Genomic DNA, 143,242 nt, shown 5'->3' with positions numbered 1-143,242 from the left:
ACGAGAGGACGACGAGAGGACGACGTCGGCTTGAGTGCGGAGCGGACGGCGTCGGGCCGAGGGGAATCAGCGGGAGCGCTGGAGGAGTGTCGGCGACGTTGTGCTTGGCTCAGGTGAAGGACGACGTCGGGGAGCGCCGGGGGACAGCGGTGAGGGAGCGCCGGAGGGGAGGAGGCAGCGGCGAGCACGAAGGCAGTAGCCTGCCAGAAAAAAAGAAACGGGGAAAAAATGCCCAGAAAAAAACAGAGCACGGAGGCTCTGATACCAAGAAGAAAGGTATATATTCTTGCTTAATTGATATGAACAATTACAAGGTATTTATAGAAATCTAAACTACCATTTATCAAGTATGAAACCAAATATAGATTTGTCAATTAGTACGGCTATAAATTTGGTTGGTGAGATCTGTTTGTTGTTTGTTGACTCATGCTAACACATTACTTCTTGATTTAACTGATGGAGTTGGATATGGGTTTAGAACATAAGCTTGAGCAGTTTGCAATGGAAGATTACATCTTTCAACTGTTTGTGACATCTGCAGGTGCAGTGATCATGCGCCAGACGATGTCTCTACTGCACTAAGCAAAACTCTTGAAGACCTATAGCTTGAATACATTAATCTATACCTTGTATAGATCTAGAACCTTTAATAAAACTAGAGATTTTGTTATAATGACGAATGCAGAATAATTTTGGAAAGTACCTTTGACAGATTCACTGGCCGATTCGTACAAAACCCGGTTCAAAGGGTTTGACTCCAGAAGTCATGGCTCCATTGTGTCTTCCAAAGACACGGAATGCAATGGAAGGCTTGTACGCATCTAGTCAGGCACGTGCAATTGGTGTGAGCAACTTCTCAACTAAGAAGCTGCAAGACCTCCTGAGTAATGCAAAAGTTCCACCGACAGTAGATCAAGTGGAGTGTCATCCTGTCTGGCCACAGGATTCTCTCCACAATTTGTGTAAATCAACTGGCATTCATTTATCAGTAAGATTATCAACACATGCTATGTTACTAATGGCTGACATTAGTCATCAGTCTTTGATGTTTTCGTTTCAGGCGTATTCTACTCTTGGTTCTCCAGGGCTTGGTTGAAGGGGGCAATATTGAAGAAACCACTATTGCTTGAAGTTGCTGAAAAGCTTAAGAAATCACCAGCACAAGTTGCGCTTCGTTGGGGTATTCAGAGTGGACACAGTGTCCTTCCAAAGAGCGTTAATGAATCAAGGATCAAGGAAAATCAAAGCTTATTTGATTGGTGCATTCCTCCAGAGCTCTTCTCAGAATTCTCGGAAAATTCACCAGGTATATATATACACCTGAATTTACATTCAAGTGATGTAACATTCATCAGCACTTGTGACCTGACTTATCTTGCTATTCTATAATGCAGCAAAGGCTCCTTCGTGCTGATTTTGCAATCCATGAGAGCTGTAGTCCTTACAAAAGCCTTGACGGATTATGGGATGGTGAAATTTGAGACGGATGACTAACAAGTGAAGCCTCTTTCTTTCATGAAGACCCCATTTCATATCAACGAAATTGTACACTAGTATATTTGGATTTCTAAAAGAGACAATTATAAAAATGTATCATCTCCTAACTTATATTAGAAAAAAATCACTACTTATGTATTTATTATAAAAATGTCATCACATTTAAGTGGAAATTAGAAAAAGATTAACAAAATTAGAAAAAAATCACTTTAAAAATATTTTCTAGACTGTTTTGCCCTTTCTCACTTTTTTTTTCTAATTTCGGTCATAACTTTCCCGTCCGACGATAGATTTTGACGAGAATGGTACCGTTAGAATGATCTCGCTCCCCTCTTTCATTTGATATACTACCCACTCCAAATCAACCAACCGTACAAGGCGCGACAACTATCGCAAAAGGGTTGCCGCCATCAATGGAGGTGCTCCAAGTAATTCCGGCGAAACTGAAGCTCAAGGTTCCCTAATTCTAGCTATTCTCTTCATTATGAGCACTTATACCAATTTCATTTGAATTTTAACAAAATTTCGCATATTTCCACATTTCCTCTAGGCATTTCACACCTCCTATCACAACCATTGTCACAGACACTGTCACACTATCTATTAACTGTCACACCTACTGTCACAACCGTTATCACATCCACTGTCACAGAAGATGTGACACTATCTATTTACACTAATTGTCACACCTCCTGTCACAACCACTGTCACACACATTCCCCTGTCACAACCCCCGTCACAGATGTTGTCACACTCACTGTCACACTACCTATCACAGTCGCTATCACACTCACTGTCACACTACCTATCATACCCGTTGTCACACTACATATCACAACTGATGTCACACCCACTGTCACACCTCCTATCACAATACCTATCACACCTGTTATCACACTACCTATCACACCAACTGTCACACATATCACAGCCACTGTCACACCTACTATCACACCCATTATCACACATGTCGTCACACTACCTATCACAGCCGCTATCACATATGCTGTCACACTACCTGTCACAGATCCTGTCACAAATCATGTCACAGATGCTGTCACAGATCCTGTCACAGATGTTGTCACACTCGCTGTCACACTACTTATCACAGAGTTGTCACAGATACTGTCACACCCGCTGTCACACTACCTATCATGCTGTCACAACTGTTGTCACACTACCTATCACAGTTGTTGTCACACCTACTGTCACACCCGCTGTCACACCCGCATACTGCTGTCACACTACCTGTCACACCCATTGTCACATTGTTTTATATAACTGTTGTGAGGAGGATGAGGAGGAGGAGGAGGAGAAGAAGAAACTACTGTGGGCACCCATGAACTGCTATGGGCACCCCTTAATCATCTTCTCCCTTAAACCCATATCTGGGTTTCTTTTTCCAGCTAGCTACATCTGCAGCAACACCAAACTTCTTGTTGTCGCCGCCGCCTCCAAATCTTCACCCAAGTCCAGTACGTCAAGTCAAGCATGGTCCTCGTCATCGGCACCGCTGCCTTTGTCGCCTCAAAACTCAAGGAGCTTCTTGCGTCCGACGACCTCACCGACATCTTTGGCGTCCTGGCCTCAAAGCAAACCTAGGACCAAGCCTGCAACCTCTCTCTCTCTCTCTCTCTCTCTCTCTCTCTCTCTCTCTCTCTCTCTCTCTCTCTCTCTCTCTCTCTCTCTCTCTCTCTCTCTCTCTCTCGACGAGCACCCAAAAATCGACCTTGCCATCAATGACTCCGACGAGGTCAACCCCAATCTCAATTTAGTCAAAGGCTGCGGGTCGGAGACGAAGGTGGTGTTACGACTTCTGTGAACAAAAATGGCAATGGCATTCTTTGTAATTTTGGTGAAAAATAGGGGCAACGTTATAAGTAATTTAAGAAACTGATTTTTTTCTAATTTTTAAATTTTTCTTGACTTTTTTCTAATTTCAAGTGTCAAAAGTGACTTTTTTATATAAGAAACCCTCTCTAAAAACCATTATCAAATCCGTAATGGTTTCAGTAGAGTAATTGCAACTCGGGCTTGAACTTTGTTGAAAAATGTCTATTATTTTAGCCAATAAATGCATCGTCGTTAAAATCCCTCATCAAAATTAAAATTAAAATAGAAATAAACAATTTTGAACTCAAAACACTTAAAAAATCAATATAACGTACGCAGCTCTTGATGAGCCGTATAATGCAAGTCATGCATTGCAACATGAGTAGCCGAGTTCTGACCCCTCACTCAAGAATTAGAGATTGTTCATATTCTTATTCCAGAAAGACTACGGATTCACAGAATGTACAGTAATGGTATGTCAAGTAGACTAGTTTGACATGATCTCAAAATCAGTCCATCTCTGTAAGTCTATATTGAGCTAGTCTACCTCTGTATCATGCAGATTACTAAAACAAAGCAGCCCAATCGGCAGCCGGCTAAGACGCTCCTAGGCTCCTAGTCTGCTCTCCGCCTAGCGAGTTTTCAAACCTTGTTTTACTGCACAAACACAGGTAAGCAACCTAGACAATCCGTTCTTATTCTGTTGAATGATGGCTAGTGTTCTGGCTAATATAGTAGGTAAGTGTGATACACACTCTAGCCTGAAGGTCAGTATACGCAGGATATGATTCACTTAACTGTTCATGTCCTATTGAACTCTTGTTCACTCTGTCGAAGAAGGTTCTTCAACAATAGCTTGCTTGCGTTTCTTCAAGAGGATAGGCGTGTCATACCTGTTGCTTCTGAATCCTAGTTTGATATTATTATTTTTTCAATAAAGATTCAATTTTGAAAAATTTGTTCTCCAAAAGAGTTGCCATTTTTCGCGCAATACTTTGGTAAACAAATATAGTGCAGGGGAGCTATGTTTGGCCACTGAACAAAGCCTCATCTCTTTATCTTTTGATTGTTGTTTATGCCTACAGAGTGGCCACGATTGCCTCGGTTCAGCGAAATTTCAAAACTTTAGCCTGGCTCGGCTAACACACTTGGTCTTGCATAGGGTTCATATCGACTATTGCAATGCTCAACCTCAACTCAACAAGTATGTAGGTTTTGCTTCGAAAGAATTGATCTAACCAATCTCTAAATTGGTAAAAGGAAAGCTTATGCCCCTAAAAGTGCTGCACACCATAGCCCATGAGCATAACCCAACACATGATAAATTCAATCTTCATTAGAAAGATGAGTGCATATTCTCACTGAAAATAAAGGATGACTACACAAGTCCCCTTGTATTATCCAGGAAATCAAAATCTGGCAAAGGGATAACAGTGAATTTATCTGATAATGCACTACATTGCATCTGGGGAGCAGTGATACTTAAATACTCCTGCACTAGGATCGAGAAAAAAAAAAGACTGCAGCTACGCATGGTGTCGACGAAGTTAACAAGCTTTGAGTAGATTCTTGTGAGTGTATTCAACCCCTTTATCGCCATCCACGATCTGCCCTTTTCCCCTCAGAGTCCTGCATTATGTCACAAAAAGGAAACATGATCATGCAATAATCTTATCCGGCTCTAAGAGCCAAAAACTTCAGAGTCCGAAATAGAATGGCATATAATTGTTGTGGCTCTGTTGCTAATTATCCTGCATTACGTATTAGAAGTTTCAATCAATACTGCACATTTACACATTTTCTACTTAAACTACAGCATTAGATTCTCTATATGAGTTTATCAGAATATAAAAAGTATTAGGCATATAAACAAAAGATAAGCCAGAAATCCTATTTCGTACCATCTAGTTGTTAGCAGTCCTTCAACTCCTACAGGACCTCGGGCATGAATTCTGCTTGTGCTTATCCCAACCTGTTCATCCATTATTCGAGTCAAGGATGAGGATGAAAGGGGAAAACGTTGATACTCAATAAATGTCTAGCAGATTACTGACCTCTGCACCAAGACCAAAGCGAGCCCCGTCACAGAATCGTGTACTTGCATTATGAAATACAGCAGCGCTGTTGATGCAAAAAGCAATTCCCATCAAAATGTGATAATATGATTCAAGAAATCAATGTGACATGCTCTAATTTGTCTCATTTGTCAATTGTAAGACACTAAGACGATTACATATACGCATGAACCAAGATTACCTGTCAACTTGGGTTAAGAAATATTCAGCAACTTCCTTATCTTCTGCAACGATACATTCAGTGTGACCACTGCAAAAGAGTAATTGGGGAACGAGAGGAGGTGGAAAAGTTAGAATAAATTAATAACTAAAATTATGAATTGTACGAAAATTAAAAAGAGGGACAGAGATGGAATATGAGAAATGGATTGACCTTCCATGTGTATGAATGTGTTCAACTGCAGCATAAACATCATCAACAATTTCTACTGTGCAAGCCATTGAACTGTACTCATGATGCAATGTGCTTGTCTCTGGAATGTTTAACAAAACTGCTGCGTTTGGTCCACCATATAAAGAAACACCTGCAACAAAGAGGGTGGCATTAATTAAGTTCCATGGTTTGAAGCTCTCTAATATCAGGAAGAGAATAAGTAAAACATGCCAGTAAAATTGTACCCATATATTGGAATAAAAATAACGACGTGAGTGAATAAAAACAAGCTATATATCAGCTCATGAACAAATTGTGCACATTGTTCGATAAAAATTCCATCAAACAATCACAACCTCAACATTCTTTTCAAACTTTACATCAGTTCGTTTACTGCTCTCACCAGATCAAGGCCAAATTTCGGCCTACCACCTCTCAGTTAGAACAGAAGATAAATTCATCATGTCAAATTTATTATATGTACCATCTATAGTATACCCATCATTTGCCTAATAATAATGTAATTCAGACTATATTCTTTCAGCACATCCCCTAAATTACAGTCTAAATAATCCTGGTCGTCAATTTCCAAGTGAAGAGGAGGTTGTATGACTCATGCCACCAATGTCCGGCATTATTGCTTTTCTGTTACTGGTTATGTCACCTGTGAGTCTCAAATATGGGAACATAGGTAGAACTGACATCTCATAAATTTTACAACTGGTTGGGATATACTGTAGTAGTGACTTTATGGGTCTTCCCCATATTTTGGTTTTCCTAGATTACTTTGGGAGGTTTTGGTTTGGTCCACCTCTCTCGTTATTATCTTCTTCTTTTTTAAGTTGATCGATTAGGGTGTTAGGGAGATTATATTTCCCTCACTCATCTTTCAGCAAAAAGAAAAAAAAAAGAACTTGTTGAAATATAATCCCTACATGGTGTCATACCTGACCCTCGGAGTTGCGTAATTATCTCATTAAGCTGACCATTGTTAAACAAATCTTGGTGTACAAGAAGTGTTTCCTGCCAGAAGGAAAACAAAAAACGTATAACATCAATACATGCAGCTTATGGAATGTCAAAATGCATGTGGTAAATGAATGTGGAAGTAAAACCATAATTACCATTGCATTACAGGCAGCAGGATAATCTGCCTTCGCATCATGAACAATGCGCTTTGCCATGTCCATATCAGCTGACTTATCGATATATACATGGCAGATCCCATCTGCATGCATATATAACAGAACCTTGTTGAAACTCTAGCTAGTTTTCAGTGGTAGGGTACACGAACAATGTCTATCGAATTTATCTTACCAGCATGACCAAGAACAGGTATCTTTGTCTGCTCCTTGATTTGAGAAACGAGTTTATTACTGCCTCTAGGGATGACAAGATCGATCACGTCGTCAAGCTATAACACAACGAATATATTAGGTTTAACAAGATTAAAGGAAAAAAACACGGACAGTTTTCACCAACCTTCAGCAGATCAGGTATATCTTCTCGTGAAGTTACAAGTCCAATGAGATTGCCACCAACAGTATCTGGGATTGCTTTGGTGATGACCTGCAAAAGAAAATATTTTAAACTAGCAAACACTAATTAGGTGTTTTAGCAGTGAAACAACCTAATGTGCTAAAACAGCACCAGATTCAAGGTTCCCAGACCTTGTGCAATATAGCATTTGACCTCTTGGCTTCTTTCCCTCCTTTAAGCAGAAGACCATTCCGACTTTGAATTGCTAATGAAGCTATCTATTGGATTATATGAAAATGTAATGGTCAGTAGATCAAAATAAAATAAAAACAGGATGAAACAAATTTAAGCACAATTTAGTATCTATTAGAAACAGAAATTCAAGGAGAAGAATGTTGCCTTGAAAAAAGACACCCAGAAAAAACTAAAAAGATAAAGAGGCCAGTGCCAAATAAGAAACTATGGCAGGTTCATTGTTCATTCAGATAAGCAGGGAATTATTGTCATTGTTCATATGGAGAATCAGGGTAAGTATGTCATATTGGCACTCAATATGCCTACCGTTAAGGAGAGGATGACCTGCTCACAATGTTTTAAAATTATTGCTAACCAATAAGGTTGAGAAGTGACTATAAAAGGTATATTTCTAACTAAAAATTGTCAGTTGAAAAGATACTAATTACTAATAAAAACCTGTATAGATGTTTAAAGATGCAGGAATATACAATATAGTGGTACTTTTAGTCTACCTGAACAAGGGCATCAGGTCGAGACTCAAAAACAACCAAAACAACACCCAAGGGACAAGTCACTTTCTCTAAGATGAGTCCATCTGCAACCTGCACGCAAGGCAAAGAGAGAATTGTATCTTAAAGTAAAATGAAATACTCAATAGTTAATTTTGGAGCAATGAGGAAAAAGAATACTGAAACGTGATAGCTTATTTTCTAACTAAATCTAACTTCCTTTTAGTTTTAACAATAAAGCTTCTTGCTAACTTGTGTGTGGTTGAAGAAGATCACATATTACCAGGACCCTAAGATGCTTGAGATGGGTAGATAAAAACTTATGTACTTGTCCTTTAGGTATATAAAATTCTAAAAACAGTAATTTCTGAGTCATAGTGGGTATCCAAACCTCTGTTTTCTGCAAGACACACCCTATGGGCTCGTCCATTTCAGCAAGATGACGCATAGATTTTGCAAGTGAAGAAATCTGTAGATAATAATAAGATGTTAATCCACAACCAAGTGATAGAAGATAAGCATATCTTACATTACTTTAACTAGAAAAATCAGTAAGATACATGCCTTCCCAGACTTTAGGGCCAACCGAGATATTAGTGCCTTGTCATATCCAGCCTCCTGTGCAGCCGCAACATCAGCTTCATTTTCAGCTAAAATGTCACTTTCATTTGCCTCCAAGGCATTAGCTATATCAAGCAATATTTTACTCCTATCCTGAGAGCTCAGAGCCTGCAATAAAAATCGATTGCATCACATGCTGAATTACTATGTGAATTTTTTACTTTGTACCTAACTAATGAAATAATAAAAGGAATTGAGAAGCCAGAACTAAAATAAAAAAATTAAACAAAGGATTATGGTGTTAAGTACCCGAAGCTTTCTAGAAGATTCCCGTGCTGAAACAGCCTTCTCGCGTGCAGTTTCTTCTTTAGCGAGAGTCCACAAATGTGCATCTTGATGAAAGACAGTACCAATTCGATCTCCTTGAAGCACTCTTATAATGTTATCATTTGTATAGCCACTGTGCAGAAAAAAAAATAAAGAGGAAACATATCTAGTCAGTAGTAAGTAGAAACTGTAGGGATGTTACATGAAACTTAACAATTAAGTTCAAATAAATATTGCAAGAGAAATCTGGAAACAGTTGATTCATTAACCTCATTTTACTAAATGATTTTCAAATACTCGTTTATTTGTGTAGTGTATGATGTGGGTGAGAATTGGAGTGTTTAATACAATATGCAACAATGTGAAGATTGTGCAGAAGATGAAAATAAAAGAGAGTTTTATGTAACCATAAGATAGAATTCACCTCGTGATAACAACAGGGATTCCACCATAAGCAGCACACACAGCAGCATTGACTTTAGCAGTCATACCTCCTCTGCCCACCCTAGACTTGTCTCCAAATGTTATTTCTCCATGATGTTTTTCTTTCACATAGGTACGGATTAACTTCGACTTTGGGTCTGTAGGAGGACCACTATAGAGGCCCTCTACATCACTTAGCAACACAAGAAGATCAGCCTTCAGTTCCAGGGCCAATAGACCGGCCAAACTATCATTGTCCCAAAATATACCAGAAGAGTCCTGCAAACAGAACTCCCCATTCTAAGCAACACACTTATTGCCATTGCGTTTTAAAACAAATTCAACTGAAAGAGTACAGGAACAAGTAGAGTTGCATACCTCGTAAGGGGCTTTCCTGGTACTAACTGCATCATTTTCATTGAATATAGGAATAACCCTCAGTTTCAACAAAGACCTCACAGTGTCAGAGAGCTGCTTTCTGAAAGCTTCATCCCTGAAAACACTATCTGTCACGAGAAGCTGAGAGGAAGTCACATCAAGCTGCACATTAATGAATTTCTCATTAGTACTTTCCACAAAGTATATGCAAAATCAATAGACAAACATAATATACTCAATGTTGTAATCTTCAAAAAGTTCAAGAAGATTATGCTTCACCTGGCTGAACATGGCATCATAAAGAGCCATGAGACTACTCTGTCCAACAGCTGCACAAGCTTTTCCATCCAAATCATTTTGTGGGTTTTGGAGATCAGCAAAGCTACAAAACAAGTACAAAGTTGTTTCAGACGTAACATTTTTTTCAGGTACCTCAATTTGAAACCAAAAATCAGAATCAACAAACAAGCATTCTTTATCCGTCTGAATGAAAATGAGGTGTAAACCTGCTATTTGCCAATCTCCTGTATCTCAGCCTTTGACGGCCAAGACCAACAGCTCCTGAGGTCACCAGAATAACCTCATAGCCTTGAGAATTTATATCTTTAAGCTGCACGATAAAAACATGATCATCAGTCTTATTATTAATGCACATACAGACCGATTCAATCCTACTGAAACTCGCAGACACCAATTCATTATACTTGTCCAGTCTTACAATACAATGAATACATAATCATACTGAAACCTCATACTTAAATAGAGTTATACCTGCTCACACAAAGCTCCTAATCTGCCCAATGCCAGTCTTCCATCACCACGAGTGACCACAGCAGTTCCAACCTGCAATATCATCAATTAATCTTCATCAGTAACTGGGTAAAATCTGAAAAATCAAATTGAAAACATTGTGTAAAAATTGACTCTTTACTAAATGTAAACTTTACCCAAGAGAAAAACTGTTTATTCCAGAAAATCTGGAAATGCTTCTCCAAATTCAACTGGTTTTACTAATACTATGAAGGCTAATCCATTTTTTGTATCAGAATACCATCGTATCCATCAATTAACACTCACAAGAACCTATGATACAAAGTATGACAGAAAAAACAAACCAAAATTGCTCACCAAACAAAAAGCTATGAACTTTCACCTCCTAACTAAACCTGTGATTAACATCACTCTTACTCCTTTCAAAAAAAAAAAAAAACATCACTCTCACGAGACAGAACGACCCCCGCAGAAATTGGGCTGAATCTCAACCATTTTGTCCCTTCCCATTTTTAGATATAAAAAAAAAATTCTTCTTTGGCCAGAATTCTCATGTAGTCATCACTATCTAGGCACACGGTCCCAACCAATCATATATATAATAGATTAACTCATAAATATACATACTTTTCCCCCGCACAATAATCATCATAAGACAGAGCTCATCAGAAAACCAAGAATCTACATGACTATCACACAACACAACCAAATACGACGAGCCAACCCAGAAAAACACAGAATGAAAAATCTAAGGAGACAATGAACACGATCGATGATGACCTTGACGATGATACGCTTGACATTCTTGACAAAAGCTCGAGTGGGATCAATATAATCCATGCTGACGAGTTAGGCTGGTCGAGTCAAACTGGTTGCGTATACGTAGTGCAAAATCCCAGAGAAAGAGAGAGGGAGAGAGAGAGGTGTGTGAGGGAGAGCAATAAGAGAAAGTGAGAGGGAGTGGTAGGTATATATATAAAATCTGAGAGGGAGACGAAACAAGGATACAAGGGTAAAAAGACAAAAGAAGATCGAGCTGAGAGTGTGAAACTAATTAACTCAGTGGAGTAAGTCCTAGTCCGAAGAACGAGCACGAGAAGCCACGTCTTCGGAGACGAACCTCTTTAGCGATTCTGGTGCAAGTTTGATGACTCACGTGAACACTCGTGAAAACGAAGAACGCGATGACTGGAGTGAAAAGATGAACAGCTTCATGGACTTGGATTTTGTGTGGTGGGTGAGAATTGGTATACTATAGCTGCCTCCCAAGTGTTACTATGTAATTGATGGAATGAAAACGATACTTTTTACAGCGCAGGGCTGAAAAAGTATGTTCAAAGTTTATGGAAATCTTGATGGGAATAACCTCCCTAAATAATAAATATACGCCAGGGGTATAGAGTGCATTGAATCTAATCATTTCCAATCACATTTGTTTGGCGATTTCATCAATTTGTTTATTTTAAATCTTATCGAAATGCATTGCATCTAATATAATGATTTATTCCATGTAATTTCTGTGTACTTACCATAATCGGGGGATCTATTATTACTACTGAATATTAACACATATTTGAATTTGATATGGATTATGGATTTCGATCCATCATGCGTTATTCACCCTTATCGTTGGAAGAATATCGTGGTCGCTGTGGCTCTGGCTTAAGTAGGGTGGTATATATTACCCTCACATATGAAAATGGTGAAGTTGATCTGTCGATCTGTTGAAGCCATTCTTAAGTTTTAATTGTGATGAATGAATGATGAAATGATGATATATAAGGTCACTCAAATATGCCTAGTTGTTTCCAATCCAAGTAATGGGAGAGACGATATACATGTTTAATAGTACATGGCTTATAAGATTCTACAAGTTATCGAATATAACTGAAGATAAATATTTCGTAGAGACTATATCACAATTTGTAGTAACGTATGATCGATCTAATGTGAATGATTTTCTTGTCATGAAATCTCAAAGTAATGTATTCATCTAACCCATGTATTCTTAAGTTCGGTGTAGACTAATTTAAAAAATATTTGGCTTGTACAAAAATAATGTTAAAAGGAAGGAAGATAGCATTCTATTGAGGTGTATATTGGCCAACAATGAAACCGGGAGGGCCAAGAATTAAGTATAAGCAGTTAAGTACAGGTCGATATCGGTATAAGTAATCTTGCCTACGACTCTACTGTTGTTACTTTGCGAGAATTAGCAGATTAGTTTCGACTTTTGAAAGACCTGAATGTTGATTGCTTAGTTGGCATTCGACTGTCACATTCGATTTCTTTACTAATTCAGTTACATACCTAGTGAAAAATATGCATACATGGCATTAGGGTTGACTATTTTTCTTCTCGGGATATTCGTGAAGCTTGGTTTATGCATGGTTGTTATGTGACGTCTGGTTAGGAACTCAGCAGGCAGGTAAGTCACAAAGCCCACATCTTCCGCGGGAGAGTGAAATTTATACTTATATGTGTAGAGTCAGCTTCCTATAATAAGACGGGTTTTAGAATCTAAATTTTTAAAATCTTGTGGTTCTCATGGCATTTTGAGGACAAATTTTATATTGATATTTTTTTACACATACACACAAAACAGTATGTATAGTGTGCAGCACTGTATAATAACAAAAGTGTGCGGGTTAGTGAGCTTAAAACGTCGTGTCCCTAATCGGAAGTGTGCGACGAAGACATCGGTTCCTTAAGGGGACATCTAGAATATGAAGCCGTAAATGGCATCCAGAAATATTGATATCATTTTGTCAAGAGTTATATGCTTATATGACATCTAATTCCATTTAATCGAACATCTCCAACTTTTGGTCTAAATCCTAAACTCAAATTTATAATTTAAGTCATCCCATCCTATTTTATTTCAAACTATTTATCAAGTGTAGTTTTCTAAAACTAACTAGTTAGCTTGTTAATACGAAAGCGTACTAGACTTTATACCAACTTTACAATCACATATCAACATTCTAACCGGACAATCTTCGGGTACCCTACCCATGATTCATGCTGAACCCGACATTAACACAAAACGGGTCGACCCGATACGTCTTGTCGTTTAGCTCATCTCTCCTTCTCTGACCCAAACACATTTGCATCCCAAACACACACAGCAGAAAAACAGAACACAAACTAAAATCCTCAAATCCATGGCGTCGTGTCGTTTAAATTTCTCCCTATCCTGTCCCTCCCAGACGCCACGTTTCCCGTCCCGAAACCCTAGCCCCCCTCCTCTCCTACTTAATCTCATTCCCTCCTCCTCTAATCCCCACAAGGTAAATTCTTTTTTCCCTTCTTTCCTTCACGCCCCTCACAGTAAATTTCTTTCACGCTGTCTTTGTAATCGAACCACGTCCGTTTTCATCATCCGCAGGTCTCTTGCTCCGGTATCCAACGCCGGAGATCACTTACCGTGAAGGCCCACATGACCACCGAGGAGAAGACTGTTTCCGGCGACCGAATGCTGGTTTTTACTTGTCTCACTTTTGCTTCTTTGCTCTGTTTGGTTTTTATATAGTTAGAATGAGTGTATATTTGGAGGCTCTTTGGTTTTGGGTTTACTAGAATGAGATGAAAATACGAACTTTTGGTCTCCAAGTTGTAAAGGTTTGATCTTTTATGTATTGGTGTATTTGGTTTGTGGAAGAATGTGCTTGGTTTTAAAAATATGTTACTGATTTGTTGCTGATGACATATCAGGTGTTTGTGCCGCCGCACCCGTTGATCAAGCATTGGGTTTCAGTCCTGAGGAATGAGCAAACCCCTTGCCCCATTTTCAGTAAGTAACGAAATTGCCGAATGTGTACTCTGCATTAGACTTGATGATTTCTTATATCAACTATCGAGCTTCATTAGTACTCTGCATTTGCTTGTTTGTTCGTCGTAGAATGATGGAAACAGCTGTGGCTTTTGGTTTTAGTTTTCGAGATTATAATTGTCAATCAAAGTTGAATTAGCATTTTGATATGGGATGTGTCGTATATTTGTAGGAAATGCGATGGCTGAGTTGGGAAGACTTCTTATTTATGAAGCTTCGAGAGATTGGTTGGTGAGTTTCCATATCTTACACTCATAACCACAGCAGTAATCAACATTATATTCTCTTCAGGGTTTATGAGGCATGTTTTTGCTTTTCTCATTTTCAGCCTACAGTCACCGGAGAAATTCAATCACCTATGGGTGTTGCATCAGTTGAATTCATTGATCCAAGGGAGCCTGTGTCGGTTAGTTCTCAGCATTGGTTATTTTGTATGTTGTTGTTTAAAGAAGCTTCGATGTTATGAGTCTAGCCTGCAACTTTTTATCTGGTGACTGGATTCACAGATACTGAGAGCTTAAAGAAGTATTTGACTGGGCAGAGTCTAACATTTAAGTGTGATTTATTGATATTATATTCTTTAGTTTTGCAGGTCGTTCCAATACTGAGAGCTGGTCTTGCTCTTATAGAACACGCATCATCCGTCTTGCCTGCAACAAAAACATACCACCTTGGTAAGAAATGTTCCTGTGTAGCAGATGCTTGAAGTTTAAGTTAGTGTTTTTATGTAAACGGTACTATCTGATGTCTTTTTACATTTAAGGAATGGCCCGAGATGAGGAAACACTTCAACCAACAGTATATCTTAACAAGTAAGCATTCCTTGTATGAACCACTAAGTACTTAAAAGCTAATATTTGTGGGTGTTATAATGCTGCGAGTATTTCTCATCTTCATATATAGCATGCTATATACATTTTTGTTCTGATCTAATCTTGTTTTGCCTTTTTCTTTGTATTTCTCATTTCTTTTACAACTGTTTGTGTGACTCTTTTAACAAATTTTTATTTTTAAATCTTTGGTAGGCTACCTGCAAAGTTTCCTGAAGGATCTCGAGTATTTGTGTGTGATCCAATGCTAGCAACAGGTATCAATACCGACTATGCCTTTGATAAAAGATGTGACATAAGTGTCCACTTCATGTGTTCATGTATGCAGTTTACATTGAATTGTCATATATTTTCATTTTAGGTGGCACAATAGTAGCCGCTGTGGACCTATTAAAGGAGCATGGGCTTGCCAACAAGCAAATCAAAGTAGTAAGTATTGTGAAGGGATTTCTTATGTTTTCTATAGGTGTCCTAAATAGTGAATACATACGGTAAATGATGTTCCTTCACAGATATCCGCTGTAGCTGCTCCTCCGGCCCTTCAAAAGCTGAGTGAGAAATTTCCTGGGTAAAACTATTATTTATTACGTCTAAGCAGTTTAGACATAACATAAACAGTCCTTAATTTGGGTTTTTGCTATTTTCCAGGATTCACGTCTACACTGGGATTATTGATCCTACTGTTAATGACAAAGGGTTAGTACCTCTATTTGATCATTTTGATGTGATGCAGCTATTACCTATTAGGATGTGCGATTGATTTTGCAAACAGGTTGAATATATATTCTTTTGTTGTGGTACTGATTTCAGGTTTATAATCCCTGGACTGGGTGACGCTGGAGACCGTAGCTTTGGTACCTAAAGTCAGTGCTCAATTTTGCGGCTCTCTAATTTTTAGATTCACTCTTGCAGTTTTGGGTTATTGAGGGGTTCTGAGAGTTACAAAACAGTTTGGTATTGATAGCAATGGCAAACAAGTACTCTATGGATTTTGTATCAGGAATTTTTAACTTTAAAAAAGTAATATTATACTTTTGAACCTAAGCTCTGCAGGTTCAGATAGTGTTTCATTGGAATTATGGTTTTCATCAGCAATTTGATTCATAATCTCATCAGTCCCGGTAACGTGTTAAACACTATTCAGTTCAAGCAAGTAATGCTGGAATATGGTCGGGGAAATTGTATATCTAATGGAAAAGCTAGAGCAAAAGGTGGGGGTGTGCATTTCTTACCTGAAAAATGTAAACCGAATAGCGAACCACATCGTTTTAGGTAAATTGGATTAACATCATGAAAATTCCAAATCGCTTATAAATAGATTGGATTAGGATTAGATATTTTTCAAACTGGATGAAAACTAAACGCACCGGTTTAAAATAAATAATAATTTTTATTATTTATTTAATAATAACATGATGATATAGTAATACACCAATACCCTAATAGTAATAAAATCTTATCTTTAAGGCTCTAAACTTCAAGATTGCCAAGATCTATTCTAAATTGACTAAATTCTATCTCTTTTTTCCACTGTCTTTTTTTCTCTCTTTGCTTTTTATATTTTAGTATATTTTTCAAGACTTAAGAGACATTATTATGTATTATTATTCAAAGATTTGTGCTTTCAAAACTTGGTTCGTATTTTGGTTTATAATATTATTTGGAGACTTAATGACTTTATTTATTTCAATTTGACATGTGGAAACAAGTGGTTTATCCGTAACCGCACCGAAACCGCATCGAAACATGTGTTTTACTCAAGTAAATGGTTGACTAAACCAGATACTGGATATGGTTTGCAAAATCGACAATCCATTTAAAGTGGATTGGATATGATTTTACCTCCAACCTGTACCGCACCGCACTGCACCGTGCACACCCCTAGCAAAAGGTTTAAATTGCGAACAAGAACCTTTGTTCAACTATCCAAGACATCAGGAATTCCCCTTGGCTGTGTATGTGTCAATTTTGTCCGTTACACTAAAATTGCACATTTGATGTGCCCTCCTCGCATATTACAATGGTGAACAATGCTCTCCTTTCTTTAATTCATTTCTAAATGCAGGTGATTGAGCAAGAACGAGAGCAGATTTTTTAACAAATGTCTCACTAATCATCGCATGCACAAAGCAGCAATTAACAAGAAGCTGACGAAGCCGACAATGGTTATGATTTCCTATGTTTTTATATTTTGGGAGTGTCAAATTTTCGAAGTTGATTAACAAATGTCTCACTAATCCTTTACGGCCAGATCAAGGCGCTACTTTTCAAAAATATGGTTCAAGATGCTTTATTCTTTGAGATATATTTCGTCTGACTTTGAGTTTCAACTGACATTAGTTTTGGAAGGCCGAATGCCTCGACTTCATACACTATAGTGTCTATGATTTCATAACAAGGTTGAAAGTTATAATCATGAGGTTCGTGTATCAAATTCTTCCCATTGTTATAATGCATCTTTGTGCGTACATTTCGACGTTATCTCATCAAACATAAATATGGTGAAAATCATTTTCTTCTAGTGGCTATTGTATAGCCTTATTCTATCATCTACCAAGCGCATTAGTTGAAATCATTCAACAATTCCAAAAGCAGTAGCAAGCATACTCTGACGTGCGAGCATTAGGTACGCAAGAATGTTTAACATCTTGGTGTTTGGCCAAACACTTCTTCCCGCAATCTGCCAATGTGCATCCAGTGGCATACAATTCTTCTTGACATCTTTGTAGTGCATAAACTTGAGGCACCAAAGAAACTACAAAAGTTTGAAATATAAGTGAGTGGGTAATGACTGTTAATATAACAAGGCAAACTGGAAAAACATGCAGCTCAGATTACTTACCTGACAATAGCAGAGCAATGGTAAAAACATTAAAGATAGAAAACTTAGACATTTCTACCATAACACTATCTTTCAAAATTAGCTTATAAAATGTAGGCAGGAATAGAATGAAGAATTACAAAGTTAGCAGTGTTATATATAGTCCGAGCAGGTAACTAATTAGGAAAGTATATTAATGTGTGCATATATTGTTTTAAAGCCTTAAGTAAGGGCCAAATATAACAGTTTTGAATATATTGAGTAAGTTATTTACTTTTTTTTTAAATCTCTTTTTTGAAAACAGTGAAATGAATTCACTTGGCATAATCCAATCCGAGCGCAAGGCTCATAACAACCACAAGGATCATGCATAAAGGTGACAAGTCACCCTTAAGCAGATACTAACCAACTAAACAATAAACGGAAAAATGAATCCAAAAGTTCGAAACTAAAAGCATCCAAAAACAAGCGGACATAACCAAAAATCAAAACCTAAGAAGCAAAGTAGACTCCACGAACCCTCGAGCAAACTAGAGCCGTGGGATGCCAAAGTCATGCTAGGCCAAAATGAAATATATGGAACTTGAAAAAGGTCTGAAACCTACTAGGTATTGTGAAATACCCAAGAAGCTGGCCCATTGTCCAAGCCCAAGATACATCACCCGGACCCGCCGTAAGATCTAGCCGAGAAAACTCTGCCGACCCAAATCAAAGTTGTGCAATTTCTGGTGGTCAAACTCGCTCCTCCACCATAGTGATTACCAAACTAAAATCAAGGGGTCGCCTCTTGGGATTGGTTCGACCACACCTGCCTTTGCCGCCGCGTGAGCAGAAATCAGTTGATTCCGACCCACCTGCAGATGCAAGAGGATTGCCCCTCGAACCGAGCTCTCAGAAAGCAGATGTAGACCACCAATGGAGACTATGTCGCCGCTCAGCCAAGGGAGGAGCCCCATTGCCTTCGATCCAACAATCCTTCAATCCAACAAGATAGAAACAAAACCCAAATCCCCACCGTAGAACATAATCTGGAGCCGCAGACGTGCCCTGCCTGAGGAAGAGCGATGTTGCCTTAGTCCACTACAAGCTTCACCCTACCTGAGCAGGAGCGTAGCTGCCTCCACAAAACCCTAGAGGGCTTCGAGTCCCAGCACCAAGAAAGATGGTGCTGATTTTTTTCAAATCCTATATTCATAGTTTTAAAAAACAAATCTTAAATAGTCAACTTATGAGGTTATCATAATGTATAATATATGCACATTATTAATCTTCTTCATTTACTATATATTAGATGGCAATTATGTTCTTATGTTATTGTTATTTATTTTCTTTCAATGGCTTTTGAATTTTTTTCCGCTTGCAATAAAAAGATGTGGGCGTCGTTCTAGTGTAGTCAGCTTAAGTGTCTTATTTGTTCTAAGTACATTGCGAGTTGTTTCTTTGTAAAATGATCGCAACCTTCTAGTGGCATGATGATACAACGGATTGACGGATATGATTTCGTGCAGCAGTAAAGTAGGAAAGTTGCACCATTTTCTATGATGATTGCCTTCATAGCTTTAGTGCCTTTTTTTTCGTTGTATCGTGGCTTCGTCAAATAAAATAGAGTAGGCAATAAAATATTTTTTGCAAACTGATACATTTTAGAATACAATACACTTATTATAATATGGATTTTAGTAAAAAGAACAAACCTAAAGCTTATGGAACTATATGTAAGAAGCGATGATATATCAGCCAATACAATCGCTTTATTTGAATTTGAGACTACCTTCACTCTTCAACATTCTTATTGTCGGTAGCGGAGCCACATGCAGGCCCACCCAGGCCCGGACCTATTACGGGAGTCAAATCTGTTGATTGTCATTGATATTCTATAAGTGGGCGTTAACCCAGCGTTCTTCAAGTAAGTCCATATTGAGTTGGAGGCCAGCAATGTTTGTGTTCGGATCGTAGCCCTCGACTCTCTCGGAAGGAACTTCAATCTTTACCGAGATCACGGCCTCAATGCCGAAAGCCAAAAAAAAGGGAGACTGGCATGTGGCGGTTGTGGGGGTTGTTCAGACTGCCCATAACACCTCTGGAAGTTTCTGAGCCCAAAGTCTGGTGGCCTCGTTGAGGCGCTTTTTCAGGTTTCGCTTGATGAGCTTGTTGATGGCTTCGACTGGCTATTAGTTTGGGGATGTGCTGGGGAAGCATACAAACGGTTGTGCCATTCTTATGGGCAAGTGCCCTAAATTTATAATTGTCAAACTAGATGCCATTATCCGTGACAAAAGCCTTAAGAATACCAAACTGGCAGTATACACAGCGCCATAAGAAGTTTATCACCCGGTTCATGGTAATTTTAGCTATTGCTTCTGCCTCTATCCACTTAGTATGGTAGTCTACCATCATAATGACGTACTTGAATTGCCCTGGGGTGACCGGTTGTTCCCCAATCAAGTCAAACCCCCATTGTGCGAAAGGGACTGGAGAGATGATAACCGAGAGTGGGACAGATGGGCGACTGATGTAGTTGGCGTATTGGTGACATTGTACACATGCCCCGACTATGGCCTTAGTATTGGCGTCCATTGTGGGCCAGTAATATTCGATCTGGAGAGCTTTAAAAGCCAGGTTCCTCACTCTGGCATAGTTTCCACACACCCCACTATGTAACTCGTTTAACACTTGTCGGCCCTGCTCTGGAGTCAAGCATTTGAGCTGGGGGAAAGACTGACTACACCGGTAAAGTTTACCGTCTCAGACCATGTAGAGGGCAGCCTTATGTCTTAAGCGCTTCGCCTTGGTTTCATCGGCCGAAAATTCTCTTGTTGTCAAGAATGTGACAAATGAGTCAATCCATGACAGTGGCAGAGCTTACTCGATGGCAAAAATCTCTGAATATGGTCAGGAGATGCTCGGTTGTTTTAAAGTTTCCACATGGACTTCGGGCATCGCCACCCCCGGCTCAGAGGTGGCTAGTCGGGCGAGCGCATCTGCTCTCGCATTCTTAGCTCGGCCAATCTGTTTGATTTCAAAGTGGTTGAACTTTTGGAGTAACGACCCAGCTAAATTCTAGTATGAGGTAAGCTGGGGCAGGTTGGATTGATAGCTTCCATCAACATGGTTGACCAACAGTTGAAATTCGCTGTAAATCTGGACGTTGGCGGCTTCCAACTCGCGACACAACTAGATCACGACGATCAGGGCCTCATACTCAGCTGTGTTATTAGAGGCCTCGAACTGGAACCGAAAAGAATAGGGGTATTCATTCCCTTGCGGGTCAATGATGATCACACTTGCACCGCTACAGTTCTTGTTGGCTGAACCATCCACATAGAGTTCCCAAACTGGCGTCGGTGCAGCTACCACAGTGTTGGTATATGTGGCCCCTTCTGCAGGGATGAATTCAGACATGAAATCAGCCGCAGCCTGTCCTTTCAACGTTGTCTGGGACTTAAACTAAATGTCAAATTTCAAGTTCAACCACCCACTTTACTAATCGCTCGTAGGTCTCCGGCTTCTGAAGAACCTGGCGGAGTGGTTGGTTAGTCAATACATGGATAGTATGGGCGGTAGTGATCAGTGCCAAGGCGAGTTTCTCAATCTTAGGGTACCTGGTCTTAGGGCCATTCATACCTTTACCGCTGTAATATACCAGGAGCTCCTTGTTGCCTTCCCGTCTGACTAGGGCAGAGCTTACCGCTGCTGAGAAACCGCCAAGTATAAGAATAAGATGTCCCCATGCACCGGGGTCGACAATGCTGGGACCGACCCTAGATACTCCATGATCCGGAGAAAGGCCACCTCCTTTTTGGGCCTCATGTGATATCTTTCTTGTGCTGGGTCCGGAGCAATTGGAAGAATGATGTGCACTTGTCTGTTAGAAGGGAGATAAAGCGAGCGTGGGCCACCACTCGGCCGGTGAGGCACTGGACCTCGTTTCGGATCGCTGGCAACTTCATGTCCATTATTACTTGGACCTTTTCGGGGTTGGCCTCGATGCCTCTCTCGCTCACCATAAAGCCCAAAAACTTTCCTCCAGCCATGTTCATCACACACTTAGCCATATTCAACCTCATGCTGTAGTGGAGGAGAATGGAGAAGATCTTGTCAAGGTTGGCAATATGCCCCTTCGACGTTTTGCTCTTGATGACCATGTCATCCGCATATACTTCCATGGTCTCGCCTATTTCTTTCTCAAACATCCAAGTGAACGCCCTTTGATAAGTCGCCCCAACGTTTTTCAAGCCGAAAGGCATGACCTGATAGAAATATAGATATTTATCAGTCATGAAGGCAGTGTTCTCTTGGTGGCCCGGGTGCATCTTGATCTGGTTTTAGCTCGAGTAGGCGTCCAAGAAACTTAATAGCCCAAAACTGGCCGTCATATTCATCAGTTGGTCTATCCGGGGGAGTGGGAAGTTGTCAATTGGGCAGACCTGATTCAAGTTGGTGTAATCTACACACATCCGCCATGAGCCATTTGGCTTCTTAACCATTACCACATTAGAGATCCACCTTGGGTAGTCGACCTCCCGGATGAATTTGATGTCTCGGAGCCACTTGACCTCGACCTGAATTTCATGATACTTTTCTGGATCAAAGCCCCAGTGCTTCTGGCACACCGACCTTGACCCTTCTAAGACATTTAGCTTGTGGGAGATGAAGTCGGTGGAGATTCCGGGTATGTTCGTATATGACCAGGCGAAGACGTGCTGATATTCCTGGAGGTACGTCACCAGCTAGTCCTAGAGCTTTGGTCATAAACTCGTCTCGATACGAATCATTTGGTCCGAATGTGCGTCTGATAGACTTATCCACTCGATCTCTTTAACTGCTGCCGAATGTGCCCGCGGGGGATGCTTGGCAGTCTTCTTCTTCTGTACCTTGGAGAGCTCTCGCTCTATTGGGTCCTCATCTCGCGGATCATCAATGGCCTCCGCCGGAGCTACCGGTAGCATCTCATATGGTCTTCATCCCGCCTAGATGAGGTCGAGATGGTTCTGAAGCATATCGATCTCATCTCCTCTGATCGTCAGTATCTTGCCTAGGGTTGGCACCTTTAGCATAAGAATGTGCCCGTCGATTATACACTGAAGGCCTCACAACACATCCGGACCCAAGATGATGTTGTAGGAGGATGTGCAGTCTACTATTAGGAATCGGGTGGTGATCCTTATTTGTTTCGACCCCGAACCAAGCGATAAAGTCATACAGTCATAGCCAAAGGGCTGAACAACCTCCTCGGAGAAGCTGACCAGCGGGTCATGATTACTGTAAAGTTTCACCCGGTCCCGCTTGAGCTTACGATAACAGTCGGCGAACATGACACTAATTGTCGCCCCAGTGTCCACTAATACCGTTCTACATGAATAATGGTTGGCATGTGCGGTTATCAATAATGGGTCGGTCTGGGAAGTCCGGATGGATGTTTCCCCCTGGAGAATTGGATTGTGTCCCAAGTAGCCGGTGCGGCTTTAACACCCTAGCTGAGCTTGTAGAGCTCTAAGGTATGCTGTCTTTTTTTTTCCGATATGTGGGGCAGAGGTCAGATCGCCCCGCCACGCATGGTTGCTATCTTCATAAGTAGCACGGACACGGACACGAGTGTCTATATTGGACACGATTCGATATGTAGATACGGCATATAGAAAACTTTTTGGACACGGACACGTGGTGGACACGTTAATTAAATATTATTTTTAATATAGATATATATTTATTTAAAAATTAATTTATAAATTTAAAAGTATTTAGAATTTTAGATGTATATATATGTCAAAATGTGCATTAAAATGATGAAAACATAACTTGTTAGAATGACTAAAGACTTGATAAGTACCTTGGATAACCAAGGTTCGAATCCCACCACAAGCATTCTTATTTTTATCATGAGTTTCTCTCCTTATATATATTAAAGTGTGCATAAATATAACAAAAACTGAATTTATTTGAATAGTTGAGGAGTTGTTGAGTGCCTTGGATGACCAAGGTTCGAATCTCACCATAAGCACTTTCACTTTTATTATGAGTTGGTGCGAGTCCGTATGTCCGATTGGGATACTCGCGTGTCTGGGCCGTGTCCAAAGTCAGTTCGCGTGTCCGTGTCCGTTTTGGACACGCAATACGCTACCCATAGCACGTGTCCGTGCTTTATAGCAGTATCTACCCATGAATTTGTATGGTGTTAGCGTTCGTCACCTGAGACTTGTTTCGGTCCAGCTTACCGGCCCAGACTAGTTCCTCGATGGCAGATTTCAACGTATAACAGACATCTGTGTCATGTCTCGAGTCATCGTGGTAAGCGTAGTATTTGCCCGTGTTTCTCATCGATCTTTTATCATACCTACGCCTAGGAGGTCTTGGCAGAAGATTCTTGTGGTGCTCATATATGTCAGCATAAGACATGGTGAGGCTCATAAAGACCTCATTATGGGGATCCCTTTATTGTCTATACCCTGTCGGGACATCGTGACCGTGGGTGGGATACGGGTCGGCTCGACCTCATCTTCCTTTGCGGTCTCAACGTCTATCGCTTCTACCCCCATCCCAGATGTCTTGCATGTTAACGCCCTGGGGTTGGTCTAACCTGTCCCACACGAACCTGTGACCACCGTCCCAAGCATTGGTCTATGTGGATGAACATGCTCCATTGGAATTTCCATAAGTGTGGTACTCGGCCTCCACCCACTGTGTCGCAATTTATATCAACTTTTCATAAGTTTTGGGATATTTCTCATTGATCTTGTGGAGGATATCTCCCGGCCTGAGTGCTTGCCGGAACGCCGCCACGGCAAGAACGTAATTCATATCATGGCACCGCGCCGCCATCGGGATACAAAGTCCCGGAGTTTCTCATTATTCCTCTGCTTTATCTGAAATAGGGAGCTGATGTCATGGTGAGCATTGGCCTGCAATATGAAACAATTGAAGAATTTACCGTAAGTTCACCGAAGCTATCCACCGAGTTCGAGGAGAGACTGAGGAACCAACCCAATGCCTCATCGGTAAGCGTTTCCTGGAAGGTGTGGCACAACGGAGTGTCCGTGTACTGCATGCTAGACAAGGTGAACTGTAAGTTTTCCAAATGGGTGTATGGGTCAAAATTTGCCCCTGAGTTCACCGAAGCTATCCACCGAGTTCGAGGGGAGACTGAGGAACCAACGCAAGGCCTCATCAGTAAGCGTTTCCTGGAAGGCGTGGCACAAATGAGCATCCGTGTACTGCGTGCTAGGCAAGGTGGACTGGAAGTTTTTCAAATAGGTGTACGGGTCAGAACGCCCGTTGTATTTGATAACCTTGAGAGTTTATCCCCCGATGGGCATCGCTTCATTTGCACCAGCTGAGTGAATGGGCCGGCTCGGCAGCCATATCCCCCGTCTAACGGATGAGGCATGCCTTTTGCCTCAATCCCGTTGAACCTGGTGGGCAGCCGCTCCAAAGTATCACTCATGCGCAGTAGGAGCCGAGTGTGGAGATCTAGCATGGGCGGGCCCACCGCGACCTTCAGGCCGTCCTGGTCCTTATCTGGGTTCCCCGCGTCCAGGTCTACGTATTGTGGCGATGGGGGTTGCCCGTCCAATAGAGCATTGATTAAAGGTTCGATGATCTGCACCATTTTGGGTTGTGGTCCTGGACATTGTGGGGCCACCATCATTTCTGCCGCGACCAGCGCCCGCGTATCCGAGGTGTGGAACCACTGTCACACCACTTTCAGGGCTTTGCAGCCTTCAAGAGCAATCCAGATGAGTTGTTGTTCTTTCTCGAGCGCAGTTGAGCGAGCCAGGGCGGCATGCGTGGCCTGCCACTCCAACTCCATCTCAGCTTGGAGCTTCTTGTAATCTTAGAGTGCCAATTCTCGTGCGGCTTGAGTGTCCATAAAGGGTACTCAGGACGACCCCTCGGATGTGGTCTGGGATTTGGGGAACGGCCCCCCTGGGCCCGAGCTGTGGGTCATGGAACATTCTCAATGAAAGTGGCATGTCCGCCTCCAGGGGAAAAGGAGACCGGCGAGGTGACAATGGATTCTCTTGTTCATTGGGAATCACCATTGGGTAAAGCTGGAAAAGTCTTGTTGACGAGAACCCTCATTCTAGTGCCAAATGTTATGAGAGTCAAATCTGGGGGATCTAACTTCTTGTAGCCTTGTATTCCGATGTGTCAGCTCAGTGGGACTTACACACAACACAAGTCAAAGTTAAAAGGTCAGTGGTGTGCGAACCTTTGACCCTCTGAAGCTTAAGTTATAATCTGGTACGGAGTAAGTTCGAGAGTTAAGGACTTAGGAATATATTACTCATTTTAGGTGGTTTAAGCAGTCTACTTATAGGTGCATTGGGAAGTGTGTTTGGCTCTTCCTTCAATGTGGGAATGTGCGCCAGCACATAGCGTCTATCATTTAGGCGAGCCACTGTGGGTGGGGTTAATGGTGATACTCGAGTAGGCATAGAGGCTACAGGATCGGCTTGCCCGCCTACTGGGCCTTCTAGGTATCCAGCCACCAGTCCGACGTCCGGAATATGAGGAGATTAAGCCGGAAATCACCTCATTCAATGGTGGTATTAACATGACCCACTAACTTTTTTACAATTAATATGAGGAGATTAAGCCGGAAATCACCTCATTCCTATATAATAAATATGATTTGTTAAGTAGAGTAAATATATAGTGTAATTATTTTGACTAGATCCCCTCTAAAAATATTTTTACTATTAATATTACCTCACTAACTTACAAATGAATCAAATCTTATCTCTTCACATGTGACTATAATCAAATTTCTACTATTTATGTTTTATCTTAATCTGATTTTAGATTTTTTTTAGCTATTAAATAAGAGTTTTGAATTGGTATTATATTAGTGCTTTCTATTTTTCAACTTATGATCGATGATTCGTTACTTAATATTGAACCTCCCTAAGATCAAATCCTGAATCTACCACTGCTTAGTAGATATTATTTACGATCTTATCATTCTTATACCCACATAGGTAGCATATATACATGCATACACCAGAAGTACCTCGTGCGATGATAGAAATATCAACCGTTCGGCGATAAGAAATGATTTGTTTCGTTTGCCGAAACAGAAGAACAAAGTGGAAATACTTGTATTCAGCGTGCACTGCCGCCCCCTCCTCCACCACCTCCCCCACTACCAAAACCCACTTCCCCGCCAAAATTGGAGTTCCAATGGCAAACCAGTTCCACGCTCACCATGATGATTATGAAGTGATTGATGTCGTGGTGACATGACTAGTGAGAGCTACATCAGTTCTCGTAGTTACCCCCGATCACGAAAATGTCACCATCTTTAAATTAGTATCAGTACTACTGTATTACATGGTTCTCCTCTACTCAAACCAAACCAAAGGAAAACGTGCGATCCATGGGGACATTGGACGAACTATATAAGATAAACTTCCATGCATGAGGTTAAACATTATATTGTCGATTATCCATTGATTACAAGGCATACAGCGTATGCTTAACATTCAAGCTACAAGAACTGTATAAGAATAAAGCAAACTGGGGTCTAACACTCTTAACATGGTATAAGATAAGAACTACCAAACAGAAGCGGATCAAAAAGAATGAACAAATGATCAAACGCCTGCATAGCCCCCCCATCACAGCTGCAGCTGGCACTTCCAGCACATAGACTGCCGCGTCGGCTGGGGTTGGTGCTGAGGCAGCAACATATCAGACCCATCAACAGCATCAAACCCGACACCATCGCTAAACCTTCCATCCAGTTCATGTATTGCTTCATCTCTCCTAGGCTCCTACCTCAGTAATGTATGCTAGACTGCTAGTACTATTCTCCTTTCTGTAATTCTGGTACATATAGTGTATAAGTTGAATATTGAGATTTGTATTGATTTTGATTGATTGATACAAACTTAAAACTAGCTATTTATAGAAAATGAGCATGTATAATTGCATTGCTGTAACACTATGTCTAATGATGCATCCTAGTTGTTCTACCACCATGAGTAACATGGTTCCACAGCTCACAAAGTTGTCTCTCCATCTGTTCCTCACGCTAACACTCCCCCTCAAGTTGGCGCATACACATCAACCATGCCCAACTTGCTAAGTGAGTCATAAAAGACCTTTTTAGACACTCTTTTTGTGAGCATATCCGCAAGTTGCTTTTCTTTAGAAACAAACGGAAAACAAATGATTTTAGCGTCTAGCTTCTCTTTTATAAAATGACGATCAAGCTCCACATGCTTTGTATGATCATGTTGCACATGATTGTGTGAAATATCAATAGCTGCCTCGTTGTCACAGTACAATTCTATAGCATGCTTAGGCTTAACACCTAAATCTTGTAGCAAGTTTCGAAGCCATAATAGCTCGCACACTCCTTGAGCCATACTTTTGTATTCTGCTTCAGCACTAGATCGAGCTACCACCTTTTATTTCTTACTCCTCCACGTAACAAGATTACCCCCAACAAAGGTAAAGTACCCTGATGTGGACTTCCGATCTGTAATATTTCCAGCCCAGTCTGCATCTGTGAAGCCACAAACCTCAAGAATATTGTTGTGATTCGAAAACATTACTCCTCTTCCTGGAGCTAACTTCAAGTACCTTAAAATTCTCACAACAACATCCATGTGATCCATATTGAGATTATGCATGAACTGACTCACTACACTCACTGCATAGACTACATCTGGTCTGGTATGTGACAAATAAATCAGGCGTCCCACTAACCTCTGGTAACGAGTTTTGTCAGTGGGCACTTGATCTGGGTACTCTGCTAACCGATGGTTATGCTCAATAGGAGTATCAATTGGAGTGCAATCTAACATACCTGTCTTTGTTAGTAGATCAAGGATGTACTTCCTCTGACATAGATAAATACCATCACTTCCACGGGCTACCTCAATGCCCAAGAAGTACTTGAGTGTACCTAGGTCCTTCATCTCAAACTCTGTGGCTAGCTGCTTCTGTAATTTATCCACCTCAATAGTATCATTACCAGTAACTATCATATCGTCAACATATATAATTAAGACGGTTACCTTCCCTTGTTGGTGTCTGAGAAATAATGTATGGTCTGAATTACTCTGCCGGTAGCCAATTTTCCTCATGAATTGTGAAAATCTTCCAAACCAAGCACAAGAAGACTGTTTAAGGCCATACAAAGACTTTCTCAATCTGCATACAAAGTTATCCGGAGAACCTGCCACATATCCAGGAGGAAGATCCATATACACTTCCTCTGTAAGTTCTCCATGAAGGAATGCATTTTTTAACATCAAACTGTCTAAGTGACCAGTTTAAGGTAGCAGCAAAAGAGAGTAATACCCGAATAGTGTTCATCTTTGCAATAGGTGCAAATGTCTCATCATAGTCTATGCCATATGTCTGGGTGAACCCTTTTGCTACTAGGCGTGCTTTATACCGATTCAATGACCCATCTGGATTATGCTTCACTGTAAATACCCAACGACATCCCACTGCCTTCTTGCCATGTGGTGGAGGTACAAGCTCCCAAGTATTGTTCTTCTGTAATGCTTCAATCTCTTCCTCCATCGCTTTCCTCCATTTTGGATCTCATAATGTATCATGCACTTTGTTAGGTATTGATACAGCAGAAATTTGATTCACAAATGATTCATATGACTTAGACAATCTTTTGGTAAACATAAAATTCACCACATGATACTTAGCTTTAGCCTGAAGGGTAGGTTCATATTGTTTTGTTGGCTGACCCCGAGTAGACCTATTTGGCAAGACATATTGTCTACTATTAGTTTCACTAGTATTAGCCCCAATGGAATGACTAACCTCAAATGAGCGATCTTCTGTACCAGGGAAACGTTGGTCAGGGGTATAAACAATAGTAGGGGAGGCATGAGGGGCAGTTGTGATGTCAGCTTTCAGTACCTGAATCTCTAGAGTGACTATACGAGAATCATCTGGTGGTGCATGTGTAGCTGACACATCAGTAATCTCAATCGAACCTGTCACCATATTTCCTGGCTGATCTGTCTCCCTCTCTCCGTGATACAGCTCTTCAAAATATGAATTCTCCCCCTGAAGAGCAGTATTAGAGGACGTGAAATAGCTCATGTCCTCAAAGAAAGTAACATCCATAGTGACATAATACTTTCCGGTAGGTGGATGATAGCACCTGTACCTTTTCTGATGTCCTCTGTATCTAACAAACACACATTTAACGGCTCGGGCATCCAACTTAGACCTCTGATGTTTTGGAAGATGGACAAAAGCAACACAACCGAAAACACAGGCGGGAAGGTTATGAAATGAGGGTAAGGAAACATGGGATGCAAGCACCTCATATGAAACTTTGCCTTCAAGGACACGTGATGGAAAACGATTAATGAGGTGAGCAGAAGTTATGACTGCATCACCCCAAAGGTATTTAGGCATATGGGCACTAAAGAGAATACACCGAGTCATATCAAGTAAATGACAATTTTTTCTTTCGGAAACTCCATTCTGCTCAGGTGTGTAAGGGCACGTTATTTGATGAACAATGCCGTGCGCGTTAAACAACTCCTGAAAGACACGATGCACATATTCCCTCCCATTATCAGAACGAAGAATTTTAATTGTGGCATGATATTGTGTTTGGACAGTGATATAGAAGGCCTGAAAATTCGAAAAAAAAAAACCTCTTTTTTGGTTTTCAGAAGAACAATCCATGAAAGACGTGTGCAATCATCAATAAATGACACATAATACCGCATTCCCGACACAGTAGACTCTTTGGAGGGTCCCCAAACATCATAATGAATTAATTCAAAAGGAAGAGTACTTTTTTTAAAAGGACTAGGGGAATAAGTAGATCGATGACTCTTGCCCAAAAACACATGTTTCACAACGAAAAACTGACTCATCCACACCAAGAAACAAAGTAGGCATGGATTTTTTCATAACACTAAAAGATGGATGCCTCAAGTGACGATGTCATAACCAAACTTCACTTAGCTTATCAGAAGTGGAGAGTAAAGCGATCCGGGACGGTGCCCCTGGTTTCTCCCTCGCATATGTCTGATCCAAATGAAACAACCTGCCCCTTAGATACCCCCGGCCAATTAACTCTCCGGTGAGAAGATCCTGAAATATCACATACATGGGAAAAAATGTCACAGAACACTTAGCTTCAGTGTTCAATTGTGGGACAGATATCAAATGATGAGATAAAGCATGTACATATAGCACATTGTGAAGCTCTATTGTGGGAGTAATACGAACTGACCATTCCCTAAAACGGGGAAGGCCTCAGCATTAGCATTAGTAACATATGGTACTGGTGGATGAGATAATATAGTAAAATAAGATTTGTCATAAGACATATGATCGGACGCACCAGAATCAATAATCCATGTATCAAAACCAAAAAAGTGAGAAATATGTAAAGCCATACCAATCTTACCACGATCAGCTATTGATGCTGTAAGTGTTGCTCCTCCTGCTGTATGATGATCATGTCCAACCACACCATAAACATCTGGTTCCTAGACCAGTTGAAAAGCTACTTTCGCCTTAGGACGATAATTAGGCCTCTGGGGCCTAAGGTGTGGATACAACTTCCAACAGGTTGCACGAGCATGGTTTGTATCATGGCAATAAGAGCAAGGAGGGCGGGGCTGATTCCCGAAGCCTGGTGGTGGTCCTTGCTTATGAAGTGGGGCGGAAGTTGCTTGCTGAAGGGATAGTGCTGGAGATCTAGCCTGAACAGTAAGACTAGAAACTTCAACTTGTGTGTTATGAAGACTTTCCTGCTGAGACTCATCCTTACGGATAAATGTGAAAGCTGTGATTAGGCTAGGGGTTCGGGCTTTCTGAGCAGCTCTCATTTCGCACTGTTATGCTTTGTATCAAGACCTTTTAGGAAATGGTGAACTCGCTCAAGCTCCTTCTCTTTTTGGTACCAAACAAGATCCTCCTGATGCTTGATCATGCAAGGACGTTTCACATCAATCTCAGCCCAAATATTTTTCAGCTTGGTGAAATATTGCGCCACTGATTGCCCATCCTGGTGCATTGCAAAAGCTGTACACATTAACTCATGAACCTGTATAAAATCAGAGTCATTAGTAAATAGGACTTCCAATGTCTTCCATATTGCATGCGCAGTATCACATTCTGCCACCAGGTCAAGTATCTCTTCATTCATAGCTTTGAACAAGACAGACATTACAAGACCATCATCATCGTCCCATTTAGTGTAGGCTGCAACAACATCTTCATTGGGAGTCTTAGTTATTCCGGTTACATGCCCTATCTTGTGCATTCCTCGGAGATGGGCTGTCATAATTCGCTTCCATTTACGGAAATTTGCCCCATTGAGTTTGGCTCCCCTAAAAGAACCACTTTCAGAATTCTTGACAGAGACTTCAAATTTCTGAACATCATTGACCTGAGAACTCTCGTCTTCGTCTCCATAACCCATTGGAAATCAAATCAAATCACAAATCAGCAAAAAAATGCAGCGGAAACACAAAAAAAATTGATAGGAACCTGTCGCGGGTGCACAAGCACCGTCGGTGAAAATGCACTGAAAAGGCAGCAGAAAAAAGGTCGGGCGGTCGCGGGTCGGAGCGCGGGTCGGGTCTCGGGTCGGGGCGTGGGTCGGGTCTCGGTCGGATCTCGGGTCGGGTCGCGGGTCGTTTCGCCTAGGTTTAAAATCCCCTAAAAGAAGGGGAATGAAAAGAAAAAAAGGGTTGTCGGGGGAGAGGGCCGAGGAGGCGGCGTCGGAGATCGGAGCAGTGTCGCCGATCTGGTCAGCTGGAGGCAGAGGAGGCGACGACGGGCTGAGGGCCGAGGAGGCGACGACGGGCTGAGGGCCGAGGAGGCGACGACGGGCTGAGGGCCGAGGGGGCGACGACGAGCTGAGGGCCGAGGAGGCGACGTCGGAGATCGGAGCAGCGTCGCCGATCTGGTTGACTGGAGGCAGAGGAGGCGACAAAGGGTGGAGGGCCGATCGGGAGCATCACGGCGTCGTCGAGGGCGTCGGTCGGAGCACGGGCACACCGAAGGGTGAAAAAACGGTGGAGCAAGTTTGCAACCAACCAAGTAAGTATACTCTGATACGAAGTTGAATATTGAGATTTGTATTGATTTTGATTGATTGATACAAAGCTAAAACTAGCTATTTATAGAAAATGAGCATGTATAATTGCATTGCTGTAACACTATATCTAATGATGCATCCTAGCTGTTCTACCACCATGAGTAACATGGTTCCACAGCTCACAAAGCTGTCTCTTCATTTGTTCCTCACGCTAACAGTATATATAGTCGACCACTAATTACATGGGAAAAGAGAGAACATTAATCTCCTGAAGAATCAGGTAGGGATATTGAGACTGAAATCTGGAGAAGGAGAAACAGTAGCGCCGGGCACATGGACTGAGTGCTTGAAAAGGGCCAAAGTGACATGGAGCCAGACTGTAGGTTTAACTTAGGAGAAGGGGCTGAAGGGCTCCCTCTTTATATTTGATGGTTTTGCGTTGGAAAAAGGTCACAACCATACTACTTTAATTTCCGATCGATCTTCCAGCTTTGTTCTTGATAGACAGATGGCCTATGCGCAATAATCAAATCTTATGAATATATAAAAGGTACGTGCAAAATAATAATAAGGAAAGAAAACATTCTCTCTTTGCAGATCCTTTAAAGATAGCATAATGAACCCAACAGAGAAAACCAATCAAGTTAAGGAAACTCCTTTGGAAAGACATCATTCTTGCAACTTCCATTTTCTTTCTTTTGTTTTACAGAAATTCCAAGAACAAAACCGAGAAACCCATGGAGATGCGCCCTTGGATATTCCTTTGCGTAAGACTATTTTAAGTTGCTAACCGATTAACTGGCTTCGCACTTCATGTAAAAGGTTGGGAATATATAAAGGAGGTTGATTCATATATCAACTGAAAACAGCCAACCGATTGTCTCATTTTAAAGACCAAGCATTCAAAGCGTATAGAAGTTATAAGCATATAGCGCACGCCTATCCCCCGAGACGAAGCAAAAGCGAAAAATTTGAACCCGAAGAAAAAGATAATCTCGTCCTGATTTTGGCATATGAATGTCAATCTAAAAGCAAGGTGAAAGAAAGGCATCAGCTTTCTTTTCACATACAAAGGATGCAGTAATTTTCCTCTTTTAAGTAAACTTTATTCAGCAAGGGTGAAAAGAGACTTCTAGCTTTTTCCAAATACAAAAGAAAGCAGCAAGTATGATGAAATCCCCCCAGAAAATGAAGACCAGGTCAACATGGAGTATGCTCATCACATGACTACACAATGTATGAAAAGCCTCTGTAAGTCTGTATGCTCACAACATGAATGCGAATAATTCAAACCAGGGAATGAATACTCATGCAACTAATTGGACTAAATCACTACCTTCTATTCAAAGCAACATAAAAAAGTCATAACAAGCAGAGGGACTTAAAACACCGCCCATATAATCTAAGAATGTTAAACACTACTGCACATAAGATCCTTCAATGTCTCCTACAAATATGGATTGTGAAAAGGAACTATTTGCTTTACAGAAATAGTTGTTCATGATGATTTACATCCCGCTGGTGATCTTCAAGAGGTGCCTAGCTTTTACTAATATTCCGGTCCAGCCAAGATTATTTTATAGCAGCTTGAAGCTCAGCTCCAAATCACGACTTTGTATGAGATTCACAATCAATAGCACGATTCCTAACAAAAGCAAAGACTGTTGCTGAGAAAAAAAATACAGATAGAATACTGGGTTAATTCATCATTTATTTCAGTGAATACATAAGCAGCTGCAAACTAAAAATGTATATTATTAACAGCAAGTAAAGGACAGGAAACCAACATTAACAAAATAATTAGTGTCAAAGCAGCAGCAGCTTCACTCACATTATAGAATATCCAGAGAAATTACAGCTCACTATAGTTACGCCAAACTTGACGAAATTCCTCGCGGAATGTGTTCAGACGTGCTTTCAAGTTGGGTGTCCTGAAGCTTGCATGCAGTAAAGTAGCTGAGAAGAGAGGAAGTCAATCAGAAAGGTGCACAAAATGCGAGGTAGATAAATGAAACTTTTCTTATACTACTGTTGTGTAAGTAACATACCGAGAAGTCCAACGGAAAGTGCCCATGAGACAACTAAGAGACCACAAGAAACGAACCACATGAAGAAACTCACTACAAAGAGAAGATAAATATTTATCAAAACAGCAAACTATCATTTAAGTCCCAAATTGCTATCTTTAAATACTCCAAAACAAATAAAGAACAGAAGAATTTGACTTCAAGGTTTACCAGAAGAGAAGATCAAAACAAAAACCCAACGAGGCCGACCACATATGAATATTGCTCTCTTAGCTGATGGACGTCCACGAATTACAGGCCTGGGAATACATAAACAATTATGAAGCAACTACGGTGGATACATATACAACAAATCCAACAATAAGCAAACAAACTCACGTAAGAGAAGGTCTCATCTTTGCAGCTAGATGTGGTGAGAATTGCCTCACAGATTTTGTTACTTTCTCACTAAAAGTACCTGCAAAGCTGTAGCAATAATACTTTATTAATAATGTTCTAGATAAACTGAAAGATGGCCACCAGTAGTGAGTAAGGCATTTTCTATATTGATTACGCCAGAACCTTCAAATTGGCTCATTTAAACTACTGACATAACAAGAGGAAAATAGAAAAATGGCAAACTAAAAACGAATTGAAAATGGAAAACCTTGGAGCTTTTCCATACCCACAATCACGTAAATTTCAAGCCACAAAAAGAATAAAAAAGCATTTATTTACTGAGCTACAAGAACATCTCCAGACAGGCATTCAACACACGTGAGAACTAGTACTCTAGACTCTAGTACAGCTTGATGAATGAAACATTCCAGAATAAACTGGCGTTTTACATAATCAGGGATTATATTTTAGGTCACTGAGACTTTTTTGTGAAAATCAACTCCTCAGCCCACAAATTACGAACTCCTTACACCAAGGTACCATATGTTTCTCATTACACACTTCGTCATCTATTCAAGGAACTATTTTAGATATCTAATCTTTCTGAACAGAACAATTGTACAAACTTATGCTTCAAAACTTCTTAAAAAGTACGGGACCAAAACTGCCTCAAGACTCAATTTGTCCAAACGCTTCCGAACAGAGATTACACAACTCTACAAAGATCAGCTATTTGTAATATTCTGAACCAGAGTTAAATCAGCTACCAATTATAAGACCAAGGGTGTTATACATTGACAAAGGAAACCGACAAGCATATGTATCAATCATAAACGAAAAAATAGCACGAACAATACACGAAGCAGATCATCATTTGGAGCAAGTAAAACAGTAGAATGAGGTGTTTTACCTGTCATTCAGAAAAGCAATGGTGAGTGCAGTCAGAACGGCGGCAACAATCGCAAGAGGCCTAATCACAAAAGCCAAGGCTGCAGTCGAAAACGACGGGTTAAAATCATCAAAATACACACAGAGAAGCCATGAGATTAAAGTAGCTTTGCTCACCGAGAATCGTAACAATCAAGAGGAAGTAGTTGGTTCTGTAGCTGCAAAAATCACACAAAACAGTTATTCACCAGCAAATCAATTACAAAAACAACTTCTAATCCAATCACTTAAGTATTAATCAGCTCAGAAATTCGAATCTTAGATCATAATCATCATCAGAAATCTGTAAATCGAATTGAAGATTAAAGAAAGCGAGAATGAAAAGTGAGGGATGAGAAAAGGAAGGTGTACTAGTAGAGATTGCATTTGAGGCGGCTGTTCCATTTGGCGGAGGATCTGGGGACGGTGAACCTGGAGAAGAATTCCGAGAAGGGGCGCGGCGGAGATGACCAGTCAACTTCGCGGAGGGCGTCGACCAGATCCTCGGCCGTGACGTTGCCCCAATCCATTGCTGGTGTTCGGAACCCTAACTAAGCTGAAACGCAGTCGTCACGGGCCGAGAGAGAAGAGAGAGAAGCGGCGTCGGAGAAAGAAGGGATTGGAGGATGGTGGTGGTGTGTGATCTGGTTTAGGTGTCGTTTAGAGGGGCAGGCCAAGGAAGGAACTGATATTTGGTTTCGGTCTCTGCTCGACTGAAAGTAAATACAAAAGCAAATTTAACAGGAAAAAAGTTGCAAAAAAAAAAGGAAATATAAAAAGAAAAAATTATGAAAAAATAATTTATTAAAAAGAAAAAAAATGTCTGAGCCCAGGTTCGAACTGGGGACCTTTAGTGTGTGAGACTAACGTGATAACCAACTACACCACCCAGACAATTAGTGAATTAAAATGCTATTTATAATTATATTCAATTAGCAATAATCTAAAAAACGACCGCCTATATGCTAGGTTGCGGGTGACCATCTCGGTTTTTTGTTTTTGCGGTTATCCTCAGAAAAATTCTAGTATACATCAATGTATGTTATACATCCCACATCCGACGGTCGATATTGTTTTCTGAATGGGGTCAAAAAAATAATATCTGTTGTCAACCGTTGGATGTGGGATGTATAACATACATTGATGTATACTAGATTAACCCCTATCCTCAGCAGTCTTGAGCAGTTTTAGGCGGTCTTTGGTAATTAAAAATGATTGACTTAAAAGAAAAAAAAACTCAAACGCAACAGCGCCTCTCTCTTTGTTGTAATCCTATTTTTCGCAAAATTGAATCTCTCTCTCACCAACTTTTGTCGTCTTCGATCACTCTCTCTCTCTCTCTCCCCATCCGACTTCCATCGGCTTCCTCTCCCTCTCTGACCGATGCATATCACCGCTCTCTCTCTCTCTCTCCATCAGTCCATCGTTGTCACTCCACTCTCACCGTCGCCTCTCCTCCTTTGGTTGATTAAGTCACCGCCGCCTTTCTCCTCCTTCTCTAGGTCTCTCTATTCGTCGCTCACCTCTCACCTCTTTGGGTTTCCATAATTGTAACTCTGTAAGAACAATTTACTTTCACCTCTCTGTAAATTTGCACTCAAATTATTATGAAAATTGTTCTTGTTAATTTATCTTTAGTCTTTACTTTTTAGAAATTGAACTATTGTTATGAAATTGTTAATTTGTAATTAAGTAAATTGTTCATCAAAAATGCTATCCCTATATTCCGTGACTTATGTGAGTTCTTGTTTTTATATTGTGATGAAGTTATGAAGTGTATATTACTTAATATGACTATAGGAGATATTTGATGGCGTCCTCCGGAGGGTTAATTTTGAAAATTAATATTAGCATCATTATATATTTTTAATCATATAAATACGTGTATAAAAATAAATAAATAGTTAATAATTTGAATCTGTCTAAGCGCTGCCAAGGAGATCGTATAGTTGTCTAGGTGCAAGGAGATAGTTGTCTACCTACATACTGCATAACACTTTTTTCGAACCTTGACTGTAACTAGGCCTCATCATTTAGCCCCCGGATTTAATAGGTTAATGGAGGCCTGTAAGCCCAATGGGCTTTTACCTAGCTCGGTCTGTGAGAAATCCAGCCAAAACCCGCTTCTGTAGGTAAATAATCGGGCTTGGTTTAGAGATTTGAAACTCGACCCGGCCCGCCAAAAGCTCGCATGACCCGGCCCATAAAAACCCACCAAATAATAAATATGTTATATTATACATATTTATGTCCTCATTAAAATCTAATACTATAGTCGTTTCTTTATATTATACATATATATATATACTTCCAAACTAAAGTAATGATTATATTATATATGTATATATATGTATATATATTATACATGTATTTGTTCTAATTAAACTCTATATTATACATACATTTGTCCTAATTAAAGTCTATGACTATATTACTATACCCATTTCTTTATATCATACATATATATATAACACACATATATTCTAATTAAAGTTTAAAACTAGCACTTGATCGGTAAAAACCCACACTTCTACATATTTTATTTTTGATCTATGATCTCTACTATATGTTTAGGGTTATGCTATTAACACACCCCAAATTGTTGTTCACACACCCTTCTATTATTCTATCACTATAAATTAATTAAATTACAAATTTGCCCTAAGATAAGCTTTATGATTCACTCTTATCATGGAGGGGGTGTGTGAATAACAATTTGGGGTGTGTTAATTCTCTCTTTCTTAATTGTACTATATTTCCCCTTAAAAAATGTATTCGAATAAATATTCCATTAAATAATAGTATATTTATATATTTTTTTACAATTAAATGCCCACAAGGCCTAGCTTGTAAAAACCCGCAAGGCTTGGTAAAAGCCCGTAATATCCGTTTTAGATGGGAGAGCTTGGATCTTTCTATGTATGAAAATACTCGGTCCAGTCCCGCCCGTCATTAACACAATATGTACTTAGCGGCCCAGCCAGGCTCGCCAACCCACATGGACCGGGCCGAGGTCGGCTTGTTAACGAGCCCTAACTATGACCATAGAGGTACTTTATTTTCTTTATGTATGGTGATTTTCTCTTTATTTTGGTTTTGTTCGGTGATGATGCAAATCGATCATTAGACCTGTGATATTCACAATAAAGCAAGACCGGCCAAGCCATAAAAGGACCAACACTATATGGCGATTTGCTCTTTATAGTCGCATAAGAAATATTATTGCTACAGGTGTTTCGAGTATTTTTTTTTAGAGCTGAAATTTACACTCCAATATTTAATAGCCACTCTAAAGCCACTGAAAAATTCCCAGTTTACCCTCCACTTACAAAATGACTAAAGTTGGAAGGTGGTAAATAAGTTGAGGACAAATGGGTAATTATTAGTTTTAGTTTTGAAATGTGGTTTGTAAAAATTAGAGTGTGAATTTTCAGCTCCTATCTTTCTAGTAGTATATCATTGAGTAACATCAAACAAGTAAACATCGTATATGTACATTTTTATAGAGTATATAAACCCTAAATGTATCGTGTCTCGCTAAATTTACAATGACGACCAATACATTCATAAAAAATTCATGATCATATTTGTATGGACTATGGAGTCTTCATGAATAGTGTAAATTAGTTGTGATCAACCCCACGAGACTCGGATCAGTATAACAAGCTAAGATTTAACGACAACAAATATCTACATCGTCAACTAGTAATCCCCTGAAGTCGTTCAAAACATGACATTAGTTCATCATGAGTAATTATTATTTATACTCGGAACATCACGTAACACTGTCACATGGTGTATCCAGCCAATTATATTGCTCCGTGGTGTGGTAAAATGTATACGATAAAAAGGGAAAAAATTAATTAAATATGAGTAACTAATTAAAAATAAACACATTAAAAAATGAATTAATATCATTAAAATATATATTAAGTAAATATAATAATTTTTCGTCCATCACCACCCATCTCACCGAAGGAAATAACCCTCACCAATCCCTTCACGCCACATGTTTCGTCTCCCTACACACCTCAGCTGCAGCACACGCCACATGCACCCAACCACACAGTACCATCGCCCCCTCTCTCCTCCTCTTGTAGCTCCACGCTTTCTCTCTCATTTTCAATCCTCCTCTAGTTCCCTCCCTGTACGACGCTATCTGCACTAATCTCAATTATTATCTCTAATCAATTTTTTTGCTTAAATCTTTTTTAATTATCTCCATCATTTCAATCCTTAACAAGCTCCCCCATCACAACTAAGCCAAATTATTCTCTCTATTTGTTTTTCCTCTCTAACAAATTCAACCAGAAGTTGGAGTTGGCTTCGGAGCTTCAATTCCGGTAATCGGAGCTTAGGGTTTGGGATGGCGCAGGGATCCGGGAGGGGAGGGCGGGTGGTGGGGGACTATATAGTGGGGCGGCAAATCGGGTCGGGTTCGTTCTCGGTGGTGTGGCACGCGCGGCACCGAGTCCATGGGACGGAGGTGGCGATCAAGGAGATTGCGACTGCGCGGCTGAACAAGAAGCTGCAGGAGAGCTTAATGTCGGAGATCTTCATCTTGAAGAAGATCAACCATCCCAATATTATTCGCCTCCATGATATAATTGAGGTTGGTGGATTTTGAAGTTTTGTTTTTCAGTTTGATTTTGATGTTTAATTTCTGGATATTTAGCTTAAATTTTATGGGGGGAAATAGAATAGTATTTAGACTGTGATGTTTACAGAATAGGCATGACTTTAGTTTAGAATATACAAACTTAGGAAAAGTCTGGTGACTAGTTTGAGGTGATAGCCAGTGTGCAGGAAAAATTCGGCAGTTAAATTTCAGGGGTTTTTTTAAAAAATTTACTGTCGGAAATAAGGTTTGGTTACAGGGCTTAGAGTATGGTGCATTGAAGTATTGGCATTTGTTATGGCAGTAGTTAGGAATTTAAGTTCAGGCTCTTGGGGGTGGACGCTTTGTTTAGATGACAAGGCAGGTAGAAATGTGAGTACTAGACTCAAAATGGTTTCCCCAGGCCCATGATACTGAGTATTAACTTTGCTCGATAAAGACATGTAGACCTGGGATAAATTGGCATTTGGAATTGTACTTATATCATCTTTGAGCTGTCAATAATCATCTTCGAGCTTTGCCTCTCACTTCATTGCCGGTGTAAGGTTGTCTAACATTTGATTTTCAAATAGGTTCCTGGGAAGATAAATCTTGTGCTGGAGTATTGCAGAGGGGGTGATCTTTCTATGTACATTCAACGTCATGGAAAAGTAACTGAAGCTCTTGCAAAGCACTTCATGCAGCAGCTAGGTTTGCCTCAAGTTTTTGTATTTTCTAATTCAAGTCCATCTATGTTTTGTGTCTCCTACTTATGTTTAGTGATTGTGTTATGTACAGTGTCAGGTCTGCAAATGCTTCGCGATAATAATCTTATACATCGAGATCTAAAGCCACAGGTTTGTTTATTATCTGATTAGCTTCTATGATTCTATAACCGTAAGGAGAATGAAACTTCTATGTACAAATGTGCTTTAGCTTAGAGATTTTGTTTGACAAAATGATACTGTTATCTGTTAAGTTAATAAGTTGGCCATATCTTACCAAATAGTTCGTCGTGGTATGTTCTCAGGCTTTAATCTGGATCACATAATCAGAAAATTCTACCTGATTAGCTGTTTTGATTTATGCCTTTCTAACATAACATGCTACATGGTGTAAGATGTAAACACTATATACCCATAATATAACCATACCTATTTGCTTTTGTTAGGAGCTAAACAAGAACAAAAAACCAGGTTCTAGGATAACATAAGACTGTTTGTTAGGATTTAAACACTCCCACTTACTTTAGCATAGGTACTTGAGTGAATTTTTTTGTTAGCCTGAGATTAGCTACTTAGTACAACTTCCAGTATTGTATACATAACTAGACGTCTAGAGATACTATAGGATTTTGTTTGATATGTAGTAATCTTGTCTCTGCAGAAAGGTTACGTAGCTATGTCATTGCATTTGTAATGTTTATCATTCTTGGAACAGAATCTCTTGCTGTCCACCAATGACAACAATTCCGTATTGAAGATTGCAGATTTTGGATTTGCAAGGTATTTTTGTCCACATCCTTTTGCCTTTAGTTTCAGAAACTTGTGTTTTATCTATTTAGGACACCATTTATCCTATCTCTTTCTGTGTGGGCAGATCTCTGCAACCTCGTGGCCTTGCTGAGACTTTGTGTGGTTCACCACTTTACATGGCTCCGGAAATTATGCAACTTCAAAAGTATGATGCAAAGGTGAAATTTTCTCTTCTCAAGTGATGGCCACCTTGCACAAGATGTTTGCATTAACCTTAAACTAAATACGCAGGCAGATCTCTGGAGTGTTGGTGCAATTTTATTTCAGCTTGTGACCGGTAGAACCCCATTCACAGGAAATAATCAAATACAGGTTTATTTACAAAATCTTTCCCCCATACTGTTTCCCTCTCTTAAAAAGCATGAACCGTTTGATGTGGGCCTAGGATGAGTACTAATCCTCTGCCTGGGACAAAGTAGTATCTCAATGTTTATAACTTTTCCTTATTTTTCTCGTGTTGGCAGTTGCTTCAGAACATTGTGAAATCAACAGAGTTGCAGTTTCCCTCTGATAGCAACAATTTGAGTTCAGAGTGCAAGGATTTATGTCAGAAATTGTTACGCCGCAATCCAGGTATTTCAGTCTGTAGTAAAGCACCTCTATTTGCTCAACAATATGAAAGTGGTATGAATAACATAGGAGAGCTAGGAAGATTTTCCTTCTATAATAATATTTGTTTATTGTATATTGAAGCCAATAATTGGATTGAGTGAAAAAAAATAGGAATGTAAAATGTTTGCGTTAGGGATTTATTGGCAGTAACCGGTAACACCTGTTAATGTAACAAGCAATAATGCCAAGATAGTGGTTGTATGAACCACTAGATAACTTTACTGACAAATAAGTTTAGTTGATAGGAAGGTTCAAGAGGAAGTACAAACACACGTTAGATGAAGTAATGGAAAAGCATCCAAGAAATGCTATTAACAATAGGGAATACAATATAAAGAATCATGGAATTGATGTGGCTAACCTCATATGTATAGGGAAGGCAAAATTGATGTTAATGAATAAATGAAATTTACTGAGCTCCTATAATTCATTTAACAAATTTTAACTTGATAGTATTGACTCTTTATTTGACATTGTGTTTTCAGTGGAACGATTAACATTTGAAGAGTTCTTTAGTCACCCATATCTTGCTCAGAAGCCCCGGGAGAATACATCAAGGTAAGTGAAGCACATATTTCTTTAAGCACATATTTTGTCTGTCTGGTTTTTGATATATTTCTCACATTTTAAGAGGATCTGTGATGCAGGAGTAGGAGGGGTTCAAGAATGGGAGACGGGATTCCTATGTCTGCTAGCAGTATCAGGAATGTGGAAGAAAGTTCTCAGGAGGATTGTATGCCTTTCCTTTTGGATGATGATTCTAGTGGTCCTGAGGGGAGCCCTTCTTATTCAAGGAGGAGGCCCTCAATGAAGTCTACTTATGGATTTTCTCTCGATACCAAAGCTGATAGACGAGAAGCATCACCAAGCACCTCTTTCAGATATAGCAGTGCAATACGTAAAGAAAATTCTACTCAAAGGTTTGACAATCATAAAGTATCAGATAGAAATCTATATGACCACCCTGCGAACCAAAAATCAGTGAATGCTCGATCAAGAGGTATACTTCTCTTATTTTCCTCGTCATATTTGTATATGGTTACAATTAAACATGTCTTAATATTATTTGTTTCATCAGCACTTGGGGATTCAATGGAGTTGATTGATCAAGATTATGTACTTGTCTCTGGACCCCCAGTTGATGTGTCCTCTACTTCAGCTAGTGCTTCAAAGCCAGGCCACTCATTATACAAATCTGAAAGTCTCCCTTTAACCACCTCGTCAACTGCCCCGATGCCAATTATGGGTGCGGCTAGTAAAAACATGTGTTGTATAGGAAGCTTGGACAGTCAGGGTTCTGCTCCAGGGACATCACTAGGATCAACTGATATGGCTGATGCTTTGGAGCAGCCATCATCACACTGCATAACAAGGCTTAATTCGTTGCAGCAGTGTGTGTCCGCTATTACAGAATTAGTTCATGAAAAGGTAAATCATGTGTTTCCTACTGTGCTAACAACAGTTTAACGCTTTCATTTCTTTAATCAGTTAGAAGTTCTTGTGTGCCTTTTGCAGACAGTAATTTTACAGCTTCTGAATTAATTTATATCGGCTGAGCTTCCGATAATAACGTTCTCTGTTTGAACTTTCTATTGAAAAGATTGAGGGGGGCAAACAACTAGAAGCATTCTCAATTCAGCTTGTAATTCTTGCTATTTGGAAGCAAGCACTTCACATATGCCACACACAAGCAGCCTCAGCAATGGAAGGAAGTCCAAGCCAAGAGACTACAAGAATCAGGAGGAGCACGAGCAAGAAGCATGGTAGTCCTGACACTGAGCAATGCCTTGAAGCTGTCAACTCTCAAGGGCCGGAAGATCTTTCCGCACAGATTGAGAGGGAATTTCTGCGGGAGGTTGAGCATGCAGAAGATCTAGCAAAGGCCATTGATCCTGGTATGGATTAATTTTCACATGTTTTCTCTGGTATTTCTTTTATTTCAAGTGGCATCGGCTCATAATGCTCTGTACCCTTAAGATCGAGCATTGTTTTGTGTGGTTATGATCTGGAGATTAAGAAAGTCATTACTGAGCTGGTATTATTGGCTTGTCTTTGGGGAAACATTTCAGTCATTCTTGTGTTGTGTATGCATAATGCATGTTTGTCTCATTAAATAAGGTCAAGTGGTTCTAAAATTCTTTGATTGGCATGGAAACATATGACATGTTTTGTTAGTCTTTCCCAGTTATGTTAAGGAACGGGGGAAATCATGGTTTTGTAAACCAACAAATTACAAACTTGCCGGTTTTCTTTCTCATGGTTGCAGGACATACGGAGATGCCAGATGCAATGGAGACAATATTTCAATCTGCTCTAGTTTTCGGGAGACACGGGGGTGTGAGTATCTTAATCTTTCTGGCTACTTTCCGCATTCTCCTCATTTTTCACACATGTCTGGCATCACCTCAATTCTTCAAATTTTTACTCAGATTAGACTTTCAGGAAAAACATCACTGTTTTTTTTTTTGGCATCTTAAACTTCTGGGCCAAAATGCTGGAGTTCGGGTTACCAGTTGATACAAGTCACACAAGCCATGTGTGTGAATTTCCTGTTTTTTTTCCTTAACCAATGTCTCTTTGATGCAATTATTCCTGTCTTTCCGTCTACTTTTCTTTTTCTCCATCTTGTCTGATTCATCTAGTAGAGTATCGGTTTGTTCATTCAAAATTCATAACCTCACGTGTGTATGCAACATAGAGTCGTAGAGTGCAGTAATAAAAGCTAGATGAGTCTTTTATTAGACTCCAACATTTAAAACTGATTAGAAGCCCAAGATAATTATAACAAGACGGCATAATAATCTCCAAATTTTGGTTCAAATAAAGCAAAGATCTTTAGAAATTTCGCAAGTTACCCTTTTGTTTGTTTTTAACATATACTCATAAATTTCATGCAGGTTGATGAGCTTATGGGTGACATGGATAGTGCAGCAGTATATTATTCTAAAGCTGTGCGTCTCTTGGTATTCCTTCTTGTGGAAGCACCATCGCTCATACTCAATCCACCGTTTTCCCTGACCAGTTCCGACCGGTATAGACTGCGAACTTACATTGGTATACTCAACGATAGGCAAGGTTATTCAAGGTCTCAGCGAATGGCTCTGTTAAAATGCGAGGAACAACAATGCCCTCCTTAGGAAGTGTAAATGTTGAGCGTAGGCTTCACTTTCTTTGACTGCTTGACTCTACATTGTATAAAAATTTGTTTGTACAGCTATTTGATTGAAGGATGTGGGAAGGTGGTGGAACTTGTATCAAACTAGTTGTAGCGATTCCATTTATGTCATTAAAGGAATGATAAAATGCCCATTTGTAGTTGCCAAGGCCCCAAAATTCTTGATGGAGTGTTTGTTGGGGGATTAATGCTTTCACTTGTTGGAATAATTCTTTTGCTTACGTTTTTATTTGTTGAAGATTGGGGTGGGTAAGCCTGCACTAGAGTGATCTGGATAAACAATTTCATGCACAGCTCGTCTTTCTTTTCATTTTCACGCCACTGGAATTGCTTTTCATGTTCGTCTTTCTCAAAGAAACCCCTATTGAGTATATTAATAGGGTCCTTGTTGAAATTGAAGTATTCCACTTTACCTATCTTCCTATGGATAAAAATTAGGTCTGAGACCGGTTTCAAAATACTGATTTTTCCCTGAACCGGAACTTGAATCGCAAAAAGAAATAACGGTCCGGATTTAGTACCATTTGTTTTCGGAAAACCGGAATCGAATCAAATCGCATATATCGGGTCAGTTTCCGGGTTTTTACGGTTCTAAAAGTTTATTGTAATATATATTCATCTCCAAGCCTTAAATAATAACCATATAATATACCAACATTAAAATGCAAATACATAACGTCAACAATCTCTTTAGTACAATTACCCAATGATCAACAATTAACATAAATTATTTAAAAAAGAATTGAGAGAGAGAGAGATATATATATATCTATATATATATATATCTATATAGCAAACCTAAGATAATTTGGATTATAGGGAGTAACAAAATAATAGAGGAAGTTAGGACGTAAGGCAAAGTGAATATGTTTTTTTTTTTAAAAAAGTTTATATAGTGATTAATATGAGTCTAAGAAGTAAAGAAAAGAAACTAACGAGGTTTGGCTCAGTTGGCAAGGGCGGACTTGAGGTGTATCACCCACATAGGTTCGATCCCCGCTGCCAGCAGACCTCGTTGGCTCGCGATCTGTAAATTCTTATGCAGAAATCCATACCTGAGGGCTGTGTGACATGTACGTGTCCGTCGTAAGTCCTTCAGGGTTGAGGTTGTGGGTATGCCCTGGCGATGGTGGTGTAGCGTAACCAAGCTCTCACCAAAATTTTTTGTAACAAAAAAAAAGTGACGAGGGATTTGGTGACCAAAGATGTTTCTTTTAGGAGTTTTTCTTATATAGTTGTGAATACTGGTTCTAACGGTTCCAAAATCATTTTCAAAAATAGGAACCGAAATCGAATTGAATCGGTTGTTTTAGTGCGATTCCTCTAGGGTGAGTAATTGTTTTTTTAGAAATGAATCGAATCAACCATTTCGGTGCGGTTTTGACGGTTTTAAACGGTTCTCGGGTCTAAAGTCTCAGGCCTAATAAAAATGGTGAAACACCATAATTAGGGTAGAATATTATTGACCAAATCACATAAATTCATACTTGGTAGGCTAGTAACGTACCGTAATGTCATTTTCTTGCTTACTCAACTTGGTTACCCAACCTCTGCTACCGGATGATATCACAAATTCGAGTCCGTCGCTCTTAAGTTTAATATTTCATTAATAGTGTTTGTGCCTAAAATAATACTCCGGTATTATTTAGACTATTTAGGCTTGTGGACCGGTTATTTAGGGAAAATTTATCATAGAGTAAGATTACCTGCCGTATCGGAATAGATTTAGGGGACTATTGCTGTATAGAATCTGAGTTGATTAAGGAAGGTGAATCTAAATCAACTAGGAGGTTCTCAAGACTTGATCCGCAAGAGAACAATTTGTGTTCTCTATATAAAGGGGTCGAATATGCTGAATAACAACGTCAAACAAACTATCGCGCAACCGCATAGTCAAATCTCCACACGGAGTAAAAGTCCGATTCACTTCGGCAACCAAGTCTCCCATCGGAGCGAAGCTACCCAGATCTACGCCTCGCGCTGTATGTAGCAACAAGTCTGATTAACTTCGGCAACTAGAGTCAAGTCCATCGAGTCGCTAGCCTAGCTTCTAGCAAACACAAAAACCTGCACTAGTCAGCAATTTCCTTACAGCGAGAAAGTCCTGCTATCAACGACGCATTATAAGCTCTGCTTTTCCCCAAGCGGTCTAAAGTAAGATCGGCCATCTACTGGAGGTGGAGTGAAAGATACCTAGCAACTTTGGTTGTGTATAGGTCATTCGAACTTCAGCGGTTTATCAGCAACTGCGGAGCATTCGTTTGAGACGAAGACAGTACGTGAGCGCAATCATCGTCAAACAAAGCAACAGTTGTACCTAACTCAAAGGTAATGGCACGCCGGTAACAACAGAGAAGGAAAGGTCGAACCGTCTAGGGTTCGATATCGAGGCTTGCTGATTGTTCTTTGAGGAAGATTTTTTTTCCTAGCTCGAACAAACATACAATTCTTTATGTAATAGCATAATGATCTTAGATATTCACAGGATTTATCTATCTATATATACTACAGTTACTACTATATATAAAGCGGGCATCTAACAAAATCACCAAAAAGTTTTTTTTTACCCAAAATACCTTTTATATCAAACACAATTACACAAAAGAATTATGTATTAAAAACCCAAATAAACATTCAAAAAACACAATCGAATATGGCAAATAAAGTCTGTTTTTCCATCTTTATACAATTATCTGTGCGATAAATTAACACATATCATTAAACTCTGCTAAGATCTGTGTTGCTCTGCATCTACCTAGTAATATATAGTACATATCATTAAACTCTGCTAAGATCTGTGTTGCTCTGCTAACATTTCACCTCGAAAACTTGAAACCTTGGTCAGGGGCGGAACTAGGAATTCAAGATGGGTATGGCTACTTTTATGCATACAAATTTTTGTTTGAGGTTTGGAACCCAGTGGGAGGCTCATCCTCACGCCTTTAATATTTAAATTCAAAAATACAACAGGAGGGACATAAAACCAAAACCCTATAAATTTAAAATGACAACAATCATAATATAAAAACTAACCGAATGATACCCTCCGAGGTCCTAACTTTGTAAACTCCTCAATTACATCATCATTGTGAACACTATCAACAAACTCTTTCTCAATATAGAGAACCATCAAATCATCAAGAAAGTCATCTTCCATCCTATTTCGAAGTCTAGTTTTTAAAATATTCATAGATGAAAATGCTCTCTCGGTAGTTGCTGTAGATACTGGCAGAGTTAATACAAGACATATCAATCTATAAAGAATTAGAAAAAAATCCACTTTTCTTGATTCAACTAACCGCCAACATAAATCAGACATAGAAATTGTATTTACAAATCTTAGATCACTCTGAACATCTGATAGAAAAAATCCACACTCCATCTATAGAGCAAGCATATCACCTGTAGAAAAATCCATAGGGTAAAATCTCAAAGCAAGAGAGCAAACATCTTCAGGCTTGAATGCCTGAAAATTATCATGCGGATCAAATGTAGAACTAAGATTAAGGAGCTCCAACGACTGATCTGGGAATCTACTCTCCAACTCTGCCAATTGAACATCTATCAGAGCATTAAGTATATTGATCCGATAATAATGCTCTTTTCTAATATCCTCTGGACAAGCTCGTTCTATACCTTTCTTGTAAGGAGTAGACAAATCTGGAACAATGATATTATGCTCACAACAAAATGATGTTATTCTCAAAATTAAATCATCCCAACCATTATCTCTCATGGCTTGAAGCTTTTGTTTTGCAATAGAAAGAACTCTTAGAGCATTTAAGATGTCCATGGCCTTTTTTTGCAATGACTCACAAAGAAAATCAGTAATCTTCATGATATCATGCATCAAAAATAAGCAAAACACAAAATCAAATTTCTTCATAGCTTTACCTACACTCTTTGCTTCTCCTTGTATTTTGGGAAGTCCATTAATTACCAAATCTGCAAGAGTTTTCTGGGTGGCTCCAAACAATTTTATCAAACTTGAAATAGAGCGAAAATGTGAACCCCAACGAGTAGCCCCTGTCCGTTGCAAAGTAGTAGTCTGATTAGCCCCTATACCAGTTTCAAGTTTACATTCAGCCACTAAATCTGCAATTTCCTCTTCTCTAATAGCTCTTAACGCTGAATGACGTTTTGCAGAAGAGTCAACAAAATTCACAATCACATTTAGAGAAGAAAAGAATTGTCAAACATCATGCACTCCTCTAGATGAGGCAATCAAAGCCAATTGTAAGCGATGAGCAAAACAATGCACATAATATGCATATTTACATTCTTCTCTAAACAAAGCTTGTAAACCATTAAACTGACCTCGCATGTTACTAGCACCATCATATCCTTGACCCCTCATATTTTCTACTTGAAGATCATATTGAGCAAGCACCTTGGATATCTCATTTTTCAAAGTTTGAGAACAAGTGTCTCCAACACAAATAACCTTGAAAAATCGTTCTCTAATAAACCCATGACAATCAACAAAGCGAAGAATGATAGCCATTGTGTGTGTGTGTGTGTGTTTTTTTTTTTTGAGAAGGTGATCTATAGTTTGTTTCTCTTTTCCTGGTGAGTATATCAGGGTAAAGTTAATAATTGAGGAGCTGGAAGGGGAGGAAGCAGCTTTGAAGGAAGATCAGTATTCAGCAGATAGAAAATTGACTGAATACTACAACGGATGAAACAAGTACATAATTTTTTGTTCCTGCAGACTGATAGCAGCCATATTCTGTTTAGGAGGATATATAACAGATGGTCTTTTTGCACAAAACTAGGTCTTCAATAACATTGCAAGGCAGTACCATGATATTGTACAGGTAATGGAAATGCTTAAAGTGGTCAATTACCTTCCATTAATTATTTGGTTTCTTAATGCTGAACTAATTAACATTCCCTTCACATAAGTTGGAATTCAGAAGTACACTAACAACTAACAACTAATTAACATTGCCTTTAATTCACAAGTACACTAACAACTAACAACTAACAACTAACAAGCATATGTAGCTAATAATAAGAACAATAATTTCGATTCTTTAATCAACAAGTTAACTATCACTATTTTGCATAACAAAAAGATGGGCCAAGCGCACCAGGAGGACAATCTTGCACAGCTCAATGGTTAAAATTTGATAATTCGTACTTCAAGGTTTGAAATATGAACATACACTTAATTAGTTAATTTTTGACACTACTCCCAACATGAGGTTAAATGGAGATGCGGGCTCATTACTGGTTTTTCTTTTTCTTATTGTTGTTGTTTTGTTCAGGATATCAAGGAAAAAAGGGATCTACTAATATTGCCAACTGATGCTGCTCTTTTTGAAGACCCATCATTCAAGGTAAGACATAAATATAATTTTCAATTACCAATTAAGAGTCCCATGTAGACTACAAAGTATACACAGTGATGTAATCAGTTCAAGACTCAAGAGGATCTGATTACAGAGCATATGTTCAAAGCAAAACAACGAACTATAACACAAATTGCAATAATAATAAAGAGAGAGATAGAAACTGACCTGTTGTTCAGGATATCAGCAGACTAGTGATGAACTCCAACCTTAGCAAGCATGTCCACTGACCCACATCACACAACTGAGGAAGTTAGCATAATAAGAGTTGAGGTTAGGTATAAATTTTTTTTTCTGGGCTACAGGGCTGATATAGATAATATACATATAGTTGGGGGTATTTTAGCCAAAATTTCGGATGGGCTATAGCCCTACCAGCCCGCCACTTCCGCCCCTGACCTTGGTAATATATAAGAATGGAAGATCTTTGAGAATCTTGAACACTTCGGATCAATTACATATTTTGGACCCTTCCTGAAACGTAAGACGTCTAACAACCCCTCATAAAAAGAATCTAATATAAGGATGGTTGGATCCAAATACATGTGACATTACGATTTTCTCTTATGAAAATTAGTTGTACAACATAGAGTGGCGGAGCTAAGGATCTTCAACTGGCCCGATTTATGAGTGGTGGGACCGGGCCGGGACGAACCTTAGTCAATTTAAATAAGTTACGGACCGGACTGGGTCGGGTATATTCACAAATATAAAGATTCAAGCCTGCCCACCTAAAGCGGGCCTTACAAGCTTTTGCGGGCTGAGTCTTGTATTAGAAAAAAAAACATAATACTTTAATTTAAGGGTTTGAAACAATAAAATAATTATTAGAAAACATTCTAAAAAAAAGTCACAAATAAATTATAGTTTCGAAATATTGTTGATTGACACCAGTAGATGTGATCGATATATATATTTAGGGACCTTGTAAAAATTTCATCTGTTTTGAACATGGTTCAACCGTTTGTACTTACGGTTAACAAAATAAAAGACATTTTGACATAATAAAACCCTATTGACCGGGGCTTTGCCAAATGAGTTTCCTTTTTGCGACCACCCACGATCGGTAAAAAAAATTAGGTGATTTCAAATATATGTAAACAGCTTTCCGCATTCACATCTTGATAATAGGTCTCCCCTTAGGGCATATTAGTTTGTTTTTGGTTTACCGGAAATTCTGAAGGTCAAACGAGGTCCGAATGGAATGAAATTTTAAAATGGTCAATAAATATATATACCGATCACATCGGATGGTGTCGATTGATTCTGAGAAGTTTCCTTCATATAGTCTCTTCATAATGCGATGTTTTATTATAAAACCTAATATAAAAATTATGATACATTAATGGACACTTCGGTGATCAACAACTTCAGTTCGAAATATGGTCGATCGACACCAATAGATGTGACCGGTATATATATTTAGGGAATCCGTAAAAATTTGTCCGTTTTTTGGACTTGGTTTAACCGTTTGTATCAACGGTCAACTAAAAAAGGCGTTTTGACATATTGAAACCCCATTGACCGAGGCTTTGCCTAATGAATTTCTTCAGTGCGACTGCGCACGATAGGTAACAAAAAATTAGGTGATTTTAGATATGAAAACGGCTTTCGGCGTTCGCATATTTGTAATAGGTCATCCATTAGGGCATATTAGTGGTGTTTTCGATTTACCAAAAATTCTGACGGTCAAACGAGGTTCGAATTGAATGAAATTTTTACAGGGTCACTAAATATATATACCGATCACATTGGCTGGTGTCGATCGATCCCGAGAAGTTTCCTTCATATAGTCGCTTCATAATGTGATAGTTTTATTCTAAACCTAATATAAAAGGTCATGATACATTAGTGGACACTTAGGCGATCGCCAACTCCAATTCGAAATATGGGTCAATCGACACCAGCAGATATGATCGATATATATATTTAGGGACCCCGTGAAAATTTCATTCGTTTTGGACATGGTTTGATCATTCGTACCTACGGTCCATAAAAAAAGATGTGTTTTGACATATTGAAACCTCATTGACCGGAGCTTTGCTAAATGAGTTTCCTCAGTGTGACCGCGCACGTTAGGTAACAAAAATTAGGTGATTTCAAATATGCAAACGGCTTTCAGCGTTGACATTTTTGTAATAGGTCCTCCCTTATAGCATATTAGTAGTGTTTTCAGTTTACCGGAAATTCCGACGGTCAAATGAGGTCCGAATTGGATGAAATTTTTACAAGAATACTAATATATATACTGATCAAATTGGCTGTTGTCAATCGATCCCGAGAAGTTTCCTTCATATAGTCGCTTCATAATGCGATTGTTTTATTATAAACCTAATATAAAAGGTTATGATACATTAGTGGACACTTTTAACAAAAAAAACATTAGTGCACACTTCGGCGAGTGATAACTCAAGTTCGAAATATGGTTGATCGACACCAGTATATGTGATTAGATTGGAGGGGTGTCATTAGTGGCGTACCTATTTAGAAGGGCCACTTAGGTTCAAGCCCAGAGTACTTTAGGCTGTAAAAACCCTAGTATATATATAAATCAGAAAAAAAAATTCTTTTTAGAACTAGAATGAGGCTGAAAATTTGCTTCTTTTACTATTTTCCATGCGAAAATCTTTTTTCTCTCTAATATGTGGTTCTCATTTTTCAATCTTTGTCTAGCTCAATTTATCTTCTAGTGTCTTCTATTAGACTAATGTCTTGTTCTAATTCATTTGAAATTATTTGGTATGCTCCGATTAGAGTTATAGGGTTTTCAATTTCTCTTCATCAATGCATGAATTACTAATTGAAAGGATAATTCATTATTCCTGCTTAGATTGTTTGGTGTTGCTCTTCTTTTTTCTTTTGTTGTTTGTCTTCTCTCTTCGTTGAGAGGTCAAAGGTCTATTATTGCTTTGTTCCTTTTGAAGTTCTCTTATTTCTGTCAGTTGGATTTGATATATTTCCATATTCTCCCACTGGGGTTTCAAACTTTAACATAAAAATTGTGTCTTTAAAACTAATCCTGGATCCACCTCTCGGTGTCATTATATACAATTATCAATAATATGAATTGAAATTATTGAATTCAAATAATGAAATACATATGATTGAAAAAAAAACGAAAAACGTGGGGTCCCACAGTGTCACAGGTATCACATGTTTTACATGCCAACCGTGTGCAAGCTAATTTTTCTCGCCTACCTTCTACCTATGATGGCACTAGGAAATCAATCACAACCATCCTCCTTGCACTACACCTTGTATTCGATGGTGTATGCTTGAATCATTGTACATACTCTTTGTTCTACGCAGCAGAATATCTATGTTCTACCCTTATGAGTGATTATCTCCCAACTCACAAGTCTCTCTACACCCAAGTGTTTCCCGGTTTCCAATTGCGTGTGGGGGTTAACAAGTAATCACATACATACTCGGTTTTCTGGAACTAGTGTCATTTTTCTCATTTATGAATTCAATACAATCTAAAACCTAGCATGGATCTTTACAATGGTTTGTTTAACCCCAAAGTCTCATGTTTTGATCTACAAACTATTTAAACCTACTAACTAGCATGGAAGTTGACATCCCCAACTTCTATAAGACACATGACATAAATGCCTTAACTATAGGTGTAGTGGACAACCCCTACTACTGGGTTTATTAACTGCTAAGATGAGGTGGCATGCTTTTCCAAGACATGCAACTGCCCAAGTAACTTCTCCATAAATCGTGCACCAACTGCCCTTGAATAATCTCCTTTCAACATGCGCCAACTGTCCTTAAATAATTGTCCACTAAGAAGCCAAGTAACCTCTCATAAAGCTTTTGTAACTGCCTAGGTAACTGTCATTATTTTTGCTCTGCAACTGCCCCTGCTAACGAGGCTAATATACCCGTAACCGTCTGCTGACGAGGCTAATATGCATGCACGTTATGCAACTGCCTGGTGAGGCTAATATGCCTGCACCGCCCTCTGTCGCTGCTACTGCTGGCGAGGCTAATATCCATGCACGGATCTACGTTGCCTTCGGGTCATCCTTGCTTGGGTCTGAGTTGCATTCAGGGTCTCAGTCTGCCTATGCTATTTGCTGGTGAGGCTAATATGTCTGCCTGCTAGCGAGGCTAATAGCTCCGTACGAGTCTGCACTTGTTCTCTGTCTTGTTCCTATGCTCCTATTCCCTGTTTCAAGCTTCTCACACATGGATAAGATGCAAAGTGAAACCATGGCTTGCGCGCCCCTGCCTACTATAACATTAGCGAGGGTGTAACACACGGCCACTGCATGCCTTTGAGTAGGTCCGCCACTAAATAGAGAAATGATAGCCATTGATGACTTTTTTGGTCCTCATACTCTTCAGTCTCGATCTTCTAGTATCTAAACAGAGGCAGGAGTTCACAAACGTAAAGACACTAGAGCAAAAATGAAGTACAAAGCTTTATCAGTCATCACCTTTGTATGTCTCCTCTGTTTTGCAACCTCAAAAACCTTAACAAGTCTCAAGAGAGGTTCCTCTCTTTTTGTGGAAGATGATTCAGGTTTCCTAACCTCACCAGACAAGTCCTTTACTTGTGGTTTTTATGAGGTTGGCAGAAATGCCAACTGTTTCTCAGTTTGGTTCACAGGCTCAAGAGACAATACCGTTGTTTGGATGGCCAACAGGGACAAGCCAGTCAATGGCTTGGGGTCTAGAGTTCATTTGAGGCGAGACGGCTCGATGGTCTTGAATGATGTAGACGGAGGCACCATTTGGGAGAGCAGCACCAACTCGAGTGCCAGTAGTGTTGCAGATAGAGCTGAGCTTTTGGATACTGGCAACCTTGTTCTGAAGGACCCTAGTGGTAAAGTTCTATGGCAAAGCTTTGATTTTCCTACTGATACTCTCCTCCCAAACCAATACTTTAGAAATAGCAATAAGTTGTTCTCTAATTTGGGAAGGGGGGATTTAGGTACTGTCTATTTTAGTTTCTATTTTGATAATGATAATGTTTTAAAGTTGATGTATGATGGTCCTGACATTTCAAACCTGTATTGGCCTGACCCTGATTATAATGTATTCCAGAATGGCAGAACTTCTTACAATAGTAGTAGAGTTGCTGTTCTAGATGAACTAGGTAGCTTTTCGTCTAGTGATGGACTGCAATTTAGTGCTTTTGACATGGGTCTGAGAGTGAAAAGGAGGTTGACGAAGGACTATGATGGAAATCTATGACTTTATAGTCTGAATAGCTCAACATGTTTGTGGATAATCACATGGCAAGCTATGGTGCAGCTCTAAGGTTCATGGGACATGTGGGCGAAATGGGATCTGTACTTATACGCGAGGGCCAAAGTGTTCATGTCCTCCTGGCTATGAAGTAGTCAATGCAAGTAACTTGAACTTGGGTTGCAGGCCTAAATTCAAGCGTACAGCTCGAAGTCCCAAGAAGAGAAATTTGTGCTGATTCCACAGGTAGATTTCTATGGATTTGATCTCAATTATAGTGAAACAGTTTCATTTGATCATTGCAAACAGCTCTGCTTGGGGGATTGCCGGTGTGAGGCATTTAGCTATATACTTGAGAATGCCTGCGAGTGTGGAGGCAATGTTACTTATCACCAAGCTCAACGCCTCGGACTCATGTAACATACCTGAGGCCAGAAAAATGGGCTCTGCTTCCATGTATGACAATACTAGTAAAAGGGTAAGATGGATGTATCTGTATTGGTTTGCTGCTGCAGCTGGTGCAGTTGAAATTCTCTTCATACTCTCAGGTTGGTGGTTACTTTTCAGAAGAAATGGTGCTAGAGCTCCTATTGAAAATGGATATCATATGATCTCTAGTCAATTTAGAATGTTTCGGATTATTGAGCTCAAGAAGGCAACTAATAATTTCAACAAGGAGCTGGGAAGAGGGGCATCTGGAGCTGTTTTTAAGGTGTTCTGGAAGATGAGAGAGTGGTTGCTGTGAAGAAATTGGCGGACATTTATCAAGGTGAAGATGTGTTCTGGGCTGAAGTAAGCACAAATGGTAAAATCAATCACATGAATCTAGTGAGAATATGGGGATTCTGTTCAGAAGACAAACAAAGACTCTTAGTGTCTGAATTTATTGAACATGGATTACTAGACAAGCACCTGTTTCCCCCAATTTTTCTTGGATGCCAAGAAAGGTTTAAAGTTGCATTAGGGGTAGCGAAGGGTTTAGCCTATCTTCATCATGAGTGTCTAGAATGGGTTATCCATTGTGATGTGAAGCCTGAAAATATACTTCTGGATGCTAATTTTGAGGCAAAGATAGCAGATTTGGGGTAGCAAAATTGTCTCAGAGAGGCAGCAAGAGCTCAATTTTCTCTCAAATTCGAGGAACAAAAGGGTACATGGCCCCAGAGTGGGATCGGAACCTTCCGATCACTGCCAAAGTGGATGCTTACAGTTATGGGTTGGTAATCTTAGAGTTGGTGAAGGGCCTTCGTCTTTCAAATTGGGCAGAGGAGGACAGCGAGGAGCAAGAGGCAGAGCTGACAAGGTGTGTGAGGATAGTAAAAAGGAAGATCAAATGTGGAGAAGATTCATGGATCGAGGATATATTGGATCCAAGACTAGAAGGGAAGTTCAGTTCAGCAGAAAACAAGCAGAAAAGATGGTTGAGATTGGCATTTCTTGTGTGGAAGAAGATAGGAGCAAGAGACCAACAATGGATTCAGTAGTCCAAGCTATGCTAGATTGTGAAGATGAATCCTATATGCATCTGTAAAATAAATTTGTTTCTTACAAGCCTACAGGTAAGTGCATATGTAAACTTTACTTGAACTGCAAGCTTTTTCTTAAAAGATAAATTACTGAACGTGATTTCTGAATGTTTTGTATTTGAGTCATTAGATATAAAATTGCAAAGGCTATAATGCAAAGTCATTGCAGTCTCAGTGATTGCGACTAGAACTATCCGACACCACACAACGGAATGAATAAACTCCAGTATTATATTTCATCATGATTGGCATATCTGAAACAGAGCTGTCAAACACGACTGCTTCATTGAATCTCATTAATTCATGGGAATATAATTAATAGAAAACAACTATCATGACAATGTAACCAAGACCACAAAATCAATCTCTTCTGACGTTGAAAAACTCAATTTCGTTACAGATTCCTGAACAAAGCCGCCGGTATAATCTCATTCAGATTGCGAAAGAAGGCCACATTATAAGTCTAGATTGGTCAGCTGCCATCTCCAGGGCTAAAGCATTTTTGAAAAACTCCACCATGAAAATCTCCAAGTGTATTCTTCTTTTGCTATTTGCAATAACCTTTGCTAAGAGTCGAGCAAAATTAGAAGGGCTGCCAAGCTTAAAGCAAGGGAACTCCTTGAAAGCTGAGGAAGAGAGCAACTTCTTGGTTTCTCCAGGTGGAACATTTTCTAGTGGATTTTACAAAGTTGGCGCCAATGCCTCCTGTTATTCAATATGGTTCACCAATACTGTTGATAAAACTGTTGTCTGGATGGCTAACCGAGATAAGCCCATCAGTGAAAGCGGCTCGAAGCTAACCCTCCATGGAGCTGGCAACCTGGTTTTAACAGATGCACAAGGTTCAGTTGTGTGGGAAACTAATACAATCCTCAAGGAAATCGTGGAACTTCAGCTTCTTGAGACAGGAAATTTGGTGCTAACTAACCAAGATGGCACGATCATCTGGCAGAGCTTTAATTCTCCAACAGACACACTTCTACCAACACAGCCGCTCACCAAGAACAAAACGTTGGTGTCCATGAGAAGCCAAGGTACATACTTATCTGGATACTACAACTTGAAGTTCGATGATAACAACATTTTGTTTCTCATCTACAATGGCCCTCAACTTTCTAGTGTTTATTGGCCCGAGCTTGTTTCAAATGTTTTTGTAAATGGTAGAAATCCTTACAACAGCACTAGAATGGCTATTTTAGATGAGGCTGGACACTTTGTATCCAGTGACAATATGCTGTTTTATGCATCTGACTATGGGGTTGGTCCAAAGCGGCGGTTAACAATGGACTATGATGGCGTCTTAAGGTTGTACAGTCTCAATGAATCGACAGGGTTGTGGGAACTGTCATGGTTGCCTGCTGGTGTTGATTCATGCCTGGTTCAGGGATTGTGTGGGGAATATGGTATCTGCACATACAAACTGTTGGCATGTATAGTGGCGGGAAACATGATCCGTGTTTTACGGAGTGAATCCCGGAAAGTGAATTCGTAGATTAGTATATATAGGTTGATATGTGTATGAAGAAATCATCAAGTTATATATCCAATTAATTCCAGTTGGTATCAGAGCTGTGCTCTGTTTTACCTGTTTTTGGTGTTTGGAGCTTCCGGTAATTAGTCGGAATAACCAACTGTGTTTTTTGTTCCCGGCGTCGTCCTCCAGAAGTCAACACGTTGCCGTCTTCCTCGTCGCTCCCGCTGCTGCAACCTCACCTCCTCGACGAGCGCCGTTCTCCTCGACGAGCGCCGTTCTCTTCGACACAGACGACCCACCGACGAGCGCCGTTATCCACATCACCCACAACCACCACCTCTGCTTCTTTCGGCTCCTCAACCTCACTGCTATTCTTATCAAACTCATTCTCCACAACCTCATCTCCGAATCGACCCGCCGATCCCGCCGATTCACTGCTCCTCATCTCCGAGACGCCCTCCGGTGGTCCCTCATCTCCGAGACGCCCTCCGGTGCTTCTCATCTCCGAGACGCCGATTCATTCACCCTAGCTCGGAGCCGCCGCTGTCCCTTTCTCTCTGCTCTGCACCTCCATCTCTTTCTCCTCTCTCCGAAATCTTTCCCGAAATTTTCCTTCAGAAACCCTACATTTATCTCTCAACCCGACCCGACCCGGCCCGCTCTCGACCCGGCCCGGTCTCGATCCGGCCCGGTCTCGACCCGACCCGGTCCGCCGATCCGACCCGGTCCGCCTACCCGACCCGACCCGGTCCACCCGACCCGACCCGGTCCATCCGACCCGACCCGGTCCATCCGACCCGACCCGGTCCGGCAAGAATCATTTGTCTTTTTCCTTGTCTGTGCATCCTCACTGTCAGTGCAAGTGCACCAAAGACCGATTCTTCTTTAATTGGTATGGCTTTTAATATTTCTCACTCTGGTAGTTCTGATACATGGATTATTGATTCTGGTGCGTCTGATCATATGACTTATGACAAATCTTATTTTACCATATTATCCCCTCCACCCGTACCCTATGTTACTAATGCTAATGGTGAGTCATTTCCCGTGGTAGGGACAGGGTCTGTTCGTATTACTCCTACCATAGAGCTTCACAATGTACTTTATGTACCTGCTCTATCTCACCATTTGATATCTGTTCCCCAACTGAACGCTGACGCTCAGTGCTATGTGACCTTTTTTCCTATGTATGTGATATTTCAGGATCTTCTCACCGGACGAGTAATTGGTCGGGGGTATTTGCGGGGCCGGTTGTTTCATTTGGATCTGACGTACGCAGGGGAAAAACCAGGCGGGCAGTCTCGGACCGCGTTACTCTCCACTTCTGACAAGTTAAGTGAAATTTGGTTATGGCATCGTCGCTTAGGGCATCCATCTTTTAGTATTATGAAAAAATCCATACCCACTTTGTTTATTAATGTGGACGAGTCTTGTTTATGTTGTGAGACATGTGTTTTGGGCAAGAGTCATCGATCAACTTATTCCCCTAGTAGTTCACCTAAAAGCTTTCTTCCTTTTGAATTAATTCATTCTGATGTTTGGGGACCCTCTAAAGAATCTACTGTCTCAGGCATGCGTTATTTTGTGTCATTCATTGATGAGTGCACACGTCTTTCATGGATTATTCTTCTTAAAAATAAAGATGAAGTTTTTCCAGCTTTTCGTACCTTCCATGCCACTGTCCAAACCCAATATAATGCCACCATTCGAGTTCTTCGTTCTGATAATGGGGGGGAATACGTGAATCATGTCTTTCAGGAGTTCTTTAACACACACGGAATTGTTCATCAAACAACGTGTCCTTACACACCTGAGCAAAATGGGATTTCTGAACGGAAAAATCGTCATTTACTTGATATGGCTCGGTGTATTCTTTTTAGTGCCCACATGCCTAAATACCTTTGGGGTGATGCTGTCATTACTTCCGCCCACCTTATTAATCGTCTTCCATCTCGTGTTCTTCAAGGGAAAGTTCCATATGAGGTGCTTGCATCTCATGTCAAATTACCCTCGTTTCATAATCTTCCTGCCCGTGTTTTCGGTTGTGTTGCTTTTGTTCATCTTCCACAACATCAGCGTTCTAAGTTAGATGCCCGGGCAGTTAAATGTGTTTTTGTTGGGTACGGCAGCCATCAGAAAGGGTACCGGTGCTACCATCCCCCTACTCGGAAGTACTATGTCACTATGGATGTTACCTTTTTTGAGGATATGAGTTATTTTTCCCCTTCTGATACTGCTCTTCAGGGGGAGAATTCCTATTTTGAAGAGCTGTATCATAGAGAGGGGGAGACAAGTGAGCCAGTCGATATGGTAACAAGATCTGTTGAGATTACCAAAGTATCAGCCACACAGGCACCACCGGAGGTCGTCACTCAAGAGATTCAGGCACCAGAAGCTGACAACACAACTGCCCCTCATGTATCTCGTACTACTTATACCCCTGATCAATGCTCTCCTGGTGCAGAAGATCACTCATCTGAGGTTAGTCATTCTATTCAGGCTAATAGTAGACAATATGTTTTGCCAAATAGGTCTACTCGAGGTCAACCAACAAAAAAATATGAACCTACCTTTCAGACTAAATCCAAGTATCCGGTGGCCAATTTTATATCTACTAAAAGATTATCTAAGTCATATGAGTCATTTGTGAATCAAATATCTACTGTATCAGTACCTAACAAAGTGCAGGATGCATTGGGCGATCCAAAATGGAGGAAAGCAATGGAGGAAGAGATGGAAGCATTACAAAAGAACAATACTTGGGAGCTTGTACCTCCACCATATGGCAAGAAGACTGTAGGATGTCGATGGGTGTTTACAGTGAAGCATAATCCAGATGGGTCAGTAAGCCGGTATAAAGCACGCCTAGTAGCAAAGGGGTTCACCCAGACATATGGCATAGACTATGATGAGACATTTGCACCTGTTGCAAAGATAAACACTATCCGGGTATTGCTCTCTATCGCTGCTAACTTGAACTGGCCACTTAGGCAGTTTGATGTTAAGAATGCATTCCTTCATGGAGAACTATCAGAGGAAGTATACATGGATCTTCCGCCTGGATATGTGGCCACTTCTCCAAGTAACTCCGTATGCAGATTGAGAAAGTCTTTGTATGGTCTTAAACAGTCACCTCGTGCTTGGTTTGGAAGATTCTCACAATTCATGAGGAAAATTGGATACGTGCAGAGTAATTCAGACCACACATTATTTCTCAAACACCAACAAGGGAAGGTAACAGCTCTAATCATATATGTTGACGATATGGTAGTTACTGGTAATGATACTATTGAGGTGGACAGATTACAAAAACAGCTAGCCACATAGTTTGAGATGAAGGACCTAGGTACACTCAAGTACTTCTTGGGTATTGAGGTAGCCCGGGGAAGTGATGGTATCTATCTGTGTCAGAGGAAGTACATCCTTGATCTACTAACGGAGACAGGGATGTTAGATTGCACTCCAATTGATACTCCTATTGAGCAGAACCATCGGTTAGCAGAGTATCCAGATCAAGTTCCCACTGACAAAGCTCGATATCAGAGGCTAGTTGGACGCCTGATTTATTTGTCACATACCAGGCCAGATGTTGCATATGCAGTAAGTGTAGTGAGTCAGTTCATGCATAATCCAAGTGTGGATCATATGGATGCTGTTGTAAGGATTTTGAGATACTTGAAGTCAGCTCCAGGGAGAGGAGTAATGTTTTCTAATCACAACAATATCTTTGAGATTTGTGGCTTCACAGATGCAGACTGGGCTGGAAATGTTACCGATCGGAGGTCCACATCAGGGTACTATACCTTTGTTGGAGGCAATCTTGTTACGTGGAGGAGTAAGAAACAAAATGTGGTAGCTCGATCTAGTGCTGAAGCAGAATACAGAGGTATGGCTCAGGGAGTGTGCGAATTATTATGGCTTAGAAATCTACTAGAAGACTTGGGTATTAAGCCTAAAAGTGCTATGCAGCTGTACTGTGACAACAAGGCAGCTATTGATATTTCGCATAACCCTGTGCAACATGATCGTACAAAACATGTGGAGGTTGATCGTCATTTTATAAAGGAAAAGCTAGACGCAAAGATCATTAGTTTTCCTTTTGTTTCCACAGAAGAGCAACTTGCCGATATGCTCACAAAAGGAGTGTCTAAAAGGGTTTTTTATGATTCACTTAGCAAGTTGGGCATGGTCGATATGTATGCACCAACTTGAGGGGGAGTGTTGGCATGTATAGTGGCGGGAAACATGATCCGTGTTTTACGGAGTGAATCCCGGAAAGTGAATTCGTAGATTAGTATATATAGGTTGATATGTGTATGAAGAAATCATCAAGTTATATATCCAATTAATTCCAGTCAAACCACTAGCTACTTGTACTTGCCCTTTGGGGTTTTCCCTTAAAGATCCTTCAGACCGGTCCAAAGGCTGCTCACCTACCTTCAATTTGACCCAAGATACAAGCAAGCTAGACTTCCTGGTGCTGCCTTACACAGATTACTACGGATATGATTTGGATACCTATAGACTTGGAATCTCTTTCGAAGCATGCAGGAATTCATGTCTAGTGGATCCAAGATGTTTGGGATTCGGATATGCGCTGGATGGATTAGGACAATGTTTCCCTAAGAGTCTTCTGCTCAATGGATATCGCATGTCAAATGTTAAGAGCATCATACATGTTAAGATTCCTAAAGGTTTTCTGACCCCTGATGCCGTCCAAAGCAATCTAGAAACGCATGATTTGAATTGTTCTGCAGCTCAGTTGATTGTAAGTACTGATCTCGAAACAGAAAAGAGCAATAAAAACCAGTACATGAAGTACCTTATTGCATTTTTCAGTTCCTTTGGAGTAATTGAAGCAATCTGCATTGGTTTAACATGGTGGTTTGTGTTCCGAAAGCAAGCTCATGAGGAAATGGTGAACATGGGGTACATGGCATTAGCCATAAATGCTGTAGGATTTAAACGATTCACATACGCAGAACTAAAGAAAGCAACCAATAACTTCAAACAGGAGATAGGAAAAGGAGGGTTCGGAACAGTCTATAAAGGGGTCCTGGATGGTGAAAAATATATAGCTGTGAAGAGATTAGAAGGCATCATGCAAGGAGATGCTGAATTTTGGGCAGAGGTGAGTGTCATAGGGAATATCAATCATATGAACTTGGTAAAACTATATGGTTTCTGTGCTGATAATGATCATAAGCTCTTGGTGTATGAGTACCTGGAGAATGGATCCTTGGATAAACTCTTGTTTTCAGATGTTGAACTTGGACTGGAAAAGCGGTACAAGATTGCATTAGGCACGGCAAAGGGCTTGTCATATTTGCATGAAGAGTGCCTTGAATGGGTGCTCCACTGTGATGTAAAACCTCAAAATATACTGTTAGACGACCATCTTGAACCTAAGGTGGCAGATTTTGGCATGTCCAAGTTGTTCAAAGACATTCATGATGAAGGCGATAAATTTTCGAGAGTTCGAGGCACCAGAGGTTACATGGCTCCAGAGTGGATGGTGAACCTAAAAATTGATGCAAAGGCAGACGTCTATAGCTATGGGATTGTTCTGTTGGAGCTACTGAGTGGAAAGAGTGCCTCTATTCTGCTTTCAGCTTTTGCACAAGAGTGCATTGAACAAAAACAACTGGTACAATGTGTGACTGAAAAGATCAGAGTTGAAGGCCTTAAGGAAGTGATAGACCCCCGACTTCATCATGATTTCAACGAAAAGAAGCTCGAAAGATTAATGAAGGTTGCTCTATTGTGTGTACAAGAAGATCGAAATGCACGACCTGCCATGAGTAAGGTGGTGGAGCTTCTACTTGAGTGAAAGGTGCATGATGAAGAACTGAAGATCAGAGAATAGAAACTACAAGTTAATTGTGTGATTGATTTTTTTTTTTTTTACATTTATTTAGCTTCCAACAAAAAATTATCAGTAATAAGAGTTCCAGCCGTTGAGCTGAAGAGATAAAAGAAAAAAAAACAAATTAATTCCAATAAAAATATTATTTCAAGATTCTGTGTATTCAATGTTTAGCCTCAATTTCCATATTTGATTTTCTCTGAATAACCTAATTACTTATGAAGATGTTTGGGCTTAAAATAATACTTCGGTATTATTTAGATTCTTTAGGCTCGTGGACCGGCTATTTGGGGAAAATCGATCAAAGAGCAAGATTATGTTCCTTATTAGAATAGATTTCGGGGACTAATACTGCATAGAATCTGAGTTGAATAAAGAAGGTGAATCCAAATCAACTAGGAGGTTCTCAAGACTTGATCCGCAAGAAAGAACAATTTGTGTTCTCTATATAAAGGGGTCGAATGTGTAGAATAACACACACAACGTCAAACAAACTATTGCGCAACCGCATAGTTAAGTCTCCTCATGGAGCAAAAGTCCGATTAGCTTCGGCAACCAAGTCTCCTCGCGGAGCAAAAGTCCGATTAGCTTCGGCAACTAAGTCTCTCATCGGAGCGGAACTACCGAGATGTACGCCTCGCGCTGTATGTAGCAACAAGTCTAATTAACTTCGGCAACTAGAGTCAAGTCCATCAAGTCGCTAGCCCAGCTTCTAGCAAACACAAAAGTCTGCACTAGTCAGCAATTCCCTACAACAAGAGAGTCCCGCTATCAACGACACATTATAAGCTCTGCTTTTCCCCAAGCGGTCTAAAGTAAGATCGGCCATCTACTTGAGGTGGAGTGAAAGGTACCTAGCAACTCTGGTTGTGTATAGGTCATTCGAACTTCAGCGTTTTATCAGCAACTGCGGAACAATCGTTTGAGAAGAAGACAGTACGTGAGGGCAATCATCGTCAACAAGCAAGAGTTGTACCTAACTCAAAGGTACTGGCACGCCAAGCAACAACAGAGAACGAAGGTTAGAACCACCTAGGGTTCAAAACTGGGGCTTGCTGATTGTTCCCTAAGGAGATCTTTTTCCCAGCTCGAACATTTGGCACGCCCAGTGGGACAGTGTCAAGATAGCAAGCCAGAATCCTTACTCGCGAGGATATCCCCTTTGCTCGAAACCAGAGCATTCGCATTGTGTTCCTCATAACACAGCGACTTGCAGAGGTTTAACAGCGGTTGAGGCATTACTGAAATTTGGAGTGATGGCGACACCGAAAGACATGAAACTAGCTTTCAAGGAGTTGACACAGGTAGTCAAGTCATTAGAGGAGTCATTCGGCGAGCGAATGATTGCGGTTGAGAGAACGTTGGATAATGTGTCGCAACTACAGTCGACACAAGGTCAGCGTCTGGCTGAGACCAATGAAAGATTGAAGAAGCTGGTTCTGGGTGCTAACGAGCACGCGAACAATGCTCTCTTAGAGTTTGAAGGCCAGGACGAGCGGTTCAAGCAAATCGAAGAAGCGTTGGGAATCCAATGGACTGTCGCCGGGCTTTACGAGAAACAGAACCTTGACAAGCCTAAGGCCACCAAAAAAGATAGGTCCAACAAGAAGGCTAGCACCGGTGACGACGACGACGGTGAAGAGGTTGAGGCCAAGGGTGATAAGGTTGACAAATCTGATGCCGTGCTTACCAAACCCGCAGGGAGGAAGAAGACAAAGGCTAAAAAGGGCAAGTTCATGTTGGGAAGTTCAAGACGTTCGAATACACCCGAGTTTGAGGCACTTCAGAGGACAGTGGCACTTCTTCAACCAAGTGGGAGACAAGAGCGTCACCACCAGTTCCGTCGCGAGCGTCAAGAGGAGCATTGAGAAGAGCCTGAGAAAGAAGCAGAAGAGGGTCAGACCTTTACCAAAGAGCAGGTTCAGAAGATGATCCAAGAGAGTGTGAGGACCATTCATGGTCATGCTGCCGCGAACATATCTTATACAAGTCCATTCCCGGAATGGGTGACAGCATGTCCTTGGCCCTCGGGTTATCGACCAATCAAGTTCCAGACTTTCTCAGGAGAGGGATCTGAGAATGCAGCTGAGCACATCTCTCATTTCCACAGCGATTGCGGGCCATATGCATCTGATCAAGTCTTCAAGATGAGGGTTTTCAGTTCATCTCTGTCAGGACCGGCGCTATCTTGGTTCTCTAAGTTAGCACCGAGGTCCATTTCAGATTGGTCCATACTCGAGACAATGTTTAAGACGACTTTTGGCAGTGTTGAGCCTGAGGTGGATTTTTCATCTTTGACTTCCATGTATCAACAACCAATGGAGTCGGCAGTAGAGTTCCTGAAGAGGTTTAAGGTTCAGCAAGCAAAGTGTAGAACACCACTCGCGGAACAAGATGCCATTCGAATAGCCATAAAGGGTTTGGAAACCCATCAGCGGGCCAAACATCATGATGCCTATTTTTCTAGCATGGCAGACTTAATGAACAAGATAGGAAGCTACCAAGTGTTCCTTAGGGAGATGGAGGACAGTGCCACACTTCCAAAAGGTCCGCATGTGTCCTACCACCCTGGCACTTTGAAACCACGCTATGCAGTTCCATTTGGAACTAAGAGGGTTTCCACTATCTACTCGCATGTCGATCCTTTCTACACACCATATCCATACGAAGAGCAGTGGGTCGAGAAGGTAGATGATGAGGTAGCGGCAGTAGAGATAGCCGGAAGACAAGCATTGAAGTCCAAGGCTTTGAAGATGTCTAGAGACCCTATCAAGATCTCTACAGCAGCAATCACCAAACCTGAGTACGAGTCATATACCTACAATGCTCACAAGGCTCCAGAGATTCTGGATGAATTGTTCGCGAGTGGAAGAGTGAAGCATGATACTGCAATGCCTACTGCAACGCAGATAGAAGGGAATAAGTACTGCAAGTTCCACAACTTGTTCAATCACCACACAACCGATTGTGTTAAGCTCAAGGATCAGCTACAAACTTGGATTAACAAAGGCATGCTTGGGGTAGATAATTAAAGAGCTGCAGCGTGGGTCGATATAGATCCCTTCCCTACAGTGTCAGTGGTGGAAGTTACACCATTGACAACACTTTTAAAAGCTCACCGCCCTTCCAAGTTTGCTGAATACACTAGGTATATAACATCTAATGTATTACCCTCTCTCACTAGGTAATGTAGATAACCTTTTAAAGATAACATCATATGCAGGCTATACAAAAACCTTTTCTATATGAATGGGTAATAATTTTCTAACACTTGAAATTCAAATAGGCCAATATTACTGCTACATACATAAATATATTATGACCATGTTTCTCTAGAAATCTACTGATGTATTATTAGTTAGGGTGTTAATTGCCTACACTAACATTGAATATCATATGATGGACAAACAAAACCTTAGAATTTCAAAGGCCGGTTCATTACATTAACCATGGAAAGATATAAAAACCTTCATTGTATAAGAAGATTAAGATTTCATTCATATGATAAAGAAACAAGTAGAAAGGTGGACGTTCGTTGATAATAGCCAATCATTTTATCATTAAATATGCTATTATTTGTCATTAAGTATGTTTGTGTTCTGTTTTGTGCTACTCTACCAAAGTCATGATCATAATTTGCTTTTTAGGAATTGGAAAATCCTGGAAAAGTACTTGATAGAGTGACATTCTTCGACCTTGTACATTCATCAATGAAAAAAGATTTGACTAACCCTCACCTTAGTAGTGAGGAAGCTAAAAAAAAGGTGCATTTCAAGTTTTGTTGATGATAACTCTTCATGTGACTCATTCTTGTACAACTAATCAGATTTATAATTGTTTTAGGAAAAATTTAAACATCTTGAAGATGAAGCTCGAAGGGAAGGTCACAAGGTCACTCATTAGGTTAGATATGAGCTATTTAATGAGGTTATGGCCCTGAGACACGTAATAGAGTTCGAGGATACGGTTGTGGTGTCAAATGGGTTGATGTTCCAGGTATTGTTACACAAAGACATGGGATGAAACATCAAGTTAGAGCCTTACATGAGGCCTTAGAAGCAGAACGGGAAGCTAATGAACAAAGGGAAGCAACTTCGGCCCTTAAATTAAGACAATATGTTGAGAGGGAAGAAGCCCTGCAAGCTGATCTTGGAGCGGTGAGCTCCAAATTGGATTCACTGCAAACACATGTCGGTGCTAATCAATTGACTGAAATCTTTGCTGCAGCCGGGATAACATCAATGGACTCTTTAGATCTGAGCCATCTTCTCAATTTCATAAAGAAGTCGGTCAATGGTGAAGCAAATAACCAGTCAGGTGATCAAATGGCCATGATATCGGTCTAAGTTGCTCGACTTGTTAGGTAAATGTTAGAACTTCAAACCCTCTTACCTTTTGGATATATTAACAAAAAATTACTTTTAAGATAGAAATCTAAATCACCAAAATATAAATTTTACATTCATTATCTACTTTAGTTTGAATTTAATATATTAGTAATAATGATGAGTTAAAAGGAAACTTGCAAAATCACATGCAATCTATAATTAAGGTAAAAAATAATTTAATATTAAAGTTGACTAATTAAAATTAAATATTGGCAACATGTAATTTTTGTTAAAATGAAAGACAATCTTGTATCTTATTTGACAATATCTGAGTAAAAATAATAATTAAATAATATGTAGATTTATTTTAAAAGTATGTACCAAAAATAGGTATAAAACTAAATACCCCTAATGTATTTCATGTGCCAGAGTACTCCCAGTATCATCCATATTAAAATTTTGAAAGCTTCTCTGAGTCCTCATGAAGTATTCCAGCCAGAAACATATGAGTTGAACTGTTCAAGGGCAGAAGTTACTTACAAGAGTAGTAATCAGTACATAAAGTACCTCATTGGTTTTGTAACTTCTTTTGCGGTAATTGAAATAGTCTGCATTGGTTTGACATGGTTGTGGCACTGTGTGCGTTACGAAGCCATGCTGGTGAGGATTCTGAGAACATTGGTTACATGGAATCAATCATGGAAATGAAAAGCTTCACCTATGCAGAACAAAAAAGGCCAACCAAGGATTTCACCCGGGAGATAGGAAAAGGTGGTTTTGGAGCAGTTTATAAAGGAGTTCTTGGCAAGGAAGGGTTGTTGCTGTTAAGAGATTAGAAGCCATCGTGCAAGGAGATGGAGAGTTTTGGGCAGAGGTTAGTGAGATAGGGAAAATCAACCACAGAAACTTGGTAAGGCTTTGGGGTTTCTTTGCTGAGAATGAACATAAGCTGTTGGTCTATGAGTACCAGGAGAATAGATCTTTGGATAAACTTGTTTTCAGATGTTGAACTTGCCCGGCCTAAGTCTGTTATTGTAATGGGTCAGGCTGGGCTTTGATATTTTAGCCCAGGAGTCCGGCCCGATCCGAGTCCGTTTTGGACACGGCACGGCCCGATCATAATAAATTCATGGGTCGGCCCGTCAAACACATAATTTTATATTATTTGTATAAATATTTAAACAATTATGATAATGAGAATTGAATATTAGACATTTTAAATATAAACCACTTGATTATTTCATTCTTTTAATTACATTATGTCACAAATATTATCAAAGTAGTGATAGAAAAAGTTATAGTTTTGACATATATAACGTTTTAAAAATAAGATTATCAAATGTGTTATAATATTTTATTTATTTTCATATTCTAAATTTATATAAAATAAATATTCTAATTACATAATATTTTTTATGTCAATTGTGTCTTATAATACCAATGAGCCGGACTAACCTGTTTCTTGCCCGGTATAAGTACGATTTTAGCCCGCTTAAAATGCCCGACCTGGCCCGTTTGACACCTCTACTCTACTTTACTTACACCCAAGGGTAGTCCCTTTCCAAGAACAAAGAACACAACCAAGTGATACAATGTGTGATTTAAAAAATCGGCACAGAAGGGCTTGAAAATATGATTGATCCTATACTACACCACGAACTCAACAACAAGAAACTTGAAAGAATGATGAAAGTTGCTCTACTTTGTGTGCATGAAGATCGCAATGCACGGCCAGCCATGAGCAAGGTTGTGGAGCTTCTAAATCAAAATGATGTGAAGGTTTGATTACATCAAATATGTTGAATACTATAACTTCGTGTTCTTTATCAGTTATTGTTTTTAAAAATAATAATAGCTAGGAAACCAGAATAGGAAATCACTGAATCATTGAGTATCATTACCCTGCATTTTCATTTGATAAAAGGAGTACTGTGAATCCAAGTTATTTAGTGGTTCCTTTCTGAAGTCTATATATGAATATATATTCTCTTCTCCTACGTACACCTTTTCCTGTCTAGCTAGTATATATATATATATATATATATATATATAGAGAGAGAGAGAGAGAGAGAGAGGGAACTTTCCTATTACTGACTGATAAGTAGATCGATGATCATATGACAGCTACAACAGCCTTTATAACGAGCCAACGAGGAATACAGAATCATAATCAACGAAGATAAACCGAATTCTCAGAGTAAAAGAACATATACAAATGGCGAATCAGCTAATAAGTTTAAAAAGCTTATATTGCAAAAGCTTGAGAGATCAATGAAAGATCACCTGGATTATTCTGGTGTTCTGGCAAGTGCTCATGAATGGAGCACGGTTGCTCGTATAACTGGAATTTCTGCAGGTTCACCATGACTGCCGCCTGCGCAGTAAAGCAAATTTGATAGGGAAGGCCAAACGAGCGGAAACAATGGATATATATACATTTTTAAAGCTGCTGTTCCAATGAAAACCTCTCTCTTCCGAACATATCCGCATTGGGCCGAAAAGCCCGAACCCGGCACGGGTCCAGTCTATTAAAAATCGGCCCGGCACGGTTCGAATCCGTTATTTTAATGAATTGGGCTGAGTCGAGGTATATTAGTTCATGGGTCAAGCCCGGAGCGTGCCCGTTTTGAGCCCGACACGGTCTCGGCACGATAATTCATGGTCCGGCATGTTAAACATATAATTTTATATTATTTATATAATTTTTTAAGGATTACAATAATGAGAATTGAATATTAGACATTTTAAATTAAAATATTTTGATTATTTCAACTTCATTATTTCACAAATATTATCAAAATAATAAAGAAAAACGTCATTGTTTTGACATATGTAACATTTTAGAAATAAGATTATGAAATATGTTTTAGTATTTTATTTATTTTACTATTCCATATAGTTATATAAGATACAATATTCTAATTACATAAAAAATTTATTCTAATAAAACATTATAATGCAAATGGGCTGGGCCGGCCTTTTTTTGGCCCGACACAGGCCCGAACCCGACTTGACATGGGCTTGGGCCGTGGGCCGGGTTTACTGTTTAAGCCAATAGGCCGACCCGAGCCCGGCACGATAAATAAATGGGTCAGCCTGAGCACGACATGTGCACGGATTTGTCCTGCATAAAATGGGTTGGGCCCAGCCCGGCCCGTTTGCCACCTCTAATCTCAACTCTTTTGGATGTACATTAGTATAGATCATCACTACACTTTTTATCCAAATTCAAATTCATATATGTAGTTTACCCGGAAGTTGAATTTTTATTCGAATTCACAATTTTGTTTGTCCAATGCTTTAATCTAGTTTAACACTCAACTCTCACTTTTTTTAAGGACTTTGGTGCTCACCAATGCATCTCTAACCGTGTTCAAGGTGTCACAAATCCTAGAATGTAACACCAATGGCCTCTAGCAATAAGGGCTAATGTGCATGTGTGCTATATTTGTAATTTGTGTGCTACAAATAGCACACCATGTGTGAAACACACGTGCACACTCAAAATTCATACACCATGCATGTCCATTATAATCATGTTAAAAACTTGCCGCATAATTATAGAATTAGATTATAGTACTTTATTGCTGAACCCAGTATCACTTTCATGTGCTAAAAGTAGCACTAACTCTAGGAGATAGCCTAAATTAGTTGAAAATTATACAAGCGAGTTAGTTACTATGTATAAAAACTACTTAAAAGTATCCGATAATAATTTAGTTTATAAATAAATCACTATTTAATTTGATAAAATAAATAAGAACCAAAATTTACAAATAATGACTAAATGATGTCAAATTGCCACATGTCATAAAATAATGGCATAAATGCCGATTTGCACCTTAAACTTGGCTGAAATTGTCAATTTGCACCCCGAACTTGCATTTGAGTCAATTTACCTCCTAAACTTGGTAAAAATTGCCGATTTACACCCCGAACTTGTATTTGAGTCAATTTACCTCCTAAACTTGGTAAAAATTGCCGATTTGCACCACATCCGTTAAATTTAACTGTTTCTATCCAATTTTGCGTCACATGTCATGCATTTAAGGGGTAGTATTGTCATTATATATTTATTCATATTGAATAATGAAATAAATTAATAAAATTACTTAAGAGGAACACTTGCTACAATGTTTGTTTTTTCGAAACATGTTATTGATTTATATACTTATTATTTTATGTGATATGGTATGTTAAAAGATATTAGAAAAAATATAAATAAATAAATACATTGAAATTAAAAATAAATGTGTGTTTCGAGAGAATTACTATTCTAGAATTGTGTGTGTCTTAGCCTTATTAGATTTTCTGTTAGAGATAGATTCACATCTCTGTATTAGATTAGGACTCCAAATCCTACGAGATTATGGTTATGTAATGCCTATATATTGGTCTCATTATCAATCAATAAACGGATACGTTCTGTTCTATTACGTCGTTATTATTCTCGTTTTGTTCATCCTCCAACAATGTGTACATATAAAAATATATCTATACACAACACACTATATTTGAATGGGTGGGTATATTGAATATATAATTCAAAATAGGGTTAAGTTGGTAGAAAAATAGATGTAAATAAATAATTTGATTAACAAAATAATCCTCATTTTAAAGAATATTTTTATTTGTTTTAAAGAAAAATATAAATATATAATGACAATACTACCCCTTAAATGCATGACATGTGACGCAAAATTGGATAGAAACAGTTAACTTTAACGGATGGGGTGCAAATTGGCAATTTTTACCAAGTTTAGGAGGTAAATTAACTCAAATACAAGTTCGGGGTGTAAATCGGCAATTTTTACCAAGTTAATGAGGTAAATTGACTCAAATGCAAGTTCGGGGTGCAAATTGACAATTTCAGCCAAATTTGGGGTGCAAATTGGCATTTATGCCTAAAATAATTTACTTTTTTACCCCTCTTTGACCCATAATATTTGATACTATCAATAGAGAGATTATTTGCTACTGTCGATTATATAAACTAACTGCTACTGTCGACTATAAAAACCAACTGCTACTGTCGAGTTAAAAACTAGCTGATACTGTCGACTTGTAAGACATCTATTACTGTCGACTTGGAAGGTACATGTTATTGTCGACTATGAATCTAACTGCTACTGCCGACTATGAATCTAACTGCTACTATCGACTTCGAAGGTATCTGCTACTGTCAACTGAAAAACTAACTCCTACTGTGGTTTTTTGGTGAGCAAAATTCAAAATTTCAAAATTTCTCAAAACATATGCAATATGGTACTTGAATGAAAGCCTATGACATAAAAAACAACTTTATATATCGGCTCACCTGCAAATTGCCGGTGGTTTGGCTGGAAAACTTAAATTTGCCTGAAAAAAAAACTAAAAACTGAGGAGATAAAAATTTGTTAGATCTAAGAGTGACATTTGGTAATTTTCATGAAAATAAGGGTATTTTAGATATCTTCACATTAATTAATTAATCAATTTATTTTACTTATTCTTTGGGCTTGTGCTTATGTCTTAATTTGTATAAGAAATATGAAAAGTGAGTTTTTAATTAGTTAAAATGTGATTTAGTACCAACTGTTGGAGATAGCCTAAATTAGTTGAAAATTATACAAGTGACTTAGTTATTATATATGGACGTAATATCTAAGGAAAAATGCCTATTTCAATGACAAAATCCAAAATGTGCCCATTTCAACACAAGGTAACCAAACATTTGCCTAATTAGTACAAAAACTATTGTTTTGTATATATTTTTAGATGATTTTACCCTCATTGATATATACACTTATATAGAGAGAGTTAATGAGAGATATCACGCTGCCGGAACCTTGCCGAACTCTAACTCCAATGACTCCGGCCACCGTCACCAGAAAAATTACTAGCACCCAGTAACCCTCCATACTAGTAATCTCCAATAATAAATTATTGACACCTAGTAACCCCTCAAATAACAAATTATTAACACCCAGTAACCCTAATAACAAATTACTAACATCCAGTAACCTCTAATAACAAATTATTGACACATAGTAACATCCAATAATAGATTATTGACACTTGATAACCTCTCAAATAACAAATTACTGACACCGAGTAACCCCACCACCCTAAAAAACAGCGCATAACAATGTTTTGTTTTTAGGGCCTAGACTCTAAACCTTAAACCATAAACGCACCTGAAATTTTAGAGTTTCCCAAGGGTATAGGATTTAGAAAAGTTTTAGGGTTAAAGTGTTAAACATTGTCACACTATGTATCACACCACATGCGTATAAAAAAAACGACGCATAACAATGTTTAGCATTTAGGGTCTAGGGATACTGATGTTAGGAAATTCGGGTCACCTTCCAAACTCCCTAGCCCAAGACCAAAACTAATTGAAGACAATAACCAATAACAATACAAGCGAACATAAGAATTAATGAGGTTCGGTCAAAACATTTGACCTACGTCCTCTGGTGATGGTGATGATGGATCCACTAAACAAGAAGAAGATTACAACTGAAGAACAATTCGGTTTTTCCATACTCTGAAATAATATCTCTTCTCATAACCTAAATTCTCATTGTAAAGAACTATCTAAATCAACCAAACTCTTAAAGCTTGTATCTCTCTATATACATGAACTCTCAATTGATCCCCAATAGATCATACTCATAGAATTCATCTAAACACATAGCCTCCCCCAAGTGCTATACTCACCATTGATATCTCTGCTCCCTAAACCAAGAGATACGATCTCTTGGGATGATCGCCTCGACCACGTCTCGTTAACCACACTTAAAACCATCCATTTGATGTCTTATTTATAAACTCACAATGTGTCAAACTTATAATAGGATTAGAATTCATAACAAGAATCTTAAACTTTCACTTATAAGGAAAACTCTAACAATCTTAGATACACTAGAATAGCTTACCCAAATCCTTCAGATGTAACGAATCCAAAATAGATAAGGAATCAGTTTTGAGCAGCAACTAACAACTGGCACCCAATAACCCCCAATAATTAATTATTGACACCTAGTAACCCCCCATAAAATAAAAAATTACTTACATCTACTAACCATGTAATAACAAATTATTGACCCCTAGTAACTCCCAATTATGAATTGCTGACACCCATAAATATATTACTAACTCCTAATAATCACGTTACTGACCCCCAGTAACCAATAATGTGATTGGATGGACTCTTATGCAACATGAATACTATGTAGTACTCAAGAGAACTAAGTCTAATGAAACCTAATGGATGCACAATGTATCTTTTTATAAGTTTAATTTTTATAGAAAACCATTAAAGCATATGCTTTGTGTAGTTTCTTTAAACTAAAACTTACAAGCCACACAAGTATGTACCTCTCAGTAAGAGAATTATTGCCTCCAGTAATAATAGGTTAACAACCAAAATTGATTTCACAAAACGTAAAAATTAAGTCAGACTTCGACCGGAACCACAAACAACTCATCCTTCTTAACTGCATTAGCCTTCTCTATAGCTCTGACCTTCTCACTGCAACAAAAATACACACAAACATCAAAATGTCACTCGAGCAAAACATTAAACACCTTGCAGGCAACAAGAACAGCCACCACACCTAGCCTCAATTTCAGCGGCACTATGCTTGTTCATCTTCTTCTGCTCAAGCAAAAACGTTGATGTCGCTGCTCGTTTAGCCGGCGACCAAGCCTCGCACGTCGTCGTCATTGCACGTCCTCCAATCTCATACTGCATGCGAGATAGATCCGACGACCTCACACACGTCACTTTGTCTTTATCGAAGTAGCGGTGGCAGCAAAGGCGACATAGTCGTTATCGTCTTCATCGAGGCAGAGGTGGAGGCGGACATCTGTCAGCAGCGGTGTGGTTCAGAGAGAGAGATCGAGTTAAAGGAGGAGGATGAGGAGGAGAGAGAGAGGGAGTATGTGAGGGAATTGGTAATATGTGAGGTTGAGTGTAAGGGTAGTGTAGTCTTTTGTATATAATTTGTTGAACTTAGTTATATGTTTTGAAATGTGAAAGTTTTAGGTCATTTTTGTTCATTTGGTCAAAACTCCAAAATCTAAAACATTAAGATTTAATTATGTGATAAAAAAGTTGGTCTAATCTACGATTAATTTGAAAATCATCAACTAATGGTCTTCATTCAACATTTCATTAATCAACAAGAATATATAATTATGAGAATCGTAAGCAAGCTCGTCTTTGTACTTTACTCATTATTGAAATTTGCCTCCATACATCTCAAAGGAGGACCTTGGCATTGCCTCATCCCAATCCTAAAAAATAATTCAAAGCATCCGACAACACCCTAATATCTCTAATCTTCTATGTAAACTGTACAATGGGATTGATCAACAAGTACTAAAAAAACAAAACAATCCAAAGTGTAGAAAAACAAAGATTTAGCAAAACCCTAGTTCACAAGCACACATTTCACAAACTAGTAATTCCCCACGTGCATATAACCCAGAAGTGAACTTGAATTGAACTTATTGAAGTACTGAACTCAGCCTCCATTAACTGAGGAAAAAGAAAACAAAAAAAGGGAAAATCTCAACGTCCCAGTTTAGCGTCTCCGCCTCCCTCACACAGTGATCCTTCACTCACTATCACTCCAACTTTGAGATTCCAATACTGAATGAACAAGCCCCACTCTTTACCTCAATCCCATCTCCACCCCAATAAAGATTCACACTTTCCCTCATTCCTACTCACTCTCTCTCTCTCTATTCTCTTCAACTGCAAAGGTATGAACTTTACAAGAGTCTTTGGTCATTTCCTTTCTTTACTGTCAGATCATCATTTTGGTATGTTCTGCAATTGAAAGCTTTGTTTGTTTATGTCTTTGTTTCGTGTTTGACTGGTTCTGTGTTTCTGCATGTGTATGACTAGTTTGTGGTTGTAATCGGTTTGGTTGTGTACAAGTATGAATTTCCTTGTGTTTGCTTTGGTTACATAGGTTGGTCCGGTCTTGGTGTTGTGGCCAATCACCTAATTTGTCGAATTTTCTGAGTTTCAGTTATCAATTTGAGAAATTTTTAAGATATTGGAAGAGAAATGGCTGGTTGTTCTTCAAGTTTTGGAGTATCGAATGTTGTAACCATGCGGAATGAGGTGGGTTTGAGGAAGATGGGGAGTCAGAATTTGGTTTTTGATAGTGTTAGTTTTAGGTGTATTGCAGAGGTAGCTTTGCCCATTTTCTGCGGGAAGAGTAACTTTGGAAATGGGGCGAATTCGATTTCGGTGAAGAAAGACTCCAATTTTGTAGTCATTAGTATGTTACAGCCTCGGGATGAAAGGAATTTCAGCTTAGGTGCAGTAACAGTTTTGAATGAGGGAGGTGGTGCGACTGTAGGAAAGGATGCTAGGATTTTGGAGAATGAGGGTGCTTCGAAAATCTATAAGGATGGTAATGATGGGGTCGTGCTTGATGCTAGTGGTGGTAATGGGAAGTATCCGAATGGTAAAGGAGAAGGAGGAGGGGGAGGAGGAGGAGGAGGAGGAGGAGGTGGTGGTGGTGGTGATAATGATAATGGGAAAGACGGAGAAGAAGAAGAAGAGTTCGGGCCAATTCTGAAATTTGAAGAAGTTATGAAGGAGACAGAGGCACGAGGGGCTAGTCTTCCCCTTGATATGTTAGAGGCTGCCAAGAATGAGGGAATTCGCAAAGTGCTCCTTCTTAGATATCTGGATTTGCAGGTATAAATATGCTATGTTTCTATTCCTCAGTCCTTTATGAATGTCCTGTGAACGCGTGTTTTTTTTTTCTCCTTATATGGTTTATTGTTTAAATTGCAGGGGTCAGCCTGGCCTCTTGGCTTTGCAATGAAGTCATGTTCTATGCTTCGGGATCGTATGCTAGCTGATCCATCTTTTCTTTTCAAAATTGGAACAGAGGTTGTTTTGATTATCTGTTATAGTTTTATGACATTCATGTAGGTTGAGCCTAATTGATATTATTTGTGGCATGTTGGACATAAAATGGTTTCATACAAAGTAGATCTGTCATCTATGATCAAGGGGAGAAGTATAATCAATTCTAAGAGTTTATTAGTTTTACCTTAGAATTTCATGAATTATAAGTTACTTCTGATGTGAATACATGTCTCACTATCCCTGATAAGCTATCCCAGATGTAATCAGAGGCATAGTAAAAGCTTATAGGGTATTGTGAATCTCCAATTGCTTGTGTTCATCATAGGTCTATAAACACTGTATAGCAATTGCCACATTATCCAGTATATCTAGTGATAATCATTTACTGAATGCTTCATATACAGATAGTCATTGATTCTTGTTGCGCTACATTTGCTGAAGTTCAAAAGAGGGGAAAGGATTTTTGGGCCGAATTTGAGCTGTATGTTGCAGATCTTTTGGTTGGGGTAGTAGTTAATGTTGCTTTAGTTGGAATGTTGGCACCGTATGCTCGTATTGGGCAACCATCATTATCAAAAGGGTTCCTTGGAAGCATTCAACATGCTTATGGAGCTCTTCCTAGCAGGTTAATAGCTCAAACAAAAACAATGACAGACCTTCATATTAGCGATCTCATAATCTGTTTATTTTCCATTCATAATTGTTGGTCGCCATTTGGTATGCAGCTATAGAAAATGTCAATTTTTTTCCAATTTCTACTTTCTTATGCAGTGTATTCGAAGCTGAAAGATCAGGATGTGGATATTCTGTCAAACAGAGAATTGCCACTTACTTCTTTAAGGTGAGAGGTCGTGAAATTATGATCTTGTGTGTCTTGGTTAGTCATAATTGTTGATTCAATCTTCCTGTTTTTCAGGGGATCTTATATGGAGCAGTAGGCTTCGGGTGTGGTATTATTGGCCAAGGAATTGCAAACTTAATCATGACTGCTAAGCGGTACACTACTATCAACACATACTAACAGTGATTTTGTTGTGCTATACGCACTAATAGCAATTTCAGTGGCTTTCTACATTTACATCATTCCTGACCTAGTCTTTTCTAAATTTCAGGAGCATAAAGAAATCAGAAGAAGACATACCAGTGCCACCTCTAATTAAGAGTGCAGCTCTCTGGGGTATGCATTTGTTAATCCCTCATCTGTTCTCAATATCACATGGTTCTAGTTAGCATGTGTTCTACATTGCGTTGTCATGAATATTTACAAGTTCAATAATTGGTTGTGCTTTTGTCCCAAACTACCAGGTGTTTTCCTTGCCGTCTCTTCAAACACCCGCTATCAAATAATCAATGGACTTGAACGCTTGGTAGAGACATCACCTTTGGCAAAGCAGATCCCGCCTGTGGCATTGGCTTTCACTGTTGGTGTACGATTTGCCAACAACGTGTATGGTGGAATGCAATTTGTAGACTGGGCTAGATGGAGTGGGGTGCAATAACTCGATCAGTTTAATGAGAGAGGATATATTATTGACATGTCTATTATTTTATGTCCAAATGGAGCCTGTGCCTTGCATCATTCAGCACAGAATCCTCGATTTGGAATTCAGTCCCCTCCCTCAGCGAAATTGTTACCTCTAAGAATAAGATTTCTTTCAATGCTTTTATATATCATGTAAAATGTTCAGCGGATGCTCATTTGTGGTCATTTAAGTGAATCATGCTCAGTTCATTAGGGATATTTCTCTGATGTGCTAAAGGTGCTTCTCCTTTTCTTTCCGTCGCATGTCGAGATTTAGCTTGAGTGGCTTGTTTATACTCTGGGGATGAAAGCCTTTGGTATGTATGTTCTTCAGTAGTTCAGATTGACTCCCTGAAATTGGGAACAGAACTCTGTTAAGACGTAACTAAATAGCTTAGATCCATTTTGCCTGATTTGAAGAGCAAACCGTTATAACAAGTTCTGCATGGCAATCCCCTCTGTCTAGAAAGCCTTTACCATTGGGATAGGGAGTTCAAGGTTCTCAGTCCGACAATCACAGGAATATTTGAAGAGAGATGGAAGAAGGTTCCGATTTAGGAGAGAAAGACATCGAGCTTGCAACAGTGCATTCTTCATCCACTGTTCCCACACAACCAGTCGGAGGATGGAAAGCCGTCACATACATCCTTGGTTAGTCTACAGTGTCTGTTCATGGAAGTTTCTGCATTTTTGTCTCTGTTTCTTATTGCTGCGTTATTTTACATGAAAGATTGAAACCCTGTTCTTGCATTTATGATTTCTTAATAAATGTAATCATTTTCTGCTTTTGAAGGGAATGAGACCTTTGAGAAATTGGCTTCCATGAGTTTGGTGGCAAATGGTGCTGTATCTGCATACCAAGTATAACTTGGATAATGTAGTTTCAGCTAATGTATACAATATCTGGTCTGGTTCATGCAATGTCGCACCCTTAATCGGTGCTTACCTTGCTGATAGTCATTTGGGAAAGTTCTCTACTCTTCTGTATAGCTCAATAGCATCCCTCATGGTAAGAGTCTTCTCAATGATTCAGAGTCCAAATTTGTGATATAAATTCCATAACAATTCTATGAACACTTCTTCATTCAATCTAACAGGGTATGGTAGCCTTGACATTGACCGCAAGTTTACATGAACTAACTCCTCCTGCCTGCACATTGCGAACAACCCACTGCATGGCATAAGTTGGTCCTATATTTTGGTCTGGGATTGCTCGTTATTGGATCTGGAGGCCTGAGACCATGCAACATTGCCTTTGGAGCTGATCAATTTGACACCACAACGGAGAAGGGAAGAGCACAGCTAGATAGCTTTTGCAACTGGTGGTACTTTTTGTTCACCATTGCTCTCCTCGTAGCTCTGACCGGAGTGGTCTACATACAAACAAATATCAGCTGGTTTTTGGGGTTTGCTATACCAGCTGGATGCTTTGCGCTCTCAATTCTGATATTCTTGCTGGGCCGGAAATTGTATGTTCGTGTTAAGCCTCAAGGAAGCACATTTGGGGACATAATGAGGGTGATAGTAGCTTATTTCCGCAAGTTCAGTACAAAGACTTCAGGGCAGTCCCTCTATGATGCTCCTTCAATTGTACAAGAGTCGGAGCAAACACTTGCTCACACAGAGAGGTTCAAGTTTCTTGATAAGGCTGCTGTAAGTGTAGATCCAAATGAATTGGACAGCAATGGCAACCCTCAAAGTGGTTGGAGACTATGCAGTGTGCAACAAGTTGAGCAACTCAAATGCGTCATAGCTTTGTTTCCTGTTTGGGTATGTGGAATTGGTTGTTTCATAGGAATGCAGCAAATGCCATCATTTGGGACCTTTCAAGCAATCCAAACAAACAGAAAGATCGGAAACAGTTTCGAAATCCCACCAGCCTGGACGGGTCTCACACCGATGATTGCACTTTCAACATGGATCATCATCTACGAAAGCATTTACATCCCTTGGACTCAGAGAAGAAACAATGATGATACCGGAAGATTGCCAATGGAGATGAGATTCAGGGTTGGGATTGTGATGTCAATTATGTGCATGGTGGTGGCTGGACTCACCGAAACGAAGCGCAGAAACTCAGCTTTGGCAAACAGATCTTTCCAGTCACCTATATCTGTTGCATTGCTTGTGCCGGAGTATGCTTTGTCAGGATTGATCGAGGCATTTGCAGCCATCGCCTTAATGGAGTTGCTCACAACACAATGGCCAAAGAGCATGCGGACTTTCGCCGGGGCGGCTTTCTTTCTCAGCTTATCCATAGCAAGCTACTGCACCTCCATTCTTGTCATCATTGTCAAGAAAGTGACTAGTTTGAACGGCAATACATCATGGCTGGGTGGTAATGACCTAAACAAGAACAGGCTTGATTACTACTACTACACCATTGCTGTGCTTGGGGCCTTGAACTTGCTGTATTTCGAATTCGTCGCACGCCATTCTCTGTCTGACGTTGATGGTCGTGACCGTTCTAGAATCACATCTAGTTGTGATGAAGAAAAACAATGAAACACACTGAAAAAGTCCCCCATTCTCATCGATTCGCCCTTTACACTCCACCTCAATTTAGAGGGAACATAGGAATAAGGGTCAATTACACTCAAACACCACGTTTTATCAATTTTCCAACAGAAATAGACAGCTTCAAATTTGACTGTTGTAGCAGCATGCAGGGCTGAGCGGTTTGTTTCGGTTCGGGACTCGGCCTATAATGATATCGATACTAATAATTTATTCAGTTTCAATTCAGTTCGAGATTGTAAATATCAAATCTTGATACCAAACTGAACCGGACATATCGATTCGAGATAAATTCGGTATAAATTGAGACGTATAGTGATATATGCTAATTAGAAAACGATAATTGGTAGAACACCAGAAAGAGAAAATACCAGAAAGAAAAACAGAAAATGAAAAATTGTATTTTGGTAGACAGGAATACACGTGTCGCAATTTGGGGGGGGGGGGGGCTTCTCTGCGAAAAAGAAGAAAACTAACTGCAACGGCTGTCTCACTTTTCCCGCGCTCTGTCTCTATAAACAAACTCCCTCTCAGATCGTAATCCACCCACCCCAACCAGACCAACAGTCCAAGAGACCAAACACCTCTCTCTCTCTCTCTCTCTCTCAAACCCTAACCCCCCCCCACCTTTTTCAAATCCCAAGAAACCAACCCAAACCCCAATTCCAATTCCCAAGAAAGATGACCAAGACCGACGCCCTCCGCCGCTTCCTCCTCCCCTGCTTCGCCCCCTCCTCCACCACCTCCTCCGCCACTCCCATCAAGAAACGCCTCAGCACCTCCCTCCGCGACGACCAGCCCGACCCCGACCCACGCTCCTCCTCCGCCGCCGGCCAAGATTCCGACCCTTCCTCCCCCACCTTCTCCACCATCTCCTCCGCCCAGCCCCGTCCCTCCAAATCCATGGTCATCGGCACCATCTTCGGCCACCGCCGCGGCCACGTCTGGTTCTGCGTCCAGCACGACCGCCTCTCGACCCGACCCGCTCTCCTCCTCGAGCTCTCCATCCTGACCCACCAGCTCGTCAAGGAAATGCGGTTCGGGTTGGTCCGGATCACCCTCGAGTGCGACGACCGCTCCGATCTCGCCACCTGTCCCCTCCGCTCCGTCCCCGCCTGGGCCCTCCACTGCAACGGCCGCAAGATCGGGTTCTCCGCCCGCCGCAAAGCCGGCGACAAAGTCCGCCTCATGCTCAAGGCCATGAACTCCACCACCGTCGGGGCCGGGGCTTTACCCGCCCAGTTCGGGTTCGGGTCGTCGGACTCGGACGGCCCGGTTATGTACATGAGGGCGAATTACGAGCACGTGATCGGGAGCGCGGACTCGGAGTCGTTCCATCTGATCAACCCGGATCAGTTCCCCGGTCAAGAACTCAGTGTCTTCTTGCTCAGGTCCAGAAACTCTGCCTGAACTTTCTTTAATTTATTTACCATGTGGTAAAAAAATTCTCATTCTGTGAGAGGGGTAGAATTGGAAATGTGAAAACTAGGTGTTTTCTGGGTGGTAAACCCTGATTGGGGTTTTAGCCTTTTAGGGTTTAAGAGAACAAATTTCTGTTTCTGTTTCTGTTTCTTGGGTTGGTGATGTAGGTTGTAACAAGATTAGGCTAGCTGGTTGTGAAGGAGAAGATTCTATGTAGAAATTTTGTATCACTAGAATGTGATGGAACAGATCAATGGGAAATTCATGGATTCATGAAGTTTTAGGTTCAGTTCTTTTGGTTTCTGGTTCTTTGTGTATATACTAATTGAGAATTTGAGTTCATTGTTGTTCATCTTTTATTCCAAAATGTTTAGAATTTTACAACTTCAGTGTAATGGCTTGTGTTCACCGTCTGTGGTGCTTATGATTGTTGATGTGGGTTCTGAAGCAGTGTACTCCACTAGTGCTTGAGATTTTGAATCTTCTTTTCCAAGGGTTTTAGTTGTTTGAATGCAAAGTTTATTTAGTCATCTATTGCATAGTACAGTTCTGGACCACTTCAAAGAATGAACACTTGTGGTTGCACCTCTTCTACAAGTTTTTACCAACAGAATATATTTTCAGTATGACTGTTATGATTTTAACACTTCCTAATGCAAGAAAACTTTTACTTTAAACTCAAAGTTGATTTTTTCAGACTCAAAAATGACATTACCAGTACAACTTTAAATCTCCACCACCTAAATTCTTCTTAGTTTGAGTTATACATAGCCTAATTAGAATCTTCTGCAGCACCTTAACTTCTGTAAGAACCAAGAACTCATCATCCTTCGAGTAATAGTCACTAAAATGCTGGAAGGAAAAGCTGTGGTGCGCGAAAAGGACATGCCAACTCTTATGCAGGGTCATGCCATGCAATTGGCTTACAAGACTCTTGATCTACATGAAGTTTCTGATTGTCGATCCATGACTCACTACATCAAGCAGGTCTGTTAAAGTTTACCCCTGAAATTAGATACTCTTCACTGGGCTCTTATATACGAGTACATCATTACATCTCCTCTAAACAATAAAAAAAAAGAAGAAAAACAAAGTTATTTTGTGATTCTCATCATGTCTTTCATCAGCTGAATTTTATGAAGTCGTCACAAATTGACAGTCTGATCAAAAGGCTTCAATATGTGGTCAAGGCCAGAATAGAAAAGGATTTCCTTTTTCAAAAGAAATGCAGGGACAAGGATCCAAAGCCTAAATTTCCAGCAAGACATGGTAGCATTTTATTCTGGAAGGAACTGAAAAACCAATTCAATATCATAGATTGGATAATCTTTCCCAAGTAGCAGAGTTTAGCTAAAACTTTAGGCTTAAATTAGTCTGTTTAAAGTGGTATAAGTTCCTTTATGTTAGGATAAAAGTTTAAATCTTTTAGTTCAAGAAAGCTGTCTAATTAAACTAATTAAAAGGGTTTAGTATGCTATTTTTATAATTAAATTATCTAGGTTCTTAAAGGGAAGTTGAGGGACTAGTATTAAGTTAAGCTTTAGAGTTGAATATCTATTGTGCTCCTGTCTGGAAAAAGTAGATATTCTCTTACTTTCTGTCTGGAAAAACACCTTCTCAAAGTAGAAATGGGTCTGTTCATTTGCTATAAGTGGCAATGCAGATGGCTTTAACTGTTTAACTTTCACTCTAATTTCACATATGATCAATGATTCAATCAATTAGTGATGGGATTAGAATGACTTTACCTTGCTCACATGCTTAGTGGATTAGACAAAAAGTAGTTGCATGGTTTCCCTAAAGATTTTGCAGAAATAATTATTAGCTTACCAAGCTTTCAATTGTCGTGAGCAGAAATTTGATGAAGCTTATGGTCCTGCCTGGCACTGTGTGGTGGGCAAAGACTTTGGATCTTGCATCACGCATTTGCGCGGTAGTTTCATTTTCTTCCATGTGGAGATGATGGAGTTTCTTATATTCAAACATAGCACAGACTCTAGTGAAAGCAGGGAAGAGGCTATTGGAGTTCTGCAAAATGGAAGCTTATCAGATTAGAATACTTGACATATCCAGTTAGTATGTATTTAGCATCTGCATCGATCATGCCTTGGTATAAGGTCTCTTTTTCTTTTATGTGGATCAGAAATGTTATATAAGCAGGAACGAACACTGTATGACAGAAGCTATGTTTTCAATCAACTTCAAAAGATTATATTGTACAATTGTGTCTATTCAAAGTTCACTCGTAGGAAAAGTTAGGAATATCATTCCATCACATCCTGCTACCGTAGCTTGAACATCAAGGAGTAAATATCATTTCCTTAACAGAATCTAGTTGTGAAATTGTCGTATACTGTAATTCTTTTCTCATCTAGAAAAGTAGATATGACCGTCCACCAAGGATGTTTGCTTGTCGTGAATGGCAAGTATGGCCTTCATAGTGGCCTTCAAAATGTAAAAATCAACAAGACTTGTTCATTGTATTAATTAGCAATAAAAATCAGTCGACACCTGATTTACTTATAAAAGAAGAGTAAAAAAAAAACAACAACAGCAAAAATTAAAAGATCTTCCATTAGGTTTTTCCCCATTCCTGAAGTAGAATATTTATCGTTGCCCCTTGTACAGCCTCAGGATCACTGTCTAACGTTGATTTGATCTGTATTGCATAAGGAACGAAGAGAAATATCTTCACAGCCAAAGTAATAAACTATAACCAACATCGCCATGTAGTGATATATATGGATGTTTACATCATCACTTGAGGAGGTGCAAAAGGTTGCTATATATTAAGAGAAATTTCTGTGGGATTGATTTACCTGAGACAACAAACCGAAAACCTGATCAATTGATCAGCATGCTGGAATCCCATTTCTACCGTTATTCTTGTAACAAAAATGAGGGTGATCTGAAATACAAAAACAGATAATAAAAAGCATATGAGAATCAAAAGGTTCATCAAGTTCTTTAGTTTCATGAGTTTTCACAAGTCTTGCATTGCCAGTGAGGACGAGGTAATCCGCATCCCAAGGGTTAGATACAACACACATATGAGCAGATACAAACCTCAGGATGCAGATTACCCTATCCTCACACAATAAGAGAAGGTTCTTAGGTGTAGCAAGGAGTGTGTGAGCCTAATCTTATAAGAGCATTCAGTATTTATAGTGTTCTTAAAGTGAAGATGATTATAAAATGCAATGAGGGGTGCATAAAGCACAAAGGTTAGGTGTGTACAATCGATTCTGTTCTCGCATGACCAATGAATCAATGATACTGTCTTCCAATTGTAGCTTTCAAAGACACATCTTACAAGCCTTGACTGCTTTTCAGGATGTTAAGAGATCTTGCATTAATGCCTTGGCTATAATGAAAGTTTCTCATCAAATTATGGGATTAAAATCCAAAAATACCAGCTTGTAATATATTAATACAGCACAAATGGTGAAGTGTTAGTAAAGTTGAAAATTGCTATTCTATTCGAGGAAATCTTTTTTCATATAATTACTCATCATCACGATCAGGAGCCTCTAATTCTAGCTCTATTTCAAAGATTAGAACTGAAAACGAGAGCAGTGCCACCACATTTACACGGTGTTACACGGTGCAATGGTCTCAAGGGGTAATCTATGATAAGGGGGAATGTATACCATACAAACATTTACAACTGGAACAAAATTATCATATTAATAACAATTTTATTGAACTAAATTACAAACAACATAATTATCACATTCATTTTATACATTTACATATAATTGAACAAAATTACCATCATTATAACATTTTGTTTAAAAACTTGTAAAATGTTGTAAGTGGAGGAACTACTTTAATAGTAAAACTATAATTACTCAAATAATTATTTATTTTACTCTACTGATGACAAATTTGTAGTCATAATTGTAAATGTGGGTACCTAAGAAGATTCCTGATCTCAGTCAGCTTTTAAACAGCATATTATTCCCTTGGCCATTTAGAAAAGTGCTTTATTATCCCCCAGTTCAGTGAATCAGCGTGTTAATATGCAGTGACTTCTAACAATGACATCTAGAGGGACTCATCGTCTTATCTTCTACATGTAGAGGGGTTGATTACTAAGCTTTACTATGCATTTTATTAACCTAAATCCCCATATTTATAATGAACTATGTAGAAGACATAATAATATGATCTTCATTATTATTGTAGCCTCAGTATGCAAAACAAGCATGGATCAGATTGCGATTGCAGTGAGTTTCGTTTCTGTAGGCATGCATAATACTTCAGTCGCGTTTGGATCGGTGAACAACGTAATTTTAGAGTGTTTAGTGAAATCTGATGTTTGATGTTGGGTTGGTGAACTTCTTAAACAAGATGTTTATGCTGCTTGTTCCATAAACAAGATGTTTTGCGCATAACCACATCTTGCATTGCATTGGAGAAGAATATCTGTGACAGAAGCAGAAACATAGAGACGCCATCCCTCTAGCGTGTTACAGACTAACCAATTAAGACATGCAGCGTGGAGATTGGAGATATCAAATTAAGAATCTTCAGCTATCAAGATCGTAGCTCCCTTATCATTTCGGAGAATTCAAAATCAAGCTAAGGTGACTGATATACGATTAAGGGTACGTTGTATCAGTAAGATTTTACAATATCAGGAGTGGCTATGTTGGTATTGTCATTGCAATCATTGGCTGGGAGGGGATGGTGTTCCGGCTCAAATTGCTCGAAACGAATTGCAAGGATTGTTTTTTTTCTTTTTTCTTGGATTTGTATGGCCAAAACGAGAATATGTCATTATCATACCCTCGAGATTTTGATTGCCTAAATCTGCAACTCTATCGAGTCTATTCCTACATTGGGGATAGATGCCTTATTTGGTTACTTTTTCACAAATAACTTGTAGTAGGAGCTTCTCTGGAACTCTTGCTGAGATGTATGGCAGTATGAACTAGTATTATATATGATATATGAAATTGCATATATGCAATATTGCTGTTGATGCGACTTTATAGGCCATACTAAATTACCAAGTACCAACATATACACAAAGCATGGTATTCATAAAGCATCACCGTCTACTCCAGTACTCTAGGACCATGAAAATGATACTGAGAACACTAAACACTGAAGTGTTCACATTCCATATTTAAGTGCAGACCCACACAACAGAACAGTAAATGAAAATGGTGAGAACTGAGAACTCTTGCGAGTAACTGTTGTAATACATAAGCATGATGAGCAATGCAAAGGAAACGGAATCCAGCTTAAAGCTCTTTTTGCTAATAGCATCTATCTATGTTCCAATGCTTCTCTCTCAGCTCTTGGTTCATAATTTAGTTTCTGTAGATTGTAATGGCATATCGTCAATATGCATTCCATCAATAAAAAGTAGAATCTCAACCTGCAATTAATACCCGAGTATAGTGAACTTATAGTTTAATCTAAATGCTGATTCTTAGCATAAGTTATTAGACTCCAACAGTATTATCATCTCTTACACGGATGGACAACAAACATGAACTTCAATATGATCATATGTCAAATAGTTGAATACAACCAGAATCTATAATTGAAAAACTGTTCAACCTTCATGATTCTGCAAGTTCTTTCTTGTACTATCTCAACCAGGATCCAAATGTAACCAAAAAAACTGTTTAGATGACAGGCAGATCCAAGCACAAAAGGAGAGATGCCACAACTGATGCAACCTATAAATATATAAACCTTGGGAATATGTAGTAATAACAATAGATGAGAAGAGGTAAACCCTTGAAATTCCAGGTATAAATATATAAACCTCTGTTTTTCAACATAGCTCTTCCAATATAGCATCAATGTGATACTAATCAAATTCCATAACTATAAAATGACATTCCTCAAACAATATGTTGATGTCTAGCTGTCTACACAACGATATAAATTAGAGGTAATAACTAGAAGATTAAGAACCTGCAACAACAAAACTGTTATGAGTGCTCTCACCTATGAATACTTATAAAGGCTGCTAACTAGTTTTTTAAAAAGGGAAAACAGGAAACCACCTAAGCAGCTAACTACCTATACAAGGGCACATATTGTTTTATGGCAGCAACAGCAAAATTTACCACCATCGTATATCTCAACTACCAAAAGACTTGGTCTTCTATCTATCTTCTGTCTTCAACCAACTACCAGAAAGTGAGAAAACTTAAATCAACGAGATTCCATGGCACAACAGATGGTGGATAACCAAAGAAGTGTACATGCAACTAGTCACTCGTGTGGATGCGTGACAGAAGTATTTTCAATGTCTCATAAGTCATGAAGACAATGCCTACGCTGGGAACAACCTTGTAATATTCTGGCAGAATTCCTCTATACAAGCCCCACAGACCTTCATTATGGATTATGTGCCTAAAAGTTCCTAATATGCCAGCGTTATAGACACGAGCACGACCGCCAGCCCCTTCCAATTGCATCCTTCGCCTCACCAGATCTAGAGGGAATGTTGCTGCAATAGCAAAAAGCAATTGATAATCAAGCAGAAGAAGAATAAGTCTGAATTCTTTTCCACCATACCCTATGAACATCCTTTAAAGACCAAAAACCTTGCACAGTATAATCAGATTGTCTACTGCACATCATGTGTATACATGGGAGCTTTTTCTATCCTCTTTTTGTAAGGATGTACTAATATTAGGAGCATTTAAACCCAAGTTAGATTAACGCAACTGCTTACTGCTTTAAAGTAGACGACAGATAAACGGAATATTATAATAGGAAAAAGAATTGCAAGGAAGTGTTAAATCCTCGTGAAATTTATTTGTAGAAGTGTAAACTAGCATCATGTAGTCACAAATACCTGTTGATGAAGCAATGCCTGAAAAACTGCCACAAGCAAGACTCACCATGACAGTAGAATCATTGGGCCTGAAATCAAAGGAATTGAAACTAAAGCTACAACTTACAACTCATATGGAAGCAAAGGAAACTAAAATTACAACTCAAATTGCATTAATCTAAGGCATTGTCCAATCATAAATCTTCACCTTTCAGACTGCCAAAAAGACCTCAAAGCTTCATAAACAGAGAAACTGATTGCTATGCTGGGTCCAACACCCTGTGTCACAAGTAAAAATTGACATTTACTATTAAGACAGAAAAAATTAGTAACGAATGTTCAATAACAGATTAAGCATACCAATAGAGTTGCTCCAAGTCCTTTATACAATCCCAAAAATCCTTCTTCTCGGCAAATTGTATGAAATGCATGTCCAATGCCTCTGTAGTATAGTGCATTTCTCTACAAAATTTGAATACTGATAATAATCAAACTAAAAAGTTATAAGGGGTGGACGGTCAAATATCAAATTCTCAACCTAAAGTAATCGGCAACCACATAAAATTGTGAATAGAGAGATGTCATCGCTATTTATAACTCAGACAATTATGCCATGTTACCTGAGCAGCTAGACGTGTCCTCACAAGATCCAGTGGGTATGTAGCTGAGGCAGCTGTTATACCCGCCATCCCTCCACCGAGAAAGTGGACACACATATTGGTAGTTGCATTACCCCTAAAATCTTTACTAATAACTGAAAGCAACATCTGCAACATGAAATTGGATCAGATGAAATCAAAGCAAGCTGCAAAGACAAGATAACAGTATAATTAAAAAGCTTACGATTGCAAAACATTTGTTTACTTACTTTCTTGTAGCGTTCATAAGCATAGAAGCTGACTGAAGAATATGGGAGACGATGTGCAATAGTCACAAGATTGCCTCTCCAAAATGCTCTAAAACCTTCCTCATTTACAATGCGTGAAGCCTCACGCCATATGCTCGCTTTACTCATTGTTGAAACATCAGAATGCATTCCTTGCACCTAATAGAAGTACATGATTTTCGGATCAATTAGAAGAAACAGTATGGGAACGGCATTGAAATTTTATACAGGAACTATATGATATGATTCCCATTTGGGTCATATTCCAACCTCAGGATGACAGCCAGTATTAAGTTTAGTTCATCAATGCCTGGATAGCTTTACACGCATTGCCCTGACAGAGAGTTTATGGCATGCTATAATTTAGGACTAGAAAGCTGTTAGTTTATAGTGGTTTATGGTCCTTTCACTTCTTTGAACCAATTTTTTCAGTTTACGAAAGCTGTTATTGGAAATTCTTTTTATCTCTATACCAATGAAAGATTATTTCCAATCAAAGATAACCTATGTCTCATTCAAAATCTCTAATCCGCTTCGCCTTTCTTATCCAACTTTCTTTCTTTGCCTCTGACAATCCACAGTATCCACGAATATCATTGCCAAACACAAAGCGATTGTGCAAACTATATGGCAATCATTCTCCACTTGATCATTGTCTTACAAAGACAGCATGAACTGCATACTCCAACAGCAGTCACCTTAACACAAAACTCATTCATATTCATCATCCACCTAAACTAACCTCTTCGTTCCAATCTCTGTCCTAATCAGATCATCTCCACATAGAGAGATACTCAGAAAAGTGAAAACCTTTCTTTCAGTGTTCAACTGTAAAGGAACAATTCATGAACGAACCCAATCTCTTTTGTACAAGAAACTAACATAAAAATCAAACCTTTATGCCTCACACCCCAAATGAAGCAGGGCAGAAACTTCAAAAACGCTTAAAACCACAAAAACCCAACTCAAAAAACAACGCCAATAACATGATACTATTCCTATATCGAAAAAAGAGAAATATTGAACCTGAAAAAGGATGGTGAGGCGAGCAAGAGGAGCAGTACAGGTTTTACTAAAGGCACCAGCAATACCACCAGCCAAGAGCTGGTTGACGGTGCCAATCTGAGACTGGGGATTTAGGGACTGCTTGGTTTGCTGATTGAGAGCTGAGTTCAGAGCTCTCTGTCCTCCTTCTACAACCCCAACACGAGCTTCCATACTCATGACCCTCCTGTATGAAAGTTTCAATCTTCAGAGTATTGGGTGTTGATGATCTCATATGGGTTTGGAAGGCATGGGGAAATTCTTATGGGAGATTGAATTTGGGAAAATTCGGGGGAGGACAAACAAGGAGTAGGGAAAGGTTTGGGAAAAACGGTGAAAACCCTAAACAGAAGTGTGGACTACGCACGAATGAATCAAAGTGGTGTTGTTTATTTTGTGGGTTAGACTTGGTTGTGTGGACACGCTTCACATGTGGAACAAGCAGGCAGAAGATCGAATGGTTCGGACTTTGGAGTTCTATCACATGTTACCCTTGAGCTTGAGATAATCATGTAGCATAAAATTGAAGGATGTTATATTACGTTCATATTCATAATTTCATTATAAGAATGGGTTATGGGTGAGCCGAGTGAATGTAGCATCCTTTCTAAATCTAGCTTCCCCATTTTTTTTTCTTTTAAGAAAAATAAAATTCAAGATTACAAACCAAAAAAAATTGGTGATGAACATCTTTACTTAAAGAATTCACGATTACAGTATACAAAAGAAACATAAAAGGATCCAATTGTAATTGTGCGTTCCAAAAATTATGATACCTCTTCACGATCATACCGTTACGAGAAATTCTTAAATACGACAAATGCACCACGTGTCATATGTGACCACCCATTCATATGAGTATCACGAGGCATTATTTCCCCCAAATCAGCAACTCCTTCGTCTTCATTGCTTCTCATACTCTATCTAGCCCGATTCCAATAATGGCTTTCACCACCACCTTCTCCATTTGGCTTCTGTTTCATGCCCTAATTGAAGCAGAAGAGCTTAATTCATTTTAATCTGTTTGATTTGATGGGGGGGGGACTACGTCTCAGCAAGACAACAACCAAACTCAGCTAACGACAATGAGGACATGTCACACCCCAGGACAATTTCCGGGATCAGAATGCAACAATATTCACCATAGCCCCGAATTAATAAGCAACCGACACGTTAAACATGACGTGTCGACTACCCATCAACCCGAAACTACAAGGCTATGAATAGAAATAAAAATAAACTAACGACAATACATGAGTAGCAAATGAAATATAAACGCAAATAAACAGATATATAAAGTAGCAATGGAAGACTCAAACATCAAACAAAGAACATGTCTAAGTCTCAATGGCCAATTTGGTCTAACAAGAAGGTAAATGACTAGGTCGGAAGACGAGGAATACCAAAGTACACCAATTGCGTCAACTGGATCTCACTCGGAGATCGGAAAGCTGAACACTGTGAAGTAAGATCCTCGGGACTGGACAGTACCCAAGAGCCTCGAACACTATCAAACTACTAGCCTCCAGACCAACGACACTAGATACTAGCCTCCCGAGGTAGGGTTTGAAAACGAAAGAAAATAAGATAAGGATGCAATGCTCAAATGTAAGAACATATAAATGAACGCTCAAGTAGGAAGTGAGAAAGTGGAATGAAGGAATAACCAAACGACATTTAGTTATTGTTAGGCAGGAAGATATCTATATGCGCAAAATGGAGCTAGCACGACGGTCGGATGATATAATAAAAGAAATCACAGGAATATCTACATCCCTGGTAATTGGGGCCTCGGCTCACCTTCGAGTGAACTAAGCATCTAGTACTACATATTCATAAATCACGGTACCGGAAATCAGGAAAACGGTATCATTCACGATAAAGTATACAGTGTTGGATATTAGAACAACGAAATCACCGTAAAAACACATAGACGGTACCATATATCAGGATGATGGTATCACTGATAATACAGTATGTCGACGGACATTAGGACAACGGGATCACCAATACTAAACAAGACACAGTGTCGAATATCAGGACGACATAATCACCGATAACAAAGCATGATGCCGGATATCAGAACAACGGAATCACCATAGATAAAGTATAATTGGTGCCGAACATCAGGACAACGGAATCACCGATATATTATATGGATAAGTATCGTATGTGGATAAATGTAGTTTCTAATCCTTACTGACAGGGGCCACGGTTCACCCGAACGGATGAACCGGGTACTAACTACTAATTAATTATGAGTAACGTTACCGAAAATCAAGACAATGTGAATCACTCAAAAATAGATATTAAATTAATCACTATATTATCTAGTCTCGAGTGGGGGCTCGAGAAGAAGACTGGATTCACCGTTTATAATGTATCTCGATAAATTTACTATCTAACTCGAGTGAAGTGCTCAAGACGTCGACTAAAGAAACGTACGAATAACAATAAATACGATAACGAGAAAATAAATTAAATAAAGTTGAGCATTACACAATTAAAAATATCACTAACCCGAAAAATGTAACGGCTCACCCTAGCAGGCTCACCCCTTACCTGGTATATCGAAGTCGTAGTCCACGTGGTCTAGCCTCGATCCTCGTGCTATAAGCGTAGGTGTAAACTCTGAAATCCCATCACGAAAAGACGCCAACAACCAAACGATACAAAAGTCAAAGACATATTGTGATAAATGTCATGGTCAAATATCAGTTTCCTAGCTTGACTAGAAAAGGTCAAAGGTTCACCTTGGCGTTGATTAAGTCCAGCAAATTGACCAAACCTCAGTATACTCGATAACTGTCGATTTAGGTTACCGAATATTATTAACTACACTTTAGGAGTTTAAGACACTTAATAACGTAATAATAATTTATTTAATTATTTCCAACAATTTTAAGTTAAGAGCGTTCCTTTTCTCGATCCTCGATCCGGATGAGAACCGAGAATAGTGAATAATTATAAATAAACATCACTGTTTACGTCACCACAAATTTATTTTGGTTAATATCCGTAAAAAAGTCTTAGGTTTAAAAGTAAGACTTGTAAACCACATGAGTAAATAGTAGAATTGTAAATCAGTGAAAAGTAAAACTGTAAAGGTTAAATAGTAAACTATTAAAAGTGAAACCATAACTTTTCAAACATAAAATCTGCTAGGGGCCGAATGGTATTTTCACATGGTCGTAAAACAATAAAAGGGTAAGTTTGGCTCGGTAAAAACCAGGGATTACATAGAAAGCATCGAAACAACAATTCAAACACAACCATACCAAAATCAGTGGGAATTGAGGTTTAATACCTCAACGGAGAACGGAAGTACAACCGATCGCCGTGGTGCTCCTCCGCTCCTATTCCGAGGTGCAGCTGCTCAACCGAGGTCTCCTCCTAGTTCCTGAGACAGCTCTGATGTTTCTAAGTCCAATCCGAACTCGACTAGGGCGTCTGGAACGAGACTCAAGCTTGCCAGAGACGGGACTCACAGCGGAGCAAAACAGAGGACGGAGAATTGAGGTTAGAGCTCCGATTCGGCAAATCGAAGGAGAGATGAGTCAAGAAATGAAATGGAGATCGAAAGATTACCAAAAATGGACAAAGGGATAGGGTCAAAGCTCAGAACCTCGCCGGATGCTCGTCGGCGTCACTGCCTCGATTTCGATCTCGTCAGGGAGATGCTTGAATCTCACATACACGGAATGGGTCTTGAAGGTCTCGAGGTGAGGAAGAAAATGGTGGTGGTGGTATGCTCTGCCATAGTCGGACAGCGGTGGCGCGGCAGGTCAAAGGCGCCGGCTGTGTCGTTGCGTCAGAGGGAGAGGGAGACCGAGTAAAAGAGAGGAAGAAGAAGAAGAAGGGCATACAAAAAGAAAATGGGCTTAGGGCCTTGATATGAAAATGCACGGCCCAGTTTAATCCACCTAAAAACCAACGGTCTAGATTTAAAAAAATGGAAATAAAGGGAAATCTGAAAGTATGATTTAAAAGTCGTTAACTTCGTAAACGCGTAGGAAATTAACCAAGCGTCGGAAAAATATTATCTGAAAATCTTCGCGCTCGTGACGACGCTTAGCTTGTCATAAAAAAATAAACAAAAAATTTGACATCTCGAAAAATTATCGGTAAGCGTGTCAGTTATGCTTAAAGAAATAAAGAAAATTTGCAGGGGCTCACATGACATTCAGTTAATTAATCCACCTACATAACCGGCAATATGGGCTCGCCCTCCAGCCGCAGCGAGCAGACCGCCACCCTCGTCAGCAATAATTTCTCTCTCTAATCGACTCATGCCGACAGGGTTATCTACAATGATGTTCCCGCCTACACCTGTTATAATTCACTTAAATCATCTTTCTTGGGATCGGGATGATGTTTTTGTTTGTCATAATGAAACACTTCATGAAAACCCAAAAAGGGGAAAAACCAAATACACCAAAAGAAAGAAGAAGAAGACGGAGATGCTAATTTGGGAAAATAGTGTCATGCGTTACTCTATGAATGGGTGGTCGCATAAGACACGTGGTGCGTTTGTCGCACTTAAGAATTTTTCCACTCGGAAATTCAGACCGAGTAGGTCAACCTCGTCACCTACGCACTGCCACTCCATACGAAGCTCCAAGTAGCTTTAAATCCAAGAACCTCCGCCTTCTCAATCGTTGATGACACAGTCGATGTCTACGCCACCCAATGCAATATTCAAACCCATCAACACCAGTCGTTCAGCCCACCTAGTGTCTGCATGCCTCTCTCCTTCAAACCACCCCCCAATGCCACCACCACAGCATAAGTGTTACACCCGGTTTGGCCAGGGCTGGCCCCGAGGGAGGGCAGCCAATGCTACCGCACTGGGCTAGGGCCCAAAATTTTAATTTTTTTTTGTTTTTTTGTTTTTTTTTTCAATGTAAGGGCCAATTATTTTTTTCCAATTTGTTTTTTTTGTGTGTGTAAGGGCTCTCTTTTTTTCTTTACACTGGGTCTCAAATTTCTCAGGGCCGGCCCTGGGTCTAGTTGCACCATATAGGCTAGAAGCCAACACCGGTGTGAAGGCATCGCCGGACAAGCGAAAAAACCAACATAAGCTTAGAAACCCTAGGTGTACTTGTTTGCGCAGAGGCATGTAGCCTTTGTAGGTGACTAATTCTAGCTTCCACCATCAGGGACATCCAAAAAAATTCCTAGGTAACAATAGTACGTAACTAGGCTACTCGTAAACATAGTAACAATTACATGTGAATATCGCATAACTCTAACTAATTCAAGAAAGTTCTAACATTTAATTACATTGAATATCGCATAAATTACAATGAGTTTTAGAATATGGTAATAACATTCGTATTCCTGTTGCAATTGAAATGGAACTTATGGAAGTGATTAGGTGATCAAGGTGCAAGTGTGTAAATTGCTCGGACCCAGTATTGAATCTTTGACGTCTTTTTCTTCCCTGAAAAAGTCATTTTCCTTCAAACACGTTGTAAATACCTGTAAATGTTTTCCGGTCCTCGTGGAACACTCGTATAAAACGTGTATATATCAAGTCACAATCTAATTTTTTCCTGACCACCACTAGATATTTGTTTCTTCTAGTTGCAAACGAAAAGTATTAACGTTTGTTGCGCAATGATGGTAACTAAAGGACCTCTTGATTGGGTAGGGCGGGTTGGGGAAGATGCCTCAAAACCAGTTTTTACCGTCAGCCTCTAAGTAATCCAAGAAAAAAATGAAAAGCACTCCCTGACCCTAGATGGTGTCACAGCGGTTGAACGATCGATGCTCTTAACTGTTGTATGCTTTGATGGTTGGCCGGAGTGCCGGACCAGATGGTGGTAAGGACAAATAAGAAGGTCAGTCCTTTGCTGTTTTGGGTTTGTCATTCTGGAGACAGTGCAGGTCTTAGGATCCGTCACTGGTTGGTGTCATGGTACTAGCTAGTTGGTGGATTATCTTGTCATGCATGCTAATTAGTGATGCTACTAGTTAGTGTTGCTTATCCGGTATGAATTCATTAGATCACAAATGCATATAGGGTCTTCTTTATATGCAACGTTATAGTATGTACATGTACCTAGCCAATCCAACCTTGAGATGCATGCTCAAGCTCGTGAATCAAATTTTGTTTATGGAGGCATCATGATTTGCTCCATCAATTCATATCTTAATCTCAAATTCGGCAATACGGAACTATAATATGAGATAGAAAAAATGAAAAATAAATGGATTATACAGTTACATGCTCAATGTGACAACGTTGCAAATAATTAAACTCAAATCGAGTAGCTAGAAGCGGACCCTATTTGCCATTTTTACGTTCGTGCAGTAAATATGGTGAAAACCTTAGAATTGAAACTGGCCTACTATCCCACAAATTTGTATTAGAGGCCAGCACGGGTGGAGTTCGGTTCGGTTTGGACTAAAACTGAAAACTGAACTAAACTTAAATTTCAGTCCGGTTCAGTTTAGTTTGTAGTTTTCCAACTGTTAGAACTGAAAATTTCAATTCGGTTTTTTTTTTTCAATTTTTTTCAGTTTTTTTTTTCGGTTAAAATGAAAAAAAAAATAGTATACATAACTATTACAAACAAGAATTATAAGTTTCTATGTTCTAATAATACAAAATAGCTAGAATATGTTGCTCCAAAGCTACTGAAGTACATACAACATCACCAACCCCCAACCTCTTCTCATAACATGATGCTTTAAGCCTTTGTTACTTAGACCATGACACTATATAAAACAAATAGTAACCTAAGTGAGAAACAAATTAAGCTCTAGTTGGATATATAATAGCATATTTGGTGGCCTGACTAGTTCTTGGAACCCCTTTAGAAGCAAGACTGTTATATAAGGAGTGTGGTGGATAGGATAACTTGACAACCATCATGTGGAATTGGATCAAGTTCATAAGTTCTATTGAACTGTACAAGAAGAGAATAAAAAATTACTAAATACCTTTGGTTATGAAGCAATTTCAGTCACTGAACAAAGAGGAATAGACCATAATACATTAGAAAAATCATACCTCCACTTTTCAATAAGATGTTGTAAAGTGATCTATCAGAACAAGTAGAATATGTTTATTATTGCTTACAATATTGCTCATGAGAAAAAAGAAGTAATCAATTGTTTGCACTCATGAAATCCATAGACTCGTGAAATCAATAAACTCATGAAATCCATTTAGATTTCTCACACTTACAAATGGTTTGCATTCAAGGCCATGCACGAATCATTCAAATAAGCATAAACATATATGATCCATTCAGATATCTATTTCTCACCAAACAAAGAAAAAATAAATCCACTGAAACATGGATTTATAACCTTAATTCACAAAACCGAGGCCTTACCTAGGTTATGACACAAGGAAATTAGCAATTCCAATTCTAAATCAATTGCTTTTACTCTGGCCTACATTTGAAATTATATAAAAAAAAATATGATTTGTATCAATGTTGAGTAGATGAGAACTAAATAGGTTGATGCACAACAACAAAACCCAAAAAGATTTTCAATGAAGAAGTTGAATACGGAGTGATCCCAACATAAACTATGAATAATTTAGTGGAAGAGACATTATTACGATCATAAAATTGAAAGGAAAACTTAGAGTGTGATGTGGTTAACTCGAAATTGACTTCCTCAGTGAGAAGAAGAGAAACAAAAGCTGCTTCCCTCCTAATTAAATCTTCTTCTAAAAAAAACTGGACCTGAAACAAGACGTCTGCGAAGGAAACCAAAGACAAGATAGTCATAAAAATCAAAGACACCGTAGACACTTGACACAAACCAATCGAAGACAGTAGACACCAGACACAAACCAACCGTCAAAAGTGAATGGGCATCCCTCATGTACTTGCCCACTGCCACTTTATGCCATATACATCTACGATTCTCTTTCCAAGATCACCAAATTAGATTTGGATCTGAGAAAGAGAGGACACTACGAGGGCACACCGAGAGAGAACCGCGGTCGGGCGACGTGGCATCGAGTCATCGACCGTCGGGACTCGGGAGAGCAGAGAGTGAGGCTGAGCGAAAGACTTCGGTTTAGACTTTGAGGCGCCGCGCCTATGAGAGAGAGAGAGAGGCTGCGACTGATAGAGTTTTTTCACACATCCATATATACTGTACGCAAAACCACGTCATTTACTTCTTTTTGATATGTTCGATTCAGTTCAATTTATTCGGTTCAGACCTCAAACTAAAATTGAACCGGATCTCTTTCGGTTTTTTCGGTTTTTTTTTCAATTCAATATTTTTTTGAATTTGACTCGTTTGTAGTTTTTCGGTTCGAAAGTGCCACCCTAGGCCAGTACAGTTCCTCCTTTAGTGGCCTGGAATTTCTGTCAAGTAATCATGAAAATTATCATATATATTGTACTTAGATACTTATAATAGCAATATAGCATCCTCAGCTCGATAGACTGGAATAGTTGCATACTTGCATGGCCCGCAATTACCGAGTACGTAGAATTTAACTTGATCGGAAGTTTAAGAACAAGGACTACTACCCACTCGGGTTTTCACTTTCCAGTAATCATTTGAACACCTAGTTACCAAACTTAGCCAAACAGGACGAAAGGAACAGTTTTATCCTTACCAGATTGGCCAAAATCTTTACATACTAGCTTTTGCTAGCTAGTCTCTCTTTTCTGGAACAGTCAACAAAGTACAAAGTAACAAAACGTTGATTCTGTATCTGGACTTTGGGACTAGTTAAAGACGGACAGACCACCTTTCAAGTTTAGTCATGAGATGAAGGCAAAGCCTACAAAATTAGGGCAAATAATTCATGTCGGATGCAAGCACAATCAGGATCAAAGGCAAAGTCTGATCCCTGGTTTGAATACAGGCCTCTGTACATAGAATTTTAACACCAAACAATTACGTTCTCGGAATATTTATCCAGAATTACACAATGGAGTGTGGTTGGTGAATCCTACCTCCAAAACACTAAAATCAATAGGCAAAATGACTCTTGTCGCACCATTTGGATCCTGATTTTCCTGAATGACATCTGATTGTAATTTTGTTAGTAATATTACAATGTTCAATTTCTTGATGCCCAGATAGTCTCATATTCCTTAAATGTTCATCCAACGAAATCACGCAAAAGTTGCCTACCCATGACGTCTCTTCCAAAATGCCCACTTTGTGCATCAAAGCCGCCCATTGGGTAACCATCGCTATTTCCCTCAAGGCCAAGGCCGAAGCGTTGAGCAGTATTAATGATAGCATAGGGGGGCTCCGACATAACGATACCATTATTTTGGTGATGAAGTCCAAGCGTTAGTGACACACCACTAGTAGTCCCTCCAGCCATACTCCCACCAACATGACCAACATGATGCAGATGGCTTGACAAGTTATTGTAAGACATGTTTAATTGTTGATGAGTAGTACTAGCGACTGTGACATCTGGAAATTCATTTCTTGGGCGCTTAGATGCTGTGTCTTGAGCCCTATAAGTGGATGTTGAAGGATTATCAGATGCCACTGACTTTGTCGATGGTAAGTGATCATGATCATCTGACTTATCAGCATTTCTATCCCCCACCTTCTGTGAAGCAATATGAGCTTGCCGGGTTTCTAGCATGTGTATCTCTTCCACCATTGGTTTCCAGAGCCTTACTCTTGCATTAATGAACCAATTTGAAACCTAATTTACAATCAGATTTATCAACTTAAATTCTTGATTAATCAAGATTGAATTCAAATTATATGAACTCATCATATAATATAGGCACACCTGGTTCCGTGACAGTCCAGTTTGTTTGGCCAGCGTTATTTTATCTGTATCGGTAGGGTAACTGCAGTATAAAACAGACAAGAATGACATCAATACAAACAGATAAATGAAACCAGGTAACAAGATATTATAAATGTTTTCTGTCCAATTTATACTCACGGATGCAAGAAGTGTTCAAACAACCAGGACCTAAGAACAGAAACAGCTCGCTCAGGAAGTCCCCTTTGAGGTCGCCAAACCGGCTGAGGCTCAACAAAGTCTGTGCTTTGGAAAGATCGGGGCTGGCCATACATGCCTCGAGTACTATCGCGGAGCATTGGAATGGTTTCATCTTTGTTACGTCTCACATATGTGCTAGCATCCCTACCTGATCTTGAATATTGAAGCTGATCGGTAATTGCATTCTTCAAACACTTGAAGTGTCTAGTCATGGCCTTTATTGCTAAGTTGGCATAAGGAGCTGCATTTCCAAGCCCAGCAACATACTCAAAAGAATTCACTACTGCTTGCATCTGGTTATAGTACTGCTTATACCTCCTGTAAACCTAGGACAAAGAAAAGAAGGCAAATTAATCATTAATAGTATCAATAAATAGAAGCATTTGAAAAAAAATTGCATGGATGATATGCCAATGCAAAGACTAAATTGGCAAAATAAGGAAAATTTTCATTTTCTCCTCTTGAGTATTTGCCTCCAGAAATAACCTCAATATACTATTTCAGAGTACTTCAAAGCTAGTAAAATCAGCCCCCTACATGGAAAGGTTTAGTGGGGAGTTAACAATCATAATTTCAACCGAGTACATATGACTTAAGTGAGCAATCAGTATAATGATTTTTCTACAGTCATGATCCAAAACTCAAATGTATAATGAACTTTCTACGGTCATGACCCAAATACTCAAATGATAATATGATTTAATGACTGCTTGACACGATCAAATATACTATACTTTAGGTTTAGAGAAAACATCCAGTTTCCTCTCATTCAAAACATATAAAGCATCTGCAGTAATCAAAGGACCAAGCAAAATTTTGAACCTGTTACATGTGCACGTGTAAACCTTCAAAGACAAAGTTATTCTCAATATTTACAGTCTAAATAAGCAGGTTAAGATTCTACAGCTTCTGCTGTTGGTTTGGGCAGACACAGTCAAGATTTTAATTGTATCTACAATGCACATACCATGATCACATTTCATAAGCACATGACTATTCCTAATCTATCCGAACCTCGAGATTTTGGAAACCATTATACTTGCCATGCTTTTCCATGGATTCCCTCGACTATTCTGAAAATGTCATCTATTAAGGAACTCATTCTATGGAATTGTCAGATGCTTTATAACCATTAAGCAACAATCTCAGTGCATATATTCCCTGCTATCACCTTTTCCAAAAAGACCTGATTTCTCAAACACACAGACCCTTTAATGCAAGAATCTAATGCACCACGATTTAACACCATAAACACGAGATTAGAAGAAATCCAAAAGAATTAATTTAACCAAGAGAAAATCAAATAAAATTAGAACCGGACATACCTCGTCTAGCATGGAAAGCAACCTCGACTTCTTTCTCCGACTCTCGCCTCCGTCGCCGCCGCCAACACTAGCCGGATCGTCCAAGCTCTCTATAGGAGGATCGTCCAAAAACGAGGAAGACTCGTCTGTCATAATTCTACTAACAGCAGCATAAATATCGCGACTAGAACTACCCACATCGCAGAACTCCTCTAGCAACTGTTGAGCTGGCTTCAAGAACCTCGATCCCTTCAATATGGAAGCATAGCCAGTAAACGGCCCCAGAGGAGTAGGGCCCGGACTTCTAGACCCCTGACCACCGTCACCAATGCCCGAATAGCCGTACCTCTGGAGACTTTGGACCTCAACAGGTTGTGAAGATAGAGACAAAGACAACGGTTCCGGTCTGAACAGTGCAGCTGGTTCATTATTGTTGAACTCTCTCAGATGATGATGACTCTGTTGGCTCGGATACATAAACAAGTTGTTGAGACCGTTAATATCATTAACAGAGTTTGTATTCGCCGCCAAGTTCGAGGGTTGAGGATCCAAGTAGGGATTGCGAAAATTGTGTAAAGACGATGAAGCTGAAGAAGAGTTGTTCATGTAACCCATCAGATTCACGTGGCCCTCTTCTTTGACTGAGCTGTCGGCGCAAGTGAGCAAATCCGATGAGGAGAGGAGTGATATAGAAGTCGGATCGTAGAAAGAAGCAGCAGTGGCACAACCGTGAAGGTGGTGAGGTCCGGGCTCTTCGCAGACCGGGTGGGGTTGACCGGGCAAGAACCGGAGCTTATCCCTCCTACTCTGCTGAGGACCATGGTAGGGTTCGAAACCCTCAGCCATGGATGAGTTGAAAAGAAGAAGCGAAGGATGAAAGACACTAATCAGTTGGGAAATTGAAGGAGATAATGAACAGTGAAGTGAAAGAATGAGAGGCAATTATGGGAGAGAGAGAATTCTGATACGTAAAATTGGAGTGGGTATGGGGTTTGCTCAGATGAGAAAAGCTGAAGCTCTTCTTTTATGTATGGAAATCTCTCCCTCGCGCACAGGTTTTGGACGCAAACAAAATGTAGTTACAGTCACTTTCCTTCTTTCTTTTCTTTCTTTCTTTCTGGTGTAGAGAGAGAGAAACAGAGTAATAGGGTTTGGAGGAACCGGAAGACGACCGGCTGTATCCTGTAATAGTTGAAGTCACTACTCACTAGTCGCTGTGCTAACTGGGCAGAGATATTATCTGACAAGTTTAGGGGGTTGTCGTTTTATGATGATTTAGTTGTTTCTGAGGGTTTTTATTTGTTTTGGTTATTCGATCTCTAATATTAAAAAAATGAAAATGTTGGTGGGTTTTAATAAAGGTTTTGTATATATTCCTGTAATTGGGTGGTGATGACGCACGTGAGAACGCGGGAACAGAGTTTTTACAGAGCGTTTGTGAATGAAAGGCTGGTGATTTTTTTGCACTTCTCCGCACTCATCTCAGTACAGAGTTTTTTTACAGAGCTTAAAACCCTTTCTCCCTCGCTTTTCTCAACTCACTTCACGAGGTTTGTCTTCAGTTTTTCCTGGCAAACAGGGTATTCTGCATTAATGAATTTTGGAGTTTTTGACAATTTCTTATTTAAATTGTATTATAATAATATTTAAATTTGTATTCATTATATTAGGTAATTGTCATTTAAACAATTACTAACTACAGTATAAGTCGGAGTGTTGGACAAGTCTCACTTAGACGTTGTCATCCCTTACAATTAAATAAAACTCGCAATCCTAAGTTAGACCCAGCTTGACATTGTTTTGCTGTGGGCATAATTGCTTTTGAAGCTGCTGTGAGTATTTTTTTTTTAAATTATTGTGAGATAAATCAACTGAGGTGTTTAGTAAACTGTTTTAAAAATTGTTGTGTGACTGAAAAACAATTTTGAGTATTTAGTTATAGTGGTATAATAACTAAAATAGACATATATATTATTAAATTATTTATATTATAACGTATCATTTTCAACAGTTTAAAAGTTATATAATAAACCTACGTTTTTTTTATTTGCAATTTTTGTTACCTCTTGAACTTGATCACCATCAATACCATCAATTGTGCCTGCAATCCTATAAATTAACATAGGAAAGCTCAGAGAACAAATTATGTACACAAAGATGTCGATCATATTCTAAAGAGCTAGTGTGCAATCTCTTCTTCTAATGTAAGCTGTATATACTTGTGCACTTTCGCACAAATGAGTACTCATATTCTTCTTACAGAACGATATTATCCATCACTAATTAAACATGGGCTGCCTATACATATTCTTAGAATCAGTTCAATACCACAATTGGACGATTGGTAGATGGTACAAAGTGAGGCTGTGGAGTTGAGGTACAAGGTGAGATTGTGGAGTAATGAAACAGGCTGGTTAGAGAAATAGGGTTGTGGTGGTTATTTAATTGTAATTTTAAGTAAAACGGCAGGGGAAAAAAGGTTTAAAATAAAATTCATTAAATGAGCTCCGTATTTTTTCGAAAGCAGTTCTCAAAGCTGGGTGTGTGCTACTTCTTGTAAACCAACTTCATGAGGTATTGTTTTTCCTAAAATCGATTATGTGAGTCTCACCAAACACCATCCAAAATTGCTTTTGACCCAAAAGCAGGGCTCAAAAGCAATCCTAAACTAGCCCTTAGTCAATTTATCTCTTAAAACTAATTACGACTTTTGCATGCTAGTTGTCACAAACACTAAGCTATGACACAACTAATATGTAAACTATGATAGTTTACAAACTAAGCTACCCTAGTACGTGTACCATAATTTAAACTCCAAAAACACAAAAAATAGAATAAAACTATCTCCGACCCAAGTTTGAGCCATACCCAAAGACCCTAGCCCAACCGAAGGTTGAGATAGCAACAACCCTAGCTTCTTGCCCATTAACCACTGCCAACTCCGAGCTCAGGAAGCCAGCCTATCCAGCACCACCTTGCCATCATGTTCAAGAAATCCAATAGACCCATGGCTAAAATCAACCCCATTAGTTGTTGTTGTCCCTTTTGACTATCAAATTCGACCACAAACCAAAAGGTGGCAATTTAGAAACCGATGCTCAACAAATGACCACGATTAGCCAAAAACATTCCACCCTCGCCTTCTTTTAGTCACGTATATGTTCGAACCAACTGTTGTTGTTGCACGCCCAAATGCACATTACACTGTTTTTATTTTGTTCCAGGCCGCCAATGAGGACCACGCAACCCTTATTTGTTACCCAAGATTACGCTCGACCACTTGCCAAAAGGTTGGATCAAAGCCCGTGTACTCGAGATGAGCGAGATGAAGATCACCACTACCACTAGGGGTGAGCATGGGTCGGTTCAGTCCCAAAATTGACGAAAACTGACCCATAACTAGAATTTCTCAGTTCTGTTCGAATCTGGCTCTAGTGATGTTGAAATCGGCCAAAGCCGAACATGTCGGGTCGATCTGGGTTCGAGCTCAATCGAGCCGAAATCAGATGGGGAAAACTTAATCATCCTTTGATTGGAGTTGTTGCCAGAATGAAGGACCTCCAAGTCGTCTGCAGCCTAATAGGTCCCCATCGAGCTCACCAGATCACCATGGTTGTAGGATAGATCGTGCAACCTTGATTCTCGCTAGGGATAGAGAGGACAACGATTGTGGTGCAGCAATGTTGTCACAAAGAAATGGAAACTCAAATCAAACTTGGAATGAATAAAGGAGGTCACGCTTACAAAGATGAAGGTTGGAAGGTCACTGGAGCTCAACGGCTGCGCTGGGAATCTCGGCAGCACCTATTTATTCCTAAATCGACTTTCTAGAAGTCACGCTCGAATCACACATGCATAATATGGGTTTTGGAGAGGAGAATGAGAGGAAGAAAATGGTGGTGGTCTCATGGCCATTGGTGGCCAAACGGCGGCGCGCGATGAGGAAGTCTCGCCGACACTGCTGGGTTTTGAAGGGGAAGAGAGAGAGAGAGAGACGAAAAAGAAGAAGAGAGGCGAGAGGGAGTGAGGCACTGAGACAAAGTGTTAGGGTTTTTTTAGTAAATACATGGACCAATAGGAGTGTGACATGTGGCACATTATAAAAATTATGGTCAGTTCGGGCCAACAAAAATCAAAAACCGAGACCAACTCGTTTTTTGTAGATCGGTTCAGTCTCATATCGGTTCGGGCTTCATCATCTCCAAGACCGGCCCGTTCAGTCTTTTTCGGTATGATCTGTTCAGGTTTTCGGCTTTTGGGCTGAAACACCCACCCCTAACTACCACTATCCCCACAACTCGGTCGAATTCTCACCCATAGAAAATACCAACGGAAAGAACGTGATCTTGTTTAATTGTAACTCTTTTTTTTTGTTATAATTTCATTTGATAAAGCAATAAAAAAACAAGTTCTAAAATAATTATAGCTCTAATTAATTTTATTTAGCAGGGTTTTGGTCTAGCCCCCTATCATGTTTTTTTTCTATTTTTCTTGATTAATAATATTTTCATGAAATTGTTTTTAAAAAAACTCAACCATGTCTTATATTTGGTAGATTTCATCATTTTATGCTCCAACTCCAATTGATTTTCTATATTATGAACATTAATCATTCATCAATCTTTCCTAATTAATAGGAAAACTAAAACCAATGTGTTTGAAATATTGACATCTCCAACTCAAACACATTTCATATTTTATAGATTCCATCGGTATTTTTTTTATAGAGGGAATTTTGTTCTATCATTCTTTGAACTTGAGAAAGTTTAAGATATATGGAAATTGTTAGAGTTGTTCTTAAACTTCACTACCATAACTGGAAGCCACTCTTTAGTGTCAATAGATTTAACAATAAATAAAACTCCCTATAATACCCATGCAGGGATAAAAAAAATTAGTAAAACTAATATAAGAAAAAGGTAATAGGGTAAGCTGTACAAAAATCAAAACTAAATCGGAATAAATTGAGGACGCGGGAGTTTGGCAATTTGCTGAGCAGAAGCCATCTACAGACTACGGCTTCACCATATAGTGTGAGCATGATTTCCTCCGTGATTTGTCGAGAGGGGGGGTATAATCTGATTATATATAGATCATCAATTGTGTGTAATATACATAAATAAAAACACTAATCATCTTGGTATCAGAGCAAAAATCAGCTCTGTCTTTCTTTTCTGGGTTTCTTTTGTCGGGCAGACGGGACTCCTCCACTGAAGCTGAGCTCGACTGGAGCAGCAGAGCCCTCGTCGGCTGCCTTGGCATTTCTCACGTCCAACGAGCTCCTACCGCATCTACCATCTGCCGCCTGCCTTATCCCGACCAGTGACTCACCGGTGCGCCTTCTCCAGTCCAGCGACCATAGCCGCGCGCCTTTTCCTGTCCAGCGCCCACACCCGCGCGAGCAACGCCGCGTCGCTGCTCTCGGTGGAGCTCGCGACTCCAAGGCTTGTCCGGTCAGCCCTCTCGCCGTTGGCGTCCCTCCAAGACCTGTTTTTCTGACTCCAAGAACCGACCTGAATTTTTGAGCTCCACATTCGACACATACCGGATCCGACCTGGCCCATCCCAGACTCCACCAACCCAATCCGGACCAACTTTGACCCGACCCGAACCAGATTTGGTTGTCTTGGTTGTCAGTGCAGGTTCACCGACAGTGCACGTGCACCCAAGACGGGTTCATATCCTTTTTTTTTTTTTGCTGTTTCTATTGTATAACTCCTGATTTGTTAATTATTTTTTCAATGGGTCCTGGCGACGACATTGAGAGTTTTCAGATCCATGATGTTTCGACATTTGAAGTATATGTCAAGGGTACCGACAGTGGTTCATTTGGGGGAACCAAACTCAATTGGACCAATTTCCGTAAATGGAAGAGAATTATGGCAGCTCATCTTCGCGGCATACAAAAAATGTGGCATGTAACCGTAGTCACTAAAGCTCCTAGTGCCGATGATATTGTTGCATACACTAAGTGGGACGACGATGATGGTCTTGTAATGTCAGTCTTGTGGAAAGCTATGAATGAAGAGAAAGTTGATCTGGTGGAGGCGTGTGACACTGCGCAAGCAATATGGAAGACACTCGAAGGCTTATATACTAATGACTCTGATTTCATACAAGTTCATGAGTTAATGTGCACAGCTTTGACGATGCAACAGGATGGGCAGCCGGTGGCACAATATTTCACCAAACTAAAGAATATTTGGGCTGAGATTGATGTGAAACGTCCTTGCTTGATCAAGAATCAGGAGGATATTATTTGGTACCAAAAATAAAAGGAGATTGAGCGAGTTCACCATTTCCTAAAAGGTCTTAATGCAAAGCATACCAGTACAAAAGGGGAATTACTCAGAAAGACCAACCCTTCTAGCCTAATTACAACTTTCACATATATCCGTAAGGATGAATCTCAACATGAGAATCTTCATCATACACAAATTGAAGTTTCGAGCCTTACTGTAAGTGCTAGCTCACCAGCACCACCTCTTCAGCATGCAACTCTATCTCCACTTCATCAGCGAGGACCACCACCAGGCTTCGGGAATCAGCCTCGCCCTCCTTGCTCTTATTGTCATGATACTAACTATGCTCGGGCAACCTGTTGGAAGCTGTACCCACACCTTAGGCCTAAGCGGCCTAATTATCATCCCAAGGCGAAAGCAGCTATTCAATTCGTCCAGGAACCAAATATTTATGGTTTGCTTGGACATGATCATCATACATCAGGAGGCGCAATACCTACAGCATCCATAGCTGGTCGCGGTAAAATTGGTATGGCTTTAAATATTTCTCACTTTGTTGGTTTTGATACATGGATTATTGATTCTGGTGCGTCTGATCATATAACTTATGGAAAATATTATTTTACCATATTGTCTCCTTCACCAGTACCCTATGTTACTAATGCTAATGGTGAGACTTTTCCTGTATTAGGGAAACGGTATGTTCGCATTACTCCCACCATAGAGCTTCACAGTGTGCTCTATTTACCTGCTTTATCTCATCATTTAATATATGTTCCCCAATTGAATACTAACGCTAAGTGTTATGTGACATTTTTTCCTATGTATGTGATATTTCAGGATCTTCTCATCAGGGAATTAATTGGTCGGGGGTATCTGAGGGGGCGGTTGTTTCATCTGGATCAGACATATGAGGGGGAGAAACCAGGGGCACAGTCTCGGACCGCTTTAATCTCCACTTCTAACAAGCTAAGTGAAGTTTGGTTATAGCATCGTCGCTTAGGACATCCATCTTTTAGTGTTTAAAAAAAATCCATGCCTACTTTATTTTTTAGTGTGGATGAGTCTTCTTTACGTTGTGAGACATGTGTTTTGGGCAAAAGTCATCGGTCTACCTATTCCTATAGTAATTCTCATAAACATATTCTTCCTTTTGAATTAATTTATTCTGATGTTTGGGGACCTTCCAAAGAGTCTACTGTGTCAGGGATGCAGTAATATGTGTCATTTATTGATGATTGCACCCGTCTTTCGTGGATCGTTCTCCTCAAAACTAAATATGAGGTTTTACCGACTTTTCAAGCCTTATATACCACTGTGCAAACACAATATAATGCCACAATTAGAGTTATTCGTTCTGATAATAGGGGGAATATGTGAATCATGTCTTTCAAGAGTTCTTTAACACACACAGAATTGTTCATCAAACAACGTGTCCTTACACACCCGAGCATAATAGAGTTTATGAAAGGAAAAATCATCATTTACTTGATATGACTCGGTGTATTCGTTTTAGTGCCCATATACCTAAGTACCTTTAGGGTGATGCTGTCATAACTTTCGCCCACCTCATTAATCGTCTTCCCTCTCGTGTCTTTCAGGGAAAAGTTTCATATGAGGTGCTTGCATCTCATGTCTCCTTACCCTCTTTTCATAATCTTCTTGCCCGTGTTTTCGGTTGTGTTGCTTTTGTCCATCTTTCAAAACATCAGCGGTCTAAATTGGATGCCCGGGCAATTAACTGTGTGTTTGTTGGGCACAGAAGACATCAGAAAGGGTACCGGTGCTATCATCCACATACCAGGAAGTACTATGTCACTATGGATGTTACTTTCTTTGAGGACATGAGCTATTTTGCCTCTTCTGATATTGCTCTTCAGGGGGAGAATTCATATTTTGAAGAGCTGTATCATGGAGAGGGGGAGACAAGTAAGCCACTAGATATGGTGACAGGTTCAATTGAGATTACCAATGTGTCAGCTACACAGGCGCCACCGGATCATTCTGACGGTGTAGTCACTCCAGAGATTCAGGTACTAGAAGATGAAAACACAACTGCCTCTCATGTCTCTCATACTACTACACCTGACCAATGCTCTCCTGGTACGAAAGATCACTCATCTGAGGTTAGTCATCCTATTGGGGCCAATACTAGTGAGGTTAATAGTAGACAATATGTCTTGCCAAATAGGTCTACTCGGGGTCAGCCAACAAAAAAGTATGAACCTACCCTTCAGACTAAAACAAAGTATCATGTGGCAAATTTTATGTATACCAAAAGATTGTCTAAGTCATATGAATCATTTGTGAATCAAATATCTACTGTATCAGTATCAGTACCTAACAAAGTGCATTATGCATTAGGAGATCCAAAATGGAGGAAAACAATAGAGGAAGAAATTGAAGTATTACAAAAGAACAATATTTGGGAACTTGTATATCCACCACATGGCAAGAAGACTGTGGGATGTCGTTGGGTGTTTACAGTGAAGCTTAATCCAGATGGGTCAGTGAGCCGATATAAAGCACGTCTAGTAGCAAAAGGGTTCATCCAGACATATGACATAGACTATGATGAGACATTTGCACATGTTGCAAAGATAAACACTATTCGGGTATTGCTCTCTTTTGCTGCTTGCTTAAACTGGCCACTCAGATAATTTGATGTTAAGAATGCATTCATTCATGGAAAACTTACAGAGGAAGTGTAAATGGATCTTCCGCATGGATATGTGAGTGGTAAGATATTGATTATTGCTCTTAAATTGATTGATTTCATATACATATTAAAATGGTATATATAGCCTAATTCATACTAATCACTAATCACTTTGTGATTTACGGAGGGAATCACGGGCCGTGATTCCCGGCTGGATTCACGCCGACACTCCCCCTCAAGTTGGTGCATACATATCAACCATGCCCAACTTGCTAAGTGAATCATAAAAGGCCCTTTTAGACACTCTTTTTGTGAGCATATCGGCGAGTTACTCTTCTGTAGAAACAAAAGGAAAACAAATGATCTCCGCGTCTAGTTTTTCTTTTATAAAGTGACGATCAATCTCCACATGTTTCGTACGATCATGTTGCACATGATTATGTGAAATATCAATAGCTGCCTTGTTGTCACAGTACAGCTGCATAGCACATTTAGGCTTAATACCCAAATCTTGTAGCAAATTTCTAAGCCATAACAATTCACACACTCATTGAGTTATACCTCTGTATTCAGCTTCCGCACTAGATCGAGCTACCACATTTTGTTTCTTACTCTTCCATGTAACAAGATTACCCTCAACAAAGGCAAAATACCCTGATGTGGATATCTGATCTGTAATATTTTCAACCCAGTCTGCAACTGTGAAGCCACAAATTTCAAAGATATTCTTGTGATTAGAGAACATTACTCCTCTCCCCGAAGCTGACTTTAAGTACCTCAAGATCCTTACAACAACATCCATGTGGTCATCGCTGAGATTATGCATGAACTGACTTACTACACTTACTGCATACGCAACATCTGGTCTGGTATGTGATAGATAAATCAGGCGTCCAACTAGCCTCTGATAACGAGGTTTTTTAGTAGAGACTTGATCTGGATACTCTGTTAACCGATGATTCTGCTCAATAGGAGTATCAATGGGAGTGCAGTCTAACATATTGTCTATGTTAGTAGATCAATGATGTACTTCCTCTGACACAGATAGATACCATCACTTCCCCGGGCTACCTCAATGCCCAAGAAATACTTGAGTGTACCTTGGTCCTTCATCTCAAACTCTGTGGCTAGCTGCTTTTGTAATCTGTCCACCTCAATAGTATCATTACCAGTAACTACCATATCGTCAACATATATGATTAGGGTTGTTACCTTCCCTTGTTGATGTTTGAGAAATAATGTGTGGTCTGAATTACTCTGCATATAGCCAATTTTCCTCATGAATTGTGAGAATCTTCCTAACCAAGCACGAGGTGACTGTTTAAGACCATACAAAGACTTTCTCAATCTGCATACGGAGTTACTTGGAGAAGCGGCCACATATCCAGGCGGAAGATCCATGTATACTTCCTCTGTTAGTTCTCCATGAAGGAATGCATTCTTAACATCAAACTGCCTAAGTGGCCAGTTTAAATTAGCAGCGACAGAGAGCAATACCCGGATAGTGTTTATCTTTGCAACATGTGGAAATGTCTCATCATAGTTTATGCCATATGTCTGGGTGAACCCATTCGCTACTAGGCGTGCTTTATACCGGCTTACTGACCCATCTGGATTATGCTTCACTGTAAACACCCAACGACATCCTACAGTCTTCTTGTCATATGGTGGAGGTACAAGCTCCCAAGTATTTTTTTTGTAATGCTTCAATCTCTTCCTCCATTGTTTTCCTCCATTTTGAATCTCCCAATGCATCATGCACTTTGTTAGGTACTGATATAGTAGATATTTGATTCACAAATGACTCATATGACTTAGATAATCTTTTGGTATATATAAAATTCACTACCGGATACTTGGCTTTAGTCTGAAGGGTAGGTTCATATTTTTTTGTTAGTTGACCCCGATTAGACCTATTTGGCAAAACATATTATCTACTATTATCCCTAATAGAATGACTAACCTCATATGAGTGATCTTCTGTACCAGGAGAGCATTGATCAGGTGTATAAACAGCTATACGGGAAACATGAGGGGTAGTTGTGTTGTCATTTTCTGGTGGCGTGAAACACGGCCCGTGATTCACGGATTGTTTTGTGGGTAGACTAGTATATATGTAGTTGATATGTGTATGAATAATTATCAAGCAAATAATCAGTTTAAATTTAACATGGTATCATAGCGGGTCTCACTCCAGTCGCGCCTTCAATCTGTCGTGGGCCCGAGTTGGGTGCCACTTTGTCATTGGCCCAAGATGGGTGTCATTATCATGTCATCGGAGAGTTTCTGATTGGATGCTCACCTAGTGTCGTTGGTTACTGGACCTTGGTTTATTTCGTCCCAGTATGTGGGATGTTAATCTGTCACGTGCAGACCTAAAAATTAGGTTGCACATGAGGGGGCATATTGGAGAGGAGAGATCCCACATCTAAGAAGTGACAAAGAAAATAAAACTTATAAATGCATGGAGTGTTGAGTTTTAATCATAAAAGGCCTCGGTACAATTGGTTATTATCCACACACTTATAAGTTTTATTTTCTTCATCACTTCTTAGATGTGGGATCTCTCCTCTCCAACATACTTGAGGCCAGAAAAATGGGCTCTGCTTCCATGTATGACAATACTAGTAAAAGGGAAAATAACTCATGTCCTCAAAAAATGTAACATCCATAGTGACATAGTACTTCTGAGTAGGGGGATGATAGCACCGGTACCCTTTATAATGTCCTCCGTACCCAACAAACACACATTTAACTGCCCGGGCATCCAACTTAGAACGCAGATGTGGTGGAAGATGAACAAAAGCAACACAACCGAAAATACGGGCAAGAGGATTATGAAAAGAGGGTAATGAGACATAAGATGCAAGCACCTCATAGGGAACTTTCCCTTGAAGGACACGAGAGGGAAGACGATTAATAAGGTGGGCCGAAATAATGACAACATCACCCCAAAGGTATTTAGGCATGTGGGCACTAAAAAGAATACACCGAGCCATGTCAAATAAATGACGATTTTTTCTTTCAGAAACCCCATTTTACTCAGGTGTGTAAGGAAACGTTGTTTGATGAACAATCCCGTGTTTGTTAAAGAACTCCTGAAAGTGATGATTCACATATTCCTCCTATTATCAGAACGAAGAACTCGAATGGTGGCATTATATTGTGTTTGGACAGAGGTATGAAAGGCATGAAAAGCTGGAAAAATCTCATATTTAGTTTTAAGAAGAACAATCCCTGAAACACGTGTGCAATCAACAATAAATGACACAAAATATTGCATTCCTGACACAGTAGACTCTTTAGAGGGTCCCCAAACATCAGAATAAATTAGTTCAAAAGGAAGAAAACTTTTAGTAGAAATACTAGGAGAATAAGTAGATCGATGACTCTTGCCCAAAACACATGTCTCACAACATAAAGAAGACTCGTCCACACTAATAAACAAAGTAGGCATAGATTTTTTCATACACTAACCGATGACTTTTGCCCAAAACACATGTCTCACAATGTAAAGAAGACTCATCCACACTAAAAAACAAAGTAGACATGGATTTTTTTAAAACACTAAAAGATGGATGCCATAAGCGACGATGTCATAACCAAACTTCACTTAACTTGTCAGAAGTGGAGAGTAACGCGGTCCGAGACTGTCCCCCTGGTTTTCCCCCTGCGTATGTCAGATCCAGATGAAACAACTGGCCCCTCAGATACCCTCGACCAATTACCAGTCCGGTGAGAACATCCTGAAATATCACATACATGGGAAAAAATGTTACAGATCACTGAGCATCAGCGTTCAATTGGGGAATAGATATCAAATGATGAGATAAAGCAGGTACATATAATACTTTGTTAAGCTCTATAGTGGGAGTAATACGAACGGATCATGTCCCTAACACGGGGAATGCCTCACCATTAGCATTAGTAACATAGGGTACGGGTGGAGGGGACAATACGGTAAAGAAAGATTTATCATAAGTCATATGATCAGATGCACCAGAATCAATAATCTAACTATCAAAACTAACAGAGTGAGAAATATTCAAGGTCATACCAATTTGACTACGGCCAACGATGGATGTTGTAGGTGCTCCGCCAGCAGTATGATGATCATGCCCAACCACACCATAGATATCTGGTTCCGAAACTAAGTGAAGAGTTGCTCTTGCCTGGGGACGATAATTAGGCCTCTTGGGCCTAAGATGCGGATATAATTTCCAACATGTCGCACAAGCATGGTTAGTATCATGGCAATAAGAGGAAAGAGGGCGAGGCTGATTCCCGAAACCTGGTGGTGGTCCTTGTCGATGAAGGGGAGCGGAAGTTGCTTGCGGAAGGGGTTGTACCAGAGATCGAGCATGAATAGTAAGGCTGGAAATGACAACCGGTGCCGGAAGAATACTCTCCTGCTGAGACTCATCCTTTCGGATATAGGTGAAAGCGGCAAGGTGGTTCGGTCATTCAGAGCAATTCACCTTTCGCACTGGTATGCTTGACATCAAGACCTTTCAGGAAATGGTGAACTCGTTCAAACTCCTTGTCCTTGTCGTACCAAACAACATCCTCTTGATTTTTTATCATGGAAGGACGTTTCACATCAATCTCAGCCCAAATATTCTTTAGCTTGGTGAAATAATGCGCCACCGGTTGCCCATCCTGATGTATGGCCAAAGCAGTGCACATTAACTCATGAACCTGTATGAAATTAGAGTCATTAGTATATAAGCCAGTCAGTGTCTCCCAGATTGCCTGCGCAGTAGCACATCCCTCCACCAGATCAACTATCTCATCATTCATAGCTTTCCACAAGATGGACATGACAAGACTATCGTCGTCGTCCCATTTGTTGTAGGCAACAATATCCTCAGGACTAGCAGCCTTAGTGACGCCAGTGACATATCCCATGTTGTGCATGCCTCGAAGATGAGCAGCCATGAGTCGTTTCCATTTACGAAAATTGGTTCCGTTGAGTTTGGTGCCCCCAAATGAACCGTTGTCAGAACTTTTAACAGATACTTCGAAGGTCGGAACTTCAAGGAGCTGAGAACCCTCATTTTCGTCTCCAGAACCCATCGAAAAAGAAACAATGTAGTTAGACAGCAAAAAACACAAACAATGAGAACAATATGTCGCCGGTGCACTTGCACTGACGGTGAGTATAAACTGACAGAATCTGGCCGAACCGGGCCGGGTCTGGTGGAGAGAGGGCCGGGTCGGATCGAGAGCGGGCGGGGTCGGATCCGGGGTAGATAAATGTTTAGGGTTGTTTCGCCGAAACTTCGTGAAAAAAGAGGAGAAAAAACACTCGGGCCTCGGAGGGACAGCGGAGGATCGTCTCGTCGATGGAGCGAACCAACGTCACGGTGGTGGACAAGAGATAACACCGATCTGGGTAGAGAGGGACCACCGGAGGAGGGCGTCTCGAGGGACAGCGGCGGAGGGGCGACTGCGGGTCGATGAGCTCCGGGGAAGATCTACGGCGACGTCGAGCGTTGAGTCCGACTGCAGAGTGGGCAAGCAAAAACAGCAGAGAGGCGCCGGAGGTCGACCTGCCGGAAAAACAGAAAAAAGGAAAAGAACAGAGCAAGAAGGAGGCTCTGATACCAAGTGGTAAGATATTGATTATTGCTCTTAAATTAATTGATTTCATATACAGATTACAATAGTATATATAGTCTAATTCACAATAATCACTCCGTGATTTACGGAGGGAATCACGGGTCGTGATTCCAGGCTGGAATCACGCTGACAATGTGGCCGCTTCTCCAAGTAACTTTGTATGCAGATTGAGAAAGTCTTTGTATGGTCTTAAACAGTCACATCATGCTTGGTTTGGAAGATTCTCACAATTCATGAGGAAAATTGGCTACAGAGAGAGTAATTCAGACCACACATTATTTCTCAGACTTCAACAAGGGAAGGTAACAACCCTAATTATATATGTTGATGATATGGTGGTTATTGGAAATGATACTATTGAGGTGGATAGATTAAAAAAACAGCTAGCCACAGAGTTTGAGATGAATGACTTAGGTACACTCAAGTACTTCTTGGGCATTGAGGTAGCCCGGGGAAGTTATGGTATCTATCTGTGTTAGAGGAAGTACATCCTCGATCTACTAACAGAGATAAGTATGTTGGATTGCACTCTCATTGATACTCCTATTGAGCAGAATCATCGGTTAGCAGAGTATCCAGATCAAGTGTCTACTGACAAACCTCGTTATGAAAGGCTAATTGGACGCCTGATTTATTTATCACATACCAGACTAGATGTTGCGTTGCAGTAAGTGTAGTGAGTAGTTCATGCATAATCCTAGTGTAGACAACATGGATGCTGTTGTAAGGATTTTGAGGTACTTGAAGTCACCTCCAGGGAGAGGAATAATGTTCTCTAATCACAATATTATCCTTGAGGTTTGTGGCTTCACAAATGCAGACTGGGCTGTAAATATTTCAAATCGGAGATCCACATCAGGGTACTTTACTTTTGTTGGGGATAATCTTGTTAGATGGAAGAGTAAGAAACAAAAAGTGGTAGCCCGATCTAGTGCTGAGGCAGAATACAGAGGTATGGTTCAGGAAGTGTGTAAATTGTTATGGCTTAGAACTTTGCTACAAGATTTGGGCATTAAGCCTAAGAATGCTATGCAGCTGTATTGTGACAACAAGGCGGCTATTGATATTTCACATAACCCTGTGCAACATGATCATACAAAATATATGGAGGTTGATCGTAACTTTATAAAGGAGAGCTAAACACGAAGATCATTAGTTTTCCTTTTGTTCCTACAGAAGAGCAACTTGTCGATATACTCATAAAAGGAGTGCCTAAGAAGGTTTTTTATGACTCACTTAGTAAGTTGGGCATGGTTGATGTGTATGCGCCAACTTGAGTGGGAGTGTGAGCGTGATTGAGCGTGATTGAAGAACAACGTATACAACGTTCATTACATGCTTCTCAAAAGTAGTCTTGGGCTAATGATTAATCACTAATATAGCCATACATCCTTAGATCATACATGCTATATATAGCCATACTTAGATTTTAGGAAACAAGATTGCATAACAACTCAAAGTAAGAGTTTACAATGAAAATCAGATTCTCGGGTAGAATAACCTTCATTCACTTAAACGACCATAACTTTTTCGTCACAATAGCTATCAGCAAACCATAAAATGTTCTGGAAAGTAGACATCTGTGGCTTTCCAGTGACATAAAGTTCCGAACCTAATTCGATCGGAGCAGTTCACAGTGCTCAGTCGAAATTGACTGACTTGCAAATTCCTGGACAAAAGTGTCATATTTTTCTAAAACGGTAATAATTAACTCAATATGATAGCTATGAACAAATGGTTGGTGTCTTTGGAAAGTAGACACATAGATCTTTCCAACGGTACCAAATTAACCATATTTGATTGAGTGAGCTGTGATGTAGGTCTCATTGAAGTTGACTTACGAAAGTAGACATATTCTGATTTGTCACATTCAATGTGTCTTTCACAAAAAAATGGGGGAATGAGCAAATGAATGACTGATTTTGGTCCGGGAAATAACCATACGCAAACTTTACACTACCAGTGTTGACTGCTACACCAAGGCGTACGTTGATGTTGCTGGAATTGCTGGTGGCATTGGTGTGGATATGATTTGTGTTGGTTCACTAAGTGTAGAACTAAACCCATGTCAAATAAGCAATGCAAGTCGAATGACGATGCATAGACGCATATTTGATCACATCATAATGAAAGCAATAGTGTCCTAACAACACTAACATGTATGAATGTATAGCTCATTGAATCTCTTCATCATCTTAACTTAGACGGAATCAAGAATCAAGAATTGGATTTCATATGAACACGTATGGGTATAAGTTCTTGCAACCAATTGTACTACGTTCTTTCGAACGTCGCAATCTGATTACATAAGCTCTCCATTGTCAGAGGTATTTAAGGTCCCTCGGGCACACTCATATTTGCGTCAAGATCCCTTTACAGATATGCTATGACCACTATCATATGTTGCAAATCAGTTTTTATGGACACTACTACTGCTTAAGTAGCGGAGAGCAATTATGTCCATTACGAGATAATATGACTCATCGTAGCTAATACTAGGATAATTAGATGATCTTTGCGCCATAAGTCATGCAAATATCGCATGACTTCATCTTTCTCATTACACTTACGAACAATGACTAACATAACAAATCTAGTTCAGCCTGTATTGATTCTTTCCACTTTCGTCAATTTGCTCATCATCGATACTTTACAACGGAATAACAGCATAAACGAATACATCATCAATCATGGCGTTAAAACCGGAATAAGAGCATTCCATATCTCCCCCTAACGACAAGAAGTATGTCTCATCAAAGTGACCGTCTGCGGATATCGTAGGATAGAGATCCACGGTTGTAGATTGGAAATAGCCGACAAGTGTTGGTGATTCATAAATCATAACCAACCAAAACACTTAATTGTTTCACGTATACCCGTTGAGATTACAACAAGAGAGGCACATAAAAAACTTAACCAAATATGTGTTAGTGAAAAGAATGTTGGGATCGTATCCAGTAACCATCTGGTACGCACTAAACGCTCGGCAAGTTGTGGGTCTGAAACGAATAAGTGTCACTGCATACAACATCATTACATATCCACATGCAATCGGCAAGTTAGTACACATAGCCAAGCCCGAGCTCTGTTAGATTGTGTAGTGAATGAACATGAGGAATAATATGTTCAACGACGATCCCAGTAGACATGCAAAACAAAATCATCAAAAGTCTTGGAGATGAACTCTCAAACGGTATCCAATCGAATAAATTGGAGAGGATGGGAAGGGTGGTGAGCCCTTAGTATAATGATCATAACTAAAAACTTAGCATATGCAGCGTTCCTTGTGGAAAGCAAAGCGACGTGTGACCAACGCGTCGATGCTCTTAACCTATACCATAAAAATACCGAAAAATGACTGCATTCGGTTGGATAGGGTCCACTAATGTCACCTTAAATACTTTGTAAGAATTGAATGTTCTCGGTTGAAGCCTTAACAAATGAAGGATTTCCTTGAAAATTAGTAAGAGAACAAGCTTTGCAAAATGAACGATGGGCATCAGAGATTGCCATAGAGGCATTAGAAAACACTGGAGGCATCACAAGCTCCTGTGAAGGAGGGTATACCACCACCGACGGCCTGAATGCCGTGGAGTTACCGAGAGGGGCAGGTTCGGCCATACCATGCAGGGCACGGATAGGCACGGCCTCACCGTGTGGAGAACGGGTGAAGTGATCCTCCAATCACTTCCGGGACTTGAAAAATGGATGACCATGTGAATTCTTAAGAATTCTAATCATCATATCGCGTCTAGGATGACGGGCATTCCAAAGCATATAAGAGTCTGAATTACAAAAGTGGCGTTTAACCACATATGATTCAAAAATTCGAATGGAAGTAAGATATAAACCATTCCCGAGATTCTTTATCTTCCCTAAGATACGGCGTTGGGCTGCTGTCTTCGAGGTAACACAAAGATATTCCTCTCCATTCTCAACACAACTATCAAGATGAAAATGTATCGTTGGCATTTATGGCCTTTAAAGCTTAGCAAGACACAAAGATATATAACACAATCTTCGGACAAGATCTGTAAAACAACTACATGCGTCGTAGAACAGTGTGGGAGGTTACGCAATTAGCAAGACTCTCGATTTCACTGCGGGACATGCTCAAAAAACAATTAAGAGAGTTAACGACGCGGTGAACTTTTCTAGACAATACGCCGTAGGATATTGTAAGAGGGGGGATTAAAATAAAGTGCAATCCCATCAAGTGTATCACATGACAATAAAACTACATTCTTCAACTTAAGAGTTTGAAAAACATGGTATTTGAGCAGTTGAATACAAATTGGTGCGGGCGGTCACCAATAATAATAAAATCGTCTAACTTTTCTAGACAATACGCCGTAGGATATTGTAAGAGGGGGGATTAAAATAAAGTGCAATCCCATCAAGTGTATCACATGACAATAAAACTACATTCTTCAACTTAAGAGTTTGAAAAACATGGTATTTGAGCAGTTGAATACAAATTGGTGCGGGTGGTCACCAATAATAATAAAATCGTTTAAGCTATGAAACGACTTGGATAAAACCAGAAAATTAATTGAAAAACCATGTCAAAAGAACTCAAAACCGGGTGAAATTTGGACTGAGATAACGTGTCAGCAAAAACTGCAGGAAATATGCCGGAAAATTACGAGAAACGACGAAAAACTTGCCGGAAAACGGCTGCGCCAATTTCCGAAAAACCAGCTAGCAACGGCCGGAACTAGCCGGTATGGAGGCTAGAGCTGCAGGTCCGACATGGGATGCCAGAAGGAACCGGGCGGTGGTGCCCAAAACGCCAGTAAGTTGCCGGAAGGCAACCAAAATACCGGCAAAATGCCTAAAAACGTTCAGGAAATGCCGGAACAGTAACCGGGAAAAACGATATCAAATTTTTGACATTCCGAGGTTTGTTTTCTAAATTTTAAGGTCCAAATTCATAATGTAGTACTATTGGGGTCCCGTGTAACCCAAAAGTGGCCAATTTAAAAATCAGGTAAGTTGCAAATGTTGACCATTCATGCTAAGTCAAGGCAAATAAAATTCTCACGATACCATCTTATAAACAAGGAATACGAGAAATTTTATTTAATATGCCAATCTTTAATACAACACAAACAAACTTCCAATTCCAATAGACGACTTAATCTAAAGTCAAGCAAGAAACATGACAATGACAACGTCATACATGAAAAATAGTAATCATAAAATATAATCAAAAGAGATTGACTAATCAAATATTCATAGCGAGGAAATCTTGCGTATGAGATGGGGCGGAGCCTTAACCTGAGGCTCAATATCTACTAACTGGAGAATGGAAAAATGTTACGTTTCCATCTCAAATGTTCCCTTAATAGATATAAGTATAGGTGCCCAAAAATGACATGTGTTTCTTGGATGTGGAGTATGCATCAAGGTCAACTCTGGTAAAACAATGTCATAGACGATTATTGAATCACTTTAAATGTGTCTTATAGAATTTGCTATTTTTTAGATCTTTTGTCAGCAAATAGTGTTTTTCAGAGTAGTGGATTTCAACTCAAATAAATGAGTACGTAGAACTTGAGATTATCGTTTATAGACATGAGTTTAAGAAAACTCAAACATTCAAATAAAAGTCGCGATGACGACGCATCTATAAGAAACGAGGGTTGTATAGGTTTCGAATGATCAAAACTATTCAAGTATGTAACCGGAATTAGAAGGATTGTGATGTATATGGTCACAAAATAATCGATGCATATCGGTGATTCTTAAGATCGCACCCAAAACAGCGGTGCACTCAGGCGACCACACGAAATCGATTTCTTCCCTTTAGATAATAACATGACTCCCCCAGGATCGTCACACGAAAAACGTCGGCCAAGAGGGGAATGATATCTCTCTTTGGTCTCATCGGCGTTATAAGAAAGGCCGGAAAATAGACATGAAGAAGGCTAATAGCGCCCGATAATTTATATATATATATATATATATATATATATATCTGTGTGTGTGTGTTCAAAAATAGAAACTTCAAGAAGAACATAGTTGTTGGTCTGCTAAATATACCGCATATAATTAAATTGCTCTGCAAATCGATCATCACGCAGGAAGCTACTTAATGAATTCCTTTTTGATCTTCGTATTGATGGCATAAAAAAATGCAATCCTTTATGAATATATACGAATGCGGAGCTTGTGTAATCCAAGTACGAAGATAAGAATATGGTTAAATACGTATTACCATTGATAAATCTATCAGAACACAGTAACAACAATTGAAAAATTACTAATGAAAGGTAACCATTTTACCAAGGGTAAAACACCCTTTACCTAGAGGGGCTAATTTACCGGTGTGCCCCTCAGTACAACAAGTACGTCTCCCCCACTGTCATCGGGAAAACGTCGGCTGCTGCAACGCAGGAGAGGAAGAGGATTGAGCCGGCGCGGGTCAGATCCTACAGATCCGAGTCATAAATCTGCGTGGTAGATGGCAAGGAGTGCAGCAGCGATCTTCGAGGCTGCCAGATTGGAGGAATTCGACGACGTCGAGGGACATTGTAGACGTGGCACAAGCGGAGATCTGCAAATTCAAGTCCGACGCTGAACTTGATTGACGGCAAGGAAGGATGGGGTGGCAAGTTGGCGGCGATTGGGTCGAAGGCGGTTGACCATGACCGTAGAATATCGTCAACAAAGCTGCACAGCGCCGAGGACGAGCAACGCTGCTGGGTCGTTGGGGAAAAAAGAGCTTGGGTGCCCAGAGCAAATTTCTGGGTGCCCTGAACAAGATCGATTTTATTTTTATTTTCGTTTCTTTGCCGACCACTGCTTGTCGGGTTGGATCTATTTTTCCGGTGATGAGGGCTGCCGGAGCATACGATTTCAGGGATATGGATTATTTTATGATGGTGGCCTCGTCGCTCAGACACTTTAGAGTAAAGTGTGTGATAAAGTGTTGAAGGAGGAACGAAACGAGAATAATAACAACGTAATAGAACATAACGTAACCGTTTATTGATTGATAATGTTATCTATATATTTGCATTACATAACCATAATCACGTAGGATTCGGAGTCCTAATCTATTATAGAGATGCGAAACTATCTCTAACAATAAACCTAATAAGGCTAAGACACACAAAATGGTAGAATAATAATTCTCCCAGAACAGTTTATTGTAATATGAGAACAAAACAACTGTGGTACTACCCTATATACTATAATCATGCAAGGAAATTTAAAAGGTGAATAATTTTTTTAAGGGGTTTGGAACCCAACCAAGCTGGGAGGCTCCGCCCCACACCCGGTTTTATTTATTAATAACAAAAAAAAACATAGCAAGAATGACTAGACCAAACCTTGCCGAGAGAAAAAAAAACTAAAGAAAAAAGAAACATAAAGTAGATCATCATACTATGAAAACGGATAATTTGAGAATATCAAGTAATCAGTTTGTAAGAACTTAACGAGCGCACTAAGGGGACTCTCATACCAAGCAAAAGTGTCATTGATGAGGCCTAAACAGGTCATTATGTCAGCTAATGTATTTCCTTATCTAAATATATGACTACAGCGAAATGACGTCAAACAGACTTTAGATAGGCAGTTTTGTCGATGGACTTTCAAGATCCAAGGAGGAGAGAAAGACCTGGAAGAAAAACAGTTCACCACACTTATAGAGTCACTTTCCAAACATAAGTAGAACCAACCTCTAACAATAGCAATTTCAATTGTAAAAATTACAGCATAAAGCTCAGAATAAAATGAAGAATTACATGCAAATGACCGACAAAAATCCCATAAAAAACCATATGAAGAATCACAAAAAATACCCCCACATGCAGAAAAACTTGGGTTACCTTTAGCCAAATCGTTAATATTAACTTTAACCCAAGGAAAAATCGGTGTCTGCCATAAAACCATGATGAATTTTTTTAGCCTTACATGAGTTGGGAATAACACCCAGAGTGGCCAATAAACCTTAGAGAAAGAGTTAATTTGACGAATCCAAACCATAATTGAGCAGCACAACTTAGAGAAAACATGGGGACAATTGTCACACCTTAGCCTATTATGAGCCTTCTATAAAGCCATGAAAGTAAACATGTATGCCATTAGCCATAGATTATATAGTTGAGAGGAAAAAAGCTTTCGACAATAGCTTACCCAGAAATATATCGGAGAGGCAGAAGTAGAACAAGAAGTGTCAAACTAAACCACTAGCCACCTCCAAACACGTTGAGAATAATGACTGTGTAAAAATAAGTGCAAAGAAGTCTGAGTAGAGCAATAACAAAGCTGTCAGAAGAACACCACATGTATTCCACATATTTATAGTCTATAATCAGTAGGTAGCCGGTCAAATAAAATTCTCCAAACCAAAATAGAGTAACGTGGAGGAATGTAATACCGCCATATATGAGATGTTCACTCTTTCATATGGAGATGATGCCTCATAAAATCATATCCACTAGAAAAAAAAACTAAGAGGGTTCCTAAATAAGCATATTAGGCTCATCAGAAAGAGGAATATGCTCATCAAAAAGTGAATAATTTACTCCAAATACAATTATTCGTACTAATGCATTAACTAAATGACAATTATTAAATATAAAATAGTTCAAATACCATCGAATCATCATCGTGAGAGAATAAAATAAGAAATTATATTAATAGGCCCGATGAGAATTCGAATTCATATGCACAAGTGCGGCTTCCGCACGTGCATAACACTGGTAAAAAAACTAGTTGATAATAAAGATAATTACGAAAATATAGTTCAGAAGTTAATATTATAGAAAATATTATTGCTTAGTTAAATGAGTAAAACAGTTCACAATTCTTTACAACTTCGCAGCGAGTTCCCCTTTCTAATTTTGTTCAGGGCTAAGTAGCACATACACGTGCTCATGGCACCGTATTGCGTGTCCGACACGGACACGGACACGCGTGTCGGCACTCAGACATGCGAACTGACTTTAGACACGACCCGGACACGCGAGTATTCGAATCGGATACGCGAGTATCCAAATCGGACACGCGAGTATCCAAATCGGACACGCGAGTATCCAACTCACAATAAAAGTGAAAGTGCTTATGGTGAGAATCGAACCTTGGTCATCCAAGGCACTCAACAACTCCTCAACAATTCCCACAGATTCAGTTTTTGTTATATTTATGCACACTTTAATATATATATATATATAAGGAGAGAAACTCGTGATAAAAATAAGAATGCTTGTGGTGAGATTCGAACATTGGTTATCCAAGATACTTATCAAGTCCTTAGCCATTCTAAAAAATTATGTTTTCTGTTTTCATCATTTTAATGCACATTTTGACATATATATACATCTAAAATTCTAAATATTTTCAAATTTATAAAATAATTTTTTAATAAATATATATATATATTAAAAATAATATTTAATTAACGTGTCCACCACGTGTCTGTATCTAAAAAAATTTATATATGTCGTGTCTACATATCAAATCGTGTCTAATACGAAAACTCGTGTCCATGTCCGTGCTAATTAGGTTCAAGTATGTCTTTCACTTGTTGCCGATATGGATAATAATTTTGAAACAAAAGCACGCTCCTTTTAACACACTTTTTAGAATTCAGATAGGCAATCAAAAGGTAAATAAAACTATATAATAAGTCACGTACTCGAGTTTAAAGGAAAAGAAGTGTGACTAAGGGATTCTAAAGCATAGCTGCATTGGCTAAAAGAGGTATTCAAATAATTAAAGTTGCATGTTGATCAAAGTTATATTACACGAACGTAACATCATTTGAGTTTTTGCCACTTTGCCTTACTAATTAGGGCAGGGGATGCAATGTAGGAAAACGAAGAAGCAGGAGCCTGGGAGATTGAAATGTTCTTTTATACTTTTGAAGGCGAACCCTTTGACCCCTTTTTATCAAATACCAATAACAGGGATCTATCTATGTAGGCAGTTGGCTTAATTAGCTTATTGGAGGCCCCATAATCTCCAATATAGGTTCATCATGATTTAAACATATCTATTCTGAGTTCGAACAAAGAAAAAGTTATTATGGTTGTGGTAAAACGTATAGATTAGGCTGCAGTGCTGCACACTGGCTAAGAGGTCCCATAATCACCAGTAGAGCTTAGAGGTTAATGATGGTTTTGTACTACATATAATTGATGAGGCAAGTGAGACCGTTGCTGCATTGGTGAGGTGACTCATTCCGAATTAATGGACTTTTTCTTCGAGGTGGAAAAAAGCTTTATTAAAGCTCAACAGACATACAAATCATTATAAAGTTTTCGCTAATGTAAGTAGAAATTATTGAACCATCCACCAAATTTGTCTGGAAAATGTCCTATTCTGATTGACATCTCGTATATATGGAGATATCCTGCTATCGTTTAAGGAAAACTACTGTTGAAAATTTCGTATATGTATGTGTGCCATTCATTAATTCAAGGGTCCTATCGCACTAACAAATGTTATGTTCCCTTCCATGTAAGATTTCAATGATCAAATCCTTTATACTAGTGAATTCAATGTGGACAACCTTGGTTAGATTTCATGTACTAAACTTTAACTTTTCGCGCATCTGTCGGGATAGGGCCAACTCGATCCACATAATGTGTGCCAACTATCATCCAACTTTTCTGCACTAGTTTCCCTGCATCAGTTCAATCTTGGAGTGAGATTTATTACACCATTGTTTTCATGAGGATTGAAATTTTCACACACCCTCTAATTAGACCCTCCTACACAAGTAATTTAGAATAGTCACAGAAAGATGATTGGCAATTGTTGGATTGTAATTAAGAATAGTATGCTAGTAATTGTAACAACACAACTTCATGAGAGCCCTAATCGGTACTCAAACGAGAACAGAAATCCCTGTTCGAAACAGATGTAATCTGGTTCGGAATGGATCGTCCAGTCCATAGTTCTCGACTTCAGGAAGTCGACTCTTGTGAGTTAACCCACAACTCGATCACAATCATCACGATATGAAATAATGATAACAGGGAAGTTGTTCGAGTAGATTGAACCACGTGGGCTGATACTCGCGCAACTGACATAAACTGTTAAGATTGGATAGGTAGACGCCCAGGTGACATCGTCATGCTCGCGTTGGCTCACTGCATACTAGAAAACCAAACCAAATCTTTTGATTTGAAGAACAAGCAATCGGAGAGATACAGACACGTCCCTCAGACTAGATCACCGGAGTCTCAGTCTGCACCAGTACAGCAGTACTCGTCCTACTTAATTAGCCTCGACGGAACGGAGTTCAATATATTTGCAGCATGAGTAGTCTTACAGACTCCGGCCGTACCCACAGTGAAGCTCTCTTACTAGTTACTACTACTGCTACTCCGACACCGACTACGACTAGCTGAAGCTAAAGCTAGCTCCCCGCTCCCCAGTAGTATTTTCAGTTATATAGCATTTATTTTCTTGTTCAGACCGCACATCCAATTTGTATATTCTAAACAAGATTTTGCTATAGTTTATGTTCAAGAGGAAGAAGAAGAGTGATGAAAGAAATGACTGTAATGGCATCAGCAAATTGCGTGAAGCGAGGGATATATCTCCCCTCATACATTACATGCAGTACCCTAACTCCCTAAGTCTGTAACTACTGTCACCGTGCTATGAAAGCTATTGAATAACCCCTAACCCTAACTCTCCCTGTTGTATGCTTCTCTATGGGCTAACGAGTTGCTTACGTATATAGGACCGTCCGATGTTCCTCGACTTGAATAGACAAGCTCCTATAAGCTTGATATAGGAAGGTGAGGTAGCTATACTTAGAATAGTGTTGGAGACGACACGCGCGGTAGTCACTGCAACAGCTAGCTAATTGAACTGAACACGCACCATTGCAACGTACCAAGATGCATACAGACATACAGTAACGTCAAGTCTATAGTATGATGTGGGCACTGCTCAGCGATAATTACCTGCATGTAAGCTACTATGTATAGTGGTGGATTCAGGATCCGGAATTTGTTTAGATACAAACTATTAGCATAAATTTATTATAAAATAACACTTAATTATAAAAAGCTTACCCTCAAACGAGTCCATTGTTTTGCAACAACATCAAAATTTGCACTTAGGTTTTCTTATGATATTAAATTACTAATAGACATGAATTTGCATGAAAAGTTTACGGTGCATTCCGTGCATACCATTTCAAAAATATAATAAATGACTATAGAAGTGCATGAAAACAGATGGAAGAAAATGCACATACATGGAAATGATGAGCTATCAGTGGGTGAAGGGATGCATAGAGATAATTCCAAAATTAGGAAAGGGTGAGGCATTTGAATAAACACATATCATAATTATATATCTAGCATTAGTTGCCGACTTGCCTCCTAAATCCAACTGAAGAGTGGTTCACAATTGCTAGAGAATGGAGAAGAAAAAAAAATAAGTGGGAAAGAAAACAGAGAAAAAGGTCAAAAAGGAAAAAGAAATGGAGGAAAGCAAGTTTCAAACTATGATCACGAGCTTATTAAGCATGAGACCAAATCAACTGGACTAACACGTATACGATACTAAATAGCACACTAAAATATATTTGTATAAAGAACATTTCATCTAGGCTTGAGCCCATAAAGCCTTATATGTGGATCCGCCTCTCATTAGGTAATACTTAAAGCTATGTACTAAGCTCTTAGAGAATGCAGTTTTGCATCTCATCATTGTTTAGTTGTGTACTACTAATTAGGCCAATTAATTCAGACTCATTATTCTTCCACAATGAAACTTTTAAGTCATACTCTTAATTAGTAATTCACACTCATCTAGTCGTCTTCTTCTTACATAAATTAATAAAGGGCCAATTAGAAAAAAAAAACCAATTTGTAACTTATGTTTTTAGATGAAGACATTAAACATTTTTACTTATATAAAATTATTTTATCATCAAAAGATTCTCATTTTAGATATAAATTTGAACAAAATAACATATTACCATTATATTAAAAAAAACACTAAAACCATCACTCTCATCTCTAACGAAGTCTCTGGCCGATCTCCAGTGAGGTCCGACGAGTCCATGCCACCTCTGGCCAAACTTGGGTGGGTCTAAGCTATTTCGACGAGGTCTTTGAAGACTTCCGACAACTCCGGCGAGGTCTCTGGCGATTTTCATGTGACTCCAATGAGGACATACTTCAGTGTTATAAAAAAAAGATAATATCACAAGCACCAAAAGATACTATTGTCACAAATACAATACTATAATGAGATTTCCGACAACCTCTGATGAGGTCCCAAAAGCTACTACGATTGTTTAATATAACTATTATTAATGAGAAGCAAAATTACTACCAACCAAATAAATAGCTGATGTCATTGTGATCAAAAGCTACTATCATTAGTAGTAGATTTCCGGCAACCTCCGTCTAGCTAAAAATATTATGCTACAAGCAACGAAAGCTACTATTACCGGCAACAAAAGCTACTACTGTGAGATTTCAGATGACTTCCAACAAAATCAGAAAAGGTATTACCAAACAGAATAAAAGCTACAACCAAGAACAAAAGCTACTATTACTATTATCAAAAGCTACTATGAACGATTTAAAAAAGCTACTGTATAATATATTGAAAAAATATTATTACAACGATGAAAAAATATTATTAATGAATTGGAAATATACAAATAGAGACCTAAATAGCTACTGCCAATACAAACAAAGACTAGTACACATGCAACTAGGGCTGGACATATATCAGTTCGGTTCGGTTCGGTTTTTAGCTCAAACCGAAACCGAACCATTTTGATCGGTTTTCTAGAAATTCAAATTATTAACTGAATCGAATTAGTTTGAACCGAAATAAACGGTTTAATCGAAATTCGGTTCGGTTTCAGTTCACACTTCATATGTAATTTTTTTTAATTTTTCAAGTGGTGAGACTCGAATTTTTACCTAAAGATGATGTCACAAATCACTGCATCACACGCACTTCTTATTAATAACTATGTAAATATTATATTTATTCTCATTTTGATAGATATTTTCAATAAAACATCAAATATCAATGTTAGGATTCAAATTCATGACCTAGAATATAACCATGCGCTCTACCAACTGCGCTAGACAATCATCTATGTTATGTTTTGTTATTTTTTGTACTAATATCTATTATTTATTATTTTATAAATTATTAAATTAAATTCGATTGATTCAGTTTAAAATTAATTGGTTTAATCACATAAACTATTTTTAAACAGTTTAAACCAATTCAATTAAGTTTTCTTCATGTTTTAAACTATATCATATTTTCGATTAAATTTAGTCAATTTTTCTTGTTTAATTCAGTTTATGCGGACTCCGTACAACTAAAATCTACTACCCATACAGATAAAAGGTACTACACAATGCAAAACAAAAGCTACTACTAGAACTGTCACCGGCCCAACTCTATAATATCAAAAAGCTTCATCACCAGTAACAAAAAACTATTACACCAGTAATAGAAAGCTACTACACCAGTAATAAAAAGCTACTGTGTCAGTTACAGAAGCTAATACACCAATAACGAAAATCTACTACGCCAGTAACAAAAAGCTACTACACCAAATTTGTGGATCTAATCTGAATCTTCCGTATCGAAGATCGTATTCTAGAGAAACACATATGTAGCGCCGTCAAGAGAGAGAGGCTTATTGGATCGAGAATGCTTGAATCGATTTAGATCTGGGAGAGAGAGGAGAGTTAGTGACGTTGGATTCCGTTCTCTTCTTCTGCACAGTAGAGCTGTCGAAGCAAATTTCAGTTCAACGTCGCCAGTCAGTGTTGATGCGTCGGAAATCGGAGATGAGACGAGGTGGATGATGCGGCGAACGTCGGAGGGGTGGAGGGGGGGGGTAATGCGGCGAGGTAGATGCGCGCGTCTTTTGGTTGGAGATCGACAGTAGCACATAATGATGAAGCCAGATGATGATCTCGAGAGATGTGTGGCCAACGAGGGAGGAGTGGTGGCGAGGGAAGTTGGGGTCGGCGAGAGAGAGAGAGAGAGAGAGAGTTTGATAGAGTTGAAAGAGAGAGAGAGAGAGAGAGTTTGATAGAGTTGAAATGGTGTTTTAGGTAAAATGAAAATATGATTTAGTTGGATTGGGTAAGAAAATGACATTATTTGTGTTCATATATACGTATGAAACTAGGTATATCATATATGTTCCGGGAGAATTACTATTTTATTATTGTGCGTGTCTTACCCTAATAGGTTTTCTGTTAGGAGATATATTAACATCTCCGTAATAGATTATGACTTCGAATCGTACGGGATTGTGGTTTTATAATGCATATATATAGGCTCATATATCATTCAATAATACACAATTATTTCATCATACAACAATATATACGTTTTTTTTATTTCTCTATGTGAAAAAGAATATCATATATACGTATTAATTTATTAAAATGTGAGAAAGTGTAAAATTTCATTCGTTTTATTAATTTATTTATTAAAATGTAAGAGATTTCTACGATACTATGTTCATATATACGTATGAAACTAGGTATATCATATACGTCCAAATGAGATACAACCATATTCAACTAACGCACTACGTAACTAATCAACTTGTTATCCAACACTTTAGTTAACTTTTTTAGACCAAAAACCACGTCATCAGTCGTCACATAATCAAAATTCTCGAAGTTTAGAGTTAAATAGTTTAAATATTTTTTCATATAATAGCTACTATGAGTACTGTCACATTTTATTTAATACATTTAATATTGTATTAAGAGTTGTTCATTTAATATTGTATTAAGAGTTGTTCGATTATGAGTTTATCGGCTGAACCGTAGAAGTAGAACTAGGGGTGACAAATGGGCCAAAAAACCCGAGCTCGGCTCGGACCCAGCACGTTAAAAATTGGCCCGGCACGGTCCGAATCCGTTATTGTAATGGGCCGGGTCGGGCCGAGATATTTTGGCCCACGGGCCCGGCACGGCCCGAGCTCGTTTTTAGCCCGGCACGACCCGAGCACGATAAATTCATAAGCCGACCCGTTAAACACATAATTTTATATTATCTATATCAATATTTAAACAATTATCATTATCAAACTTGAATATTATATTTTTAAAATTAAATCTATTGATTATTTTATCATTTTAACTACAATATTTCACAAATATGATCAAAATAGTGAATAAAACGTCATTATTTTGAGATACGTAACGTTTTAAAAATAAAATTATGAAATGTGTTGTAGTATTTTATTTATTTTACTACTCTAAATAGTTATATAAAACAAATATTCAAAGTACATAATATTTTTTATTTTAATTGTGTCATATAATGCTAATGGACTGGTCCGGCCCGCTTCTTGGCCGGGCACGACCCCGGGCTTAATATTTAAGCAAATCGTCCAGCCCGAACCCGGTACGAGTACGGTTTTGGCCCGTTTAAAATGGACCGGACCAACCCGGCCCGGTCCGTTTGCCATCTCTAAGTAGAACGATTAGATGGAATGGTATCGGAATATCAGTATCATATTGTTTGTTTGGATCGGTATATATTTTCAGTTTCATCTTGCATTCTTGCATATAGGATATCTATTTGGTAAAAGAGTGGACGTATATCTTTTCACACGTACATGCGTACATACCAGCTATTCAATGCTACACATCAATATATCCGACTACGGTAGTATATGAATTAAGGCAAGTCATCATATTCGTGTGCTCATCTCCCATTAATGGCTGAAAGTTCTTAGACACTGTCAGCGTACTGCTTCTGCTTCCTTGAAATTTAAGTTCCATTGCGTTTGAATGATCACACATGCCCAGTCCGTAGGGATTGACTCATAGCAAGAAGCCTAAACACTAAAAATTGTTTGTTGAAATCTTTCAACAATAATACTCTTTTTTTGTTGTTGCAGCAGCTGGGCTAGCTTCCGAGCACCAGGCAGCAGGCATTATAAGGAAAATAAATTAATCATGAAAACAAAGAAAAAACTAGCTATAATCATCATTTAATTCATTGTACTATTATATAACCCTTTTGAGTAGTAAATGCTTCTTGTCAATTCAAAAGAGGTTTGTTTCCCTGAACTGTAATAATTTAAACAGACATGACAATACAGAGCAGAGGTAATAATTTTGATGATTTCGTGATGCATATTTTGTGTGCTGTAATTGGTGAAAGAATCACTATGTCAATAGTACGTGTCAAAAAATCACCATGTCAATACTCAATAGTTCGTGTCAAAAATCACTATATCAATAGTGTTTCGTTTTTCAGTTGAATATTCTTGCTTACAACAAGAGGACAAAGGCCACGTACGTACTATGGCCAATGCCATGTCTTAAATTACCTCTTTAATCCAAAGAAAAATCTCTGTCAATAGGCCTTATACAAAGTGAGAAACTGAGAATCCATGTACGTCAATCCACCAGAGAAGACATATATAGGCAGAAGCAAACTTACAAGATCTTTCGGGTTTGGCAACTTACTGTGCATACATAAACATGCCTTGCTTTGTTTTACAGTTTTACTAAGCCAATGGAAAAACATGATACTTTACCAGTTTACTTGATGTGGACGTACGTACATGAATTGGCATCGATGTAATTTATTCTATATTAGCTCAAGCTCAGAGAAACAAGTCACGCACACGAGCCATCATAAAGTTAAAAATTAAGGACTAATGACTAAAATTTCGGTAACAACAGAAATATTCAATGTAAAAAAAAAAGAAATTTCAACGGAAATTTCAGAAAAATATTGATTTTGAAAATTAATTGAGAAATTTAGTGGAAATTTAAATAAAAACATGGAAATTTTGAATGAAATTTTAAATGTTGCTTTAATCAATTATCTACTATATTTCATAAATAATCTTGTATAACTATTAGTCTATAATGAGTTGTAGTGATTTGAGGTGAAACAACTGTCGATAATTCTTAAAAATTGACTTTAAAATTTAGCATCTAATTGATTTGAAAGGAATATAGTGGATAATACATTGTTGAATTTCCCTTATAAGTTCATCATTAATCTATATGATAGTAGGTAAGTGATAAGAAAGAATTCAAGAAGAACAAAGGAAAAGAGTGGTGATGCAACAATCTTTTACGTATTTAACTATTTATAGTGTAGCAAAGTTAATGAATTTTTTATTTATAAAATTAGCTAACAATTGACTTGTAGTGAATAATTAGAGGAAGAAAAAAAAAGTAATGTGATTATAAACTAAGACTAGTAAGGAAAAGACATATATTATAACAATGCATACTAGAACAATAAATGGGCTTGGTTGAGATGGCCAAGTCATTGCATGTGCAAGGAGTTTATCAGAGCTTCGATTCCTATCACACCTCAATTTTCGGTAATTTTTTTTCTTTTGAGGTGTAACCCAACTCTATATATGTAATGAATTTCCACGATAGAATATGAAAAAAATTAGAAAAGAAACTCAAATGATATCAACTGAAAATAAACATTTTATTACTTAAATTTAAACATATTACAAGGATCGACTCATCAACGTCTATGTTTATTCACAATCAATAAGGAATTATACCTAACTTTATTCTTCTTCTCTCTCTAGCACCGCTAGAGACTAGAGGTTGAACAAAATTTTAGATCCAACCATAGTCGGATCCAAATCTCCCATATCAATGGTGCAAACCATAATCCTCTTCCCTTTTTTTTGGTGATCTGCTTGTCGGCCTAAGTGGTTTTGGTGGATGAGGGAGCTATTCATGTTCCCTCGTTTGGATTTGAGGGAGGTGGTGGTGTGGGTTTCTCTTACCACTCTTCCCTCATCGTGGTTGCTTCTCTCTTTTTCCGTTTGGAATCGGGGATTGGTGCTAAAGGGTCGTCTGGATCCTTTCTTGTATGGTGGTGAATGGTGGTTAGAAATGGGTGGTTCGAATCTTCATCGGGTCATGATTTTGGGTTCAGATCTATGGGTATGGTGGCTTACGACGGCGTACACAGTGGTAATCTATAGGTGGTTGGTGGCACGCTCGTGCTGCTTGGTGGGTCGTCGAACCTAGCTGTGAGGGTAGCCGAACTTTGGGTTGGGAGTGCCAAGTTGGGCAAATATTCGATGGCGATGCTGCATATCAAAATTTGAGGGATGGTTGGGTTTAATATAACAAGCCTTCTCCCAGAGCATTTGATAGCGAGGGAAGGCCGGTTCAGATGGAGGTTCATATGGTGATAGAGAATGGGGAACAAGAGGCGGTTCCTCCAGTTGGTGTTACAGTAGAGCAAGAGTTCACTCCCTTTGCTAATCAAACATAATTTGAATCGCTTCGCATTCTTACAATGGTGTGGTTATGAAATATTTTTTTTGTCTTGTCTTCTACATCAATTGTATTATGTTAGTTTTGTGCTTCATGACCATGAAATTGTGGGTGAATCTTGGATTTGTTAGCTAGTTTTACCTAAGTATAACTAGTTGTTGGCTAGTTTTATTTAGGGATATTTACTTTGTTTAGTCAGAAGAGATAACTCTTATTGTCAGTCTTCGGGCGTGTTATCTTGCAACTGCTTGTTGAAATATAATTTAGTTGGACCTTCGTTTTAAAAAAAAAAAACTATGTTTATACTAGGTAGCTAAAGAGCAAACACAACTAACACAACAAAATACTCTTGATCAGTATTATAACTTCAAACAACTTGTTCTTCACTTGCTAAATATTAAAAAAGGGTTGAGCATATAAAGCTCAATAAGAGGCAACCCTCTTCAAATTGATTTTAACCATGACAAACATATTAATGCAGCACTTCCCTACCTTAAAACATTATTTCTGGAAAAAGTTTTGAATTTTCAAAGTTTAACTACAGTTTCAGGAATTTCTGACGACTCTTTGTACATGTTAACTGTTTGGTTAAAAATGAATCCTTTAGACTGGGGAAATCATGTAAGTGTCTTCATAAAAATTAAACTAGACATCCTAAAGAAAATTCTAGAGTTGGAAACACTTAATCAAGATTTTTCTACAATTAGTTATGCGATTTCAAAAGTTCAAGTACAAAATCAATTTTTCTGTAAACCAAAGTTCTTAAGAATAATTTTTCTGGAGATCTAACCAAACAAATACACAAACTTGACCTGCTAACATAAGAGCTATAAGAACTTAAACCAATTCTAACTTCAGAAACTCAATTGCAATCTAACATGTTAACATAGATATAATGAACCATCAATCAAATTCTAATAACAGAAAACTAAGAACATCAAATCTCAACTTAGTCCAACAAAATGCAGTACCTATTCTCTTTGAATGCTTTCTATCCGGGTTGAACTTCTGAGAATCTTATCTCCAAAAACGTAGAAACACACCCCTATTTCTACTACTTGGAAAAAGATAGAACTTGAAGCTTAAGAAATGAATCAATGAAGTTTATTTGAAATGTTCACCTGAAAACCTTAGCCATTTAGGTTCTAGACTTGCCACCTTCATACTTCTAGGGTTCCAGTTTTGGCACACTAGCTTTGAGGAGTCACCAGTTGGAAAGCTTGGTCACCGCCCATTCGACACCTCATGCTTCCCCAAGTTTGAGTAGAAATTGGTGGCTTAATCAAGGTTAGTGGCTGAGTTTTAGATGAAGGATAATCTGGAAAAGGGAAAAAATGGAGAAAGAGAAGAACATAGAAGACAAGGGTTTGAGTTTTTAAAAGAGAAGAATGTCGGTGTTTAAGTAGAAAATATGTCGGGAAGAAGAAGAAGGAGAATCTTTATGTTTTAGGCTAGGCTGTTTGGATCTTAATATTGGGTCTTGGACCAAAATATGGGCTTCTATCTATAAAGACCCAGAACTTATATTTATTCTAAATATTTTTTTTTTCAGAAAATACATAATATATATACATATATGTATCACACAAAAAAAGTATATATATATATATATATATATTTCCAGTTGTTACAATTCCCCTATTCAGCATGTTTAACTTTAAGGTGGTGGTGGTAACACGTGGCGATGTGAGGTAGGTCCACGCAAGATATTGCGATATTTTTGAATATTTTCAAACATATTGTGATATATCGGGAAATTTTAAAAAATATCAGACAAAAGTGAATTGGTATGTGAAGGAAATATCCTCATGTGAGAAAAACAAAAATATCGCTGAAATTTCAATTTTTCAGTCCTTGCTTAGTACTATGTTAATCAATAAGTTGAGGACGTGAGGTTTATAGGATGTATAACATGTATTACAAGAGTTGAGACTAAGCTCTCATACAGTCATACCCTTATTCGTCGTATGACCATTTATATTATGAATAATAACAATTGGGCGTAGGGCTGAGTCTCCCTTATAACCTCAATCCTTAACCCCTTACAAAAATAAAAATAAAAATAACAAGTTCAAATGGTCATTAGCTAATTAGCACATAACTACACACTTGAAATCAGTGTTCTAAAAATCGCCGCCTAGGCGCCCGGAGACCCTTGGCCACCCGAAGTTTGGGCCGATTAATCCCCGATTAATCCCCGATTAATCCTCTGTGCGCTGGTTTTTAGCTGTCCGCCCGATTAACGCCTAGCATTTTTTAGAACCTTGCTTGAAATTATATCATTATTTTCCTACTCGGATTTATTAGTCCGAGTATGAGCAGTATTAGAAGGTGTGTTCTAACCATTAGAGGATACAATTACAGATTATACCAATAAAGAAAGAAAATAACCAAACCATCCAATCTGCATGAGGTAAGTAAAAAATAAACTTCACAATTTTAACTCCGTCCCTTTAGGAGCTTCTATTTGAAACCTAGGGTTTCATGCATGTGGCGCCATTTCCCGGTTGGTGGAGTGGCATTCATGGGTTCCTAGCAACGACTCTTGTCTTGGTGTTCAAGCAAAGGAAGAGGTGAGTGGACGCGAAGAGATCTACTTTCGACTTACTTTTGGTTTGAGATCTTAGTCGGGATTTGTGGCGAAAGCAAGAGGGTCTGCCCTTTGAACCAGCATTGGCAACGGTTGTAGAGCTCGGGGAATGAGTTTTTAGGTTTGGTCGAAAGCCAAGTCTGACTGTACAAATCGACTCGAGTTTGATGCATCCCCAAGTTCCCAACTCTTACGAATAATAGCCTTCTCAAGGCTGGCGTCAGTGTTTATTGAGGTGCATTAAGAGGCGACGCTCCATGAGTTTGAGTTTCTACGATTCATTGCGGAGACTTGTGCACAACCGCCAGAGTGATTGGATCGGTGGTGGTGTATCAGCGGTGTAGATATGAAGGTACAAAGGGGAAGGATGAGGGTGTGGGCCTTGAGGGCTCATTTCGTCTGGGCTTGTCCTTGATGGATTCGGGTTTGGGTCCATGGGCAATTCCTTTGTGTGTTTTTGATTTGTGTTGTAAGTGCGCAAGAGTAATCACTTGGATTTAAGAGAAAATCCCTACATGTGTGAGGTAGGATTTCACTCATTTTCTTGGCCTGAAAGGTATACCTTGGGTCATAGGCATGATGTCTAAGTTTTGAGCCCTATCTCATGCAAGTAGGTTATTGCTTTCTTTAGTTTTTTTAATTTCTTTCGGATTTATATTGTGTAACAGCCCAGTCCACATAGTTTGAGATATTGTTTGCTTTGGGCCCACTGGCCCGCACAGTTTTGTTCTTGACGTAGCACCCCAAAACGTGTCCTCATAATGATAAGCTAACCCCCTTTATATAAGCACAAATTTCATTCTCCCGAAGGCGATTTGGGATCCGTGACCCACTTGCCTGCTAGCTTCCCTAGAAAGGCATTACAATCCACCCCCTTAAGGGGCAGACGTTCTCATCGGATACTTCCGACCACAGACAAATTATGATACCATATGTAACAATCAAATCCACATAACTGAGAATATTGTCCGCTTTGGGCCCACTGGCTCACACAGTTTTATTTTTGAGTTAGCACCCCAAAACGCGTTCTCATAATGAAAAACTAACTCTACTCATATAAACACAGCTTTCACTCTCCTGCGGACGATGTGGGATCCGTGACCCACTTGCATGCTAGACCTAACAATACTTGGTATGCATAATGAAGCATTCACCTTAAAATAAACCAAACCAGCCAATCTGGTCTGTTTCATCGACACGACCACCCTTGACTGTGCCACCCTACATTTGGTTGATGTACGCATAAATTAAAGACTTGCTTTAATGCCGACATGAAGAAGATCCTGAGGGTACTTTGCATGACATCAAATATTTTTCTAAAAAAACATGAAATTAGGACAAGAAAATAGTGATGGATCAAAGTAGAGGGTTCCAATCTCTCTTTACATGAAATCCTAGAATCTTTCTAATATTTTGGGCTTCCTCTGAGGGCTTCTCTTTCCATTTTGTGGATGGCTTTTGCTTGATTGGCCGATTCCAGAGTAGCACTTCTAAATTATTATAGGCCCATGAGAT

At 39.3% G+C, this 143,242-nt stretch overlaps 11 protein-coding genes, 1 long non-coding RNA gene, 1 other non-coding gene and 3 pseudogenes across 18 annotated transcripts; 9 read left to right on the top strand and 7 right to left on the bottom strand.

Annotated features, from left to right (window-relative positions):
* The window catches only part of LOC126800425 (NADPH-dependent aldo-keto reductase, chloroplastic-like), a 7,049-nt pseudogene extending 5,568 nt beyond the window's left edge, over positions 1-1,481 (top strand).
* Positions 1,482-4,877: 3,396 nt separating this feature from the next.
* On the bottom strand, positions 4,878-11,303 carry LOC126796762 (delta-1-pyrroline-5-carboxylate synthase-like). Its single transcript, XM_050523495.1, has 20 exons — positions 11,244-11,303; positions 10,464-10,535; positions 10,199-10,302; positions 9,972-10,074; positions 9,693-9,854; positions 9,316-9,593; positions 8,874-9,024; positions 8,568-8,732; positions 8,395-8,472; positions 8,007-8,096; positions 7,449-7,535; positions 7,261-7,347; positions 7,096-7,192; positions 6,903-7,006; positions 6,726-6,801; positions 5,779-5,929; positions 5,587-5,655; positions 5,385-5,451; positions 5,232-5,302; positions 4,878-4,959 (listed from the first exon to the last, which is right to left on the bottom strand). The coding sequence occupies exons 1-20, from the start codon at positions 11,301-11,303 to the stop codon at positions 4,878-4,880; spliced, it is 2,154 nt and encodes a 717-aa protein (XP_050379452.1).
* Positions 11,304-13,599: 2,296 nt separating this feature from the next.
* LOC126800424 (uracil phosphoribosyltransferase) lies at positions 13,600-16,201 on the top strand. Its single transcript, XM_050527792.1, has 12 exons — positions 13,600-13,753; positions 13,852-13,944; positions 14,178-14,256; positions 14,468-14,526; positions 14,624-14,701; positions 14,888-14,969; positions 15,059-15,107; positions 15,321-15,382; positions 15,487-15,554; positions 15,638-15,693; positions 15,774-15,821; positions 15,936-16,201. The coding sequence occupies exons 1-12, from the start codon at positions 13,628-13,630 to the stop codon at positions 15,985-15,987; spliced, it is 852 nt and encodes a 283-aa protein (XP_050383749.1). The 5' UTR covers positions 13,600-13,627; the 3' UTR covers positions 15,988-16,201.
* An 18,113-nt stretch (positions 16,202-34,314) lies between these two features.
* LOC126798508 (PRA1 family protein A1-like) lies at positions 34,315-37,033 on the bottom strand. Of its 3 annotated transcripts, none has more exons than XM_050525503.1 (8): positions 36,700-37,033; positions 36,466-36,506; positions 36,311-36,389; positions 35,401-35,487; positions 35,233-35,321; positions 35,044-35,115; positions 34,827-34,951; positions 34,315-34,662 (listed from the first exon to the last, which is right to left on the bottom strand). In XM_050525503.1, the coding sequence occupies exons 1-7, from the start codon at positions 36,855-36,857 to the stop codon at positions 34,848-34,850; spliced, it is 630 nt and encodes a 209-aa protein (XP_050381460.1). In that variant the 5' UTR covers positions 36,858-37,033; the 3' UTR covers positions 34,315-34,662; positions 34,827-34,847. The 3 variants fall into 3 exon arrangements, with proteins under 3 accessions (XP_050381460.1, XP_050381461.1, XP_050381462.1); XM_050525504.1 differs by having other exon boundaries at positions 34,315-34,656; XM_050525505.1 differs by having other exon boundaries at positions 34,315-34,640.
* Positions 37,034-37,147: 114 nt separating this feature from the next.
* On the bottom strand, positions 37,148-37,221 carry TRNAV-CAC (transfer RNA valine (anticodon CAC)). Its single transcript has one exon. It is a non-coding gene; the product is annotated as a tRNA-Val (tRNA).
* A 3,263-nt stretch (positions 37,222-40,484) lies between these two features.
* On the top strand, positions 40,485-46,394 carry LOC126796676 (serine/threonine-protein kinase ATG1c-like). Of its 2 annotated transcripts, XM_050523412.1 has the most exons (13): positions 40,485-40,939; positions 41,518-41,635; positions 41,723-41,781; positions 42,365-42,429; positions 42,524-42,617; positions 42,691-42,771; positions 42,924-43,032; positions 43,557-43,629; positions 43,719-44,071; positions 44,150-44,499; positions 44,672-44,966; positions 45,338-45,408; positions 45,969-46,394. In XM_050523412.1, exons 1-13 carry the CDS (start codon positions 40,694-40,696, stop codon positions 46,206-46,208), a joined length of 2,154 nt encoding a protein of 717 aa, XP_050379369.1. In that variant the 5' UTR covers positions 40,485-40,693; the 3' UTR covers positions 46,209-46,394. The 2 variants fall into 2 exon arrangements, with proteins under 2 accessions (XP_050379369.1, XP_050379371.1); XM_050523414.1 differs by lacking the exon at positions 40,485-40,939 and having other exon boundaries at positions 41,579-41,635; positions 42,311-42,429.
* Positions 46,395-49,274: 2,880 nt separating this feature from the next.
* On the bottom strand, positions 49,275-50,750 carry LOC126796761 (uncharacterized). The gene is made up of 5 exons (XM_050523494.1): positions 50,564-50,750; positions 50,187-50,374; positions 49,883-50,078; positions 49,649-49,792; positions 49,275-49,471 (listed from the first exon to the last, which is right to left on the bottom strand). Exons 1-5 carry the CDS (start codon positions 50,748-50,750, stop codon positions 49,275-49,277), a joined length of 912 nt encoding a protein of 303 aa, XP_050379451.1.
* A 5,269-nt stretch (positions 50,751-56,019) lies between these two features.
* Positions 56,020-58,341, top strand: LOC126796760 (putative receptor protein kinase ZmPK1; annotated as a pseudogene).
* A 504-nt stretch (positions 58,342-58,845) lies between these two features.
* LOC126796759 (putative receptor protein kinase ZmPK1) lies at positions 58,846-59,820 on the top strand. The gene has a single exon (XM_050523492.1). The coding sequence runs from the start codon at positions 58,846-58,848 to the stop codon at positions 59,818-59,820; it is 975 nt and encodes a 324-aa protein (XP_050379449.1).
* A 4,344-nt stretch (positions 59,821-64,164) lies between these two features.
* Positions 64,165-65,683, top strand: LOC126798873 (putative receptor protein kinase ZmPK1). Its single transcript, XM_050525950.1, has one exon. It carries the CDS (start codon positions 64,454-64,456, stop codon positions 65,630-65,632), a length of 1,179 nt encoding a protein of 392 aa, XP_050381907.1. The 5' UTR covers positions 64,165-64,453; the 3' UTR covers positions 65,633-65,683.
* A 12,825-nt stretch (positions 65,684-78,508) lies between these two features.
* On the top strand, positions 78,509-81,633 carry LOC126798886 (protein RETICULATA, chloroplastic). Its single transcript, XM_050525966.1, has 8 exons — positions 78,509-78,750; positions 79,023-79,702; positions 79,802-79,900; positions 80,284-80,504; positions 80,651-80,720; positions 80,796-80,875; positions 80,992-81,056; positions 81,185-81,633. The coding sequence occupies exons 2-8, from the start codon at positions 79,061-79,063 to the stop codon at positions 81,376-81,378; spliced, it is 1,371 nt and encodes a 456-aa protein (XP_050381923.1). The 5' UTR covers positions 78,509-78,750; positions 79,023-79,060; the 3' UTR covers positions 81,379-81,633.
* A 304-nt stretch (positions 81,634-81,937) lies between these two features.
* On the top strand, positions 81,938-83,906 carry LOC126796758 (protein NRT1/ PTR FAMILY 2.8-like; annotated as a pseudogene).
* A 693-nt stretch (positions 83,907-84,599) lies between these two features.
* On the top strand, positions 84,600-87,345 carry LOC126800107 (protein MIZU-KUSSEI 1). The gene is made up of 2 exons (XM_050527398.1): positions 84,600-85,309; positions 87,195-87,345. Exons 1-2 carry the CDS (start codon positions 84,600-84,602, stop codon positions 87,301-87,303), a joined length of 819 nt encoding a protein of 272 aa, XP_050383355.1. The 3' UTR covers positions 87,304-87,345.
* A 3,025-nt stretch (positions 87,346-90,370) lies between these two features.
* Positions 90,371-94,515, bottom strand: LOC126797566 (uncharacterized). Of its 3 annotated transcripts, none has more exons than XM_050524217.1 (8): positions 94,061-94,514; positions 93,017-93,193; positions 92,769-92,915; positions 92,509-92,610; positions 92,357-92,427; positions 92,170-92,237; positions 91,658-91,818; positions 90,371-90,668 (listed from the first exon to the last, which is right to left on the bottom strand). In XM_050524217.1, the coding sequence occupies exons 1-8, from the start codon at positions 94,256-94,258 to the stop codon at positions 90,618-90,620; spliced, it is 975 nt and encodes a 324-aa protein (XP_050380174.1). In that variant the 5' UTR covers positions 94,259-94,514; the 3' UTR covers positions 90,371-90,617. The 3 variants fall into 3 exon arrangements, with proteins under 3 accessions (XP_050380174.1, XP_050380172.1, XP_050380171.1); XM_050524215.1 differs by having other exon boundaries at positions 90,604-90,729; positions 94,061-94,515; XM_050524214.1 differs by lacking the exon at positions 90,371-90,668 and having other exon boundaries at positions 91,079-91,818; positions 94,061-94,511.
* Positions 94,516-94,830: 315 nt separating this feature from the next.
* Positions 94,831-97,881, bottom strand: LOC126797567 (uncharacterized). The gene is made up of 3 exons (XR_007672442.1): positions 97,386-97,881; positions 96,641-96,709; positions 94,831-95,064 (listed from the first exon to the last, which is right to left on the bottom strand). It is a non-coding gene; the product is annotated as an uncharacterized LOC126797567 (long non-coding RNA).
* A 4,994-nt stretch (positions 97,882-102,875) lies between these two features.
* LOC126798084 (BEL1-like homeodomain protein 9) lies at positions 102,876-106,445 on the bottom strand. The gene is made up of 4 exons (XM_050524916.1): positions 105,371-106,445; positions 103,986-104,371; positions 103,827-103,887; positions 102,876-103,736 (listed from the first exon to the last, which is right to left on the bottom strand). The coding sequence occupies exons 1-4, from the start codon at positions 106,193-106,195 to the stop codon at positions 103,170-103,172; spliced, it is 1,839 nt and encodes a 612-aa protein (XP_050380873.1). The 5' UTR covers positions 106,196-106,445; the 3' UTR covers positions 102,876-103,169.
* Positions 106,446-143,242: the final 36,797 nt, after the last annotated feature.

The sequence above is a fragment of the Argentina anserina genome, chromosome 6 (assembly GCF_933775445.1).
Source record: "Argentina anserina chromosome 6, drPotAnse1.1, whole genome shotgun sequence".
Classification (NCBI taxonomy): domain Eukaryota; kingdom Viridiplantae; phylum Streptophyta; class Magnoliopsida; order Rosales; family Rosaceae; genus Argentina; species Argentina anserina.
This window is presented reverse-complemented; position numbering and strand designations above follow the sequence as displayed.

Excerpts from the sequence above, each read along its gene's own strand:
- LOC126796762 (XM_050523495.1), bottom strand. The coding sequence starts at position 11,303 with ATGGATTATATTGATCCCACTCGAGCTTTTGTCAAGAATGTCAAGCGT. Across the intron at positions 8,733-8,873 it reads AATCTTCTAGAAAGCTTCGG|GCTCTGAGCTCTCAGGATAG; the intron begins GTACTTAACACC and ends TTTTTATTGCAG. Across the intron at positions 5,656-5,778 it reads CACATTCATACACATGGAAG|TGGTCACACTGAATGTATCG; the intron begins GTCAATCCATTT and ends ACTCTTTTGCAG.
- LOC126800424 (XM_050527792.1), top strand. The coding sequence starts at position 13,628 with ATGGCGTCGTGTCGTTTAAATTTCTCCCTATCCTGTCCCTCCCAGACG. Across the intron at positions 13,754-13,851 it reads CCTCCTCTAATCCCCACAAG|GTCTCTTGCTCCGGTATCCA; the intron begins GTAAATTCTTTT and ends CATCATCCGCAG. Across the intron at positions 14,257-14,467 it reads AACCCCTTGCCCCATTTTCA|GAAATGCGATGGCTGAGTTG; the intron begins GTAAGTAACGAA and ends GTATATTTGTAG.
- LOC126798508 (XM_050525503.1), bottom strand. The coding sequence starts at position 36,857 with ATGGATTGGGGCAACGTCACGGCCGAGGATCTGGTCGACGCCCTCCGC. Across the intron at positions 35,116-35,232 it reads TGTTTTGATCTTCTCTTCTG|TGAGTTTCTTCATGTGGTTC; the intron begins GTAAACCTTGAA and ends TTCTCTTTGTAG. Across the intron at positions 34,952-35,043 it reads ACTTTCCGTTGGACTTCTCG|CTACTTTACTGCATGCAAGC; the intron begins GTATGTTACTTA and ends CTCTCTTCTCAG.
- LOC126796676 (XM_050523412.1), top strand. The coding sequence starts at position 40,694 with ATGGCGCAGGGATCCGGGAGGGGAGGGCGGGTGGTGGGGGACTATATA. Across the intron at positions 41,636-41,722 it reads GCACTTCATGCAGCAGCTAG|TGTCAGGTCTGCAAATGCTT; the intron begins GTTTGCCTCAAG and ends TGTTATGTACAG. Across the intron at positions 44,072-44,149 it reads AGTGAATGCTCGATCAAGAG|CACTTGGGGATTCAATGGAG; the intron begins GTATACTTCTCT and ends TTGTTTCATCAG.
- LOC126796761 (XM_050523494.1), bottom strand. The coding sequence starts at position 50,750 with ATGGCTATCATTCTTCGCTTTGTTGATTGTCATGGGTTTATTAGAGAA. Across the intron at positions 50,079-50,186 it reads AGAAAACTCTTGCAGATTTG|ATTACTGATTTTCTTTGTGA; the intron begins GTAATTAATGGA and ends GATATCATGAAG. Across the intron at positions 49,793-49,882 it reads GTCTACTCCTTACAAGAAAG|AGTTGGAGAGTAGATTCCCA; the intron begins GTATAGAACGAG and ends TTCAATTGGCAG.
- LOC126796759 (XM_050523492.1), top strand. The coding sequence starts at position 58,846 with ATGAAAATCTCCAAGTGTATTCTTCTTTTGCTATTTGCAATAACCTTT.
- LOC126798873 (XM_050525950.1), top strand. The coding sequence starts at position 64,454 with ATGTCAAATGTTAAGAGCATCATACATGTTAAGATTCCTAAAGGTTTT.
- LOC126798886 (XM_050525966.1), top strand. The coding sequence starts at position 79,061 with ATGGCTGGTTGTTCTTCAAGTTTTGGAGTATCGAATGTTGTAACCATG. Across the intron at positions 79,703-79,801 it reads TTAGATATCTGGATTTGCAG|GGGTCAGCCTGGCCTCTTGG; the intron begins GTATAAATATGC and ends TTTAAATTGCAG. Across the intron at positions 80,505-80,650 it reads TATGGAGCTCTTCCTAGCAG|TGTATTCGAAGCTGAAAGAT; the intron begins GTTAATAGCTCA and ends TTTCTTATGCAG.
- LOC126800107 (XM_050527398.1), top strand. The coding sequence starts at position 84,600 with ATGACCAAGACCGACGCCCTCCGCCGCTTCCTCCTCCCCTGCTTCGCC. Across the intron at positions 85,310-87,194 it reads CTCAGTGTCTTCTTGCTCAG|AAATTTGATGAAGCTTATGG; the intron begins GTCCAGAAACTC and ends TGTCGTGAGCAG.
- LOC126797566 (XM_050524214.1), bottom strand. The coding sequence starts at position 94,258 with ATGAGTATGGAAGCTCGTGTTGGGGTTGTAGAAGGAGGACAGAGAGCT. Across the intron at positions 92,428-92,508 it reads GACTTGGAGCAACTCTATTG|GGTGTTGGACCCAGCATAGC; the intron begins GTATGCTTAATC and ends CTTGTGACACAG. Across the intron at positions 91,819-92,169 it reads AGGCATTGCTTCATCAACAG|CAACATTCCCTCTAGATCTG; the intron begins GTATTTGTGACT and ends TTGCTATTGCAG.
- LOC126798084 (XM_050524916.1), bottom strand. The coding sequence starts at position 106,195 with ATGGCTGAGGGTTTCGAACCCTACCATGGTCCTCAGCAGAGTAGGAGG. Across the intron at positions 103,888-103,985 it reads TTTGAACACTTCTTGCATCC|TTACCCTACCGATACAGATA; the intron begins GTGAGTATAAAT and ends TTTATACTGCAG. Across the intron at positions 103,737-103,826 it reads CTGGACTGTCACGGAACCAG|GTTTCAAATTGGTTCATTAA; the intron begins GTGTGCCTATAT and ends ATTGTAAATTAG.